At 39.6% G+C, this 144,179-nt stretch overlaps 2 protein-coding genes and 1 pseudogene across 3 annotated transcripts; 1 reads left to right on the top strand and 2 right to left on the bottom strand.

Annotated features, from left to right (window-relative positions):
* Positions 1-23,650: 23,650 nt before the first annotated feature.
* On the bottom strand, positions 23,651-102,984 carry LOC308649751 (serpin B9-like). The gene is made up of 7 exons (XM_081295564.1): positions 102,955-102,984; positions 31,188-31,365; positions 27,734-27,871; positions 27,053-27,170; positions 25,520-25,662; positions 25,048-25,197; positions 23,651-24,353 (listed from the first exon to the last, which is right to left on the bottom strand). Exons 2-7 carry the CDS (start codon positions 31,353-31,355, stop codon positions 23,952-23,954), a joined length of 1,119 nt encoding a protein of 372 aa, XP_081151690.1. The 5' UTR covers positions 31,356-31,365; positions 102,955-102,984; the 3' UTR covers positions 23,651-23,951.
* LOC308649288 (serpin B9-like) lies at positions 93,259-101,013 on the bottom strand (annotated as a pseudogene). Its single transcript has 6 exons — positions 100,841-101,013; positions 97,895-98,032; positions 97,167-97,308; positions 95,635-95,752; positions 94,437-94,592; positions 93,259-93,743 (listed from the first exon to the last, which is right to left on the bottom strand). The product of its transcript is annotated as a serpin B9-like (transcript).
* A 26,974-nt stretch (positions 102,985-129,958) lies between the features above and the next one.
* LOC308649098 (serpin B9-like) lies at positions 129,959-137,117 on the top strand (the record flags this gene model as incomplete). The annotated part of the gene is made up of 6 exons (XM_081294453.1): positions 129,959-130,126; positions 132,702-132,839; positions 133,402-133,519; positions 134,906-135,048; positions 135,887-136,042; positions 136,713-137,117. 6 exons carry the CDS (start codon positions 129,959-129,961, stop codon positions 137,115-137,117), a joined length of 1,128 nt encoding a protein of 375 aa, XP_081150579.1.
* Positions 137,118-144,179: the final 7,062 nt, after the last annotated feature.

Here is a 144,179-nt window from a genome sequence, read left to right as displayed (position 1 = left end):
AACCAAAAACAACAACAAAAACAGCAACACATTTTGTGAAGTTTTGTCTTGACACAGCATCTTCAAAACCTGGATGGCAATGGTGCCATTGGCCAGAAACAGAATCCATCGTGCAGGTTCTGAGGGCAAAGAAGAAAGAGAAACAGAATGAAAGGGGCTGAGTGGTGTCTCTGTTGTCTCATGTATCTTGCAAAGTGAGAAACTTTAATAGTGCCTGCAAAAACCATGGGAGTAGATTCTGCATTTGAGGAAGGGAATGGTCCCTGTAGAACAGCACAATGGCAAGGCAAGGAAGAGCAGAAAGGCATGCAGAAAGAACAGCAGGTGACAGGTCAAAGCAAGAGCAGGGAGATGGTAGGTGAAGCCAGAGGAGGTGGACTGAAAACACCAGTTGGCAGCTCTATGCAGTGAAACCCATCCTCACCAGTGGCTGAACTTGGACCCTGGGAAGCCTTCTTGACTCCTTATTATTTCTCCCAATCACCCCCAAATACATTGTCTAGACCTGCCTTTAGACCCCTCCCAAATTTTTCTACCCCTCTCCACTTCTCCAGGTCCTGTGACCCTGTGCCTAGTCCAAACCACCTGGCTCTTCTCCAGAGTCCCTGACCTCCCAGCTGCTGTGCTCTCCATTGCAGTCAGCCCTTGCTCATTAAAATGCAAATTAAGTTGACTGAGGAATATCATGGACTCCCCCATCAGGACCCCAGATGGGCAGACACATAGCATCCTGAGAGGGAAGTATTATTTTGATCCTATGACCCCTCCCTTAAATCTCTAGTAGCCCTGGGGATAACCTCCAAAATGCCTTTTCTAAATGGCTTCCCATCTGCCTGACTCCATTCCTTGTTCTAGTCTCCCACTTCTCATAGTCTCCACCTCTACCCTCCCTGATCCCCCAATCACTTCTGAGCCTTGTCAAACACTCTTATCCAATTAAAAAGACTCCTTACTCCAGCCATGTCACTAGGCTCCTATCACTCACTCTTCCCTCCTAAACTTTCCACTAGGAGGCCTCTGATGTCCTATTATGGAGCTCCCACATCCTCCAACCCTGATTCAAAACTCCTTATTGTAATTCCTTGTCTCATCCTTTGTTGGACCCACAAGACTGCCTGTTCTCTGAAGGCAAGGTGCCTGGCATCCTGATTCTTAGCACTGGAAGCACACTCAGGAAAAACAAGAGCTCCATCAATTTAGGGCACATTTGGGAAAAGTCTCAGATGAATAGTGAGTGCTGGGATTTTGAACTAAATACTTGAGATTTTAAAAGCACAGAGAAGAGGTAAGGAAGAAGTCATGCTGTGATTCTCTGAGGAGAGAGGAGAGAAGAGAAAATAGGGTCAGTAGGTGGGAGTGGTGTTGGAGCATGAACACCCACCAGGGTGAAGGCCATGACCAGCAGGGGCAGGCAAGAGGGATGCAGAGAAGCCAGGAGTCTGTGAAGTGTCTTTGTCTTGTTGAAATCACACTGCCCTTCTCTGAGACCAGACCTGAGCAAGGTCCAGCTGCACCACTAGCAGCTGTGATTGCCCAAGGAGCTATTTCTGTAAACAGAGTGTGACACCACCTTCTGAGTTTCTCTTGTTTTCGTATTTTCAGTTTTTTTTTCTGGTTCCAGTGGCAGCCTGGGATTTGCAAAACTTGCCTTTCTTGGTGCCCTGCCACTCCTGGGCCTGGTCATAGAAGCCCTCACCTGCCACCTCCATACAGCCCCTATCTCAGGTCTCAGTGCTGTTAGCCTGGGTGCTGACCTCTGAGTCACAGGAACAGGAGCCTGCAGCTGTGCCTCTCTAGGTCCACTCTGGGGTCACTGCACTCCCAGAGACCTTTTATGAGCCGTGTTTGGCTGTGGGATTTCCAGTCTGCAGGTCACTGCTCCAGGGAGGACATTCAGTGTGACCTGGGTCAAGGCAAGGAAAGGGTCTCCCCTCTGCCCAGGGATGGGTCATTATCACCTGCTCACTCCACTGCCTCACCTCTTCCAATGACACTGGAACACCATGCCAGATTCAGGTTTGGCCACTCTTGTTGGGTACCACATGGTGTGTACAAAGATTTGGAAACTGAAAAGTGCTCTGAAACTTACAACCATAGGCAGCCTGCAAAGTGCCTTGGGGCATTGGCTGTGGAAACACCAGGGGGGCTGGGGCAGAGCACAGAAGTTAGAACTCTGGGCTTTCCTACTTCTAGAAAGTAAAGGTAGAATGACAGGCTGGGATTTTAGGGGAGGAAAGTCCTGTAAGTCAGTATTCTGAGTCCCTGCCTTAAACAAAGTAGGGATTCAGTGAGATAGAAAGTGTTTGTTCTCCTTATATGCTGTGATATTAAGAATTAAACCTAGGGCCTCATGAATATTGTTTTACCATTGAGCAGTTTTTATTTTATATTCAGGTAAGTTCTTGCTAGGTTGCCCAGACTGGCCTTTAACTTGTGATCCTCCTGCCTCAGTCTCCTGGGGAGCTGGGGTCATAGGCATGTGCCATCATGCTGAGCACAATTTAAAACACAATCAATTTAATTCTAGCATGAAAATACTATGTTCATGGTTATCTCAATATGATGATCTCAATAGATACAGAAAAAACATTAAAAAATCGGACATTGATTTTTTACTAATACAAAACCCTCAGCAAACTAGAAAAAGATGATAACTTCCTCACCCTAATAAAGGACATCTACAAAAAAACAAAGGAAAAGACAATAAAAATCCTACAGCTAACATATCTAATGGTGAAAGGCTGAATAGTTTCACTCTATAAACAAGACCAAAGCAAGGATTTCTGTTCTCATAACTCCTTTTCAGTGTTGTAGTGTAAGATTTAACCAATTCAATGAAGCAAGAAAAAGAAATTAAAGGCATCCAATTGTGCAGCAAAAACTAAAATTGCCTTTTTTCATGTACAACATGACCATACATGTAGAAAATTCTAATAAATATTCAAGAAGCTACTGAAACTAATATTTAACAAAATTTCAGTAAAGGCGATAGTATGCATAAACATCAATTGTATATCTATGTATGCATAATGAATAATCAGAAACTGAGAATACTTTTTAAAATATCACTTTCACTAGAATTAGTGTGAAATACTTAAAAATAAAGTTTTTGAAATATATGTAAGACCTATACACTGAAAACTACAATCAGCGCTCAGAGAAAGGATGTAAAACAAAAGAAAAAATGACAATGTACTCATTGATTGGAAGATTCAATATTGTTAGTGTGTCAATTCTCCCTAAATTAATCTGTTCATGAATGCAATTCCAATCAAAATCTCAGCAGCCTTTTTATAGAAATGTGGAAACTCATTCTAAAATTTACATGGAATTGCAAATGACCTAGGATAATTCTACTTGAGCAACTTAGAAAATAAGTAAACATTTGAAAGGTTGAATGCCACAGTCTGGCTGGGCACAAATCTCAAGCCACTCAAGCAGGAACAAACTTTATTTCCAAACTCCACCAGCACACTCCCCGGTAACTCTCCCAAATGCCACCCATGCAGCTCCTCCAGGAACCACCACAAACCAACCGGAACTCTCCCCACCAGGAACTTCACCAACCAACAAGGACTCTTCAGGAATCCCCGTGAGAGCTCAACGGGAACTCAATGGGAACTCCACGAGAATTTAAAAGTCATCATCTTAATGGCTCGATGGCATCACCTCTCAACCACTACTTCTGGCAAAAATGCCAGGGGCCATTCCGACTCGGCCGGCGTGGCTCTCAACAGTTGAAACTACCTGATTTTAAGTCATAAAAAAGCTTCAGTAATCAAGAACATGGTACTAAAATTAAGGAGATATATAGATATCTACAAATATGTCTATATCTTATAGACATGTGGAAGAGAACAGAGAGCCCAGATATAGACCCACACATATATAATGAATTACTTGAGAATAAATGTGCTAAGGCAAATCTATGGTGAAAGTACAATCTCTTCAACAGGTAGCTATGGGACAATTGGATACAAATATGCAAAAATGGGAATCTCAATGTTTATTCCCTTTATGTAATTTTAATATCAAAAATTTACTACAAAAGAAAGCAGAGATCCAGGGGGCTGCGAATATTGTTCAGTTGGTAGAGTGCTCACCTCATGAAAAAGGCCCTTTGTTCAATCCCCAGCACCAAAAAGAAAGAAATAAAAGAAGAAGCTAAAAAAATTGCATGGTTTTCAAAAGAAAATACAAGAAAAATATGTGAGTAACATTGAATTTATCAAAGAGATTTTTAACACGGCATGACAAATGAAAGGATCAAATTATAAAATAAAAGCACAATATATTGGGTTTTATTAAAACAAATCAAAACAAAACAAACACTCTTTTCTTTTCAAAACCAAGCCATAGGCAAGGGCAAAATACTTGTAAGATATATATTTGAAAGAGAATATTTTTTCCTAGTGTATAAAACATATTACATAGTAGGAAAAAAACACCCCAAATTTGTGAAGTGGGCAGAAAGATGTGAACAGGCCCTACAACAAGGAAAAGACAATCACACTAAAAAATGTTCAACATCATTAGTCATTGAAAACAATGATTAAAATGAAAAAGATTGTCCATACAGCTGGTGGAAATGTGAATTAGTACACTAACTACTTTGGAAAACAATTTCCTAAAATGATAAAAAATCACCTGACATAAAACCCAGCCATTTAATTTTAAGCTATGTACTACAAAGGAGAGCATATGCCTACTCAAAGATTTGTAGAGAATAGTTTCTAAGTTTTACCTGTATAGCAAAAAATTGAATAGAATTGATCAAGTCTCCCTCCTGCCTTGGTGAGTGAATGCCAATCAGCAGATGAAGGAATAAAGAAACTGATATAACCATGTGGCACAATAATACTCAACAAAAAATAAATTGTTGATTATTGATACACTCAATAACAAAGATAAGCCTCAAATTAAACTATCTTAGTTTGGGAAGCCATTCTCACACGTGATTTGAATTACCTCCCTAGTTGGGTGAGAGTCGCTTAGACACAACTGTGCCAGAGCCTTCCTTACCCTATCCCAGGTGCAAGGGCTTGTCCGTGTGGAGGGGTGCCTGGCCACTGACCCGAAGACCAATCACTGACCCTGACCTTGGAATGCTGCCCCCCTCGACCTTCATTGGATGGAATTTTCCCTTGAATTTTTTTGTTCCCCAATAAAAGCTCACTCCCTGGCGTGTTCTCTCTCTCTCTCTCTCTCTCTCTCTCTCTCTCTCTCTCTCTCTCTCTCTCTCTCTCGCCTCTTGTATTAACCTCGCCACCGCATTAGGTGGCTGGATGCGGGAGCTAGGAGAAGCCGTCTCTGGAGCTGGGCATTAAAGATAATGAGAGTTATGTCTCTTTAATTTTAAAACTCACTAGTTAATTTTTATGCTTTGAACCTCTTTTATGAAGCTGGCATGCTGGTCGCGTTGCAGATCTTAGTCCATTTCCTGTCGCTATATCATCACAAAACACATTGGGTAATTGCTAAACAATACCAGTCTACTTGGCTCACAGTTCTGGGAGTGGGAGGTCCAAGAGCATGGTGCTGGCTTCTGGTGAGGGCCTTTGTGCTGCATCATAATATGACTAAAGGTAAGTGAGCACAAGGACAGGAAGGATCCTGAATTTACCCTTTTATCAGGAGCCTGCTCCCACAGTGATAGCATTTATCCCTTCATGAGAGCATAGCCATGGCCTCATAAACTCCCCACCTCTTAACACTTACAAATGTAGTTCAATTTCAATATGACAGCAGGGTTTTGCCACAGGTTTGTAATCCCAGTAGCTCCAAAGGTGAGGCAAGTGGATCCCAAATTCAAGACAGTTCCACCAATTCAGCAAGGGCTTAAGCAGCTTAATGAGGCTCTAAGCAACTTTGTGGGATCCTGTTTCAAAATAAAAACTACAAGGGCTGAGATATGGCTTAGTGATAAGTACTCCTGGGTTCAACCCCAATAGCCCAAAAGAAAATAAATTAATATGAATGTTGGAAGAGACATTCAAATGATAGCATATGGCTGAGTTAAAGAAGCCATCCCCCCCAAAAGAATAACATTGTATGATTTAATTATATAAAATTCCAATAATTTCAAACCAATCTGCAGTGACAGAAAGATCAATGACTGCTTGAGGATTGGGCTCCAGAGAAGGATGGAGGGATTATAAAGGGAAATGAAGAAATTTCGGGGACTTGTGGATCTTTTCACTATCTTGACAGTAACATTGATTTCTTGAGTATAAAAATATCTCAAAACTCAGCCAATTTTATACATTAAATATGTTTAATATCTTAAATGGTAATGCATTCAACAAAGTTGCTCTTAAAATCCCTCTGGCTCACTCTTTCTTTGCCATTCCATTGACACCACCTAGGTTGAGGCCCACTCACTATAACTCACCTCAGCTATACAGTTTTGCAATAACCACCATTTTGCTATCAGGTGACCCTAGCATGCATCCCAGACCCTATAGAACAAACCACATCATTAAGATAGCTGAGCATATGGTGCTGGCCTCTGATGCCTGGATTATTTATTAAAATGATATTGGGTATTTTAATAATTTTTGTGAAAATTCAGGTGCATTCCAGTGGTCATGGCCCCCCTTTGTCTAGCTTAGCATTCCCCCTTCTTCCTGCCTTGGGCTGCAGGGATTCCCTTGCACTGTTGCTGCCCTAAACATGCTTCTGTCCATGAATCCTTAGTAAATTGCCTTTAGTGCAACCCTGGATCTGTCTGCCTCTTTGTTCTCATGGCATCTTCCACCTTTGGTAACCTGTTGTCATAACACCAGGACTGGGTTTTCCTGATCCACACATATATTCATGCATGTGTATATGGGTGTATCCTTGTATGTATGTGTCTATGTGCTTGCATATATTCTGTATCAGTAGTTGTTGTTCAAGATGATTTTGCCCCCACATCCTAGGGGACACTTGGCATTTTCTGGACACATTCTTGGTTGTCATAATTGGCGACAGATATGCCACTGACATCTCTTGGGTGGAGGTGAGGATTTTGCTACAAATCTTTAAAATGTTAGACTCTGACTATAACAAAAGGTGATGTGACCCAAAATGTTAATTGTGCTGCAACTTAGAAACATTTTTCTAGTGAAGCAGAACTGCTGATACCTCTTTTTCTCCCTAGACTGATTGTTTCTACCATGTGTACCTCCTAATACCCTGCTGAACCTGTAAGTCCCCTATCAAAGGCCTATTCCATTTGCATCTTGACCTTATTGAGATTTATCCTCATTCACATTCCTTTTTTATTAGTTGCTCAAAACATTACATTCATCTTGACATATATCATATATTTGATTCAAATGGGGTATGAATTCTTATTTTTCCCATGTGTACAGGTTGCAGGATCACATTGGTTATACAGCCACGTTTATAATACTGCCATACTAATGTCTGTTGAATTCTGCTGCTCTTCCTATCCCCTTCCTATCCCCCTCTCCTCCCCTCCCCTCAAATCATCTCTCTCTACCCCATCTACTGAAACTCATTTCTCTCTCTCTCTTTTTTCCCTTCCCCCTCACATCCTCTTATATGTATCTTTGTATAACAATGAGGGTTTCTTTCCAACTTCCATGCAATTCCCCTTCTCTCTCCCATTCCCTCCCACCTCTCCTCCCTGTTTAATGGTAATCTTCTTCTCATGCTCTCCCTCCCTGCTCTGTTTTGAGTCGCCCCCCCCCCGGCCCCTTATATCAAAGAAGACATTTGGCATTTGTTTTTTAGGGATTGCCTAACTTCACTTAGCATAATGCCATCCATTTCTAATGGATGCTCTAATGCCATCCATTTCCCTGCAAATGCCATGGTTTTGTTATTTTTTAGTGCTGAGTAATATTCCATTGTGTATAAATGCCACATTTTCTTTTATCCATTCATCTATTGAAGGGCATCTAGGTTGGTTCCACAGTCTAGCTATTGTGAATTGTGCTGCTATGAACATTGATATAGCTTTATCCCTGTAGTATGCTCTTTTTAGGCCTTTTTAGTCTAGCTATTGTGAATTGTGCTGCTATGAACATTGATATAGCTTTATCCCTGTAGTATGCTCTTTTTTAGGCCTTTTAGGCCTTTTTAGGAATAGTCCGAGAAGGAGAATAGCCTGGTCAAATGGTGGTTCCATTTCCAGCTTTCCAAGGAATCTACATACTGCTTTCCAAATTGGCCACACCAATTTGCAGTCCCACCAGCAATGTACAAGTGTACCCTTTTCCCCACATCCTTGCCAGCACTTGTTGTTTGACTTCATAATGACTGCTATTCTTACTGGAGTGAGATGGTATCTTAGAGTGGTTTTAATTTGCATTTCTCTGATTGCTAGAGATGGTGAGCATGCAAAGCTGGTTCAATATACAGAAATCAATAAATGTTATTGACCACATCAGTAGACAAGAACCATATGATCATCTCAATAGACACAGAAAAAGCATTTGACAAAATACAGCATCCCTTTATGTTCAAAACATGAGAAAATCTAGGGATAACAGGAACTTACCTCAACATTGTAAAAGCTATCTATGCTAACTCAGGCTAGCATCATTCTAAATGGAGAAAAATTGAAGGCATTCCCTCTAGAATCTGGAACAAGACAGGGATGCCCTCTCTCACCACTTCTATTCAACATAGTTCTTGAAACACTGGTCAGAGCAATTAGATGAAAGAAATTAAAGGCATAAAGATAGGAAAAGAAGAACTTAAATTATCACTATTTGTGGATGACATGATCCTATACCTAGCAGACCCAAAAGGTTCTACCAAGAAACTTCTAGAGCTAATAAATGAATTCAGCAAAGTGGCAGGATATAAAATCAACACGCATAAATCAATACCATTCCTGTATATCAGTGACAAATCCTCTGAAATGGAAATGAGAACAACCACCCAATTCACAATATCCTCAAAAAAAATACTTGGGAATCAACCTAACAAAAGAGGTGAAAGACCTATACAATGAAAACTACAGAACCCTAATAGAGAAATAGAAGAAGACCTTAGAAGAAAGAAAGATATACGTTGTTCATGGATAGGCAGAACTAACATCATTAAAATGGCGATATTAACAAGAGTACTCTATAGGATTAATGCAATGCCAATCAAAATCCCAGCAGCATTTCTCGCAGAAATAGAAAAAGCAATCATGAAATTCACCTGAAAAAATAAAAGACCCAGAATAGCAAAAGCAATTCTAAGCAGGAAGAGTGAAACAGGCAGTATAGCGAAATCAGATTTTAAACTATACTACAGAGCAATAGTAACAAAAACAGCATGGTACTGGTACCAAAACAGGCGGGTGGACAAATGGTACAGAATAGAGGATACAGAGATCAATCCACAAAATTACAGCTACCTTATATTAGACAAAGGTGCTAAAAGCATGCAATGGAGAAAGGATAGCATCTTCAACAAATGGTGCTGGGAGAACTGGAAATACATATGCAACAAAATGAAATTGAATCCCTTTCTCTCACCATGCACAAAAGTTATCTCAAAATGGATCAAGGAGCTAGGAATCAAACCAGAAACTCTGCGTCTAATAGAAGAAAAAGTTGGCTCTAATCTCCATCTTGTGGGGTCAGGCTCCAAATTCCTTAATAGGATACCTATAGCACAAGAGTTAAAATCAAGAATCAACAAATGGGACATACTCAAACTAAAAAGTTTTTTTCTCAGCAAGAGAAACAATAAGAGAGGTAAATAGGGAGCCTACATCCTGGGAACACATTTTTACCCCTCACACTTCAGATAGAGCCCTAATATCCAGAATATACAAAGAACTCAAAAAATTAAACAATAAGAAAACAAATAACCCAATCGACAAATGGGCCAAAGGTCTGAAGAGACACTTCTCAGAGAAGAATATACAATCAATCAACAAATACATGAAAAAAATGCTCATTCACTTTCTTGACGCTTAGTTGCTTTATATGGCACCTCCTTTAACACTTATACTTCTTTGAGTTACCATTGGTGTTCCTGTTTGAAATTTGCAGAGGCTGACCATAGCTCCTTGAGGACAGACCCACTTCTTATTTATCTTTGTATTTTTTTGGATCCTGGTAATTTAACTAAAATATGAAGCATACCATGAAAAGTGCTATAATAACCCTTGTTATCAGGAGAGTTCTACCAGGAGATAGTATTGAGCATGGCTGTTATTAGTGAATTGTTTCTCTGACATAAAATATCAACCTTTCAATTACAATGTATAAAAGTTTAATTTTTTTTTTTTTGTAAAAGATTAAGGACTAGACCTAAATTACAGAGCATAGCAATGTGCCCTAGAGATTGCTTGAGCCTACATCTGTTGGTAATTAATAGCATTGCCCAGCTGGGAATTGTTGAGGCCCATGACATCAACTACATTATGATCACTGTCAAATATTCTCTATGTACCTGAAAGGGTCACTCTCTTATGGATTAAGAAAAGTTAACACCTAGGACAGTTGGCAGCCTTCATTTATGTAATTGTGGCCTCTATAAGTTCTTCCAGTTCCCAGAATTATTCTTATCACACTGCTTGTGAGTTTTCTTTTTCATAAAACTCAAATTATTTCATGAAAGTCCTAGCAGGGTATAAGGGGAGAGAGTGACAGGTCAACTCCCTGGTCAGAAAGCTCCCAACCATACCTTATCTCTTCTCAATTACTGTCACACAAATGACACTTTACCCACAAGCTAGACACCTGTGTGACCCTTTGGCTCCCATGTCTGCAGATTCCCAGGTGTCTCAACCACCACCCATCCTCACCCCATCATAAAAAATCCCATTTTTGCTGTTGGCATATGATAATATTGTATTCAACCCCACATTTTTGGTCACAGTTCATTTTAGAATTTTAATCTGATCAGGTTGCTTTCTATCTCTTTTTTTAAAAAAAATTCTTCTAATTGATTATACATGACAGTAGAATGCATTTTGACACATTATACATAAATTGAGTATAACTTCTCATTCTTCTGGTGGTACATGATGTCGATCACACTGGTTGTGTACTCATATATGCACATAGGTTTTTAGTGTCTGATTCATTCTGCTATCCTTCTTTCCCCATATCCCTCCCCATCCTTTCACTGCCATCTGCCTAATCTGAAGTTTCTCTATTCTTCCCCCAACCTCTTCCCCCATTGTGAATTAGCATCCACATGTTAGAGAAAACATTCAGCCTTTAGCTTTGGGGTATTGGCTTATTTATTTAGCATATTCTCCTGTTCCATCCATTTACCCACAGATGCCATGATTTCATTCTTCTTTAAGGCAAATATTCAATTGTGTGTATATACCACACTTTCTTTACCCATTAATCTGTTGAAGGGCACCTAGGTTCATTCCATAATTTAGCTAATAAGAATTGAGCTGCTGTAAACATTCATGTGGCTGCATCACTGTAGTATGCTGATTTTAAGCCTTTTAGGTATAAACTGAGGAGTACAATTGCTGGGTCAAATAATGATTGCATTCTAAGTTTTCTGAGGAATATCTATTTGGCTTTCCACAATGGATGCACCAATTTGCAGTCCCATAAGCAATGTGTACCTTTTCCTCCACATCGTTGCCAACATTTATTGTAGCTTGTGTCCTTCATAATTGCCATTCTCACTGGAATGAGATGAAATCTTAGAATAGTTTTGATTTTCATTGCTCTAATTGCTAAAAATATTGAACATTTTTGCATATATTTGCTGATCAATTGTATTTCTTCTATGAAATGTCTATTCAGTTCCTTAGACGATTTGTTGATGGGGTTATTTGTTTTTTGGTGTTAAGTTTTTTTGAGTTCTTTATATAGCATGAAGGTTAATATGGGCTGGGCATGTGGCTCAGTGCTTAAGTGCACCTGAGATCAAAAACCCTGGTAAAAGAACAAAACAAAATGAAACAAACAAACAAACAAAAACAGCCACATAGAGACCTAGATTCTGTTTTTATATCCAGAGGATTAAATTATCATTTTTGAAAACCCTGCAAATAATTCCTCTTAATTATAGCCAGCATAATTACACATACATTTCCCTTTAGGACATTTGTCCTTCACAAACCTGCAACCTGCTTAGACTCTCTGCAACTTGTTTAAACCTTTAGCTTTTGAGCTTTTTGCTTATTTCTCTTCCCATTTTGAAACAATCCAGTCATTTTACTTTAAGGCAAACATCATAACTTATATACAAAAATCTTTCCTCATTAATAAACACTTTCTTTTTTTTTAAGAGAGAGAGAGAGAGGAGAGAGAGAGAGAGAGAATTTTTAATATTTATTTATTTATTTTTTTAGTTCTCGGCGGACACAACATCTTTGTTGGTATGTGGTGCTGAGGATCGAACCCGGGCCGCACGCATGCCAGGCGAGCGTGCTACCGCTTGAGCCACATCCCCAGCCCAATAAACACTTTCTAAAAGATATATCCTCATCCTTTTAACTTTCTTTGTATTTTTCCCCTCAACATTTTGTTTGAAATAAGAGAAAAGGTTTGTTCTGCCTTTTTTTTCCTCTTTTAAATTTAAATTTACAGGTTGAAACAAACCATATAAATCTTTAAAATTTAGAGAAATTCCTGCTTTTTAATAAGATACAATACCACATTTTTCAATATTTTCATCAAAATGCATGTTAAGGCTTAAGGTCTTTCTCCCTTTTTCTTTCTGTATAGAATTGCAGATGTTAGTTCCAACATTAACTCTTAAAAGCCATTTTTTATTGAAATTAGGGACACTTAACCACTAACCACACATCCCAGCCCTTTTTTTATTTTATTTAGAGACAAGGTCTCAGTAAGTTGTTTAGGTAGGTTCTTGCTAAATTGCTAAGGCTGGCTTTGAACTTGCAATCCTTCTGCCTCAGCTTCCATAGCCACTTATATTACAGGCAGGTGCCTCTGTACTCAGTAAAGCTTTATTTTTAAGTAAATATCCAGGGAAGAGCAAATGTAAGTTGTTTTCCTATCTATCAATATTTTATAAAAAGACATTTAATAGATATTATCATGAAGCTAAGACTACTTGAATTTACATTTAGCCAATTGATTTGTCATTGTTGTAATATATAAATGATTCAGATGTTTCGTCCCCATTTATAAACTTTTACTTTCTTATATTTACCTAATTTGCCCATTTTTAAATTACTATGAAAACCAAGATATCAGACCAGCATAGTTAACAAATTATTTCTTTGTCAAACCTAAAAGTTTATATTTAAAAGAGAAAGCAATGGACATTGCATCTTAAACACCTAACAGAGATAAATATAATCCTGAATGGCCAGCAATCTGGGAAAAAATGCTAACAATTTTAGACATTTTATTAACTTATTTATTTATTGGAGAGGGATTGTGGGGAGCCATTCTGACACGTGATTGGGTGACTCCCGTTAAGGGCCTGAGGCACTCTGGCTGTGTCGGAGTTATCCCGACCCTTTCCTGATGAGAGAGCCCATCCGTGTGGGGGTGTGCGTAACCACTGACCCTGGAGACCCAATCACTGACCCTGACCTTGGAGTACAGCCCCCCCTCAACCTTCATTGGATGGAATTCTCCCCTGAATCTCTTGTTTCCCCCAAATAAAAGGCTGATCCCCGGCGTGTTCGCTCTCTCTCTCTCCTGCTAGCCCAGAGTAATCCTCGCTGCCCTGCTGAGCGGCTGGAGGCAGGGAAACAGGGAGACCGAGCCGTCTCGGACCTAGCATTAAAATAAGGTACTGTCTGTGTGTTTTATTTTGATCTCTTCTAACTAACTGAATGCCAGAACCTCATTAATGAAACCACTGCGCAGGCCGCGTGGTAGAATTGGCGCCCAAGAGGGGGGCATTCTGAATTAGTTAGATTGAGTGGGAGCGCGCGCTAAAAAGATTAAGGGAAAGAAATAAAGAGAAAGGAAGATAAGGAAATAGAAATAAAGAAATAAAGAGGAAATAAAGAAAATAAGAAATAAGAGAAAGGAAAAAGTGACATTTGAGTCACAAAAGTACCAGGAACTATTGAAGGAAAGAGACGTTAATTTACTTAAAATGGGAAATTCTACTTCTTCGGATAAGGAAATGTATCTAACTATTTTAGACAGTATAATTAATCAGAAAGGAAAACAGATAAAGAAAACTCAGTTATTGCAATTCTTAAAGATTGTAGGTGAATATTGTCCTTGGTTTTGTGACCAAGAGTCTCCAAATCTACTTACTTGGGAGAAATTAGGAAGAAAGTTACAGAGAGTTTGTCTTTCTACTGAAATACCTGGAGGCATAGAGAATATACAGAAAACTTGGACGGCCCTAGAAATTTGTCTCTTTGAATACATGGACCAGAGTCCGTGGCCACCAGAAGAGCTTCTGAGAGGTATTCAAAGAGCCATTAGGTCTATTCAAATGGAAAATCAGCCTGAGGCTAAGTTAATTTCCTTTCCTTTGAGCCGTTTTAAAACAAAAGCGCTAGGAGCTAAAACAAAGGTTAGAAATGTGCAAGCTAGCCCGCAGACAGATTATACAGAACAGCATGATAAAGAAGAAGCATCTCTAATCTTGGAGAGCCCTCCAGAAGTGGTAACCAATCTTCCTGGAGAGGAAAATACAAAGGAAACTCCTAGCGGGGCTCAGGTTTCTTCTCAGCCACGTGAGTTAGAAACCCAAATTCCAAATGGCGATAGTACAGAGTCTGATAGCAGCTCGCAGTCTGAGGAAGAAGAATTAGACATAGAAACTCAGGACTTAGAGAGAAATTTTAATAGATTGCATTTAGCACCACCTGCCCAAGCCTTTAAAATTCAGCCGATACCTGCTAGAAGAACCAAATTTAACAGGTGTGCTGAATTAAAGATGACTTTTCTTACCCCAGTTCAGCAAGGTATTAAGAAGGCTCAAGAAATGGGGGAGGATACTACTGGTTTTCACCTCTTTCCAGTTTTTGAGCAAACTGATGAGCAAAATCAGAGAGTTAGAATTCATGCTGTAATTCCATTTAAAACTATCAAGGAATTAAAAAATGCATGTGAAACGTACGGCCCAAATTCGCCTTTTGTTCAGAGTCTGATAGAAAATATCTGCTCACAACCCCTTCCTCCTAGTGACTGGGTTTTTTTAGCCAGATCTTGTCTGAGCGGGGGAGATTACTTACTTTGGAAAACTTACTGGACTGATTTTTGTAATGAACAGGCAGAAAGAAACAGAAGACAGGACATAGAAACGCCAGTAACGATGTTTTTAGGGACTGAAGATTTTGCTGATTTAGAAAGACAGTTAAATTATGATTTTGTAGTGTACAATCAAATAACTGATTGTGCAAAACGTGCCTGGAGGCAAATTGTCCCCAAGGACCAGTCCAATTTAGTTCTTACCAAAATCAGACAAGGTGCCAGTGAGACTTATTCAGATTTCGTAGCCCGACTATATCAGGCTGCGAACAGGTCCATCGGAGACCCAGGAGCTAGCGAATTTATTGTTAGACAATTGGCTTTTGAGAACGCAAACAAAATTTGCCAAGATGTTCTCCGCCCCCATCGTAAGAAAGGAACAATTTCTGAGTATATTCGCTTGTGTTCTGACTTAGATTCTACTCAGTTGCAAACGGTAGCCTTAGCAACAGTATTAAAGGAAACTTTGGGGCCACAAAATTCAGTTCAGAAGTCCCGCAGCAAGTGTTACGTTTGCGGAAAACCCGGTCATTTCGCCTACGAATGTCGCCAACGCAAATTTAGGTTTAGGGCTCCATCTACTGGCGATAATAGATATTGCAGGACTCGGCGCCACGTGGTTGATTCGGGTGGCGCGGATGAGCCCGCCTTCTCGCCACAAGTATTTCCTCCTAGCGAGGGGACAAAAAACTTCCGTTCGGCCCCTCCCCGGGCCCAGAAACAATATGGGGAGACGTCGCACAGTGTGACGTCACTAGCGGCGCCGACCAGGACAGTCCGCGATTTTTACCGGAACAGAGACATGGATCACAGACAGTTTTCTTAGGACCTTCAGAGACAGTTGAATTAGATCCTGAAACGGGACCAACACAAATCCCTACTGGGATTTTCGGGCCGCTTCCTGAAAATACTGTAGGTTTAATTTTGGGGCGTAATAATTTAAAGGGAGCTATTGAAGTAATACCTGGTGTGATAGATTCAGAATTTAAAGGGCAATTATATGTTACTGTAAGATCCAATTATGCCCTAAGACTCACCCCAAAGGATATTTTTGCTCAATTAATATTATTGCCTTGTGTCTCAGAAAGGCACCTGCCGGCAGATTCAGTTTCTAAACCACCGGACAGAGTATATTGGTCCCAGTTAGTGCGACAAGAACGCCCTTTATTAAAACTTAGAATTAATAATAAAAATTTCCTAGGAATAATTGACACAGGGGCTGATAGTTCAATATTGTCCAGCCGATTTTGGCCCAGGACATGGCCTCTACATACAGCCTCAGCTAATCTAGAAGAAATAAGAAAAATTTCACAGCCTGCTCAAAGTGCCAACTATCTCCGTTGGGAAGATTCTGATGGGAACAGTGGAATATTTAAGCCTTATGTGTTAGAGTCTTTACCAGCTAATCTATGGGGAAGAGATATACTAGCCAAAATGGGACTGCTGCTAGTCACCCCAAATTCTATAAGGTCAGTTGAAGAAATTAATCAAAGGTATTTTCCTGGAGATGATAGGGAAAACTTTCAGGAAGAATATCTGTTTACAAGCCAGTCTCCACGACAAGGATTAGTAAATACTTCAAGACAAAATTTTTATTAGGGGCACTGAGTACTTCCCCGATCCTTAAAACAGCTGAAAAAATTACATGGCTCACAGAAGAGCCTATTTGGATTTCTCAGTGGCCCATCTCAGGGGAAAAGCTTAAAATAATTCATAGATTAGTTGAAGAACAACTTCAAGCTGGTCATATTGAACCAACACTTAGCCCTTGGAATACACCTATTTTTGTTATTAAGAAAAAGTCAAGAAATTGGAGATTATTACAGGATTTAAGGGCAATAAACCAGGCAATTCGGCCTATGGGATCATTACAGCCAGGACTTCCCTCCCCCACAGCCATTCCTTTAGATTATAGCTTGATGGTAATAGATTTAAAAGACTGTTTTTTCTCTATAAGGTTACATCCTGAAGATTGTGAAAAATTTGCTTTCACTGTCCCAGCAGTTAATTTTAAGGAACCTGTTAAAAGATACTGCTGGAAAGTCCTCCCTCAGGGAATGCGTAATAGCCCTACCCTGTGTCAAAAATATGTTGATCAGGCAATAGATCCCATTAGAAATAGCTTCCCTGATGCATACATTATTCATTTTATGGATGATATATTATTGGCCCATGCTAATTCAGAAGTACTTTCAGAAATTTTTACTCAGTTAGAGACCTCACTTACAACATTGGGTTTAAGTATAGCTCCTCAAAAAATTCAAAAGGTATCTCCTTTTCAATATCTAGGTCAGATAATTCAAGGGAGTACAATCCGTCCTCAAAATCTTCAGATAAGAGTTAAAGAGTTACGTACCCTTAATGATTTTCAAAAACTATTAGGAGATATTAACTGGCTAAGACCATCCTTAAAGTTAACTACTTCTGAGTTAAGTCCTTTATTTCAGATATTACAAGGAAATCCTTCTCCAACCTCTCCACGTCAACTAACTTTGGAGGCCAAAGCAGCCTTAAGGAAAGTGGAAATTGCAATTAAAAATGCACAGCTTACTAGAATAGATCCTAAAGAAATAATATATTTATTAATATTTCCAACGGAACATACCCCAACAGGAGCCATATGGCAAAAATTAGGAGTTATTGAATGGATTTACTTATCTCATTCCCCTCAAAAGACATTAACTCCCTTTCATGATTCTACAGCTCAATTAGTGATTAAGGGTAGAACTAGGATTTTACAATTAATTGGATCTGAGCCTAATATCATAATTATTCCATTTTCTGTTCAACAGACTAATTGGCTTTTTCAAACTTCTAGTTCATGGCAGATAGCTTTTGCAGATTTCCCTGGCCAGATAGATAGCCATTATCCTCGTGATAAGATTGTACAATTTGCATCATTAACATCACTTATTTTTCCAAAGATTGTACTTTCCCATCCAATAGAGGGAGCTTTATCGGTGTTCACAGATGGTTCCAGCTCTGGTAAGGCAGGTTTCTTCAGCCGTGTTCATACAGAGGTAATACAAACTTCTTATACTTCAGCTCAAAGGGCAGAACTTCAAGCCCTGATTTTGGCCTTAGATTATTTTTCAAATGAGCCTATTAATATCTATTCTGACAGCTTATATGCAGTCAAAGTTACCAAAAATATTGAAACCTCAGTTATTGGGTTTACTTCATCACAGGAGTTATTTGAATTATTTCATAATTTACAAAAGACAGTGCTAATGAGGAAGTACCCATATTTTATTGGACATATCCGAGCACATTCTAGCCTCCCTGGACCTTTGGTTGCAGGTAATGATAATATTGATAAATTAGTAGCTTTTTGTCAACAGATGTCTTCATATGACTGTGCCCTAGCTTCCCATTCCTTGCATCATCAAAATGCTTCTAGCTTACGTAAAAAATTTAGTATTACCAGAGAACAGGCTCGTCAGATTGTAAGCCAATGCCCTAAGTGTGTTATTTACACTCCATCTCTGCCATCAAGGGTAAATCCCCGTGGATTAAAACCAAATCAAATATGGCAAATGGATGTAACTCATATTCCTCAATTTGGTAAGCAATGTTATGTGCATGTCATAGTGGACACTTATTCTAGATTTATTTTTGCCACAGCACGTACTAAGGAAAATACTCAACATGTAATTTCTCATTGCTTAGCAGCCTTTTCTGTTTTAGGGTGTCCTATGCAGATTAAAACAGATAATGCTCCAGCTTATGTAAGCTCTGCTTTTCAACAATTTTGCCAAGAGTTTCAAATTAATCATAAAACAGGAATTCCTTATAACCCCCAAGGTCAAGCCATTGTAGAACGAGCTCATTTATCTATTAAACTTCAATTACAAAAATTAAAAAGGGGGAATAAGATAATGACTCCCCAAAATAGCCTTAATCATGCCTTATTTGTTTTAAATTTTTTAAACTGTGACACAGAAGGTCACACTGCTGCTGAGAGGCAAATGTCTCCCTCGGTGACAGGCCCTTTAGGCAGAGTTCTGTGGAAAGATTTACAGACTGGTCAGTGGAAGGGCCCAGATCCGGTAATATCATGGGGCCGAGGGCATGCTTGTATTTTTCCAGAAGGTGCTTTTCGTCCTATCTGGGTGCCTGAACGTGCTATCAGACATGGAGGAAATAGAACCCAGACTCAAGCGACTGAGGATAGACACGGAGGAGCCACAACCCAGAAGGAGGAGATATCGGAAAAAGATGAAGAAAGACCAGATTGAACCAGCCGAGAAGCTGATTTCGTGGAAAGATGTGAAGAAATTGACAACCCAGGCTTCCCAAATACTTCGACGCCTAGGAAAGAACAGGACCCCAGTCTTGATGGTAGCGACAGTAATTGCCCTACTGGGCTGTCAGGTAAAAGGGAATCAAGTAGACACTTATTGGACATATTTCCCAGATCCACCCCTGGTACACCCAGCTGTGTGGACTGGAGAATCTATTCCAGTATTTACTAATGACTCATTCATGATGGGAGGATTTACAGATGCTCATATTACTCCCAGTCATGTGACTAGATTTAATTATTCTGGCTACAGTGCCCAATTACCTTTATGTTGGTCACATGATAAACATGCTGGCTGTCTGAAAGTATCATTTGAAGAAAAGACAGCGATTGGTAAACCTAGACTGACAAATAATTCTATTTATGGAGACTTAAAACCTAATACTAGATCAATAATTAAGATGGGACTTTCCCATAACAAGCCAGTCATTTCTGCAAAACCTCCACCGGTACCCCACTGTCCAAATAGTTCTATAATTGAAATTGGCACCTTTCCTAAATGGATGGATTGTGTAAATACCTTTCCTGTACAACATAAGGTGTCTAAAGCTAGTGGGTATATTTTAGACTGGTCTCCAAAAATTGATAAGAGACAATTACGAAGAAATTCTGCTATGACACCTGCAGGATTTGTTAGTAATATTTTGACTTATAGTGAAGGAGGCATTCAAAGAGATATTTGGCGTTTGATTGCTGCCTCAGAGTATTTACATTTTACAGATAAACCTTTACCAAAATTTGTTGGCAAGAACTGTAAAGAGGGATCTTGCTATGGCCTAAGAGCCTGTGTCCAATCTCCTTATGTTTTAATTATTGGAAATGTAAAAGTTAGATGGATAGATGATAGATATTTTGTTACTTGTAATAAGTGCAACCTAACCAATTGTATTTCTAGGTATAATGGAGGAAAAGGAGTGCTGATACTTCATCAGCCCTCTTTTGTTTTATTACCTGCTAATATTTCAGAGCCATGGTATGCTGATGCTGGTTTACAAGTCCTACAGCAAATTCATGCCCAGCTAACAAGACCTAAACGTGCTATTGGAGTCATAATTGTTGGTGTCTTAGCACTGGTCTCATTTATTGCCTCAACCGTCTCTGCATCTCTGACATTGTCTCAAAATATTCAGCATGCAAAATTTCTTAATAATTTAGCTCAAAATACTTCCAAGGCTCTGCGTAATCAAGTAAATATTGATGAAAGGATTGAGACTAAGTTAAACGCCTTAGAGGCGACTGTTATTAACATTGGTAATGAACTTTCAGCCTTAAAATTTAAGGAAAGGCTTAAATGCCATGCTAATTATAAGTATGTATGTGTTACAGCTGCCAAGTACAATGCTTCTCTCTGGGATTGGGAGAAGGTTAAAAACCATTTATTAGGTATTTGGCAAAATAGTAATAATAGCTTGGATATTCTGGAACTTCATCACCATATCCAAGACATTCAAAATAATAGAGCTGATTTTTCAGATCCTTCTTCTTTGGCTAACCAAATATTGAAGGAGTTAAATGGATTCAACCCTAGAAATATTCTTAAACACTCCGCTTGGTACCTTATTGGATTATTCTCTTTGCTGTTAATTCTCTTTTGTATTGTAACTATAGGATGGCGAGTCCTCCAATCAAGAATCCGGGGACTCCAGAGAGTGAACCGCCGCCTCATTGTTAAGAATAAAAAGGGGGAATATGTGGGGAGCCATTCTGACACGTGATTGGGTGACTCCCGTTAAGGGCCTGAGGCACTCTGGCTGTGTCGGAGTTATCCCGACCCTTTCCTGATGAGAGAGCCCATCCGTGTGGGGGTGTGCGTAACCACTGACCCTGGAGACCCAATCACTGACCCTGACCTTGGAGTACAGCCCCCCCTCAACCTTCATTGGATGGAATTCTCCCCTGAATCTCTTGTTTCCCCCAAATAAAAGGCTGATCCCCGGCGTGTTCGCTCTCTCTCTCTCCTGCTAGCCCAGAGTAATCCTCGCTGCCCTGCTGAGCGGCTGGAGGCAGGGAAACAGGGAGACCGAGCCGTCTCGGACCTAGCATTAAAATAAGGTACTGTCTGTGTGTTTTATTTTGATCTCTTCTAACTAACTGAATGCCAGAACCTCATTAATGAAACCACTGCGCAGGCCGCGTGGTAGAAGGGATACCAGGGAGTGAACTCAATGGCACTTGGCCACTGAGCCACATCTCCAGCCCTACTTTCTTATTTGAGACAGCATCTCCCTGAATTGCTTAGTGTCTTGATTTTGCTGTGGCTGATTTTGAACTCAAAACCTCCTGCCTCATTTTCTGGAGCCACTGGGATTACAGGTGTGAGCCACTGCTCCTGGCTAATTTTAGACATTCTGAATTTTATCTTACCAACTTATTTAAATTATCTAATTTTTGAGATGTCTACTTACAATGAATTCTACTTATGAGAGAATAATATGGTAATATATACTTATTGACTTACAAAATGAGAGTTGAATGAAAATTATATTCATGAGAAACTGAATCAAGCCAGGGTCATGTGTTCATATGACTATTATCATTTGGATATGGAATGTTCCTCAAATGCTTATGTGTCTGTTGACTCCATTTGACCAGTTTGCACCAGTTGTATTTATAATGATAGATTTAACAGCACTACAAAACTTATTTTGTTGTTGTTCTTGATGGAGATTAAGATGTCTTGAATTGGGTAGGGGATTCTGTACTTAGAAAGTAAGACTCTAAGTACCTTTTTACATTTTCTTTTCCTTTTTAAAAATATTATTCAAAATTCCTCTTCAGTTTTATTCAAGGGAACATGTAGTGTTGTACAATCATCCTCTGGTGCTCTAGTTGTTTACAGGATATTCTAAAATAAAAGGATTCTGGAAGGTTTTCATTGAGTATAACCTGCCATAATATGATGCAAACTATGCTTCTCTATGATAAGTATAATACAGTTGTATTCCATGCAGCCTATACAATAAAGTCATTTAGTCTAACACAGTCGACCCTAATTTTTGACACTTCCATTGTTTAAAAATACACACTGGAATAAAACCCTATATGCTTACAATGCACCTAGAGGACTTTAAAAACAACTGCTTTTTTGTTTTGGATTCTTTACATATATGTTATTCTCATTTAGTACCCTCTTTAACCAGAATCTCATAACTCCTTCATTTTTGTAATAACATTTAATTTCCTTATTTTCCATATACTGGCCCTGCTAAAATAGAATATAACATCTTTCATATGCTAGGAACCAACAAAGAAATTTTTATTTAACTCCCTCTTTACATTTTATGGTAAGTAGTCAGTGGAAAATGCATTTATAGATCATTTCTAGGCAAATTGTGAAGCTAATGACTGACTTGTTTCTATCTATATGCAGTCTCTTTGTTTTATTAGCAATGGGCAAAGTTACTATTCTGTATTTAGTTGCATACATACTACAGAGATTATATATGATCAAATTATTTATTACTGCACTATAGCATGTAGAATATAATCACAAATTGTAAATATTTTAAGGCCTAGTCAAAAGACAAATAATAAAAATGATTAATAAATAAGCAATGCAACTATCATCGGCAGTTGTTGTAAAAGTTCAAAGAGTTACATCTGATTATGAAAAATGGGAAAATGTCTTGAAGAAGATGACATTTGAACAGAACTTTAAAGGACTAATGACATTTAACTGTTTGGGTTGGAGGTAGAGAAATGCAACACCACCAGGCAAGGTGTCCTAGCTCCAAGGGGGCTACATGGTAGTTCAAAGCTATTCAACTGTGCAATCTGGTTGTCATAAACACTGTATAAATTGGGAACACACATTAAAGAGCAGGTGTCAAAGGGCCATGACTCTGTCTCCTTGTGTTCCTATTATCTATTGCAATGCAAAACATATATGGTGAATGGTGAATGGTAATGAGAGACCAAATTAAAATAAGCATTAAAGGTTTTTTCTTTTAGTTATAGATGGACATAATATTTTTGTTTTATTTATTTTATTTTTTATGTGGTGTTGAGGGTCTAACCCAATGCCTCACATGTGCTAGACAATTGCTGAACAACTGAGACATACCTCCAGACTAAAGTTTGTTTTCTCTTTAAACTAGAATGGTAGTAACAGTATATACCAGCATTTATTATTATTGAGGCATTCAGGCTAAGGCAGCTGTGTGACAAGTTTGAAGTTCCAAGAAAGCAGGAATTGCATGTGGAATGAGTGAGAATGTGTTTGGGGCCATCTAAGGGAAAGTTTGCAAGCTATCATATGGCCTCTATACGGAACACATCTAAATACAACAGGGAATCAGGATAACCAATTGGCCATGACCTAGTTCTGTGGTACAAATTAGTGGGCAGTATGGGGACAGCTCAGTGTGGTGCATCATGAGATCACACTTGCAAGTTGTTTAGAAGGCTTAGGACCCTGCCCTCATTTTTCTACTTGGTGTTCACCTAAAGGCCCATCCTTGTGAACTGTAAAGGGAATTGGGGGACATGAAAAGATGGAAAGTCTCCATGGAGGGGAATTACAACCCTTAGGGACATGAGAACCTGCCACAGAACAGAAGAGTGTTGGTTCTGTTATGCCTGATGAAGAAAAGGAAGGGCTGGTCAGCACAGAACTTTGGTGACCATGATGTGCAGTCAAACACTTCATCTATGTCAGCTGCTGCAGCCTCAGTGCCTTCTTCATTCACCTCCATGACACTCTTGTGAACAACTTTGGATAGACACATGTCTGTCTCAGTTGACATTCCAGAGAAATCAGCCTGGCCATGTTGGAAGGCATCAACCATTCCCAAACGCTGAAGCACAGACTGCATGTCGTAATCCTCCTGCAGTTTAAATCTCGAAAGAAGAACTTCTAATCCAATATTCTGCAAAGAGGCTGCCTTGGTCCAGGCTATGAATTTCTCAAAAGTCAGGTTATTTTCCACCTGAAAGACCAGAATCACAAGTTCATATTCAGACTATGGCACGTATCTGAGGACACACAGACATTTCCTTGAACATTCCATGTTGACTGCCCACACAGGAAGGGTAGCTCCTTCAGCTGCCCAGAAGCTTGTGAGAGCTCTGACTTGTTCACCACACCACGTGCAATCTCATATGTGATTTCCCTGCAGGAAGACTGTGGCTGCCCCTCCTTATCCATCCACTAGCAAAACATGTTTATTTGTGAAAAGCATCTAGATGTGTCAGTGGTGCTTTTCTAATGGATTTATTGGATTGAAGGAGGCTTAGTTTTAACACAATGAATCATTGCTAGCAAGCAAAAGAGACTGGGAAAGGAAGGGCTCTCAGTGTGAGCCTCTCCAGGACAGGGACATTTGCCTAAGGTGGAATGAGGCACTGTTTGTGGAAACTCATCCTCACAGTTAGGGACCTGGAGAGAGGGAAAGCCCATGGGAGCTGCTCTGCTCACAGAGACCCTTTAGATCATCACAGTGCACTGCCACCATTGAGAGGATGGTTGACTCTCTTGCAATAAGGATCATTCCACAAGGAAGCAAGGAGGACTGGGCTATTTGGGCTTTGGGTTGGAGATATTGTGAAAGAAAGGCACAGGGTGTACCCAATTCTTCCCACTGAAATTCTGAGTTCAAAGGTGTGCAGCCCCTCCTGACTCACCACACTAAGGTCCTCATCTGGGAGCAGGACGATCATGCTCAGTGTCTTGCCAGCGTAGGGCAGCTCCACCAACTTTGTCTGGAACTCACTGATGTAGATGTAGTTAAAATTGTCTTCCTGCCACATCATCTGCACTGTCCTTTCCTCCTCCTGAGAAGAATGACTACATGAGCACAATATTTATAACAGTATGAAAAGGGGCAAAAAAGATATATATATATAAAATCTTCTTTTTGCTTTCTATGTAAGCAACTTATGTATGAGAGTTCATCAGAGGCAGTTAGAGTGCTAATAGGATGTAAAACATAATAGACAGCAAGTATTATTTATTTGCATCATTTTTTCAATGAGTTTATAATTCATTAAAAGAGATAAGTTTGAAATTATGATTAACCACATATACTTTTACAAATTTAAATTTTCTATTCAATTTTTTCATCAGAATAGCATAATTTTTTAAATCTCTCCCTACCTGGTTTACTTTGAAAGCCATTTCTTCCGTGCATGATTTGTCAAATGGCTTGTCCCACTTTCCTTGGAAGTAGATGGCATTGACAAGAACCAGCCTGACCAGCTCATCAATCGAGTTCACTGGTAGCATCTCTGGAATTTTACCTTTGAAGACAAGCACAAACTCTATCAGTTGGTTCTTCTGAATATGTGGTGAATATTTATGACACAATGTCTTGGAGATCCAAACATTCTGTTTTCAAATGTGCTGAGTTTGGATGATGTGTATAAAAGTCAAAAATCCCAGCTATGAGTGGTATTCATGATGACAGACACTGGAATAGCTACCAAGTTGATGATGGTGAAAGACTTCTAAGTCACTATAGGAAAGCAGGTTGGTACAAATCAGAAACTTGACACCAGGTTGGAGAAGAAGACAAGCAGCAAAGGAGAGAGGGGCTGGGTAGGAGCTGACATTACCTGCTGTGGGTAAGAGCAGTGTCAGGTCTAAGGCCCTGTGGTCAGTCCCAGTTCTAACATTGTACAGCTACCTGGCAACATTCTAGAGGCAGTCAGAATTGAATAGCTCCAGAGCAGGGACATAGGAGGAGTTTCTGGAAACTACAGAAGAGATATTATGATTGCACCCTCCTGGTGCCTGGAATCCCTGGAACAGATAATGATTTGGGTAGGTGAAGGTATGTCCTTCTTTCCCTGTATATCAAGAGGTATAGTTCCAAGGAACTAAGAGCATCCCTGCTAATTTGCTGCCTCTAGAGGGCACAAGAAGAAAAGATTTGAAGAAGAAATAGTGGAATGTACTACCTCTATTTTTTAGTATCACATTTGTTAGCTGAAATAGGGACATTCCTAGTGGTGTGTAAGTGCCTGGATGGTTCAAACATCAAACCATTATTGATCTTGAGAACCAAGGTTAGAGCTTGTCACACTCTAAAACAGAAATGAGTTTGTTTTAACCTCACAAGCAGGGTGTTTTCAATCTGTGGAATGGATCAGTTCTCAGAGAGGCTCTGTAGTTGACTAATCAAATCTAGGCTTCTCAAGTCTTAGGAAGGGCACTTAAATGAGAGATAGGAAAAAAGAAGTAGGAGAAGTCATCTTAACATGTAATAGTGGCAGAAGTGAAGTCCAAACTGACCCCAGGAAGAAGAGGGCCAAGGGCATGACTTGGGAAGATCTGGCCATTGATCTGTTCCCATAGATGACAGGCACCTGCTGTGAGAACAATACAGGCCAGTGACATGTAAAGTATTATATGGGAAATCTGGCTTATGAGTTTCTTTTTATACTTGCATCAGCCACTCTGGCCCTGGAACAACAGACAGCATTAATTGTCTGATTTTGAAAACCTGAGCATTGATCAGATCTTCTGTGAGACACTAAGGTTCACAGGCACCAAGAGGCTCAGCCAGGTAATCTTGCTCTGATGGTTCTGCAACACCAGTGACATTAGCAGTGATGAGGAGAGGTAGAGGAGAGAGGAGAGGAGAACAGATGTGGGGGGGAAGAGAATGAAATAACTTATAATTCTGACCTTTCGTTTCTTTTGAGACCCAAGCATTTATATGCTCCCTGGACTTCTCTGAATCTTTGGTAAAGGACAGCAGCTCCAGCTCCGAGTGGTAGAACTGAAGACAGGACTCCTTAAATGTCTTTGGAGAGAAATAATTCAGGTGGCCAGGTTGCTCAATAAAATGACAGTGAGCTTCAAAGCATTCTGAATGCTAGCTTTAGGCTTTTCTTAAAATTAAAATCATGATCAAATCTTAAGCTACTTAATGGTGAAACATTTTAGTTTGTAAGAGATATTTTTAGAGCCCTGAAAAATCAGAGTTAATAAATGATATTTGAGACATTGCATAAATTGAAATAATATAAGTTATGATTGTAGAATTGGGTTTTTACTAAAAATAGTTTACTGTGAGTTTCTCAAGTTCTCTCAAATATTGTCCTTTTGTTTTTGTATTGTGGATTGAGCTCAGGGCCTTGAGCATGCTAGGCAAATGCTGTACTACTGAGCTATGTCCCAAGGCAGTTCATTTTGTTCTTGAGACAAGGGTGTCACTAGGTTGTCCAAGCTAGTCTCTAACTCTCCATCCTCTTGCCACAGCCTCCCAAATATGCCATACTTCCTGGTCTCTAGAGTCTCTTTTCTGGGTTGTATATCACTAGGTATTTTAAATAAAACTTTTGTTGTTCTGCTGATTCAACTTACTGAGAAGAAATCACAGTTCTCCTCTCCAAAGAGCCTGTTGGCTGTTGTAAGCAAGTACTTTGACCCAGGGTTGTTCATTTGGTTGAGAAGCATCTGGAAGCCCTCATGGATGTCTTCCTCTGTGTTTAAAGACAGTGCCTATCAAGGAATGCAACAAAATTCTCTCAGTTTTGCTCTTGATCTCCACAATAATTTGCAAACTTTTTTTCTCAAATACTGCATAAATTTATCCTTTGAGAGGAAGTTGATTGACATTGAAAAGTGACACTGGTGGGATAGGTGGAGAGAGGGGCCAGGAAACTCCTGAGTAAAAATATGGGTTTGGCACCTGCACAGAACTCTCTGCATAGTTTATAGATGAACAATAGAAAAAAAAATGAAAGGGGCAAGGTAGGTTCAGAAAAGGGACTATTGTTAAATATTGCATCCTATGGACACCATAAATTTGTCAGAAGTAGAGAATAACTTGCCTCTATTTATGTACAAAGTAATGCAGTTCAAACATTAAAATAACTTGCCTCTATTTATTTACAAAGAAGATGCAGTTCAAAAAACTAAAAATCCAAACAAAAATTTGGACAGGAATGCAATCATCATCATAATATTTAAAAGGAAATAAGAGTAAAAAATGAGCAATATGATTAATAAGAATAAATCAGTTCTTGAACAGTACCCTGCACTAAAGGAATATTCAACCAAAGGAGAAACTAAAAGAAATCAAAACCCAGAAATACATAAAAAGACAGGGAACACAAATCATATATCAATGATAATCCTGAATGTTAATGGACTAAACTCATCAATGAAAAGACGTAGATTGGCAGATTGGATTAAAAAGCAAGCCCCAACAATACACTGTCCTCAAGAGATTCACCTTATGGACAAAGATCCACAGGCTGAAGGTGAAAGGATGGGAAAAAAGCTTATCACTCATGGATTCATAAAATGCAGGGGTTTCCATTCTCATCTCAGATAATAATGGCATTTTCCAGTAAATGAATGGGGTTGGAGAATATCATGATAGGCAAAACAATCCAACCCCCCAAAAATCAGAGTTTGAATGTTTTCTCTAATATGAAGATGCTAATTCACAATAAGGCAGGAGCCACTAGAGAAGAATAGTGTTACCTTAGATTATGTAGAGGGAAGTGATGGGACGGAGGGGATTGGATGTGGGAATAGGAAAGATATTAGAATAAAACAGACATTATTACTTTATGTGTATATGTGACTGCATAACGAATATGATTCTACAACATTTACACTCAGAAAAATGAGAAATTTTATCTCATCTATGTATGCTATATCAAAGTGAATAAATGCATTCTACTGTCATGTATAATTAAAACAAATTAAAAAATAATTTAAAAATAAACCCAGTACCCTAGAGAGAGATACTATATGTATATTATATGATACTTTATATTTCAATAAAAGTGTCATATTATGTCACAAGAAGAGTTTCATTTGACTCTGAAATACACAAATGACACAATTTATATTCAATAACGTTAGTGATGGAAATATAAAATCAACAACACTACAAATAAAATACCAACAACATGGAAATTAACCTACTAACTAATTATTAAAAAGAATTACTAAAGAAATAACTCTCCTATGTATCAATCAAATAACTAACATCTTGTCTATTTTTCTCTTTCAGATTACTCAGCACTAGCTTTTGACATTGTATAAATAAGTGACAGAACAGCACAACTTTGGGATGCAATCTTAAATGACAGTATTGAAAAAAGCTATAAAACTAAATTTTCTAGAATTTGTAAAATTACTTCCATTTCCCAAATAATTAAATTTAACAACATATATTTTCTCAGTCTTCCAGTTGGTCAAAATACCTGCTTTCTTTGGTAAATATTAGCCAGAAAATAACAAGAAAAGGCTTGTAACCTGGTAAAGATGTACAACCAAATTGCCAAACCTTTGTATCAGCTGGATTGCCCTCTACTGGACTATACAAGGCATTCAGCTAAGAGGTCAATGAGACTTGGTTTGACAAGTTAATTCAACAGAAAAAAATATAAACATATCCCACACAAACTGAAGTTTCCTGAATAAGTTAAAAACAAAAAGAAAGACCTTTTACTAAATTAATTTTTACCATGAAAGAAATTGGCAGAATGCCATTTCCAGAAGTAACCAATTTGAATCCTTTTGAAAAGTGGTAATACAGGTTTATGTAGTTTCAGTCTTTTCAACCTTGGAGGCAGATCTGGAACAACAGTATTAACAGGCAGGAGCAACAGGCGTAACATAATGGTAATCTTTTGTGAATATTTGTGTATTAACATAATCATATTTTTGTTAGTCTATTCACTCTACAGATGTTTTCTTATGCATAAACATGAGTCATAGTGGACATTTGCTAAGTAGCTCATATCTGTTAAGTCTCTTTTCACAACAAGCATTAGAACTTCTTGGAACCATTTCCCCCTGTGAAACACCATTTTGAGTAGCAAGTTGTTTTTCCTCTGTAGCTCATGTCCAGGCCTGAGATTTGCAGTAATGTAGGACCAGTTTACCATCACTGCCCAAACATCCCTCATCTGGGGGATAGCAATGGACTATTTCCCATAAGTGAACAACTGTTCCAAGGCTACAAGTTTAAGGAAATTCTTGATGAGGTGAATGAGTCCTTGCATGGTTCAGGTTCTCTCTACAACCCACATTTTGTTTTCATTATAGGGATGCCCCGTATGTAGCCTTTAGTAGGATGTCCATTTTTATATTGGTGTCACTGGAAGGCTCCTCTCCCTGACAAGACTGAAACAGAAGGAGGGGACTGTGGAGTGGCTGTACCTGGGGAGACATCCCTAAGTCCTTCATGCCAGCAGCAGCAGTTGAAGAGAGTTTCCACACTGACCTTGGCGATTCTCAATGAGGTAAACACTAAAAATGTTTCTTTTCTTCTAAAGAATGATTCTCAATAATTATTTAATTTAGAAAATAATATGAATGTTGTATTATCAAACCAAAAATATGATCAAAAAATAGCTAAACACAATCAATTATCTTAATGTTACAAAGGAAATAATGATATAACAAAACTCCTAATGCACAATTTTAGAAAAGGGTGAGAAAAAATTCTGGGAGTTTAGAGAAAAGCACAAAATGCTCAATTAGTTCAAGAACTGATCCTTTCAAAAAAAGCACACGTATCTACCAATATAGGGAGACATTGTAAGAAAAAATTTACAAATACAAGGAATGTTATTAATGAAAAAGAGATTACACAATGACCCCTGCAAGCAAGCCTCACAACATCTCACTGGAGGAAACTCCTCAGCTCTCTCCCTCCCTTCCTCCTGTATCCCCTCCATGAAATGGTCCAGGCTCACCCCTCCTTCCTCAAAAGTTCTGGAAAAACTCAAGGAGGGGATAGGAGACAAGCCTTGCAGACCAGTCCCTCTTTATCGCTGACAGGAAAGCTTACCTGAGCCATCTGGTCTTTGGTGTTCCCCTTTGCCCCCAGGAGCACCATGGCCAAGGCAGAGGAGATGCTCAGGGGAGAAAAAAATACATTTTGTGAAGGTCTGTCTTGACACAGCATCTTCAAAACCTGGATGGCAAAGGTGCCATTTGCTTTTGAAAGAGAATCCATGATGCAGAGTCTGGGGGCAAAGAAGACAGAGAAACACAATGAAATGGGGCTGAGGATACTTTGTGTGCTCTCTGCTTGGCTTTCAATTTTCTTGTGAATTCAGAAAATTTCTGAGTACCAGTGAAAGCCATGGGAGTAGATTAGACATGTGAGGAAGGGGCTGGTGTCTGTAGAATATCAAACTGTCTAGGAAAGGAAGAGCAGAAAAGCATGCATAGGAGAACAGAAGTTGACAGGTCAAAGAAAGAAGAGTGAGTAGTCAAAGCCAGAGCAAGGAGGTGCTGCTTGCAGCCAGAGACAGTGGAGTGTCTTAGATCCTGGGAATTGGAATTCCTGGCTTCCAATCAGCAAATCACCCTGACAACTTCCCATTTCTCAAGGATTCTCCCAAACCTATGTCCAAGCCTGCCTCAGCTGCCTCCCAAATCATTCTATCCCACTCCACTTCTCCAGCCTCTGTCATCCTGTCCCTAGTACAAACCACATGTCTCCTCTTCAGAGTCTCTGACCTCCCTGACCCTGAGATCCCCAGCACTATCAGCCCCTGCTCACTAAAATGCAAATCAAGTGGGCAGGGGAGCCTCAGAACATAGGCTCCCCCACATCAGGAACCCAGATGGATAGACACACAGAATACTGAAAGGGAAGTGCTATCTTGATCCTATGAAACCTCCCTTAAATTACCAGTGGCCCTAGGGATAAGCTCAAAATGTGTTTTGTAAATGGCATCTCACCTGCCTGGTCCTATCCATTGCTGTATTTCTCCTCTGTCACAACCTCCACCTCTATCCACCATGACCCTCCCAATCACCTCTGAGCCTTGGCAAACACTGATATCCAACTTAAAAGGCTCCCTACTCCATCCCTGTTACCAGGCTCCAATCACTCATTGCTGTCTCCTAGGCTCAGCACCAGGAGACCTCTGATGTCCTAGTCTAGAGCTCCCTCCTCCCCTCAACCTGACTCATCTCTCCTTATTGTAATTCCTTGTCTCATTGATTGTTGGGCCCACAAGACTGGCTGCTCTCTACAGGAAAGGTGCCTGGCATCTTGATTCTAAGCACCTGCAAACATGCTCAGGAAACAGCAAGAGCTCCATCAATTAGGGGGAAATCTCAGATAAATAAAGGGTGCACTGGTTTAGAATTGGATACTAGAGATTTTAGAAGCACAGAGAAAGGTAAGGCTCCCTAAGGAGAGAAGAGAGGTGAGAAAATAAGGCCAGTGGTGGGAGTGGTGTTGGAGCATGAACACCTATTATGGTGAGGTTCAGGGCCAGCCAGGGGCAGCCAAGAGGCAAGCAGAGAAGCCAGGAGGCTGTGCAGCATCTTTGCCTTCTTGAAATCTCTCTCCCCTTCTCTGGGACCAGCCCTAAGCCAGGTCCCTCTATACCACTGACCCCCATGATCTCCCAAGAAGCTGTTTTCTAAACACAGCAATGACACTGACTTTTTAGATTATCTTTTTTCATCTCAGCCTCTGGCATCCCTTCTCCCAGTGGTGGCCTGGGGTTTCTAAAACTTGCCTTGATCCACTATCACTTCAGCCCCTGCACAGAGAAGTCCTCACCTGCCACCTCCCACACAGTCTCTCCCTCAGGTCTCAGTGCTGCTAGCCTGGTACTGACTTCTGAATCACAGGACCAGGATCCACAGCTGTGCCTCTGGGGCCTCTGCACTCCCAGAGGCCTTTTATCAGGCCTGTTTGGCTGTGGGAATTCCTGCCTTCCAATCAGCAAGTCACTGCCCCAGGGAAGAAATCCAGTGTGACCTGGGTTATGGCAGGGGATTGGGTCTTCTCCCTGCCCAGAGATAGGTCACTAATCCTCTTGCTCTTGCTCCCCTAGCCTGGCCTCTGTCACCCACTGGTTTCCATTGGAACACCAAGGGAGACCCTGGGGTGGAGTTGGGCAAAGCATGTTTTCTAGAGGATTGTGAAAGTGAAAGTACTCTGAAACTGACAATCAAAAGCAGGCTGCAAAGTCCCCTGTGAAAAACACAGTGGGGACTGGGGAAGGGCACAAAACCTACAACTATGGGCTTCCCTACTGACAGAAAAAAAAATACAGAATGACAGGCTGAGATTTTAGGGGAGGAAAGTCCTATATGTCTGTATTCTGAGCCTCCTGTGTGACACAAAGGTGGGATTCTGTTTTAGGACACCTGTGTTCTCTATGAGGGTGCCAGAATGTGTCTACTTACCTTATGTGCTGTTGGTGTGAATGTAAATTAGCCCCATCACTATGGAAAATGGTAAGTTGTTTCCTCAGGAACTAAAGGTAGTGCTACCTACCACATGATCCAGTTATACCACTCTTCTCTGTGTACATGTGAAGGAATCAAAGTCAGCATAGTACAGACACAGCTGCATACCTATGTTTGTCCCAGCACTGTTCACAAAAGCCAAGTTATGGAATCAGCCTAGGTGTCATTAGCAGATAAATTCATCAAAATAAAAATGTAGTAATATATGTGTACAGTAGAGTTTTATTTACCATAAAAACGAAGGATATGTGATTTGCAGGAAAGTGGATGAAACTGGAAAACATCATGTTATAGAAAATAAATATCAGAAAAACAAGTATTTCATGTTTTCTTTCATGTGGAATCTAGGGAATAACAAAGTGACATAAAATTTGAAGATGAATTAATTAGGAAGGTAATAGAGAGGGAAAAATACTAGGGGGACAAGAATATGTTACAGGTAGGGTGGATTCAGTTAGAGTACTTTATATGCATGTATCAAATTGCTACAATTAAATAATTTTTTTGCATAATTACTATGCACTCATAATTATTTAAAAACAAATTTTTAAAAATGTTGTTTCCAAGGGCTGTGTATATAATTTAGTGGTAGTGTGCTTGCCTCATATGCGCAAGGTCCTGGGCTTAATCCCCAGCACCACAAAAACAAAAATAAAATCTTTGTTTTCCAGTTTCTTCACCACTCATTATTACCAGTCTGGCACCCTCATAGAGAATACATTTGTCCTAAATCTGAGCAGCTGAGCTCTTTTCCAACTTCTTGTGCTTAGACTGTGGAACTGGTATAGAAGCAGTCCTACTCCTCATTGGCAATGTGACAGAAACAGAGACTGAATCAAAATGGCTCAGGACCTCAAGTGTGCTCATCAGCAGATACCTGTCTTTTTTCCAAATTAATGAAAATTAGTTTTCTCTCCTGAGTGCCTGAATTAGGGTGAGGCAAAACATTTATCAGGCACACATACTTAGGTGGTAACCCTACATTTACATGACCCTGAGGATAAGTGCTTTAAAAATTTTTCACTGAAGGTGCCATGCCATTTTTTAAAATAACACCTATATTTTCTGGTACATGCCTATAATCCCAGCAGCTAGGGAGGCAGAGGTAGGAGGATCTAGAGTTAGAACCCAGCCTCAGCCAGTTAGCAAGACCCTGACTCAATAAAAAAATGAAAATGTCTGGGGATGCAGTTCATTGGTTAGGTGTCCCTGGCTTTATTCCCTGTGTACTAAAATAAATAAATGAACAAACAAAAAAACAGACAGATAAATAATGCTTGTTAAAAGATGAATATGCATACACCATAATATTGATAAGAGAAGGAATCTGAGACATTCTAAATTCAGTTACCAGCAGGATGGAGGAAAGAAAGATAAAAGTTTAACTGATAGTTTCAAGGTAAAGCAAAAAAAGAAAATAACCGCAGTGTATTTCTTTCCCATGTTTTTAAGATCAGCCATCTAGACAAAATTTTATTGTGCTTATAGACTCAACCAACCAAGAGGCTACAGAAACATGTCTCTACTGACTCTCTTCCTATCCCAGGTCATATCCTTCTTCTCTCTATCCATTGTAGATTTAATGAAAGTAATCTGCACCTCCTGCTCCCAGGATCTTTATGACAAAATATCCTTAGATCCGTTGGACATTTTTCTAGATGCTACATGACAATGCTGGTAGTGACTTAGGGAATTTGCCCTAGGACCAGGCTAGCAACATGCACAGCTTGATAAACCCATGTATTTGAGAGATCTTTCCATCTCAAAATTATGGTTTAACAATATTCACCCCTTTAAATCCTACAATTCAGGATATTCACAGAACTGTACAGCTGTCACCACTGTCTGAGTCCAGAATGTTTGCATCACTTCAAATACAAATGGGATACTCATTTATAATTATTTTTCATTCCCTTCTCTTTCTCTCCTCCAAATTCTGGCAATGACTAATCCTTATTTTTCTCTATGTATTTGCTTATTGAGAGCATTTAATATAAGGAATCATACAACATGAGGTATTTTGTTTATTTCCTTCTTTTACTAACCTGATATTTTCAAGGTTTATCCTCGTTGGTTCAAGATATGGGCATTTATCTCTTTTTGTGTTGGAAAAATATCCATAATAATATTGAGTGCATATATGTTCATTTTTAAATTTCATCATTTGGTAGGCAGTGAGTCCTTTCCATAATCTGTCTGTTAATAATAATGTTGTTTTGAACATTTGTGTAAAATTTTTGTGTAGACATATTTTCTTGAATTTACCTTGATTATAGACCTAAGTATGAAATTTCTTGTTCATATGATAACTCTGAATTTATCTTCCAGTGGAAATACCAAACTGATTTGCAAAGCTACTGCACAAATCTAAATGTCCACTAGCAATGATAGTTTTAGTTTCTCCATGTCTATCATCTGATTGTTGCTATTATGATGAGATGTTTCACTAAAGCTTTCACAATTGCATTTCCCTGATTTGTCATGATGTTGAGATTCTTCTCATGTACTTATTGGTCTATTAAATATCTTTCTCAAAGAAATGCCCATTCAAATGCTTTTGCCTAATTTTATGTTGGATTGGTATTTATTTTACTGTTGAGTTTTTGAACACCAAATTTTTAATTACAAGAGTTCTGGTTACTTCCTCATCTGTGGGTGAGTTCTAAATTTTCCCAGTGTTAAAAAATTTATCCACTATGTAACATGTCAGGTGACTGTACCATCTCTGTGAGACAGAGACTGATGGACCCATCTTTTCCCGACTCATGCACTTAGGATGCCCTTCCTAGAGTGGGTGTCTCTTTTTCTACCAACTTTACATGTTAAGGAAACTACTTCTTTCACATTTTCTATTTAAGCTCCCTTAACTGGACTTGAAATAACTAGATTTGGTAGATTAACTGCAGACTCTTTCTCAAGATTGAGCAGTTCTACAGACTAAAAACACCCTTCTTCTGTGTTCAAACCTCATTTGTTCTTTTTCAGAGAATGACATGTTCGAATAGTGGCCTCTGAGATTAATGATGACCTGATGTTTGAACCATTTAGATGACTCTGCACCAGTTGTACTGTGTACCATGTCTTAGTCCAACTTCTGTTGCTAATAACACAATAACAGACTGTGTTTGCTATGTAAAAAAAAAAAGGGCAGTTTACTTTGGGTCACATTTCTGATAAGGGATCAAGTGTTCTTATCTGGTTATGACCTACTTGCTGACAGAGTCCCAGTGCAATGCAAATATCAGAGAAATAGCTCCATTATATGATCCATTCATTTTGGCCAAGTTGCAATTGCAATTCAGGGGAGAAAGAATGGTCTTTTCCTCATATGCAAATACAAAATATATATAATTACAAAATCTAATAATCAGATTTCTTATATGTGATGATAAAAATAAAATGAGAAAGCAAAAATATCTGATAATTAAAATTCTGTAAAATTATAAAAGAAGGAACCTGAAAATCCAATGCATGCCTCAGTTTGGAGCACTTACATTCCTTCCCCCTTTGGGTGTGTATCCTGCTCTATTTATTGCTTTTTATTTAGGAAAGCAATAAATCTTCTTGCTTTCCTAAATCATTTTCTACTTGTTTGTCTGCCGGGTTTCTGTTCTTGAGACTAAAAGGCTCAGGGGTTACTCCAGTTGAACTGGGCTAACTAGGCTGCATGAAATAACCACAAGAGACACAAATATCCTTTTCACTGGGGTCACTGTGATGGCTCCTCTGACCTTAAATGTCCATAGGAAGAGACAGCACAGGCTGACCCTTTTTATTGAGGAGAAGCTATTCAAATGAGGCAAGGGGTCAGGTTTTAGGGGGCTGAGTCTATCTTCCTGATGTCCACTGTCAGCAGGTTGACTGACACCTGGGTAGGCCACTCGCAAGGGCACAGTAAGAGAAGGGGACATCCACAAGGCACTTTCATGGAAGATTCTATCCTAAACAGGGCAAAGGCTTATATTTTAAAGGAAAAGGTGAGAGTAGCTTTACCCATAGAGCTGTAGCAAGACACAGCCATGCATGAGACACCGACCCTTGAACCCAAGAAGGGTGGGGAAAACTCTGCCACATTTCTGTGACTGAGTGCCTCAGCACCCAGCCAGGGAGTGTGACTCAGTCACGTGTGAGGTTGTTCTTCCACATTTGTCTTTTGATGGATCCTGAAACTTTTTTCTGTGGTGTAAGTCAAGAACCTGCCTGAGCTGAGTTGAGGTCCCCTCCTACCTGCTGAGGATATTCTTGAGGCTTATCCTGTGACAGTTGCATGATTTCTGAAAGTATGTGAGTGGAGTGATGTACAGAAAGTTAAACAAAGGGATTTCAAAGGAGGAATGTTTTGTGTGTAATAAAATTCTCGTTATTTTGATGGTGGTGATGGTTTTACTGGAGAATACAATGTTGAAATTCATGAGATTATACATTTAAAGGCTTATTATGTCAATTATACTTAATAAAATTTTAAGAACATGTTTTAAAAATTAGAGAAAAAATGAATTAAAAACTTTCAGTTACAAGCTTTGGAGTTCTGTGGATTTGTTTTTTTGCCAGATCCACTTTCTTGTCTTCTCTAAGTGCTTAGAATGTGTGTCCCCTACAATGAATGTGGTCTAAGGGGGGACATGGTCTAGCTTGGTACATTTTGAGTGAAAGCTGTATTATAAACGGCTTGTTTACCAGGTTGTGAACTGTGAGTCCAAAATAAGAGCCAGAGAAGACACTGTGCAGCTCAGTTCATACAAAATAAGTCAGGCCCCTGTTAGTAGTGTGAATGGTAGTGTCCGTGGGAGTGAAAATTGGCACAACATTTTGCAGACCAGTTTGGGAGAAGCTTCAAAACGTACCCAATTTTTATCTCCACAACACCATTTTCAGCAATATATGTTTTAAAATAGAAAGGATATGAGAAAATATGTAGGATATTTATTATGGTCTTGCACCTAATACAAATCATTGTAATTGTCCAAGCTGTCTATAAGTAATTTATAGATGATGAAAAATGAGGAGGAACAGAGAGGAAAGTGGAGGAGCCATGAGGAGAGCTAGGAGGTCCACTGCTCTCTTTTGTCCTTCCTGCTGCCTGCGCCAGAGTCCTCAAACATGCGCCAACTATTTGTTAAAACAATGTGTTGCTATGAAGTTTCAGGTGTGCAGAGACAAAACACACCCAAGTGTATCCGGAAGGCATGTCAGAAACTGGCACTAATGTGGCATTCAGATAAAAACCCTGAGAATAAAGAGGACCCAGAGAGCAAATTCCAACAAGTGGCTGAGACATATGAGGAATTTTTCAGATGCTAAAAATGATACATGTATGTCAAATGTGACAAAGAAGGACATGGTGGAAATCATTTTAATAGTCCATTTGAATTTGAATTTATAGTCCTGAATCCAGATGATGACTTCAGGCAATATTTTGGTGGAAGTGACCCATTTTTTGTTATTTTGGGGGGAACAAAAAGGCTGCCTTGGAAAACAGAGGCCACGTTGTGGCTGTTTTCTTCTCTGTTTTCAGGGGATTAACACCATTTATACATGGGTTTTCTGGATATGATACAGCCTATATTTCACTTGGTTTAGACAGGAGCCTCATTCATTTGCTTCCATGTCACTTGGAGGCATGGGATGGCAACTTCAAATTGATATCAGCTTCTGCAAAACTAATAAATGACATAAAAATCACCACAAAGAGATTTGTCAAGAATGGTGAAGAAAAAGTAGAAGTCAGAGAAGATGGCCACAGTTACTAATGAGCAATGAGAAGGAGTAGCTGCTATGCTAGGATAACAAGTAGTTTATCCTATGCACCAATAGAAATGTGGAACTATCACCAGCACCATGTGAGGATTAACAGAACTCTTTTTGGAAGATGTTGTTACAGGACACTGGCTTGCTGAGAAGCTGAGGCAGTCTCAGAGTCCTCCTCTTGAAACCCCAACTCTTACAATTGTGCCAGAAAGATTTCAGACGTGTCTCTCAGAGTAACAGGTATGAGTTCATTAGAAGGGACAGAAAAAGGGAAAAGAAGACACTCTGTCTTGTGTGAGGGGTTTCTCTCAGGAAAGAAGGGTGGCACTGTTTTCATGCCATCCCAGGGAAGTTTATAGAAAGTCCCACCCAGGTCCAGCTCTTGAGTTTTCACCAAAAACAAGATGACATCAGATTTTAAAGTCCCCACAATGACAATTCTAGGTCACTTTTGTCCATGACAACTATAGGTCACTTTGGTCCAAAAGTCAAGGTTATAGTGAATGATCCTTATCTCCCTGAGTTCTGCAAACTGGTCTTTATAAGGATCACAAGTATTCCCCTTCAGGGAAACTTTATTGACTTTTCCTGCCTGTATTTCTCCTAGAGATAACAGATAGTATTCTGAGGAATGTAACAAATTCAGACAAACTAGGCCAGGAAGAACTGGAGACAAATTACTTTTTTAAAAACAAAGCACTTGGAAGTTGGTACTGCGGACACACACAATAGAATTATTCCCTTAACCTCATGTCCCACTGCTCACATCTCTCTGTTCCCTATCAACTTCAAACAAACATAGTTGTAGTGTAATTATACCTAAAGTATTTATAAGCATCTCATCAGAGCCCCTGCTGCTCCAGGAATCCCTGAGAAGCTCCTGAGAATGCCCACATTATTGGGCATAGCCTGGGATGTGTGGTATGTAGGTGTTGTCAGAGCCACTCAGAAGTACCCCAATGCTCCAAATGGGCCAAGCCTTCTTTGATTTACACCTTAAATAATGCTCAGTATTGACATTTACAAACTACCTGCTGCATGAATTTGAACCTCTAAAATTTAAATTAATGCAAGGTATTCAGAAGGGAGAAGGACTTATGAATAGGAGTCATACCTCTACATGGAGAAGAGAACCCACCATGGGATTTGCCCAGTGGAGAAAAGGAAAGGTGGCCAGCACCAAATCTTGTCCTGTTCTGCTTCCCCTGGACCTTCTGTTCACTGTGATAGCTAAGTCCACATTCCAACATAGTCAGCCCTGGTTTCCTCCAAAGTGCCAGTCATTCCTAAACCGTAAAGATAAACTTTTGAGTTTATACTTTTCTCTTTATCCAGCAAAGGGAAAATCTAACTTTATTTAGTCATCTTCTCTGCATTTTTCTAGACTCTGAAGTTCTCACATGTGTTTTTTTTTTTTTTTTCTATCTGGAAAAAGAGTCAGGTCCAGACAACACCACATCTCCTCCCGCACACACTGATTACCCAACTCCAGGCTCCTATACAAGTGAATGGTGTGCTCTCACACAGTCTATAGACTTTTTTCTTATAAACACACCAAGATTCTCTGCAAATATTTGTGCCTCCTCATTCCCTGTAATCTTATGGTAAATAGTAAAACAGCAGTAAGAATGCCTGATAGCATCATGGATTTTTTTTAAAAGAATTACTTGCTCTAAACTTGTTTCAGATGTTTATCTTTTAATTTCAAAAAATTCAAACCCAATGGTTATATTTATATTATATCCATGTAATGTATATACCCACATGTACACAATGTACAGTGATGTAGCACATGCCACTGTAAGTGGAAAACTAGTTTGGAGAGGAGAAACAAATATCTGCTTGTTGAATAGGCAGATCAAATACCTGCCTGTTGAAGAGAAAGAGATGAGCGATCCTCTGAACAGGAATGGAGGCATGCTTCTGGGGATGGAACAGAAGAAATAGCAGAGGTCATTGCTTCAGTATCCCTGTTTGCCACCACACAACAGGCCAACTGCCTGCCAGGGAGCTGTCTTAAAGTCCTCTGAGATTTACATTCATTCCACTCATACAGAAGGAAGAAAGAGAGAGAGGAGGCTTCCACTTGTACCTTCCCTTCTCCTCATCACCTGGGCCTTCACACATACAGCGTTACACTGACAGCTTCCCAGACATTAACTCTATCCTCAGCCTCTCCTAATTCTCTTAAGTAGCTATGGCAGATCTCACATTTGGCTTGTGGCAAAGACTGTTGATCTCATAGGAGAAACCAGGTAAATCAGAGAGCCCCTATTTTAGCATCCTGTGCAGTGAAAAAACTCAGGCTAAACCCCAGACCTACCAAATGAGAACTTGCATTTTCACAAAAGCCCAGGAGAATCATGGTTAAGTTTCCTAGGGTTGCCACAACAAAGCAGCACAGACTAGATGCTGGCTTAGGTTACAAAATTTTCTCATCTCAAAGTTCTTGAGGCTGGAAGTCTGAGATCAAGGTGTTCGCAGGGTTCCTTCTAAAGGCTGTGAGGAAGGATCTTTTCCATGGTTCTCTCCTAGGCTTGTAGCCTTCCTGCTGTGTCTATACATGGTCTTCCCTTTCTATTGTTCTATGTCCAATTTTCTCTTCTTAAAAAGACAGCAGTTATACTGGATGAGAATCCATCCTGCTGACCTCATTTAAATTTAATCACCTCTCTAAAGACCTTATGGCCAAATACAGTCACTTCCTGAGGTACTACAAACTAGACTTCAACATATGAATGCTGGGGGACACAACTAAGCCCTTAGTGATTCAAATGTCCATTTATGTTTGGAAAACAGACTTGCTCAACCCTTACATTCTCTTCCAAGATTCATGTTCATTAATTATTGGCTCCACACTGGGCTTTTGCCTCAGGATAAAGGATAGTGTTATGATATATTTCCAATTCTCTCATAGGCCTCATCAATATTTGTTCTGACCAACAATTCCACTATGAGACACTCTACATACACAGGCTCACTGAAGACAAATGATATTCAGCTAGTACTATAGTTTGAGCATTCTCTCTCTGAAATCTTGAGATTTTCCAAATTCCAAAACTATTTAAGCATCAATATGGTACCACAAATCTGATGATTCAAGGTACATAAATCCTGTTTCTTGCACAAAATTATTAAAAAATATCCTATAAAATTACCTTTAGGCTATGTGCCTAAGATATTCATGCAAGAATTGATTTTCATTTTTAGACTTGTGTCCCATCCCCAAGACCCTGCATTGTGTATAAGAAAATATTCTAAAATCAGAAAAATATCTGTAATTCTTAAGACTTCTGGGGTTAAGAATTTCAGGTAAGGAATATTCAACATGTAATAATTGTAAATTGGAACCTCTTCCATTGTTTTTAGGTGGATAGACTTGAGCTCAGCTGGAAACCACACAGGGACCTATTGCTCAGGGCTCATAATGGCAAGATGGGTCATTGGGATTTTCACAGGGACACAAAGTAACAATACTCAGTTTTTCCCCACATGGGACATGTCTATGACCTGGTGTGCACATGTCTACATGGCCCACTTTAAATTCAGTTTAAGAATCATCTGTATTGTATTTTTCTCCTGAAAGCATGAAATAAAAATCAAACTACTGAAAAACGAGCAGTTTGTCAAGTAGTATACCTCTATTTGTGGTTTGGATATGAAAAGTCCCCCAGAGACCCAGGTGTTTAAGATTTGCTCCCCATCCCAGTAGAATTGGAGTTTCAACAAGTGATGGAAATTTTTTCTTTTCTTTCCTTTATATTTCATTTTTATTTAAAGTCTCTCTGAGGAGTTTCCTCAAGCCTGCACTGGCGGGCTTAATCCTTGAAAGAGCTTCAAGACTCACCCCCCTCTGGATGACCTGATGGTGGCAGAGGCCCATGGGACCTAGCACCCAGTGGACTTCAGGCCTACTGGCACAATCCTGCCCTTCCCAGCACAGGCTGCTTGTAAGAGCTTTGAGCTTTTGGGTAGTGGCAGATGGGGTGTGGGCGTGGGAGGCGTGGGCGTGGGCTGAGTGGTGTGAGGGGCATGGTGTGAGGTGGATGGTTCTGAATTCATGGAGGGTAGCTGGGGTTTTGAGGGCCAAGAAGGTGAGTGGACCCCCGAGAGCTCTGCCACGCACTAGACAGGAGAGCTGCGCAGACCAGGACCCTCGGTGACCACTCTGTGCTGGCTCCAAGGGACCGCAACTTGTCGCACAAGGCAAAAGCCTTAACTCCCCTGGAAGTTGAGTGAAGACCCTGAGGAAGGTTGGTGGAGCTCTTAAGTGACCCTTGGTCGGTGCCTCTTCCTTCTTCCTTAAAGGACAGGGAAATGTACAGTGGCCAATGGGAGATGCCTACTCCCTTTGGGAAGAGTTAGTGGCCCCTTGTAGGAGACCTGTGTATATAATAGGAAAAGGCTGCTCACAAGTTGCCCCCAACCTTTTAAAAGCTTTGCTACATCTGGACATTCCAGATGTCAGGAGGTTGCCGAGATATGACAGAGCAAGAAAATAACGTCTCATAAATGGCCATTTGTTTCAAAAACTCCGGAATGTTTTCAGGAGTGACTTTAAAATGGAGTTGTTAGACCACCTCTAGGAGCCACACGTGTCCACATTGGGTCAGTGGGATAGAGGATATGGAGAATACTTTAACCCTGAGAAGGAGGAGGAGGTCCTGTGACAGACTGGTTATAAGGAAAACACATTCTTAAGGCAAACATCATATTGTGGGCGCATCTCATTCCTAAATACTGTATATATAGTTAATGCTAAGTACTTTTAAAAAAATATCTAGACTGTTTTCAGATGCCCAAATTGTGTTAAAAGTAGAAGTGGTAAAGCATAACACATTTGGTACATATCTTTTAATTATAATTCTTAAAAAAAATTTTTTTGGGGAGGGGGCAATAGCCAAACCCCCTGTTGAGTAGGTCACAGTTGCCTGCTTGTCCTCAGGAGGACCCTGCCAATGTGCTTATGATGAGGCCAGAGTTGTTACTTGTGTCTATGGGTTTTGTTTTACTTTGTGTACAGAAAGAACAAATGAGTCCTAATCTACATCTCAGTTTTCTAGATGTTAAAAACGTTGCCAATGTATGACAAAAGTCAAATTAGTAAACAAATTTAATATGCTTTGTGTCAAAATTCTTGGAAGGAATATCTTCTCTAACTTTGAACATTGTAGCCCATTGGGTGGGTGAGTGGCCAGAAGGCTCATATTTTGAAGACATTTTTAAATTAGAACTATTGCTACATGTATGCAGTTTATTCCAGACTTTCCTGTGCATAGTGGACGAAGTGGACAAATTGAGTTTCTACTCCAAAATCTAGTCTGCTAAATGTTTAGAGGTGTGCAATGAATGTATGTTAAATGTAGAGGTAGTAAAATACCACGTTGAAATATCTTTTTGCTAAACTTTGTATGAAATAGTCTTTTGGGAATGGAACTCTTAAACCACCTCTGTGAGCAGTATAGTACTGTCTTTACCTATTCAGTGATGTGGAGGATGTGGGAGGGAACAATTGCAAAAAGTAATATGTTAGTGTGTTCACACTTGGACATTTTCAGACATCAGTTTGCTTTATGATGTGTGCATTTTGTTTAGCTGTGTACATAGTTTATGTAGTGGAAAAATGAGTCCAGATTTGCAATATCTAGTCTGTAGGTATAAAGACATTGCCAGTGTATGACCAAGTTGTTAGTTAAATGAGCACAGTTCATACATTTTGTGTTGCAATTCACAAGGAAGCTTGTCCTCTGAAAATTACTTTTGGACAAAAAAAAAATTGTTCAACCATCTTTAGGCCTTACATATGCCTGTATTGTCCACTGAACTGAAAGTAGAGAGAAGGAAGTGAGAAGGGAAAGGTTCAAGGACAAAATAGTCATACAAGAAGATACCTCAGATTATAACCATTACTCCATGTGCAATTTTATTTACTAGTGCTGTGTCCATCAAGGACATGTTCTTAGGTGGAGTATCTAGTTTTTCTATATATTTATAAGTGCTTAATCCATTTAAAAGTAGAGGTATTAGAATGAAAGTTTTTGAAAATAGTTTTTATAAACTGTGTTTGGAATTGTTAAAATACCTCTGACGAGTTTACTGTCTGTACTTGTTCACTGGGCTGGGGGAGGTGGGAGGAAAGAAGCTGCACAAGCTGTCTTATTAGAATGTGCTAGGAAGTTTCATCTCATCCCTTGCCCTGGAAGGTGCATTTCATTTAACTTTGCTTTACCCTTTGTCTAGGGTATATTGTGTATACCCTGGAGAAAGGAGTCCCTATTTTATAATAGTGAGACTCTAGATGGGAAAGAGGTTGCCAGTGTTTGACAAAACTAGAGACATTAAACTAACACATTGTGTACACTTTGTGTTAAAATTTATAGGAAGGTATTTCCTGAAAATAACTATTGGAAGTGAAATTGTAACTTCACCTCTGAGTGATGTTACACCCTGTGCATATATCACATGTGACAAAGGAGAAAGAAGAGAAAGAAATGAAGAATTCGAGGCCAGAACAATCTTACTTAGAAGACATTCTCCCATATAACCGTTGTTACATGTGCACAATTTATTCAACACTACTATATACATAGTGGACAAACTTAAGTACTTATTTGAAACATCTCATCTTTATAGATGTTTAGATGTGCACAAAATATGTTAAATGTGGAAATAGTGGGCTGGTGTTTTGATTCAGCGATAGAGCACTTGTCTCGCACGTGCAAGACCCTGGGTTCGATCCTCAGTACCACATAAAAATAAATAAGTGAAATAAGAGTATTGTTTCTGACTACAACTAAAAAAGTTAATATTAATAAACTTTAAAAAAGTAGAGGTTGTAAATAAAACATTTTGTAGAGATCTTATTTTAAAAGTCATGAAGAGATAACTATCTTTTTGAAATGGAATGATCAAAACACTTCTCTGAGCACTGCATATTATATTTGTGCTGTTTTAGGGTGAAGAAGGATAAGAAAATGCAAAGGGCTCTTATACCGATGCATTTTCTGTGAAGCAAGATTGACCATTGTCCCTGGTGTCTGTGGGTGTGGTTTACTGTGTAAATTGTGTATATAAGGACAAGTGAGCCCTATTTTACATCTAGACTATCTAGATGTTAAAGAGTTTACCAGCATTACTCTATGAAAGTAGAGTAAGTAAACACATTGAGTACACTGTGTGTTAAAATCCATAGGAAAGACTGTTCTTAAAATCATTGAGGAAGTGAAGCTTTATAGATGTATGTATCTGACCCTTGGGTTGATTAAAGATGAAAAGGGGAAGGGTTCTAGGCCAGAATGTTCCTGTTTGGAAGACACTTTTAACATCTAGCCTTTAAAAACAGGAGATTTTTGCTTCAAAGTCTAGCCTTGGTTATGCTACTGTATGTGTGCATGGAAACTTAAGTCCTTGTTGGAAACAGCTAGTCTTTTTTCACATGGTAAAAGTAAAGGGCTAAAATAATGCCTTTGTGTATTTTTTATTAGTACATTGGAATTGGTGCCTTTCAGGGGAATGGAATTGTTGAACTTGATGTCTTGGAGAGTTTGTTGAAAATTCACCATTTGATGGTGGGGGAAGGAAAAAGCATACATAGAAAAGCAACCTGTGCCCCTTAGATTAGCTGAATTAGGTAGCCAGTGTTCTGTGTGTATTTTAGTTAATATTGCTAGGCATTAAATGATAAGTCCTAATGCTTAAAGTTTGTTAGAAGTAGCAAAAAAAAAAAAAAAAAACCCTGTCTATATAAATATTCATTTGTAAGTTTTAGGAAGAACTGTCTTCTGGAAATGCCCTTTGTTAATCCACCTCTTGGAACTAGGTTTAGTCCTGAACTTAGTCACTGGACTAAGAGGGAGAAGAGGAAAGGTAAGGGGAAGTGCTTTTGCTATTCTCTCCATATCTGGAAGATCATTTGAGATTATAACCATAGATCCATATATTCAAATATATATAGATCTATATATATATTTGGTAAAGTATTTGTGTTTATTGTGCACAGAATTCATACTTTATTTCACAACATCTATGCTTTCTAGATATCCTGAGGTTACAGTGTATTATAAATACTAGACCTAGTGAATTGGCCAATGTGTAAAATTCTTTTTGTTATAATTGACCGAAAAGGTGCATCTTGGACTTGGAATTGTTTTGTCTTTGGACAATGTGTAGCAGGGCTTTTTCATCAGACTGGCAGCACAGGGGTAGCGGGAAACCCCCAGGACAAGCTGGCAGCAAGTGTTCAAGGATTAATGTTTTTTGATACTATATATTGAACTCAGAGGAACTTGACCACTGAAACACAGCCCTAGCCCTGTTCTGTATTTTATTTAGAGACAGGGTCTCATTGAATTTCTCAGTGCTTCACTTTTGCTGAGGCTGACTTTGAACTCTGCCTCAGCCTCCTGAACTGCTGGGATTACACACTGTGCCACTGTGCCTGCCCAAGGATTAATGTTTTGATGTGGACAATGGTGTGTGTGTGCATCTTCTGGCTGTGTCAGAGGAATACTTTAATGCACTGGGAAGATGTATTCTTGCTGATATTTCAGTAGTACAAATCTGGTAATTATCTCTCCTAGAAAGAAGCTTAGTGTATTCTGTTGCTTTGTCTCATTTTTATTTGAGCACTAAAGGAATGTATTCTTTTAGTTGTAACTCTGTCAATATATCTATCTAGAGGCCTGTTGCCATTTCTGTCCTCGGTGAAATTTTTGTACCCAAGAACGTATTACAATTTTTTTCTACCAGATTGAGTTGGTGCAGTGTATTCTTGGTTATCAAAAATATTCATGTAGCTTTGGGACTTTGAATTGGTGACTATTCATGATGTGTGGAAAAGCATGAAACACACTCTATTCTGAATAACACAAAAAGGGATGTTTTGTATGTATATACACAGCCTGAGAGACATGTCCAACTAAGGTGCTTGTGACTGGATGACTTTGTTCTTTGCTTGTGTTTTTATTATTCCTGTAATGCACATATTAACCTTTAATAAACAGAAGATACTTTAATAATAAAAATGTACCCATTGTTACTATTTTTTAGCATGCATCCCTAATTCATTTTTATACAATTATATGTGGTAACATTTATATATTTTATAAAGGTCATAAAAAAAGAAAGGCCTTAATTATTTGAATTTGCAGTCTTCAACCTTGAAGTAGGAGGTTTTGCAACTTAAAGATGAGGATTTTTTAAATGATTAATATGCCTACATGTGTGAATGGGAAAGAATCTGATCCAAAGGTCAATAAAGGAAACAGATACAAAATGAAGATAGAGATGCCCTCCTCTTTAAAAAAAAACAATTGAAAAAAAATTGTTCTGTTTAGTTATACATGACAGTAGAATGCACTTTGATACATTATACATGAGATGCCTGATATTTAATTCTGCTTTTACTTATCCATTAGACTGGTTCAAGCAAAGCAACACTACCTTTTAGAAAAAGTAGTTCCTAAGACCATGTTATAAAAATTATAGAATTACACCCCAAATTATTATAGCTTACTGTTTGTTGTTATAATTTTAGCAAATTTAATGTCAGCTTTAAATCATTTACTTCTGTTAACCCTTACTAAATAATAATAGGGTTCTTTTGGCCAGGCTGTGGCTCCTATCAACAATCAGCAATGCATCTCTGTTTCTCCAAGTCCCTTGATGTTACTATTTAGGGCATTTTGGATAATAGACAAATTATCCATAATTCCACCACTACAAGTGCAAGGAGCCTGCGTCTCCGCAGCCCAGCACCTGGAAGGTATCTGCATGTCCACTGCCACTGCTTCTACCTCTACTGTTATTGCCACTGGTCTGCTGCTACTGTGCCTCCCACTGCCAGTGCCTCCACCACTATGACTACCACTAGCATTACCTCTGCCACTACTCCTACTGCCACTGACAATCCATTACTCCTGTTACCACTGACCGTCCACTCCAGTTGCTGCCACTGACAGTCCACTACTACTGCTGCCACTAACAGTCCACTAATTCTATCACAGTCACCCTTCTATGTTCAGGTTCCATATCTATGGACTCAACCAACTGTGAACAGAAAATACTTTTAAACTTCATCTTGTCTTGTGCTGGAGGTATAACTCAGTAGTAATAGAGCACTTGCTTAGCATGTGCAAATCCCTGGATTCAGTGCCCAGCACCAGAAAAAAATGCATCTGTACTTGATACAAATATATTTTTCTTGCCATTACTCCTGAATGATACATTGTAACAATGTTTTATAAGGCATTTACAGTGCATTAGTTATTATAGATCAACTAGAGATCATATAAATCCATAAAATCAGAGGATTGCATGGGGTTTATACAAATACCACACCATTTTGTATAAGGCACTCAAGCATCCACAGATCTTGGTATCTGTGAGGGGTCCTGGAACCAATTCCCTCTGAATTACCAAGGGAAGACTGTGCTACTATTACCTCTGGTGCTGCAGCAAGTATTACTACAGTTCTTGCCTCATCCTTCACATCAGGCTTTATCCTCTGAGGATTGGTATGAAGGCTTCACCAGATAAAGATTGTTTTTACTGTTATGGTATTGGCAGTATTTAGGTTTGGTGTGCATATAGAAGAATATTTTCAAGGTAGTGGCTTTACTTTGCAAATTGACTAAAAGCAAAACCAGAGGTTAAAATTTCCTCAGGCCAATAGTTTCTACCCATTGGTACTATTTTTAGCATGCATCCCTAATTCATCTTTATAAAATTATATGTGGTAACATTTATACATTTTATAAAGGTCATGAAACACAAGTAGAAATTTTAAAAAAGTGGAGACAAAGACCTATTTTCTTTAAAAAATGCATTTCTGTGATTATAAAAATGTTAAAGTCTAATAAGTATGTATAATTGAATAGATGTCTATCTTTTGTTAAATCTGGGTTTAGTGCTTTGAAAAATAGTAATTTGAACTAACTGATATTAAGTTTTATTTATTTTCACACTTGAATTAATGGCTGTCACAGGGAAAAGTTTTCTCTGGAAGATGAGCTGATTAAAATAAAGACACCTGTTGTAAAGGTTTACTAAGCCTTGATCTGTTGCTAATTCTGCAGATATTTTTGGGTGAAATCCAGCCAGCACAGAATAATTTATTGTCATGAATACCTGTGTTATTTAGCATTCCTTTACTATAGAATAGTCCTTGGTAATAAAGTTAGAAAATGTTTAGTTTCCTCAGTTTGGGATGTCCCACTCTAGTTTCTTGAACCTATGGATTTAGGTCTATGGTGAGGCAATGCATCATTGAGCAACTGAATAGTAGAGAAAAACAGATCATCTCATGGCCAGGAGCCCAAGAAAGACAAGGAAAGAGGCTGTGAACTTATTCCCCATAGGGACACATCCCAGTGACTTGAAGACCTCCCAGGAGGTCTCACTATGTCTGAATAGTACCTCTCTGTGATGAAAGTTTTAACATAAGGCCCTTGCGGGAGATTTAAGATCCATATTATAGCAATATCAATTATTTGGAAGCTAATTTTTAAATGTTGGCTTTTCCTATGTTTTAACTGAGATCCACCAAACCTCTTGTTTCTAGTTCATGTGCTTATGGGGTATAGAAAGCCCAACATCTCCTGAGTATACTGACATGTTGGAGACCTATGGAAAAACTGCTCTTATGATACAAATCAAAATTCCATGGGGAGACAGAATTTTTATGAACATTCCTGTATATCAGCGACAAATCCTCTGAAATGGAAATGAGGACAACCACTCCATTCACAATATCCTCAAAAAAAAAAAAAATAAATAGAATAAAATACTTGGGAATCAACCTGACAAAAGAGGTGAAAGATTTATACAATGAAAACTACAGAACCCTAAAGATAGAGATAGAAGAAGATCTTAGAAGATGGAAAAATATACCCTGTTCATGGATAGGCAGAACTAACATCATCAAAATGGCGATATTACCAAAAGTTCTCTATAGGTTTAATGCAATGCCAATCAAAATCCCAAAGGCATTTCTTGTAGAAATAGATAAAGCAATCATGAAATTCATATGGAAAAATAAAAGACCCAGAATAGCAAAAACAACTCTAAGCAGGAAGTGTGAATCAGACAGTATAGCGATATCAGACTTCAAACTATACTACAGAGCAATAGTAACAAAAACAGCATGGTACTTGTACCAAAACAGGCGGATGGATCAATGGTACAAAATAGAGGACACAGAAACCAATCACAAAATTACAACTATCTTATATTCAATAAAGGGGCTAAAAGCATGCAATGGAGGAAGGATAGCATCTTCAACAAATGGTGCTGGGAAAACTGGAAATCCATGTGCAACAAAATGAAACTGAATCCTTTTCTCTGGCCATGCACAAAAGTTAACTCAAAATGGATCAAGGAGCTTGATATCAAATCAGAGACTCTGCATCTGATAGAAGAAAAAGTTGGCTACGGTCTACATACTGTGGGGTGGGGCTCCAAATTCCTCAATAGGACACCCATAGCATAAGAGTTAATAACTAGAATCAACAAATGGGACTTACTCAAACTAAAAAGATTTTTTCTCAGCAAAAGAAACAATAAGAGAGGTAAATAGGGAGCCTACATCCTGGGAACAAATCTTTACTCCTCACACTTCAGATAGAGCCCTAATATTCAGAGTATGCAAAGAACTCAAAAAATTAAACAATAAGAACACAAATAACCCAATCAACAGATGGGCCAAAGACCTGAACAGACACTTCTCAGAGGAGGACATACAATCAGTCAACAAGTACATGAAAAAATGCTCACCATCTCTAGCAATCAGAGAAATGCAAATCAAAACCACCCTAAGATACCATCTCACTCCAGTAAGATTGGCAGCCATTATGAAGTCAAACAACAACAAGTTCTGGTGAGGATGTGGGGAAAAGGGTACACTTGTACATTGCTGGTGGGACTGCAAATTGGTGCGGCCAATTTGGAAAGCAGTATGGAGATTTCTTGGAAAGCTGGGAATGGAACCACCATTTGACCCAGCTATTCCCCTTCTTGGTCTATTCCCTAAAGACCTAACAAGAGGATACTACAAGGACACTGCTACATCGATGTTCATAGCAGCACAATTCAAAATAGCAAGACTGTGGAACCAACCTAGATGCCCTTCAATAGATGAATGGATAAAAAAAGTGGCATTTATACACAATGGAGTATTACTCTGCATTAAAAAATGACAAAATCATAGAATTTGTAGGGAAATGGATGGCATTAGAGCAGATAGCTGCTAAGTGAAGCTAGCCAATCCCTAAAAAACAAATGCCAAATGTCTTCTTTGATATAAGGAGAGTAACTAAGAACAGAGTAGGGAGGAAGAGCATGAGATGAAGATTAACATTAAACAGGGATGAGAGGTGGGAGGGAAAGCGAGAGAGAAGGGAAATTGCATGGAAATGGAAGGAGACCCTCAGGGTTATTTAAAATTACATACAAGAGGAAGTGAGGGGAAAGGGGAAAAAAACAAGGGGGAGAAATGAATTACAGTAGATGGGGTAGAGAGAGAAGAGGGGAGGGGAGGAGAGGGAGGATCGTAGAGGATAGGAAAGGCAGCTGAATACAACAGACACTAGTATGGCAATATGTAAATCAGTGGATGTGTAACTGATGTGATTTTGCAATCTGTATACGGGGTAAAAATGCGAGTTTATAACCCACTTGAATCAAAATGTGAAATATGATATATCAAGAACTATGTAATGTTTTGAACAACCAACAATAAAAATTAAAAAAAAATTCCATGTGGAGACAGAATTTTTCTGAACACTTCATGGATTGATTGATTGCAATACTGGGTTAGATCCAGGGGTTCCCTACCACCACTCTATATCCCAAGGCCTTTTTATGGTTTTTGGACAGGACCTCATTAAGTTTCTGAAGCTGGCCTCAAATTTGTGGTCCTCAAGCCTCAGTATTCTGAGTTGCTGAGATTATAGATGTGTACCACCACTCCTGGGTGAACACTTTATTTTTTTAAGAGTAGTTTTAGTTTCACAGCAATATTGTGTAGAAAGAAGAAAGAATCTTCATATGCCCCTCCTTCCACATATGCACATCATGCCCATTTTCAACACCCCACCAGAGTGATTCATTTGTTATAATCAATGAGCACACATAGACACATCGTTATAACTTAGACTAGAACTGAGGGTTCACTCCTGGTTTAGACATTCTGTGGATTTGAATAACCATATAATTACATGTATGTACCATTGTAGTAAAATGCAGAGTTGTTTCACAGCCCTAAAAATCCTCTGTGATCTGCCTAGTCATCCTCCCAGCCCCACAGCCCCTGGCAGACAGTGCTCTTTCTACCATCTCCATGGTTTTATCTTTCCCAGAGACATTACTATGCAGCCATTTCAAATTGGCCTCTTTGACTTAGCAATATGTGTGTATGTTTCCTTGATGCCTTTGAATGGCTTGACAGGTTATATCTTTTTAGGGCTGAGCAATCCCATTATTATGTGGTTGTCAAACTCAGTCTTTTACTCTTAAGGACTGATTAGGTGAGGTCCATGCACACTGGAAAGAAATCTACTCATGTAAATGTAAATTACTTTTAAAAACTACTTTTACAGCAATAGCCATACTGGTGGTTGACTGATTTTCTGGGTATGAAGACCAAGTTGACAAAACAAATTGATCAACACAGAAAGTGAGTTTCTGTTTCTCCTGCCTCTGGTCTGTGGGTAACCACCAAATGTTTCTAAAGGAGGAGAAAAATAATCATAGTTGTGGTTTATAAAGCATTCCAGGCTGCATTATTAAGAGTATATCATGGAAGGTGGCTGTCATGGGCAATGGTGAGAAAGAGGAAAGTTGAGATGGGGCTGAGGCAGTCAGGATGCAGAAGCCTCAGCTGTCAGTGAGAACAGATCCTCAGTGAGGTTCCAGCTTCCTGTATTGTTCACAGCTCTTCACCCAAGACTTGGGAGTATGTGTATCACAGACAAATAAAACCATTTAAGGTTTTAATCAATAATATATGTAGCAATAGTGAAGAGGGTCCAGCATTAACCAAATTCAACTCTGTGCAGAGATGTCTGGTTATTTTAAAGGGAAATTGAACTAATAGGAAGGAAGAATTGGGAAGTGCCATGGATGGAAAATGAAAAATTACAAAGTGTACTTTTTCCTCAGACTTTTGCTGTCCCAGGGGAGGAGTGGAGCCAGATACCATCTGAGTCCCTGGATGTGATGAAATCCCTTTACAACTTGTGTTGAGATGAAGAAACCCCATGCCTAAAAAAGAATAATTAGGATTAGTCATGAGGCAGCATTTGGCTTTGAACTAGGTCTCAACCTTTACACTCAATGACTAGTCTTTCTCTTCAGCAATGGCCACTCCCTATGTCCCTATCCCTACCCTTCCTATGAGAGTTCCATCAGGCTCCCATGGTTTTGAGGAGGCATTAGGTGAAAACAGATTCACTATGTTAATTAATTTCAAGAGAACATTACAATCTGCAGAAGCTTCAAAATGCTAAGGGTATTCTTGCCTGTGAGCCTTGTGTCTCCCAGAAGAGAGGGAAGGTGGAGGAGTCTTTGTGATTTGATTAGGATCCATGGAGAGTTTGTGGAAAAAACAAGTCCAAGGTCCCTATGTCCTCCTTACCAGAACAGAGCTTTTTCTTTCAAGCCCTTTGGTTATAAAATTGTCATAAATCAACCAAAGTTTTCCATATATTCATTGAGGAAAGAAGAGTATAATTATGGTAAGATATACTGATATCAGGGGCCAGAGTAGAGGCACAGCTCAGTTGTAGACACATGCTTAGCATATATGAGTCCCTAGGTGCCTCTCCCCCAACCCTGGAGAAGGAGGCCCAGGGAGAGGAGGAGGGAGAATGAGAGTAAGAAATTTCTTGGTTGAGATGCTTATTTCACTTAGCATGATATTCTCTAGCACTGTCCATTTATGGGCAGATGTCACAATTTCATTCTTCACTAAGGCCAAGTAGTAGTCCATTGTGTATATACACCAAATTTTCTTTATCCATTCATCTGTTGAAGGGCAGCTATGTTGGTTTCATAGTTTCACTGTTGTGAATCGGGCTGGTATAAAAATGCATGTGGCTGCATCACTGTAGTATGTTGATTTTAAGTCCTTTGGGTATAAACCAAGGAGTGGAATAACAGGATCTAATGGTTGTTCTATGCAAAGTTTTCTGAGCAATCTCCACACTGCTTTTCATAGTGTTTTCACAAATTTGCAGTCCCACCAACAATGTATAAATGTATGTTTCCTCCTCCATCCTCATCAACATTGTTTCTTACATTCTTGATAATTGCTATTCAGACTAGAGTGAGATAGAATCTCAAGTAGTTTTGATTTGCATTTCTCTAATTGCAAGAGATATTGAAAATTTTTTCATGTTTGTTGATTGATTGCATTTCTTCTTCAGTGAAGTGTCTGTTCAGTTTCTTAGTCCATTTACTCTTTGGGTTATTTGTTTTTTTTTGGTGATAAGTATTTGAGTTTTTTATATATCCTGGAGATTAATGCTCTAACTGAGGTGCCTATGGTAAAGATTTTCTCCCATTCTATTGGCTTTGTCTCTACATTCTTGATTGTTTCCTTTGCTGTGTAGAAGGTACTTTTTTTGATCCATCCCATTTATTAACTCTTGATTTTACTTCTGTGCTTTAGGAGTCTTATTAAGAAAGTTACTTCCTAAGCTGACATGGTGGAGATTTGGGCTGACTTTTTCTTATATTGGACACAGAGTCTCTGTTCTTGTCCTAAGAACTAGATACACTTTGAGTTGAATTTTGTGCAGGTTGAAAGATAGGTGTTTGATTTCATTTTGCTGCATATGAATTTTCAGTTTTCCCAGCACCATTTTGAAAAGGCCATCTTTCTTCAATGTATGTTTTTGGCACATTTGGTGATGTTGGCCTCATAGAATGAATTTGGAAGAGCTCCCTTTTTTTTTTCTATTTCCTGAAATAACTTGAAAAGTATTGGTATTTGTTCTTTTTTAAAGGTTTTGTTAAACTACACTGTATACTCCTGGGCTTTTCTTCCTTGGTAGTCTTTTCATGGCTTCTTCTATTTCCTCCATGGATATTGGTCTGTTTGTGTGTATCCTCCTGACTCAATCTGGGCAATTCATATGACTTAAGAAATTTATCGATGTCTTCACTATCTTCTATTTTATTGGAATATAGGGTTTCAAAATAATTTATAATTATCTTTTGTATTTCTGTAGCATCTGTTGTGATATTGCCTTTTTCATCCCGTATGTTAGTAATTTGATTTGTCTCGTCTTCTCTTTATTAGCATGGCTAAGGTCTGTTGATCTTATTTATTTTTTCAAAGAACCAACTTTTAGTTTTGTCAATTTTTTAATAGTTTCTTTTGTTTCAATTTCATTGATTTCAGCTCTGATTTTAACTATTTCTTGCCTTCTGCTACATTTGCTGTTGTTTTATTCTTCTTTTTTTAGGGTTTTGAGATGAAGTGTGAGCTCATTTATTTGTTGGTTTTTTCTTTTTTTTGAGGAATGAAATCCAGGCAATGAATTTCCCTCTTAAAACTGCTTTCATTGCATCCCATTGATTCCAATATGTTGTGTCTGTATTTTCATTTATCTCTAAGAATTTTTTTGTTTCCTCCTTTATGTCTTCTGTAACCCATTGATCATTCATTAACATATTGTTCATTTTCCAAGTGATGTAGGATTTTTCCTTCCTTCTTTTATCATTGATTTCCAGCTTCATTCCATTATGATCAGATAAGATGCATGGTATTATCTCCACACTTTTATAATTTCAAAGGGTTGTCCTATGGCATAATATATGGTCTATTTTTGAGAAGGATCCATGTGCTGCTGAGCAAAAAGTATATCCACTTGATGATGGTTGATATATTCTATTTATGTTGGTTAAGTCTAGGTTTTTAATTGTTATTGAGTTGTATAATTTCTTTATTCAACTTTTTTTTTATACATCTGTCCAATGGTGAGAGAGGTGTGTTGAAGTCACCCATAATTATTGTGTTGTTGTCAATTTAACTCTTGAACTTGAGGAGAGTTTGTTTTATGAACATCGAAGCACCATTATTTGGTGCATAAATATTGATAATCGTTATGTCTTCTTGGTGAATGGTTCCCTTTAACAGTATATAGTGTCCTTCCTTATCCTTTTTGATTAACTTAGGCTTGAAGTCGATTTTATTCGATATGACGACGGCCACCCCTGCTTGCTTCGAGGAAAGTGTGAGTGGTATGATTTTTCCCAACCTTTCACTTTCAGTCTGTATATGTCTTTTCCAATCAGATGTGTCTCCCGAAGGCATCATATTGTTGGATCTGTTTTTTTAATCCATGTGACCAGCCTATGTCACTTTATTGGTGAGTTTAAGCCATTAACATTTAGGGTTACTATTGATATATGGTTTGTACTTCCAGTTATGTTTGATTATTTATCTATTTATTTATTTTTAATTTGGTTTGCTTTTCCCTGTTTGATTAGTTTTTTTTTTTTCACCCTCGATTTACTGAGGTACTTCCCACAGTTGGTTTTGGTTGTTGTTTTTCATTTCCTCTTCGTGTAGTGTTTTTGCCCAAGATGCTTTGCAGTGCTGGTTTTCTGGCTGCGAATTCTTTTAACTTTTGTTAATTATGAAAGATTTTTATTTCGTTGTCATACCTGAAGCTAAATTTTACTGCATACAAAATTCTTGGTTGGCACTTATTATCTTTCAGTGTTTGAAATACGTTTTTCCAGGATCTTCTCGCTTTCAGCATCTGTGATGAAAAATCAGCCATTAACCTTATTGGTTTACCCATGAATATAATCTGCCTCCTTTCTCTTATAGCCTTTAATATTCTCTCTTTGTTCTGTATATTGGATATCTTTATAACAATATTTCTTGAGGTTGGTCTACTGTGGTTTTGAATGCTTGGCATCCTGTATGCATCTAGAAATTGGACATCCCTTTCCTTTTTCATGTCTGGAAAATTTTCTAAAATTATTTCATTCAACAGATTGCTCATTCCACTGGTTTGGACCTCTATACCTTCCCCTATCCTGAAGACTCTTAAGTTTGGTTTTTCTATGTTATCCCATATCTCTTGGACATTTTGCTTGTGGTTTCTTACCACCCTTTCTGTGTTGGCTAGACTCTTTGAGATGATATATTTTGTCTTCATTTTCTGACATTCTGACTTCTACTTGATCTACTCTACTAGTGATACTCTTGTTTGAGTTTTTAATTGGGTTTATAGTTTCCTTCATTTCTAGGATTATTGTTTGATTTTTAATAATCTATATCTTCTGGTAGAGTTGCTTATTTATGTCTTTAATCTGTTTATGTAATTCTTTTCAATGTGTTCTTTCATTGTTTGCATTTGCTGTATAATGACCTCTTTAAGATTCCATCCCATCTGAGGAAGGTACTCCTTGAGTTCTTTATCTGACTGTTTTTTCTGATGCCTCTATATTCTCCTGTAGATTTAGGCTGTCCTGCATTGTTTGTACTCCTTTTCTTCCTTGTTTTTCCATGAGGCTCATGTTACTTCTAGTTCTGTTTGACTGCTGAGTTACTGTTTACTCCTATAAATTTATTTTGGTTGTGTGTATCTCCAGGGCCTCTCCTTTGTGATGGGAGACTATGTCTAGAGATGTTGAGTTTTATTGTACTTTAAAGCAGATTCGTTTGTTTCATAAAATGCGTACAGATTCTGATGGCATAAAACATTCTGCGGTTTGGTCTTGGGACTTTATGTTTAGGTCGGGTGATTTTATGGTATAGGGGTTGGTATATCTTGGCAACATTGGAAGATTGCTCTACTGAAGGGGGATATTAACAGGAGAATGATCTGGAGTATTTGGAGGTAGGTAGGGACTTGGGAGCACTATAGATCACCTCGGAGCATTTACCTATATATATTTAGTAAATTACACATAAATGGAGTTGTAATGCTTGGGAGGAAAGGTATGAGAAGAGGAAGGAAGAAGACACTAAAGAGAATGAGAGAAAGGAGAAAATAGGTAGAATACAAGAAAAGGGGAAAAAGGAAATTGGAAAGAAATGAAAAGAAAAAGACATGCAGTCTTAAAGTTCAATTAACTTCTCTTCCAGTAGATGGAGCTGTGCCCACCAGGCCAAGCTTCTCCTCTCAATACACAGCAAACAATCCCTGTGAGTCAGCTCTTCCTCCCCCATTGGGCAGCTCTCCAATCCTGGTCACCCAGGGCCTTTCCTGGTCTCCAGCCACCTCCCACTTCTCCTGCCAGCCAGGCCCTGCCGCAGTCTGGCTGGGCACAATTCAGGAGCCACTTGTCAAAAGAAACCAACTTTATTTTTAGAACACACACACTGCATCACACAGCTCTTCAGGAATTCCCTCAGAGCCCAATTGCCACCACCGGCTTCCCACAAGCCTCTCAACCTGCCCCACTCCTCCTGCTCTTGAGCCTGATTGGTTGGGTCGCATGGGTGGAGCAAAAAATGTCCCCCAATGAGCAGCTCTGTGGTCTGAAAGGGCAGGGAAACAGCCCAGTGAGCATCACCGCAGAGGAGCCAATCAGCTAGCAGCTAGATGTTTTCTGGGGCTGCTGTGAACCAATCATCAGCTGGCAGCTGGAAGTTTGCTGGGGAACCTTCGGCTGTGCCTCTCAACATCTCCCCCTCTCTGTTTAAACAACAAGCATGTGGCTTAGGGACCGTGCCTGCCTTAGGTTGTCCAATACTACATATGGTCTTTACCCATCATCGTATGAGCTGACTTCAAGGTGTCAGCCTCCTGTCTTAGGTTGGTACCATTGCAATTAGATCTTATCTGTCATTGACTACCGGTCCCAGCATACAGCCACACCTGTGGATAGGTCTTTGTACCAGCAGGGGGGTGAGGTTATTTGCCTCACCTATGTTGGCCCCCAAATTTTAGCTGAACGACCATCACAAGCAGAAGGGAGGAAGATACACCAAGCCAATTGATGGCTCCTTTTGGAAAAATTGTACCACCAATGACACCATCAGCAAAAATACCCCAACACTACCACAAGTCGCTACACCAACAGATAGTTCACAATGCATACAAGTGAGTTCACAATGCATACAAGTGATCCACAGTCCAGGCAAGTTCTACAAGCAGTTCAGTGATGGCTCCTTTTGGAAATATTGTACCACCGATGACACTATCAGCAAAAATACCCCAACACTACCACAAGTTGCTGCACCGACAGATAATTCACAATGCATACAAGTGATACAGAGTCCAGGCAAGTTCTGCAAGCTTTTCAGTGATAGCTATTGAAGAAGCTGTAGATTGGTTTTATCTTTGTCTTCAACGGCACTGGGATGAAGATAGGAATTCTGGCAATAATGGCTAAAGAAAAAATTATGTAACATTCCAGAAGGCACTAAAAGAAAACAATTTTATGAACAATTTACATTATCTTGAACAGAATTATTAAATATAATGTAAAGGAAAGGAGAAAGTAAACAAACAGATCTGTTAACCTCCTTTTTTGTTCACATATTAAAACAATCCTCAACAGCTGTTTACCCAATGTAATTTAAACCATTTAAATCATGTGAATAAAAAAAAAATATTTGGATCCATTATTTCATGAGCGCTCATCATATATGATATATGGACATACGTACATACAAACATACAATATAAAACACAACTGTGCACACATAATATAATACATACAACACATAACATAATAGTAAAGGAATTATAACTTTTTACAGGTGGAATCTCCATTGCAATGTTTAAAAACTCTATAATCAAAAAATAGAACTGATCACCAAAACATTAACCTAGGTCTGTATGAGCTCAAAAAACAAAATAGAACTTCATGATGTGGGAAAGGGTAATAATAAAATAGATATTGAAAAAAGCATCCTGGTTCTGTCGAAGATGTAAGGATAGCCAAACTGGAGTTCTGGATATCAGCTATTATGGATTTGAGCCAAATCATCTTTTTGGTCTGTAGAAATCATTTTAGTTAATCTCTCTGGAATCCAAATCGGCTGCTGTTCTCCCTGTGGAAATACACAAACAGACCCCCAACTCCAGACAATTACTGGCTCAGGACCTTTCCATTGTCCTGTTAGAATATCCTTCCAAAGTACCTTGGGCTTATGTACATTTTTTGGACACATATGCCTTTCCACAGCACTAAGCCCTGATGAATCCAAATTTTAAAAGTTTAGAGTAAAAAGGGTTATTTTTAAGTTTATCATTGGGGAATATATACCCCTTCCCAATTCCCTCTTTTTGCTTTAATAAGTACATTTTAATAGTTTGATGAGCTCTTTCAACTATGCCTTGTCCCTATGGATTGTATGGGATTCCTGTTATATGATAATGCCAAATGATGAGCAAAATTGTTTAAAAGAGGTAGAAGTATAACCAGGGGCATTATCTGTTTTTAACTGTTTTGGAATTCCCACAGTGGCAAAATTTGGTAAGTAATGAGCTATAATATCTTTAGTTTTTTCTCCAGCCTGAAGGGAGCCCATCAAAAATCTGGAAGAAGTATCAACTGTAACATGCAATTATTTTAATTTTCCAAATTCTGGCAAGTGTGTGACATCCGTTTGCCAAATATGGTTAGGTATCAGTCCTTTAGGATTGACTCTAAGATTAAATTGTGGTAAAAAGGTCACACAATTTTGACATTGTTTTATTATTTGTCTAGCTTGTTCCTTAGTTATTTTAAAATGCTTTTGTAAAGTATGAGCATTGACATGGAACTTTTTAGAAAATTTGTAGCTTCTTCTAGTGTAGAGAAAATATGTATGTCATGTGTGTAGTTTTCTGCTAAATCATTGCCCAAACTAAGGGCTCCAGGCAATCCTGTATGTGCTCTGATACGTCCTATAAAGAATGGATCTTTTCTGTCCCATATTAGACTTTGTATAGTGGAAAGCAAAGAGAAAACAGTAGAGGAAGGGAAATCCTATGAGCATCTTCAAGGGATACTATAGCATTAACTATATACTGACTATTGGAAAATAAATTAAATACAGAATCTTTAAACATCACAAAAGCTTGTAATACTGCATTAAGCTCTACCTTTTGAGCTGATTGTTTGGGTACTAAAAATGTAAAAGTTTGATCAGGTGTAAATATTGCTGCTGTACCATTATTTGACCCATCAGTGAATATATTTGGAGCATTCATGATAGGTATATTTCTTGTTATTTTTGGAAAAATTACAGGATGCAATGACCAAAAATACAATAAAGGATTAGATGGTAAGTGGTTATCAAATGAAACATTAAATTTGCACATGATTATTGCCCAAGTATTTAACTCATTAGCTAGCTCATCAATTTGATCCATAGTATATGGAGTAATAATTTTATTGGGAGAAATTCCAAACACTCCCTTTGCTGCTTTTATTTTTTGAGTATTAATTGTCCTACAGCCTCAGGATACCTAGTAAGAATAGTGTTAGGATAATAATATAAATGTATCCATAATAATGGACCTTCTTGTGAAAATACTCCTGTAGGAATATTTTTTGTTGGTAGTACAATAAATAATAAGGCAAACATATATCAATTCTATCCAAATGCATATTTTCCATTTATGTTTCAATGATTTTTAATGCCTTTCTTTCTTCAGGCATTAACATGCGGGGTGAATTTGGATCTGATGGACCTTTTAGGATATCAAATAAAGGTCCCAACCCTCCTGTTGGTATACCTAGATAAGGCCTTATCCAATTTATGTCTCCTAATAACTTTTGAATGTCATTAAGTGATTTGAGTTGATCTACTCGTAATTGAATTTTTGGTGGACGGACCATTTTTGAGGATAATAGAACTCCTAAATAATTAATTGGAAAATTTAATTGTACTTTATCTATTACTATCTCTAGATTATAATTTTTTAATAAGTTTGTAACTTATTAAAAACATTCTAGCAATGTGTTTTTATGTTTGTGTGCTAATAATACATCATCCATATAGTGAAATATTTGTAGTTCAGGATTTTGATTTCTAAGTGACTGGATTACTTTGTTAACATAAATTTGACACATAGTTGGGCTGTTAGCCATCCCTTGAGGGAGTACTTTCCATTCATATCTCTGATCAGGACCTTCATGATTCAGTGCAGGGATAGTAAATGCAAAACGTGGACTATCCTCAGTATGAATTAGAATTGAAAAGAAAACAATTTTTAATATCTATAACTAAAACATACCAGGTTTTTCGCAAAGCAGACAATTAAGGAATCCCCGATTGAGCAGGTCCAATAATAACCATCTCATTACTAATGGCTCTTAAATCTTGCAATAATCTCCATTTACCAGATTTCTTTTTAATGAGAAAAATGGGAGTATTATAAGGAGATACAGAAGGTTGTATATGTCCCTCCGCTAATTGTTGTTTGACCAGGTCATGGGCTGCTTGTATCTTTTCTTTAGTCAGGGACCACTGAGGAACCCATACTGGTGTTTCTGATTTCCAAGTAATTTTTATTGTCTCAGTGACCTGTTCTGAAAATCCAACCAATGTCTGTCCGTTCCTTGATCTATTTATATTGGTGCTGCTATACCTTGTTCTTGTTCTTGTAATCTTTTTCCTTTCCCAAAACCTTGTCTAGCCATAATAGTGGGCACATTTGGATTGATGTTATTTGTTAATTGATCTAGGACATCTCGTCCCCATAAATTTATGGGAAGATGATCCAATACATATGGCTGTATAGTTCCTTCATAACCTTCAGGATCCTTCCAATCTAATACCATTGCACTTCTATGGGGATTAGTCACCACTCCTAGGCCTCAAAGCATTTGAGTGGCTTGTTGTAATGGCCAATGTTTTGGCCATTCTTGACGAGAGATGATGCTAAGTTCTGCACCTGTATCCAGTAGCCCATTAAATTCATGACCTTGAATATTTAGTTTTAGCATGGGGTGAGAATCTAAATTTAAAGAAAGCATAGCCCAATCTACACCTGTGGAGCCTAATCCCCTGGAACCTCTTTCTACAGTACGACTGGAAAATTTATCATGTAGGCTGGGTATTATTAGTAACTGTGCTATTCTATCTCCTGGTGAAATTACTGATATACCCTTTGGAGAACTGGCTATAATTTTTATTTCACCTTCATAATCGGGATCAATTACTCCAGGACTTATCATAAGTCCTTTTAGATTAGAAGAACTACGTCCCAATAATAAGCCTACTGTTCCTTTGGGAAGAGGTCCTTTTACTCCTGTGGGAATGATTTGAACTCCCATATCTGCAGTTAGTACTGTTCTGGTGGAGGCGCAGATGTCCAATCCTGTGCTTCCTCTGGTTTGTCTAGTGAGGGCTTTAATGGACAGTGTGTCCTGGGCACTACCCTTATGGGGTTGCTGGATTCGTCCAGTGCTCCATATATTTGTGTTCTTGGGCCCTGGAGCATTGGGCCCCCCTGTCCATTATTTGGCAATGGAGCCCGATGCCTTTCTCCATGATATCATGGGTAAACACCTGGTCCTTGTTTGGTTTTTGATAATGGAGTACCCTCTATGGTGGTTTGAGAACAGAATTCATTAGCCCAATGTCTCCCTCTATGGCATCATGGGCAAATACCTGGTATTATACTCCTTTGATACCTAGTTTCATTAAAGCCTTCTCCTCTGGGGAAATTCCTTTTAAAATGTCCTGTTTGTTCACAATTGTAGCATGTTTTTGGCCTGGCATCTAAAACCTGTTTTACTGCAGCTGCCACGACTTGCACTTGTTCATTAATGTCTCTACATAATTTAATATATGTGTTTAAATCTTCATGTTTCCATGATCTAATGACTTCTCTGCACCAACAATTTTCTTGCTCATAAGCCAGTTGTTTTATTAATGGCATTGTTTGCTCTGTATTCCCCAAAACTCTGGTAGCTCTTTGAATAAGCCTATCTACAAATTCAGCGTAAGGTTCATTAGCTCCTTGTATTACCTTAGATAATTAACCTTGTAAACCTCCATGTCCTTGTAAAGTCTCCCATGCCCTAACCGCATCAACAGCAATTTGTAAGTATACGCCAGGATCATATGCAATTTGTTGCTGCTGATCTTCATAAGGTCCCTTTCTAACAACATATCTAGATTTCTCTGATGATAACCAGCTGCTGCATTTTGCCTAGCCATCTCCTTGCAAAATTCCTCATTGGCAACCTTCCATAACAGGTATTGTCCTCCTTTTAGCACAGCTTTACACATATTAGCCCAATCTGCTGGTGTCGTGTTCTTGTTGGTAATGGATTCGACCATGCTTACAGTGAAGGGTGCTTGAGGACCATAGGTTGTTACAACCTCTTTTAGCTGCTTCACTGTTTTGAAATTTAAAGCATGGTGAATTCGCTGCCCTCCTGCCTGCTCAAATATAGGGCATGTTAATATTTGAGGTCCTGTCTCAGGATCCCATCTATCAACTACGGGGGTTGGGGGCCTCCCAGCATATGGAGGTAGCACTGTTGGTTGGACACTTACGCCTTATGGTGATAGAAAGGTGTTAGTAGCAGTCTCCTGTTGTAACTTTTCCCCTGATGGCTTTTTCTGCTCTAAACTTTCTTCCTCTGTCTTACTAGCTCGAGGGACCTTCTCTTTTACTTGAATTTTTTCCTCTGTCTGACTAGTTTGAGAGACCTTCTCTTTTACTTGAATTTTTATGTCTTCTCCTTCCTCTACCATTGTCTGAACCGAAGGCTTTGGACTAAGCAAACAAGATACAAACGTCCACAATGGCAGTGTGCCAACTGTCAGAGTCCCTGGGCTTTTCCTTTCTATTCTTTTTAAATCTTCACCATGATTGTTCCATTGTGATATATTTAACAACTCCTCCTTAAAAAGCCATGGGCTACATTTTTGTATTGTATCAACGTATTCCCTGACTGCTCTTGATTTTACTGGGATGCCTCCTTCCTCTAACAATTTACTTAACACTCTTTCGGTTTGTTTTTTACTAATTTCTGATCCCATATTTCTACTATACCTATAATACAACCCAACAAGATAATGCCAAACAAAACCAAAACAGAATGAAACAAAAATGGAACAACAAAAAAATCATTATAATAGCCTTTCTATCCCCCTGAAATGTCCATCCATCCTTTCTCCCTATCTGTTCCTCAGATGTGAGTGGTTTTTCTTCCATCTTACACATCTCCAGGGACAGGCAACTTAAAACAGAAGTGAAACAAAACAAAAGAAGAATCTTAAAATGGCTACCCATCCTCTCACCCTGCCCTCAGGGGCAAGCAGTTTACCTTATCACTTACCCTCAGTCATTCCCCTTGCGGGCCACCAAATTCTGCAGTCTGGCTGGGCACAATTCAGCAGCCACTTGTCAAAAGAAACGAACATGATTTTTAGAACACACACAATGCACCACACAGCTCTTCAGGAATTCCTTCAGAGCCCAACTGCACCACCGGCTTTCCACAAGCCTCTCAACCTCCCCCACTCCTCCTGCTCTTTAGGCTGATTGGCTAGGTCGCATGGACAGAGCCAAAAAAAGTCCCCCAATGAGCAGCTCCGTGGTCTGAAAGGGCGGGAAACAGCCCAATGAGCATCACAGAAGAGGAGCCAATCAACTGGCAGCTAGAAGTTTGCTGGGGCCCCTTCGGCTGTGGCTCTCAACAAGGCCCCACTCACTGGTGGCGTTCACCACAGAACTAGCTACATGCCAGGCCTGCTGATCCCTGGGTGCCCTATTTTCTTGAATGAATGGGCACTCTCTCTGTTTGCCATTCACCCAGACCCCAAGGTTGTGGTGTGCGGGGCTGGAGTGCGTCAGCTTATTTTGCCTGATTCCCTCTGGTAGCCATGCCCCTGGGAGGTTGTGAAAGAGGCCTTGGTTGTCAGCGCTGGTGGGGAGTGGTAGCCGGGGGTCAGGTGCCCCTCCTGGCACCCTTGGGTCTGACAATCACGCTCATGGAGAGCTGGGGAGGGGCCCTTGAGATTTTCCTGCTGTGTGGAGAAGGAGGGCTGAGGGTCACACACCTGCAGCCGCGGGTCTCCCTGCAGAGCTATCCCATCTGCCGAATTCTGGTGATGTCAGTTCTCTGCCATGGTGGATGCCTTTATCTCTGCCAGGGTGTCTGATGGGAAGTGTGGGTCCGGTCCATCTCTCCCAGGTCCCACCTCAGCTCTGGGCCCGCTGGCCTATGGAGGCTCAGTTGGCATCACCTCAGAATGTTCACAAAGGAACTGAAGAGTTGTTTCTCTATTCTGCTGGAGCATCTCTGTAGCACTGAGTTGTGTTGGTTTGGCGGCAGGTTGCAAACAATCAGCCAGAAACTGCGCATGGGCAGCCTGAATTCACCCAAGCTGAGCTCGGTGTGGGCTCTGAGAGGCTCAAACTGCTTGCCCAAGATCCTCTTCAGCCCAGCATTGCAAAATGTTCCTGAGCAAACAGCATTCAGTCGGGCTGAAGTCTCTCTTTGTCGGCTCAGCTGAGGAGGTCACAGGATTGATCCCTCTGTACCCGCCACCATGTTTACTCCAGTTTCTTGATATGAAAGCAAGAGAACAAGATAGATATACTGGAAAAAATATTTCCTCTACCAGCATTTTGACTAAACACCTCTGGAATTTAATAAATGAAACCAATAGATTTCCTGCACCCTCTGTGGGGCTCATAGAATGGCCTTAGAAAAAATCTCAGAGCCAGGTGTGGTGGAAGAGGCCATTTCCTGGCTTTCAGGATGCTTAGTATCCCCTCTGTAGTTTTTTTCAGCTCCTGTGTAGCACAGAAACCTGGGGCTCCAGATCATTTGCTGGCTTTCAGGGTGCCAGGTGTACTCCACAGGGATCTTCCAGCCCTGGGAGTTCTAACTACAGGAGAGGGAGACTAGAGGTAAATTCCAAGAATGGCCGACTCAAAAGGCAGAGGCTACACCACTGCAGATAGCCTTTATAATGTTGAGATATGTTCCTGTTATCTCTAGTTTTTCTAGTGTTATGAATATGAAGGAGTTCTTTATTTTGTCAAATGCTTTTTCTGCATCTATTGAGATGATCATATGATTCTTATCTTTCAGTCTATTGATGTGATGAATTACATTTATTGATTTCCTTATGTTGTATAAACCTTGCATCTCTGTGATGAACTCCATTTGATTGTGGTGCACTATCTTTTTGATGTATTTTTTGTATTCAATTTACCAGAATTTTATTGAGAATTTTTGCATCTATATTTATTGAAGATATTGTTCTGAAGTTTTCTGTCTTTGATGTATCTTTGCCTGGTTTTGGAACCAGGGTGATATTAGCCTCATAGAATGTGTTTTGAAGTGCTGCCTCTTTTTCTACTTCACAACATAATTTGAGGAGTATTGGTATTAGTTTTTTGTTAAAGGTCTTGTAGAACCCAGCTGTGTATTCACATATTTCTGGGCTTTTCTTGGTTGGTAGGCTTCTGATGGCATCTTCTGTATCATTGCTTGAAATAGATCTGTTTAAATTGTGTATATCATCCTGATTCAATTTGGGAAAATCATATGACTCTACTAATTTGTCGATGCTTTCAGTATTTTCTATTTTATTGGTGTACAAGTTTTCAAAATAATTTCTAATTATCTTCCTTATTTCTGTAGTGTCTGGTGTGATATTTCATTTTTCATCTTGTATGTTAGAAATTTGAGTTTTCTCTCTTCTCTTTATTAGCATGGCTCAGTATTTGTCAATTTTATTTGTTCTTTCAAAGAACCAACTTTTTATTTTGTTATTTTTTTCTTCTCTTTCAATTTCATTGATTTCAGCTGTGGTTATTTCCTGTCTCCTTCAACTTTTGGTGTTGGTTTGTTTTTCATTTCCTAGGGCTTTGAGATGTATTGTGAGATCATTTATTTGTTGAATTTTTCTTCTTTTATGGAATGAACTCCATGCAGTGAATGTTCCTCTTAGTACTGCTTTCATAGTATTCCAAAGATTTTGTTATGTTGTATCAGTATTCTCATTTACCTCTAAGAATTCTTTAATCTCCTCATTGATGTGTTTTGCAACCCATTGTTCATTCAGTAGCATATTTTTTAGTTTCTAGGGTTGGAGCAGCTTTTATTTTTTACTTTATCATTGTTTTCTAGTTTCATTCCATTATGATCCTATAGAATGCAGATCTCTACTTTTTAAATATTTGCTAAGAATTACTTTGCGGCATAATATATGGTCTATTTTAGAGAAAGATCCATGTGGTGCTGAGAAGCTTGTTGAAGGATGAAATAATCTATAGATGTCAGTTAAATCTGTTATTGATTGTATTATTCAGTTCTATAGTTTCTTTGTTCAGCTGTCATTTGGAAGATTTATCCAATGGTGAAAGAGGTGTGTTAATGTCACCTAGAATTATTGTATTGTAGTCTCTTTGACACTTGAACTTGAGAATAACCTGTTTGATGAACATAGGTGCTCCATTGTTTGGGGCATATATATTTATAATTGTTAAGTCTTGTTGGTGTATGGATCCCTTGAGTAGTGTATAGTGTCCTTCTTTATCCCTTTTGATGAACTTTAGCTTGAAGTCTACTTTATTTGATATGAGGATGGAATTTTCTGCTTACTTTCATAGTCCATGTGAGTGATATGATTTTTTCCCAACCTTTTACCTTCAGTCTCTGGATGTCTTTTTCTATGAGGTGAGTCTTTTGAAGGCAATATATTGTTGTTGTTGTTTTTAATCCAATGTGTTAGTCTATATCTTTTGATTGGTGAGTTTAGACCATTAACATTCAGGTTTACTATTGAGGCAGGATTTGTATTCCCAGCCGTTTTTGTTGATTTTTGGTATTTAACTTGACTTGTTTTCTCCTTTGATTAGTTTTTCTTTTAGTGTAATGCCTCTCTCTGCTGATTTTTGTCATTGCTTTTTATTTCCTCTTCATGAATTATTTTACTGAGGATGTTCTGTAGTACAGGCTTTCTAGCTGTAAATTCTTTTAACTTTTGTTTATCATGAAAGGTTTTTATTTCATCATCAGATCTAAAGCGTAATTTAGCTGGATATAAGATTCTTGGTTGGCATCTATTTTATTCCAAAGCTTGGTATATGTTGTTCCTTGATCTCTTGGCTTTTAGGGTCTAGGTTTAAAAATCTGCTGAGATACAAATTGGTCTCTCCAGTAAGTGATCTGATTTATCTCTCTTGCAGCTTTTAAGATTTTATCCTTCTTCTGTGTGCTATACCTTTTCATTATAATGTGCCTTGGTGTAGATCTGTTGTAATTTTGCACGTTTGGTGTCCTGTAAGCCTCTGGCATGTGATTTTTCAATTTATTCTTTATGTTTGGGAAATTTTCTGATATTATCTCATTGACAAGATTGTGTATTCCTTTAGTTTGAAACTCTATGCCTTCCTCTAACCCAAGAACTCTTTGATTTGCTCTTGTGATGCTATCACATAGTTCTTGGGTGTTCTGTTCATGGTTTGTTACTATCTTCACTGTGTGGTAAACTTTATTTTCCAGATTCTATACTTTGTCTTCATTATCTGATATTCTGTCCTCCAGGTGATCAAGTCTGTTGGTGATGCTTTCTATTGAGTTTTTTATTTGGATTATTGTTTCCTTCATTTCCAAGGATTTCTGATTGTCTTTTTTCCCCCACAGTCTCTATCTCTTTCTTGAAGCCATCTTTTGCTACCTATATTTGCTGTATTATCTCATTGTTGGAGTGATCAATTTTTGCCTGTATTCGCTCATTTAGATCTTCTGTAATTCACAGATTATTTCAATTATGAACATTCTTAACTTTTTCTCTGATATTTTATCAGTTTCACTGTGTATGGGATTTGTTATTGTAGTATCCTGGTTTGTTTGGGGCATTTTACTCCCTTTTTTTTTCATGTTTTCTATGTATCTTTCTTTCTTGCAGTGTGGATCTGAGATATTACAGTTTCTACCTTATAATCTTGTAGTATCCATGCATATTATCTGTACCTCACCTTGATGCTGAACTTCCAGACCCTGCAGGTATCCTTCAATGTATGCTACTGCATCTAAAGTTGTTGGCAGCAATAGCAGAGATAACTTGAGGTAGCAGTGGAGGTGCCCCAAGATGGATGCAACGTCTTTCAGAGTTGGGGCTGAAATGGTGGGCTGTACAGTGGTTTGAAGATACCTTCTTCAAGATGCAGCTGCTTCTAGGCTCTGTCTTTTGTTTAAAGGTAAAGGCCCCTGTGTGGGATAGACTATGGCGATGTATGCAGTGTCCCAAGATGGAAGTGGGTTAGGCTTGGGCTGGTGAGGGTGATGGACCCAGACTTATCCTGGGCCTGGGCCCCATGCAGGTGGGCAGAGGCAGATCTAGTTACAGCCTGAGCTCTAGGAGGGGTCTGCTATTTGGAGGAGGTGGTCCTGTGCTGGAACCTAAGTTCTGGTGGTGTCTGCTTGTGGCAGGATGGACCTAGGCCTACCCTCTCAATTTTTTGACTTGTTTCTTTTGTTTCAATTTTATTGATTTCAGCTCTGATTTTCATTATTTCTTGCCTTTTGCTGCTTTTTGTGTTGATTTTTTATTTTTCTGGGGATTTGATATAAAATGTTAGGAAATGTAAGGAATTTATTCATTAACTTTCTATTTTTTAATTAATGATCTCAATACATTTCATTATAGTTTCCCAGAGATTTTCATGTCATATTGCTATTCTCATTTACTTCCTAGAATTTTTTCATTTCATCCCTGATTTCTTCTGCTTTCCATTCATCATTCAATAGAGTATGATGTTATAGTAGTTTCTAGTTTTTTTAATCTTAGCATTGATTCCTAATTTCACTCCATTATAACCTGATAGAATGCATGGTACTCTCTCTATTTAGTTTTTATTCATTAAAAGTTGCTTTTAGAAAGTATTCATGTGCTGTTGAGAAGAAAGTGTATTCACTCACTGATGGATGAAATTTTCTATATATGTTTGTTAAGTCTAAATTATTGATTGTATTACTTAGTTCTGTAGTTTCCTTGTTTATGTTTTATATGGAATATCTATCCAGTAGTGAAAGAGGTGTGTTAAAGTCACCCAGTATTACTGTGTTGTGGTCTATTTAATTCTTGAATTTGAGAAGGGTTTTTGATGTATGTAGATGTTCCATTGTTTGGGGCATAAATATTTATGATCATTTTGTCTTGCTGATACTTCCCTTAAGAAGGATCAAATGTTCTTCTTTGTTACCTCATATAAATTTTGTCTTGAAGTTCACATTATCTGATGTGAGGATAGAAACCCCTGCTTGTTTACTCCATCCATGTGAATAATATGTTTATTCCATTCTTTCACCTCCAGTTTGTGGATATCTTTGCCTTGGAGGTAAGTCTGTTAAAGACAGCATATTGTTGGATCTTTCTTTTTAATCCAATCTGCCAGTCAATGTCCTTTGACTGATGAGTTTAGGCCATTAATGTTCAAAGTTATTATTGAGATATGATTTTGTTCCTTGTCATTTTGGTTTATTTCTACTTTTTAATTTGAAATATTTTCTCCTTTGGTTTACTACTCCTTTAGTGTAGCTCTTTCCTTTGCTGTTTTTTTTCTTCCCATTTCATCTTCTTGGAGTGTTTTGAGAGCATATAGTGCAGGCATTCTAGTTGTGTATTCTTTTTAACTTTTCTTTCTCATAGAAAGTTTTTATTTCATCTTCAAATCTAAAGGTTAATATTGCTGGATGTAGAGTTCTTTGTTAGCATCCATTTTCTATTAGAAATTGTATGTATTTTCCCAGGACCTCCTAGCTTTGAGGATCTGGATTGTGAAATTATTTGATTCAAATTGTTTTCCCACTACACATAATCTGATATTTCTCTCTCTCAGTCTTTAAAATTCTATATTTATTCTGTATGTTAGGCATTTTTGTTGCAATGTGCCTTGATGTGGGTATGTTGTAATTTTATACATTTGGGGTCCCATAAATCTTTTGCATTTGATTGTCTCCATTTCGTTCTCCAGTTTGGGAAATTTTCTGATATTCTTCCACTGAAAAGATTGTGCATTTATTTGGTTTCATCACTTCTTCATCTATCCTGATAAATCTTAAATTTGATTTTTTCATGTTATCTCATAATTCTTGGAAATTTGGTTCATGGTTTCTTCCCATATATATTCATGGTCAATATTATTTTCAAGATTATATATTTTGTCTTCATTGCCTGAAGTTCTGTCATCCAAGTCGTCTGGTCTGTTGGGGTGGTACTTACTATTGAATTTGAATTTTGTTTATTGATTCCTTCATTTTGCAGGTTTCTTCTTGATTTCTTTTCAGGATCTCTATCTTTATTGAAATGACCTCCTGTAATTTATCTCTGATTTCACTACTTACATCATCCTTTACATTGCAGATCAGTTTAATTGTGTATATTCTGAACTCCTCCTCTGACTTTTCTTCTACTGTGAAGTCCATAGGTTCTATTATTGGATTATCTTTTTTTGTTTGGGGCACTTGGTTTTGTTGTTGTTTTTTCATGTTGCTTGTGAGTCTGCCCATCCAACAATGTGGATCTGAGGCAGTATAGTTTCTATTTTGTTAACTTATAGTGTCCCTGAGGTTTCTAATTCCTCATCTTTAAGGGGAAGGCAAAGAATAACAGTACCCAATGCAAAGAATACATAGTTTTAAACCAAATAGGTCCTACTAAGACATCTACAGTTTTGTCATATTAAACAGAAATGTTTTTATCAATTATTGTATGCAACAGAAACAATAAGTTGGCAAAAGGACTTAAAAGGGTAGACAAAGAACAGTAGTGATTCAGGTTGTGACAGTTATGAAGAGGTGAGAAGATAGAAGTAAAAAAATTAGAGTAAGAGTCAAGAAGGAATAAATAGAGGTTGGCTGTTAGCATGAGAAAAGAGAGAAAGAGAATCAGAAAAGTTTGAGGAAAATATACGTAAGTAAATTTTTTAATAACCTAAAAATAAACAGAAACAAATTAAAAATAAAAGAATACACAATGCAACTGTAATATAATATTCAGACATCCCGGGTCTTAAAAAATTGGTGCATGAAAAATACTTGATTTTACAAATGGTAGAAATGTGAGGGAAAAGAGGAAAAAAGAAGATCTCATTGAAAAATTATATATTTATTTCAGTTGGAATTCAAAATTTTCTTAGCAGTCAAATGGTGTTGTCTGGAATTTGATTCAAGCTCCACCCTCAGGATGGTTGGGGATTGCTAGGGTGAGAGGGTAGTCACGGAGGAAGAACTCATGGAGACAGGATGTAGGCTTAATTAAGTATTCTTTGGTCCATTTGGTGCCTATTAGTATGGAGATTTTAAGTCAGAGCACCTCCAAGTCCCAGCAGCTTTAAATCTCCTTCAGCTTTCACTGCTGGGGCGTGGGAACCTCTTCTCAGCCCACTGCTTTGCGTTTCCACCCCATGATTCCTGTTCTCTGCTTCAGTCTCTTAACTTTGTCTCTACCAACTCTGCCATTTCAAATTCTGGTGCAGCACTTCTCTTCCACCCATTCCTGCTAGCAGCCAGACTGGATGGTGGTGGGAAAGCCAGGTGGGTTTCCAGGACCAGTATTCCCCTATGTAAACCTCTTCTGTAAGGGTCCGGCGAAGCGTCGGAGAAAGAGACCACACGAGACTAGCTCCATGCAATGGCAAGGGGGATTTATTAGGGATCCGTTCCAGCGCGCTGGGGCTCCGTGCTCACTCAAGAAGGGAGAGCAGCCCAGAGCCCAGAGCAGAGGTCAAGCAGAGCTTAAGTACACTTTTTGGAGAGGGTGGTGGGCTTTGCATACATCAGAACAAATCATCATGAACAACAACTCTGAGAGGTGATTAGCACATTCATTGGCGGGAACAGAGCGGGCGGGGGTGATTGGTCACTCCTAAGCGGGATACACATTCAAACTGATTGGTTGGGGCCCTGTGATAAACTGCACAGGGCCCTAAGCTAAATGGCCAGTAGGGCGTTGTCTTAACTATCTCAGGAATTTCAGGTAGCAGAAGAACTTTGATGCCCGGGTCTTTTACATGTTAATTTTGCAGTTTAGAATCAGCTTAGAAATTTTACCCTTACACTTCCCACACTTGATTTTCTCTGGGTCACTTAGGCCTACTCTCAGTCACACAATGTGGGTTTGCCCAGCTCACTTTTTGACCAGACTCAGTTCTGCCAGTAATCAGCTCCTCCAGCTACTGGCCCCTGGGCCATGATACACAATGATTCTTTCTGCTGTGTTCTGTACACACTGCCATGGCTTCCCTCCCATACAGGGATGCTGTGCAGTATGGCTTACTGTTTTTTTTTTCGAGCACTGTCTCTGATCTCTAAGCTCTCTGAACCCTGACATGCCTCATTCTTACCAGGAGTGAGGGTTCCTTTAATTCCTTTATGGCTTTACTATGTTCACATAGGGAATGTTCTGGTTTGCAGCTATTGGAGTAGTTATCTTTCCTCCTTAATTTAATTATACAAGATCTCCTGAGTCTCTGATCTGTTTTGAGTGTCCATTATGCTTCAGTAAATTAAATTCCAATAAAGTCATCTTTATTGTGGGGTAGAGGGGTACCAAGGATGGAACTTGGGTGCACTCAAAACTAAGCCACATCCCTGGTCCTATTTTGTATTTTATTTAGAGACAGGGTCTCACTGAGTACCTGGCCATTGCTGAGGCTGGCTTTGAACTTATGATCCTCTTGTCTCAGCCTCCCCAGCCACTGGGCTTACAGGCATTCAACACAGCACCTGGCTCCTCTCTAATTCTTGATCATTCACCCACCTTGTTGAAAAACTGCCTGTCTACTTATCTTGGTTCTCGTTGAAGCAACTCCTCTATTCCACAATCTTCCAAAATCTCTCTTAAAATTCTTACAATAAATTATTTAATGACTTTTCATGGGTGGCTGTACAAGGAGTGTGCTAGACACATGGCCAAACCAGCTTTTATATCAGACCCACTTTCACGATAATCCATTAACTCAGAATTTTCTTGGTTTGAATGGTTTAAATTGGTTTGGATTATCTTGATTTTGTTCATTGGGTTGGAACCTAATGAACATATTAAATGTCTCACCTGGTCCCTCAACCAAGAGTATCAAAATGGCATATGAGAACTGATAGTAAAGTGACATCCAGATTACTAATCTGAGAATGAAAAAATGCAGAGAGAAAATTTAAACAAGTGTGTGAGCCATGTGAGGATTTTCCCAGATGGTAAAAAAGACATCTATGGCAAGTATGGCAAGGAAAGCTTCAGTGATGTAGGAGGTGATGGAAGTCATTTTATAGTCCATTTAATAAGAGTTCACTTCCCATTGCAAAATCTGGATGATGATTTCAGTCAGTATTATGGTGGAAGGGACCCATTTTCATGACACTCATCTGAGAATTACTTGAGGATTTTTGGAGAACCAATAGGGTGCCCTGGAAGGCAGATGCCAAGTTGTGGCTGGATTTTCCCTGTTTTCAGGGGATTAACATCATTTGGAGGTGATTTTCTTGATTTGATAAAGGTTTACTTCACTTGGCTCACTAGGTCAGGGGTGCCTCACTTCATTCTCTTTTGTGTCATTTGGAGTCATGGGATGGGGACTTCAAATTTATCAATGTCTGCTAAAATAATATATGTCAGGAAAATTCCCCCAAGGGAATTGTCATGTATCATCAAGAAAGAGTAGAAGTTAGAGATGATGGCTGGAATCCTTAATGATCAATGGTAAGGAGTAGCTGCTGTGTTTGGATAACAAGTAATTCAATGCATGCGTTTAATGGAAATGTGAAACTATCACAAGCACCACTTGAGAATTAATATGGACTTGTTCTTAAGACTTTATAACAGGGCATTGGCCTGCTCAGAAGCTGAGGTAATCTCAGAGACGCCCTGATTAGCATTTTCTCTGGGGTTCCTGTTTCAGGAGCCTGCAAGCTGTGTGGTTCCCTTGATTTGACACTCTGCTGTCCATATCCTGAAATGCAAACAAGAGGCCTTTCATTTGTACTTTGCACTGGGCCTCATAGATGGCACAGCCAGTCTTGGAACTAGGTGCAGGGCAAACAACCCTAGGAAACCCTTCCCCTCAGGAAGTTTCCCAACTACTGCAGGCAGATGGAGTACAGCTCAATTTAATCTAGTCCAATAAATGCAACTCCTGCAAAATAATCAATCACATGGGTGCTGGGATTTCTTTAACCTTGGCAAGGATTAGTGTGGGTTAGCCAGAGATAGGGAGGGGTACAGGATGTTGGAGGAAGGGGAAGAGTAGAAGGAAAAAGATTTCTAGAGAGAGGTGGTGTGTAGTTTGGGTTTGGGATGTTCCCCCAGGCCCATGGGCTGAAGGTATAATCACGAGCCTGTGATTATGGGAGGTGGTAGAAGCTTTGGAGGTGGGTTTTAGTGGGAGGAAGTTAAGCCATTGGTGGGGTGTCTTTGAAAGGAAATTCAGGATATAAGCCACTCCCTCATTTGGCTTTGATGCCACAATGAGTGAGTATCTTTGCTCTATCCCTTACTGTGGCCATGATGAATTGTCTTGCCATAGGCATTCAAGCATTAAAAAATGTCAACCAAGCCTGAAATCTCTTAAACCATGAGATTTTGGGAGAACCAAAAGGGTGCCCTTTTGGTTTACTATTTTATGTTGATTAACACAAGGATGGTGCCTCATGAGGTCACATGCTGGCAAGTTGTTCAGAAGACTTGGGACCTTGCACTCCTCTTCCTACTGGTGTTCACCTAAAGGCCTATCCTTATGAAACTGTAGAGGGACTTTGGGAACACTGAAAGAAAAACTCTCCATGCAGCGGAAGTACAACTCTTAAGGAGATGAGAATCTGCCACAGAACAGTAGGATGTTGGTTTGGTTTTGCCTGATGAGGAAAAGGAAGGGGTGGTCAGCACGGAACATTGGTATACATGGTAAGCAGTCTTCCACAATGACTATGGCCGTGGTTGCTGCAGCCTCAGTGCCTTCCTCATTCACCTCCATGACACTCTTGTGCACAAACTTGGACTGACACAGATCTGTGTCAGTTGACATTGCAGACAAGTCTGCCTCCCCTGTTGGAAGGCATCAACCATTTTAAAATGCTGAAGCACAGTGTCCATGTAATAATCCCCCTGCAGTTTAAATCTTGGAAGGAACTCTTCATCTTCACTATAGTACATAAAATCTGGCTTGGTCCAGGCTATGAATTTCTCAAAAGTAAGGTTATTTTCAACCTGAAAGACAAGAATTACCAGTTTCCATTCAGACGTCAGTGAGTATCTACAAACACACAAGACATTTCTGTGAACATTTTATGTTGACTGTCCACACAGGATAGGAAGCTCCTTCAGCTGCCAGAAAAGTTATGAGGGCTCTGACTCATCCACTACCCCATGTGCTATCCCATGTGTGACTTCCCTGCAGGGAGACTGTGTCTACCCCTCCTTATCCATTCACTATTGAATCATGTTTCCTTCTGAGATGTGTCCATGCCCAGTGGATGGTGGTTTTCTGGTGGTATTTTGGGTTTGAATGAGGCTTAGTTTTGAAGACTAGGAACCACTGATGGAAAGAAAAAATTCTACAGGAATAGGAAGGGTTCTCAATGTGAGCCACTCCAGGATAGTACACCTGCTCACATGGGGTTTGGCACTCTTTGTGGAAACTCCTCATCACAGTTAGGGAGATATACAAAGAGAGAGCCCATGGGAGCTTCTTTGCTCACAGAGACCCCTTAGATCATGACAATTCACTGCCACCATTGAGAAGATGGTTGACTCTCTTACTATGGGATCATATTGCAAGGAAGCAAGAGGGACAAGGATGGGCGATTTTGGCTGTTGGGTTGTAAATATGGTGAAAACTGGGCACAGGTTGGGTTGTAACCAATTCTTCCCACAGAAATTCTGCATGCAAAAGAGGGCAACCCACTCCGACTCACCGAACTGAGGTCCATGTGCTCCTCTGGGAGCAGAATGATCATGCTCAACTTGGTGCCAGCATAGGGCAGCTCCAGCACCTGTATCTGGGCCTCACTGATGTACGCAGTGCTAAAATCAGCTTCCTAATGTATCATCTGCACTGGTTTTTCTTCTTCCTGAGAAGAAGGACCACACAAGCACAAAATTTAAAACAGTATGAAAGGGGCAAGAAAACTCTCAATTCTACTGCTAAAATTAATGAATAGTTTTCTAAAACATGCCTTAAAAAGAGAGGGGAGTAGTTTAATACATAGAAGCTTCTTTGTTGCATTAAATTGTATTTTCAGAGATTAGGGAGTTTCACAAACTATTCTAATTAATCTGATTTAATTGAAATTAGACCTCATAGTCAACTAAGGCCTTTGCCTCTCATGTTTAATGGTAGGAAGCTGCAGATGCTGAATCAATAATAAGTTATTATTAACAACACTTCAAATGAAAGCTTATTTTAATTTTAAAAACAATTGATTGAAAATATGGAGTGTGGCTCAGTGTTACAATGCTTAGTTCACATACACAACTCCTACAGTTGATGCCCCACTGCGCAAAAACATAAAAACCAAACCAAACCCTTGATTCAATAAGAGTGTTATCACATTCCCTGTGTAAACCCTGCCTCATGTTTTATATATATATATACACACACACACATATACATACATATATCACCTCTTTTTGCTTTCTCTCTAAGCTACTTGTGTCTATAGGAAGATCTTTGTGTCCAGAGTGAGTTTTAGCCAATACATGTATGAGACTTTATCAGAAACAGAGTGCTAATAGGTTGAAACCAAATAGACAGTAAGTATTATTTATTCATTTATTTTTTACAGTGAGGTTAAAATTCATTAAGAGAGATGATAAGTTTGAAATTATTATTATCCATTTAAGCCTTTACAAAGTTAACCTTTTCTATTCAAATTCTTCATTAGACTATTATGATTTTTTAAAAAGTTTCTCCTACCTGGTTTATTTTGAAAGACATTTCTTTTCTGAATGTTTTGTCAAACTGTTCCTTTGAAGTAGCTGGCATTGACAAATACCAGCTGGGCCTGCTGCTCATTTGAAACAGTTGGAAGCAACTCTTGAATTTGAACTTTAAAGACAAGCAGAGACTGTATCAGTTGTTTTTCTGAACCTGTGGTGAAAAAGCATGACATGATGTCTTGGAAATCCAAACATTCTGGTTTCAAATGTGCTGAGTTTGGATGGTTAAGTACAAAAGTTAAAACTCCATTTATGGGTTTGTATTTATGACAACAACCACTGCAAGGTACACCAAATTGAAGATGGTGAAAGACTTCTAAGTCACTGGAGGAAAGCAGGTTGACATAAAGCAGAAACTTCACACCAGGATAGAGTAGAAGACAAGCTGTAAATGAGAGAGGGGCTGGGTAGGAGCTGACATTACCTGGTGTGGGTAAGAGCAGTGTCAGGTCTAAGGCCCTGTGGTCAGGTCCAGTTCTAACATTGTACACATAGCAAAATTTCAGCAGCAGATAATATTGAATAGCTCCAGATCAGGAGCATAGGAAGAGTTTTTGGAAAGTACTAGAAGAGATATTATGATTGCATCCTCCTGGCACCTGGTATCCCTGGAAGAAATAATGATTTGGGTAGGTGAATTACATCCCTTTTAACCTGGATAACGAGGGGTAAATTCCCCCCAAAATAAATAAATAAAGAGCATCCCTAGAAATTTTCTGCCTCAAGAGGATAACAAGGAATAAAATTTCCAAGAAGAAACAGTGGAAAGGACTACCTCTATTTTTTATGGTCCCATTTATTAGCAGAAATAGGGATGTTCTGAGTGGTGCAGAAGTATCTGGATGGTTTAAACATCAAACCATCATTGATTATGAGGACCAAAGTTAGAACTTATCACACTCTGAAAGATCAGTGGGTAAATTTTAGCCCCACATGGATGGTATTTTCAGTGTGTGGAATGGATCAGCCCTGAGAAAGGCTATGTAGCTGATTAATCATGTCTAGGCTCCTCAAGTTTGAATGAAGGGTGCTTAAGTGAGAGGAAAGAAGCAGTAGAAGTCAGGTTCACATGTAAAAGTTGGAGGAATGCAGTCCAAACTGACCCCAAGAACAAACGGAACTCCTTGCCAAGGGCATGACTTGGAGAATATCTTTCCATTGATCTTCTCCCCAAAGTGCCAGTCACCTGCCATGTAAACATTACAGACAAGTGACAATATGTTCTGTTCTTGTGTAAAATATTAACCAGGAAATCTGGCCTATGAGTTTCTTTAACATTTGTATCAGCCACTCTGTTCCCAGGAGAACAGATACTATTAGTCTTTTGGTTGTGAAAACATAAGGATTGATCAGACCTTCTGTGAGCCCATTCAGGTTCACACACCATGATGCTCAGCCAGGCAACCCTTTTCTGACCTCCTGCAACACCAATGACATTAGCAGTGACAAGGAGGGGGAAAATAAGAGAAGGGAGGACAGAGCTGTGGTGGGAGGAGAAGGGAATGACCCGTAATTCTGACCTTTTGTCTCTTTTGAGACCCATGTGTTTCTATGCTTCCTGGACTTCTCTGTAGCTTTGGCAAAGGACAGAAGCTCCAGTTCTGCATGATATCACTGAAGACAGGACTCCTTAAATGTCTTTGGAGAGAGTAGTGTTCAGTGAAGCCATGTTGCTAAATGAAATTGCCAGTGAGCTTCAAAACAGTCTGCGTGCTAGCTTTAGGCTTTTTTTAAAAATTAAGAACATGATCAAATTTTAATCTATTAGATGTTGAATCATCTACATTTGTAAAGAGATGTCCTGAGCCCTGAATAACCAGAGAAAACAAATGACATTTTAGGTATTGCCAATTTTGAAATAATACAAGGTATGAGTATAGAATTGGGATCTTTATTAAAAAATAGTTTACTGTAAGTTTCTCAGTTTCTATAGGGTTTTGTTCATTTTTGATCAATGAGTCCAAGAACTTAACTTCTTGATTTCTTTGAATTTGACTCAAAGAAAGCACACACATCTATACAAAATGGACTACATCAGAAATCGTAAGAAAAAAATTTAAATGTGCTCAGAAGGAAAGTTATAAAAGAAAAAGAGATTACCCAGCAACACCCCCCCCACACACACACAAATCTCATTGGAGGAGAACCCTCACCTTCCTTACTCCTGCAACCCCCCCTCCCTGAAATGGTCCAGGCTCACCCCTCCTTCCTCAACAGTTGTGGAAACAATGAAGGAGGGGATAGAAGTCAAGCCTTGCAGACCAGTCCCTCCTCCTGGGTGACAGGTGAGCTTACCTGAGCCATCTGCATCTTGGTGTTCACCTTTAACCCCAGGAGGACCATGGCCAGGGCAGAGAAGATGCTCAGGGGAGGGAAAAAAAGAAAAACGAATGACACGTTTTGTGAAGATTTGTCTTGATACAGCATCTTCAAAACCTGGATGGCAAAGGTGCCATTGGCCAGAAACAGAATCCATGATGCAGCATCTGAGGGCAGAGAAGAAAGAGAAATAGAATGAAATGGGGCTTAGTGGTGTCTCTGTTGTGTTTTCATTTGTCTTGCAAACTGAGAAACTATATTAGTGCCTTCAAAAACCATGGGAGTAGATTCTGCATGTGAGGAAGGGATCGGTCCCTGTAGAATAGCACACTGGCAAGGCAAGGAAGAGCAGAAAGGCATGCAGAAAGAATAGAAGGTGACAGGTGAAAGATACAGCATGGAGGTGGTAGGTGAAGCCAGAGGAGGTGGACTGAAAACACCAGTGGGCAGCTCAATGCAGTGAGACTGTCTCTCACCAGTGGCTGATCTTGGACCCTGGGAAATCTTCTTGACTCCTTCTTATTTCTCTCAAGTACCCCCAAATACATTTTCTAGACCTGCCTTTAGACCCCTCCCAAATTTTTCTACCCCTCTCCACTTCTCCCAGTCCTGTGACCCTGTGCCTAGTCCAAACCACCTGGCTCTTCTGCAGAGTCTCTGACCTCCCTGCTGCTGTGCTCTCCATTGCAATCAGCCCTTGCTCACTAAGATGCAAATTAAGTTGGCTGGGGAGCCTCATGGTCTTCTCCATCAGGACGCCAGATGGACAGACATGTAGCATCATGAGAGGGAAGTATTATTTTGATCCTATGACCCCTCCCTTAAGTCTCCAGTAGCCCTGGGGATAAGCTCCAAAAAGCCTTTTCTAAATGGCTTCCCATCTGCCTGATCCCATTCTTTGTTCCAGCCTCCCAGCTCTCACAGCCTCCATCTTTATCCTCCCTGATGCCCCAGTCACCTCTGAGCCTTGTCAAACACTCTTATCCAATTATAAAGACTCCCCACTGTCACTAGGCTCCAATCACTCACTCTTCCCTCCTAAGCTTTCCTCTAGGAGGCCTCTGATGTCCTATTATGGAGTCCCACCTCCCCCAACCCTGATTCATAACTCCTTATTGTAATTCCTCCTCTCATCCTTTGTTGAACCCACAAGACTGCCTGTTCTCTGAAGGCGAGGTGCCTGGCATCCTGATTCTAAGCACTGGAAGCATGCTCAGGAAAAACAAGAGCTCCATCAATTCAGGGCACATTAGGGAAAAGCCTCAGATGAATAATGAGTGCTGGGATTTTGAACTAGATACTTGAGATTTTAAAAGCACAGAGAAGAGGTAAGGCTGAAGTCATGCTGTGACTCTCTGAGGAGAGAGGAGGGGTGAGAAAATAGGGCCAATAGTTGGGAGTGGTGTTGGAGCATGAACACTCACCAGGGTGAAGGCCAGGGCCAGCAGGGGCAGGCAAGAGGCAAGCAGAGAAGCCAGGAGTCTGTGCAGTGTCTTTGTCTTGTTGGAATCACGCTGCCCTTCTCAGAGACCATCCCTTATCAAGGTCCAGCTGGACCACTGACAGCTGTGATTGCCCAAGGAGCTATTTCTGTAAACACAGTGTGACACCACCTTCTGTGGTTCTCTTTTTTTTGTCTTTTCAGTTTCTGGTTCCTGTGGCAGCCTTGGATTTGCAAAACTTGCCTCTCTTGGTGCCCTGCCACTCCTGGGCTGAGTCATAGCAGCACTCACCTGCCACCTTCCACACAGCCCCTAACTCAGGTCTCATTACTGTTAGCCTGGGTTCTGACCTCTGAATCACAGGAACAGGAACTTGCAGCTGTGCCAATTTCAGGTCCACTCTGGGGTCTCTGCACTCCCAGAGACCTTTTATGAGCCCTGTTTGGCTGTGGGATTTCCAGTCTGCAGGGCACTGCCCCAGGGAGGACATTCAGTGTGACTTGGGTCAAGGTCAGGAAAGGGTCTCCTCTCTACCCAGGGATGGGTCACTGTCATCTGCTCACTCCACTTTTTCACCTCTTCCAATGAGCAGTATACACTAGAACACTACGCCAGATTCAGGGTTGGCCACTCTTGTTGGGCACCACATGCTGTGTATAAAGATTTGGAAACTGAAAAGAGCTCTGAAACTGACAACCAAAGGCAGATGGCAAGGTCCCTTGGGGCATTGGCTGGGAAAACACAATGTGGGCTGGGGCAGGGCATAGAAGTTAGAACGCTGGGCTTTCCTACTTTTAGAAAGTAAAGGCAGAATGACAGGCTAGGATTTTAGGGGAGGAAAGTCTTATAAGTCTGTATTCTGAGTCCCTGCCTCACACAAAGGAGGGATTCAGTGAGATGGAATGTGTTTGTTCTCCTTATGTGCTGTGATATTATGAATTAAACCTAGGGCCTTATGAATATTAGAAAAGTATTTACCACTGAGCAGTTTTTATTTTATATTTAGATAAGTTCTTGCTAAGTTGCCCAGGCTGGCCTCCAACTTGTGATCCTCCTGCCTTAGTCTTCTGGGGAGCTGGGCTCATAGGCATGTGTCATCATGCTAAGTACAATTTTAAAAACAATCAATTTAATTCTAACATGAAAATACTATGTTCATGGTCATTTCAATATGATGATCTCAATAGATACAGAAAAACATTAAAAAAATCGGACATTGATTTTTTTTTAATAATGCAAAACCCTTAGCAAACTAGAAAAAGATGATTACTTTCTCACCCTAATAAAGGAAATCTACAAAAAAAAAAAAAAAGCAAAAGACAACGAAAATACTACAGCTAACATATTTAGTGGTGAAAGGCTGAATAATTTCACTCTATGAACAAGACCAAAGGAAAGATTTCTGTTCTCATAATTCCTTGTATTGTAGTGTAAGATTTAACCAATTCAATGAAGCAAGAAAAAGAAAGGCATCCAATTGTGCAGCAAAAACTAAAATTGACTTTTTTCATGCACAACATGACCAAACATGTAGAAAATTCTAATAAATATTCAAGAAGCTACTGAAACTACTATTTAACAAAATTTCATTAAAGGCAATAGTCTGCATAAAAATCAATTATATATCTATGTATACACAATGAATAATCAGAAACTGAAAATATTTTTTAAAAATAACTTTCTCTAGAATTAGTGTGAAATACTTAGAAATAAATTTGTTGAAACATATGTAAAACCTGTACACTGAAAACTACAATCAGCGTTCAGAGAAAGGATTTTAAAAACAGGAGGATGTACTCATTGATTGCAAGATTCAATATTGTTAACATATCAATTCTCCCTAAATTAATCTGTTCATGAATGTAATTCCAATCAAAATCTCAGCAGCCTTTTTATAGAAATGTAGAAACTCATTCTAAAATTTACATGGAAATGCAAAGGACCTAGGATTATTCTATTTGAGCAACTTAGAAAATAAGTAAAAAGTTGAAAGCTTTAAACTATCTGATTTTAAGTCATAAAAATGCTTCAGTAATCAAGAACGTGGTACTAAAATTAAGGAGATATATAGATATCTACAAATATGTCTATATCTTATATACATGTGGAAGAGAATAGAGAGCCCAGATATAGACCCACACATGTACAATGAATTGAAAATAAATGTGCTAAGATAAATCTATGGGGAAAGTACAATCTATAATCTCTTCAATAGGTAGCCATGGGATAATTGGACACAAATATGCAAAAATGTGTATCTCAATGTTTATTCCCTTTATGTAATTTTAATATAAAAAATTTACTACAAAAGAAAGCAGAGGTCCAGGGGGCTGCGAATCTTGTTCAGTTGGTAGAGTGCTCACCTCCATGAAAAAGGCCCTTTTTTCAATCCCAGCACCAAAAAGAAAGGAAAGAAAGAAGCAGCTAAAAAAAAAATGCATCGTTTTCAAAATAAAATATAAGAAAAAAATTTGAGTAACATTGAATTTGTGAAAGAGATTTTAAACATGGTATTACAATTAAAGGATCAAATTATAAAATAAAAGCACAATATATTGGATTTTATTGAAACAAATCAAAACAAAACAAACACTCTTTGCTTTTCAAAAGCAAGCCATAGGCCAGGGCAAAATACTTGTAAGATATATATTTGAAAAAGACTATTTTTTTCTAGTGTATAAAACATATTACATAGTAAGAAAAAAACACCCCAAATTTGTGAAGTGGGCAGAAAGATGTGAACAGTCCCTACAACAAGGAACACACTAAAAAAATGTCCAACGTCATTAGTCATTGAAACCAATGATTAAAATGAAAAAGATTGTCCATACAGCTGGTGGAAATGTGAACTAGCACACTAACTGCTTTGGAAAACAGTTTCCTAAAATGATAAAAAATACACCTGATATAAAACCAAGCCATTTAACTTTAAGCTATGTACTAGAAAGGAAAGCATATGCCTACCCAAAGATTTGTAGAGAATAGTTCCTAAGTTTTACCCGTATAGCAAAAATTGAACAGAATTGATCAAGTCTCCCTCCTGCCTTGGTGAGTGAATGTCAATCAGCAGACAAAGGAATAAACAAATTGATATATCCATGTGGCACAATAATACTAAAAAAAAAAATAGTTGATTATTGATACACTCAATAACAAGGATAAGTCTCAAACTAAACCATCTTAGTCCATTTCCTGTCACTATATCATGGCAAAACACATTGGGTAATTGCTAAACAATACCAGTCTACTTGGCTCACAGTTCTGGGAGTGGGAGGTCCAAGAGCATGGTGCTGGCTTCTGGTGAGGGCCTTTGTGCTACATCATAATATGACTAAAGGTAAGTGAGCACAAGGACAGGAAGGATCCTGAATTTACCCTTTTATCAGGAGTCTGCTCCCACACTGATAGCATTTATCCCTTCATGAGAGCATAGCCATGGCCTCTTAAAGTCCCTCCCTCTTAACACTGTTACAAATGTAGTTCAATTTCAATATGACAACTTGGTTGTTGCCACAGATTTGTAATCCCAGTAGCTCCAAAGGTGAGGCAAGTGGATCCCAAATTCAAGACAGTTTCACCAATTTAGCAAGGGCTTAAGCAACTTAATGAGGCTCTAAGCAACTTAGTGTGATCCTGTTTCAAAATAAAAACTAAAAGGGCTGAGATATGGCTCAGTGATAAAGTACCCCTGGGTTCAACCCCAATACCCCCCAAACAAAATAAATTAATATGAATGTAGGAAGAGACATTCAAATGATAGCATATGGCTGAGATAAAGAAGCCAGCCCCCCTGCAAAAAAAGAATAACATTGTATGATTTAATTATATAAAATTCCAATAATTTCAAACCAATCTGCAGTGACAGAAAGATCAATGACTGCTTGAGGATTGGGCTCCAGAGAAGGATGGAGGGATTATAAAGGGAAATAAAGAAATTTGGGGGACTTGTGGATCCATTCACTATCTTAACAGTAACATTGATTTCTTGGATGTAAAAATGTATCAAAAGTCAGCCAATTTTATACATTAAATATGTTTAATATCTTATATGCTAATGCATTCAACAAAGCTGCTCTTAAAATCCCTCTGGCTCACTCCTTCTTTGCCATTCCATTGACACCACCTAGGTTGAGGCCCCCTCACTGTAACTCACCTCTGCTATACAGTTTTGCAATTTATGTGTGAGTGTGTGTGTGTGTGTGTGTGTGTATGTGTGTGTGTGTGTGTGTGTGTGTGTGTGTGTGTGTGTTATAAGGATCTAGCTTCACTTGACTATATTCACCTTGGTTATAATCACCATTTTGCTATCAGGTGACCCTGGCATGCATCTCAGACCCTATAGGACAAACCACATCATTAAGATAGCTGAGCAAATGGGCAAATGGTGCTGGCCTCTGATGCCTGGATTATTTCTTAAAATGATGTTATATATTTTAATAGTTTTTGAGAAAAGACTGGTGCATTCCAGTGGTCATGGCCTCTCTTTGTCTAGCTTAGCATTTCCCCCTTCCTCCTGCCTTGGGGTGCAGGGATTTGCCTGCACTGCTTCTGCCCCAAACATGCTCCTGTCCATGAATCCTTACCCACCAATCAGACTAACCCTGCTGGCTCACATGATCCTTACCCACCAGTCAGAAAGCACGCCATGCCAACTGACAAACCTTTCAACCATTAAACTGTCATAACTGTCAAACCATTTCTGGCTCTATAAATATGCAGAGCTGTTCGTCAATAAACGGGCATTTTCTCTGATGACAAGCCTTGTTCGTTCTTTCATTGGTGCCGAAACCCGGGAGGGGGAATTCCTCACTGCTCAAGGGCCCCCTCCCTCAAGGCTTGCCATCCTCCTCCACTTTTTCGAGTGCTGCTACTACTCACATAACACTGGCTCTTCAATAGGTGAGTTCCCCTTTCGGATATCCAACTTCAGTCGGGCTATGCAGGGGCTTTGACTGTGATCGCCAGCAAACCTTTGATGCCCAATCTGGAGGAGAGAATGCATGAAGGTCATGGTGGACTCTCTGGAGCCTGGTTCATGAGCAGGAAGTACTGAGGGGTGGAAGAACAGGCACTCTGTCTCTGTCTCTGTCTCTGTCTCTGTCTCTCTCTCTCTCTCTCTCAACTACCCTTGTCCCTCTCCTGACCTATGGGAGCCTCTTCTTCCCTCCCTGCAGACCGCCCCTTATTAAATTCTGCACACAAGATTGGCCTTACTATCAATTAGACAATCAAAGTCAATGGCCCCTAGGAGGATCCCTAGACCTGCAATTCTCAGAGATCTGTTTAACTTCTGTGAGTACTCAAAAAAGTGGAAGGAGATCCCCTATGTTGAGCCTTTTTCTCTTCTTCATTCTCACCCTGACCTATCTGGCAGATTAACCCCCTTCCTACCGACCTCCCCTGTCAGCTCTGTACAGCCCCTTAGGTGCTCCCCCTAACTTGGCCTACACCTTTCATCCCCTCAAACTAGGTCCCGCTCCCTAGTCCCACAAACCATGGCCCCCTTAAGAGAGGTTGCTAGACATGGGGGCATTATCTGGGTACATGTCCCATTCTCTATGAATGACATCACACAACTCCGACCTCTAGGCATGGCAATCAATTGATGGACAGAGCCTTGGGTCCTTGTCCCTGCCTGTAACGATCAATAGACAGGAACACAGGGTGATGTGGATTCAGGTGGGTAGGCGCAAGGTTAACTTTCTCCTTGATACTGGGGCTACCTTTTCAGTCCTGACAGAATTCTGGGGGCAAACAGTGCTGTCCACCTCTCCTATTGTTGGGGTAGGAGGAAAGACCATCTATCCAAAAAAGACTCCCCTATTACTCTGTTCCATAGACAACTTCCCACACAAGCTTACCTTTGGCTCTCCACTAACCATCTCATCTCCTCACCATCTAAAGGATTTCCTCACTTACAAGGGGCTACAGTCACTTCCTCCTTCCAGGGTTCTACCCCTCCTTGTCTCATTCCTTGAAAATCCCTCCATCTCTTTTAAGTCCTGCTCTCCATTAAACCTCCCTCCTCCCATCTTCTCCCTCACAAGATCCCTTCCACAAATGCCTGGAAATATTAGAAATGATTTTACCCTGCCCTACCACCATTTCTGAGGGACCCCTGCCCTCTTTGGACCTCGTCTGGTCCTTAGATGGTAGCTCCTTTATATACAAAGGGGTTAAAGTGTTGGGGTATGCTGTCTTTTCCCTCTCATCCATCATAGAGGCAAAACCTCTCCCACCCAATACCACCAACAAGCTGAACTCATAGCTGCCAAGGGCATTAGAGCTAGTGGAGGGAAAAACCCTCTCCCTATATACAGATTCCAAATACGTCTTTCATATCCTGATCTCCCACACAAGCACTTGGAAAGAAAGGGGGCTATTGACCACCAGAGGGATGGCAGTCATTAATTCCACACTTATTTCTGGCCTACTACAAGCCTCCAGGCTGCCTTCACAACTGGGAATAATCCATTGCAAGATCCATCAAACTGACTCCTCCCTTACTAATATGGGGAATTCCAAGGCTGATCAAGTGGCTCGATCAGCCACACTATAGAGCTTTACACACCAATCAGACTAGCCCTGCTGGCTCACATGATCCTAACCCACCAATCAGACTAACCCTGCTGGCTCACATGATCCTAACCCACCAATCAAACCAGCCCACTGGCTTACATGATCCTTACCCACCAATCAGAAAGCACCCCATGCCAACTGACAAACCATTCAACCATTAAACTGTCAAAACTGTCAATCAACCCCTGGCTCTCTAAATATACAGAGCTGTTCCTCAATAAATGGGCATTTTCTCTGATGACGAGCCTTGTTCATTTTTTCAGTATTTTAAAACAGAAAGCAATGGACATTACATCTTAAACACCTAACAGAGATAAATATAATACTAAATGGCCAGCAATCTGGGAAAAATATTAATAATTTTAGACATTTTATTAACTTATTTATTTATTTGGAGGGGTGATACCAGGGAGTGAACTCAATGGCACTTGGCCGCTGAGCCACATACCTAGCCCTACTGTTTTATTTGAGACAGGATCTCACTGAGTTGCTTAGTGTCTTCCTTTTGCTATGCCTGACTTTGAACTCAAAACCTCCTGCCTCATTTTCTGGAGCTACTGGGATTATAGGTGTGAGCTAGTGCTCCTGGCTAATTTTGCACATTCTGAATTTTATCATACCAACAAATTTAAATTAGACATTTATGAGATGTCTACTTATAATAAATTCTACTTATGAGAGAATAATATGGTAATATATACTTATTGACTTATAAAATGATAATTGAGAAAAATTACATTCATGAGAAAGTGAATCAAGCCAGGGTCATCTGTTCATATGACTGTTGTCATTTGGATATGGAATGTTCCCCAAATGCTCATGTGTCTGTTGACTCCATTTGACCAATTTGCATCAGTTTTATTCATAATGATAGATTTAACAGCACTACAAAACTTATTTTCTTGATGAAGTTTAAGATGCCTTGATTTGGGTAGGAGATTCTGTACTTGGAAAGTAAGAACTCTAAGTACCTTTCTACATTTTCTTTTCCTTTTAAAAATTATTTTCCAAAATGCCTCTTCAGTTTTATTCAAGGGAACATTTACTGTTGTACAATCATGCTCTAGTGGTCTAGTTGTTTACAGGATATTCAAAAATAAAGGGACTCTGAAAGGTTTTCATTGAGTATAACCTGCCATAATATGATGCAAACTATGCTTCTCTATGATAAATATAATACACTTCTATTCCATGCAGCCTATACAATAATGTAATTAATCTAACACACTTGACCTTAATTTTTAACACTTCCATTGTTTAAAAATATACATAGGAATAAAACCCTATATACTTACAATGCACCTAGAGTGCTTTAAAAACAACTTTTTTTTGTTTTGAATTCTTTACATATATGTTATTCTCATTTATTACCCTCTTTAACCAGAATTTCATAACTCCTTCATTTTTGTGATAACATTTAATTTCCATATTTACATATACTGGCCCTGCTAAAATAGAATAGAACATCTTTCATATGATAGGAACCAACAAAGAAATTTTTCTTTAACTTCCTCTTTACATTTTATGATAAGTAGCCAGTGGAAAATGCATTTATAGATCATTTCTAGGAAAATTGTAAAGCTAATGACTGACTTGTTTCTGCTTATATGCAGTCTCTTTGTTTTATTAGCAATGGGCAAAGTTACTATTCTGTATTTAGTTGCATCCATACTACATATGATCAAATTATTAATTACTGCACTATAGCATGTAGAATATAATCACAAATCTTAAAAACTTTAAGGCCTAGTCAAAAGACTAATAATAAAAATGATTAATAAATAAACAATGCAAGTATTATTGGCAGTTATTGAGAAAGTTCAAAGATTTACATCTGGTTATGAAAAATGGGAAAATGTCTTGAAGAAGATGACATTTGAACAGAACTTTAAGGGCTAATGGCATTTAACTGTTTGGGTTGGAGGTAGAGAAATGCAATACCACCAGGCAAGGTATCCTAGCTGCAAGGGGGCTACATGGTAGTTCAAAGATATTCACCTGTCAAATCTGGTTGTCATAAACACTGTATAAATTGGGAACACACATTAAAGAGCATGTGTCAAAGGACCATGCCTCTAACTCCTTGTGTTCCTAGTATCTATTGCAATGAAGAACATATATGGTGAATGGTGAATGGTGAATGGCAATGATAGACAAAATTAAAATGTGCATTAAAGTTTTTTATTTTTTATAGATGGACAAAATATCTTTATTTTATTTATTTTATTTTTTATGTGGTGTCAAGGGTCTAACCCAGTGCCTCGCATGTGTTAGTCAAGCGCTCTACCACTGAAGCACACCTCCAGACTAAAATTGTTTTCTCTTTAAACTAGAATGGTAGTAACAGTATCTACCAACATTTATTATTATTGAGGCATTCAGGCTAAGGCAGCTGTGTGACAAGTTTTAAGTTCCAGGAAAGCAGGAATTGCATGTGGAATGAGTGGGAAATGTGTTTGGGGCCATCTAAGGAAAAGTTTGTAAGCTATCAAATGGCCTCTGTACTGCACACATCCTAAGTACAACAGGGAATCAGGACAGTCTATTGGCCATGACCTAGTTCTATGGTACAAATGAGTGGGCAGTATGGGGACAGCTCAGTGTGGTGCATCATGAGATCACAGTGGCAAGTGGTTCAGAAGGCTTAGGACACTGCCCTCATTTTTCTACTTGGTGTTCACCTAAAAGCTCATCCTTGTAAACTGTAGAGGGAATTGGGGGACATGGAAAGATGGAATTCTCCATGGTGGGGAAGTACAACCCTTAGGGAGATGAGAACTGCCACAGAACAGAAGAGTGTTGGTTCTGTTATGCCTGATGAAGAAAAGGAAGGGGTGGTCAGCATGGAATGTTGGTGCACATGATATACAGTCAAAGATTGTGTCAATATCTATAGCTGCTGCAGCCTCAGTGCCTTCTTCATTCACCTCCACCACACTCTTGTGCAGAAATTTGGATAGACACAGGTCTGTCTCAGTTGACATTGCAGAGAAATCAGCCTGGCCCTGTTGGAAGGCATCAACCATTCCCAAATGCTGAAGCACAGACTCCATGTCATAATCCCCTGCAGTTTAAATCTCAGAAGGAGAACTTCTAATTCAATCTTCTGCAAAGAGGCTGCCTTGGTCCAGGCAATGAATTTCTCAAAAATAAGGTTATTTTCCATCTGAAAGACCAGAATCACAGGTTCATATTCAGACTATGGCATGTATCTATGGACACACAGACATTTACTTGAACATTCCATGTTGACTGTCCGCACAGTATGGGCAACTCCTTCAGCTGCCCAGAAGCTTGTGAGGGCTCTGACTTGTCAACCACCCCATGTGCTATCCCATATGTGATTTCCCTGCAGGAAGACTGTGGCTGCCCCTCCTTATCCATCCACTAGCAAACCGTGTTTATTGTGAAAGTCATCTAGACAGGTCAATGGTGCTTTTCTAATTGTATTTATTGGTTTGAAGGAGGTTTTAAGTTTTAACACAATGAACCATTGCTGGCAAGCAAAAGAGACTGGGAAAAGGAAAATCTCTCAGTGTGAGCCGCTCCAGGAGGCCTAAGGTGGAATGAGGCACTGTTTGTGGAAACTCATCATCACAGGTAGGGACCTGGAGAGAGGGAAAGCCCATAGGAGCTGCTCTGCTCACAGAGACCCTTTAGATCATCACAGTGCACTGCCACCCTTGAGAGGACAGTTGACTCTCTTGCAATAAGGATCATACCGCAAGGAAACAAGGAGGTCAGGAATGGGCCATTTGGGCTTTGAGTTGGAGATACTGTGAAACAAAGAGCATGGGGTATACCTGATTCTTCCCACCAAAATTCTGAATTCAAAGGTGTGCAGCCCCTCCTGACTCACCACACTGAGGTCCATGTCCTCATCTGGAAGCAGGATGATCATGCTCATCATCTTGCCAGCGTAGGGCAGCTCCACCACCTTTGTCTGGGCCTCACTGTTGTAGATGAAGTTAAAATTGGCTTCCGGCCACATCATGTGAACTGGCCTTTCCTCCTCCTGAGATGAACAACAACATGAGCACAGCATTTATAACAGTATGAAAAGGGGAAATAAAACTCTTAACTCTGCTGAAGCACAGACTCCATGTCATAATCCCCTGCAGTTTAAATCTCAGAAGGAGTGTTCCAGCACTCTTAGAAATTAATAAATAGTTATCTGAAATATGCCTTTAAAAGAGGGGGGGGAGTTTAAGCTTCCTTATTGTATTACATTGTATTTTAAGGGATTAGAGAATTTAACAAATATTCTAATATCTGTTTTAATTAAAGTTATAACTCACAGTTGAATAGGGCCTTTGCTACTCATGTTTAATGATACAATGCAGTGAATGCTGAATCAATAATAAGTTATGATTAACAATAATTCAAATGTGAGACTTTTTTAAAAATAGTTTTTAGTTGTAGTTGGACACAATATCTTCATTTTATTTATTTATTTATATGTAGTCCTGTGGATTGAACCTAGAGACTTGCACGTACTAAGAGATCACTATACCATTGGAAAAAACACAAGCAGCCAAGGAGAGAGGGGCTGGGTAGAAGCTGACATTACCTGCTGTGGGTAAGAGCAGTGTCAGGTCTAAGGCCCTGTTGTCAGGCCCAGTTCTAACATTGTACAGCTACCTGGCAACATTCCTGAGGCAACCAGAATTGAGCCACACTGGCTTGATGTTTGAACCAGTGCCTAAATTCTGATTCAGGAAGTGTGTTTTCACACTCCCTGTTTGCACCCTGCCTTGTGTCTGACATATATATATATATATATATATATATATATATATATATATATGCAGCTTCATTTGCTTTCTATGTAAGCAACTTGTTTCTATAGGAAGATATTTGTAACCAGAATGAGATTAAACCATTACATGTATGAGAGTTCATCAGAGCAGTTAGAGTGCTAATAGGATGTAAAACATAATAGACAGCAAGTATTATTTATTTGCATCATTTTTTCAATGAGTTTATAATTCATTAAAAGAGATAATAAGTTTGAAATTATTATTAAACACTTATAATTTTTGAAAGTCTCTCTCTACCTGGTTTACTTTGAAAGCCATTTCTTCCGTGCATGAGTTGTCAAATGGCTTGTCCCACTTTCCTTGGAAGTAGATGGCATTTACAAGAATAAGCCTGACTGCTCATCAATCGAGTTCACTGGTAGTTACTATGGAATTTTACCTTTCAAGACAAGCACAAACTCTATCAGTTGGTTCTTCTGAATCCATGGTGAATAATCATGACACGATGTCCTGGAGATCCAAACATTCTGTTTTCAAAATGTGCTGAGTTTGGATGATAGGTATAAAAGTCAAAAATCCCAGCTATGAGTGGTATTCATGATAACAGACGCTGGAATATCCACCAAGTTGATTATGGTGAAAGACTTCAAATTCACCGGAGGAAATCAGGTTGGGACCAAGCTGAAACTTGACACCAGGTTTGGAAAAAACACAAGCAGCCAAGGAGAGAGGGGCTGGGTAGAAGCTGACATTACCTGCTGTGGGTAAGAGCAGTGTCAGGTCTAAGGCCCCGTTGTCAGGCCCAGTTCTAACATTGTACAGCTACCTGCAACATTCCTGAGGCAACCAGAATTGAATAGCTCCAGATCAGAAACATAGGAGGAGTTTCTGGAAACTACAGAAGAGATTTTATGATTGCACCCTCCTGGCACCTGGAATCCCTGGAACAGATAATGATTAGGGTAGGTGAATGTATGTCCTTCTTTCCCTGTATATCAAGTGATATGTTTCCAAGGAACTAAGAGTATCCCTGCCAATTAGCTGCCCCTTGAGGGCATAAAAATAAAAGGTTCCAAGAGGAAATACTGGAAGGAACTATCTGTAGTTTTTTTACTATCTCATATGTTAGCAAAAATAAGTATGTTCGTGTTGGTGTGTAAATGCCTGGATAGCTCACACATCAAACCATTATTGATCTTGAGGACCAAGGTTAGAACTTGTCACACTCTAAAACAGAAATGAGTATGTTTTCACCTCACAAGCAGTGTGTTTTCAATCTGTGGAATGGATCAGCCCTGAGAGAGGCTCTGTAGTTGACTAATCAAATCTAGGCTTCTCAAGTCTGTGATGGGCACTTAAGTGAGAGATGGGAAAGAAAAAGTAGGAGAAGTCATCTTAACATGTAAAAGTGGGAGAAATGAAATACAAACTGACCCCAGGAAGAAGAGGGCCAAGGTCATGACTTGGGAAGATGTGGCCATTGATCTGTTCCCATAGATGACCGTCACCTGCTGTGTGAACAATACAGGCCAGTGACATGTAAAGTATTACATGGGAAATCTGACCTATGAGCTTCTGTTGACACTTACATTAGCCATTCTAGCCCTGGGAAAACAGACAGCATTTTTTTTCTTCTCAAATACTGCATAAATTTATTCTTTGAAAACCTGAGCATTGATCAGATCTTCTGTGAGCCACTAAGGTTCACAGGCACCAAGAGGCTCAGCCAGGCAAACTTGCTTTGATGGTTCTGCAACACCAGTGACATTAGCAGTGAGGAGGAGAGGTAGAGGAGAGAGGAGAGGAGAACAGAGGTGGGGTGGGAGGAGAGGGAAATAACTTATAATTCTGACCTTTTGTTTCTTTAGAGACACAAGTATTTATATGCTCCCTGGACGTCTCTGTAGCTTCAGCAAAGGACAGCTGCTCCAGCTCCGCATGGTAGAACTGAAGACAGGACTCCATAAATGTCTTTGGAGAGAAATAATTCAGGTGGCCAGGTTGCTCAATAAAATGACAGTGAGCTTCAAAGCATTCTGAATGCTCTCTTTAGGCTATTCTTAAAATTAAAAACATGATCAAATCTTAAGCTACTTGATGGTGAAACATTTTAGTTTGTTAGGAGATATTTTTTGAGCCTTGGAAAACCGGAGATAATAAATGAAGTTTGAGACATTGCCTAAATTGAAATAATATAAGTTATCATTATAGAATTAGGGTCTTTACCAAAAATAGTTTACTATGAGTTTCTCAAGTTCTCTAGAATATTGTTCTGTTTTTTTTTTCTTTGCTTGATTTCTCAGTACTGAAGATTGAGCTCAGGGCCTTGAGCATGCTAGGCAAATACTGTACCACTGAGCAATGTCCCAAGGCAGTTTTCCATTTTGTTTTTGAGACAAGGGTGTCTCTAGGTTGCACAGATGGCCTCTAACTCTCCATCCTCTTGCCACAGTTTCCCAAATGTGTTATCCTGTCTGGTCTCTAGGGTCTCTCTTCTGGGTTGTATATTTCCAGGTATTTTAAATACCACTTTTTTTGTTCTGTTGACTCAACTTACTGAGAGGAAATCATAGGTCTTCTCTCCAAAGAGCCTGTTGGCTGTTGTAAGCAAATACTTTGACCCAGGGTTGTTCATTTGATTGAGAAGCACCTTGAAGCCCTTATGGATGTCTTCCTCTGTGTTTACAGACATTGCCTGTGGAGGAAAGCAAAATTCTCTCAACTAGGATCTTGGTCTCCAAAAGAATTTGTAAGCATTTTTTTTCTTCTCAAATACTGCATAAATTTATTCTTTGAGAGGAAGTTGATTCTAATTCAGAAGTGTCACTGGTGGGATAGGTGGAGAGAGGAGCCAGGAGCCTGCTGAGTAAAAGATACAGGTTTTGCACCTGCACAGAGATCTCTGCATAGTTTAAAGGTGAGTGAGAGAAAAAAAGTACAAGGGGCAAGAGAGATTCAGAAAAGGGACTATTCTTAAATCCTGCATCACACACACACCATAAATTAGTCAGAAGTAGAGAATAACTTGCCTCTATTTATGTGCAAAAAGATGCAGTTCAAAATACTAAAATAACTTGCCTCTATATATTTACAAAGAAGATGCAGTTCAAAAAACTAAAAGTCCAAGAAAAATTTGGACAGGAATGCAATCTTCATGATAATATTTAAAAGGAAATAAAAGTATAAAATGAGCAATATGATTGATAAGAATAAATAAGTTCTTAAACAGTATCCTAGAGAGAGATATAATATATGTATATTATATGATATTTATATTTCAATAAAGGTCATATTATGTCACACGAAGAGTTTCATTGACTCTGAAATATACAAATGAAACAATTCATATTCAATGACGTTAGTGATGGAAATAAAAAATCAACAACATTATAAATAAAACCAACAACATGGAAATCAACCTACTAACTAATTATTAAAAACAACTTCTAGGGCTGGGGATGTGGCTCAAGCCGTAGCACGTTTGCCTGGCATGCGTGCAGCCTGGGTTCGATCCTCAGCACCACATACCAACAAAGATGTTGTGTCCGCCGAGAACTAAAATAAGTAAATAAATTCTCTCTCTCTCTCTCTCTCTCTCTCTCTCTCTCTCTCTCCCTTTCCTCTCTCTTTAAAAAAAAACAAAAACAACTTCTAAAGAAATAACTCTCTATGTAACAATCAAATAACTAACATATTGTCTATTTTTTTTCTTTAGGTTTGCTCAGTACTAGCTTTTGAGATTGTATAAATAAGTGACAGAGCAGCAAAACTTTGGGACTCAATCTTAAATGATAGTACTTAAAAAAGCTATAGAACTAACTTTTCTAGAATTTGTAAAATGACTTCCATTTCCCAACATAATTAAATTTAAACAACGTATATTTTCTTTGTCTTCCAGTTGGTCAGCATACCTGCTTTCTTGAGTAGATATTAGCCAGAAAATAACAAAAAAAGGCTTATCACCTTGTAAAGATGTACAACCAAATTATCAAACATGTTTATCAGCTGGACTGCTCTCTGCTGGATTATATAAGGCATTCAGCTAATAGGTCAATGTGACTTGGTCTGACAAGTTAATTCAACAGAAAAAAAAGTAAACATCTTATATCCCACACAAATTTTAGTTTCCTGAATAATTTACAACCAAAAGGAAAAACCTTTTAGTAAATTAATTTTTACCATGAAAGAAATTGGCAGAATGACAATTCTATAAGTCACCAATTTGAATCATTTTGGAAATTGGTAATGGAGGTTTATGTAGTTTCAGTCTTTTCAACTTTGGAAGCAGATCTGGAACAACAGTAATAATAGGCAGAAGCAACAGGCATAATGTAATGGCAATCTTTTGGTAATATTTGTGTATTAACATACTTATATTTTTGTTAGTCTATTCATTCCACAGATGTTTTCTTATGCATAAACATGAGTCACAGTGGACACATGCTGAGTAGCTCATATCTGTTAAGTCTCTTCTCACAATAAGCATTTGAAATTTTTAGAGACATTTCCTCTGTAAAAAAAACATTTTGAGTAGCAAGTTGTTTTTCCCTTGTGGCTCATGCCCAGGCCTGAGATTTGCAGAACTGTAGGACCAGTTTACCATCACTGCCCAAACATCCCTCATCTAGGGGAGGAGCAAAGGACTGATTCCCATAAGTGAACAACTGTTCCAAGGCCACAAGTTTAAGGAACTTCTTGATGAGTCAATGAGTCCTTGCATGGTTCAGGTTCTCTTTACAACCCACATTTTGTTTTCATTATAGGGATGACCCATAGCCTTTAGTAGGATGTCCATTTTTATCTTGTTGTCACTGGAAGGCTCCTCTTCCTGAAAAGACTGCAGCAGAAGATGGGGGCTCTGGAGTGGCTGTATCTTGAGTGACATCCATAAGTCCTTCATGCCAGCAGCAGCAGTTGAAGAGAGTTTCCACACCGATCTTGATGATTCTCAATAAGTTAAACAATAAAATGTTTCTTCTCTTTTAAAGAATAATTCTAAGTAAATATTTAATATTATATTTAAATATGTGACTTATAATTTAGAAAATAATATGAATGTTCTACTACCAACCCAAATAACTTCATCAAAAATAGTCAAACAGCATTAATTATTATAATGATACAAAGGAAATAATGATATAACTAAATTCCCAATGCACAATGTTAGAAAAGAGCAAGAAAAAATTCTAAGGAATTTAGGGAAAAACGCAAAATGCTCAATGAGTCCAAGACTTGATCCTTTCAAAGAAAGTACACATATCTACCCAACATAGACAGACATCAGCAATTTTAAGACAAAATAAAAAAAATACTTACAAGGAAAGTTATAAATGAAAAGGGGATTACACAGTAACCCCTGCAAGCAACCCCCACAACATCTCACTGGAGGAAACTCCTCACCTCTCTCCTTCCCTTCATTCTATACCCGCTCCCTGAAATGTTCCAGCCTCACCCCTCCTTCCTTGCACACCAGTCCCTCCTTCTCAATGACAGGCAGGCTTACCTGAGCCATCTGGACCTTGGTATTGCCCTTTGCCCTGAGGAGGACCATGGCCAAGGCAGAGGAGATGCTCAGGGGAGAAAAAAAAAAAACACATTTTGTGAAGGTCTGTCTTGACACAGCATCTTCAAAACCTAGATGGCAAAGGTGCAATTTGCTTTTGAAAGAGAATCCATGATGCAGGGTTTGGGGGCAAAGAAGACAGAGAAACATAATGAAATGGGGCTGAGGACACTGTGTGTGCTCTCTGCTTGGCTTTCCTTTTTCTTGTGAATTCAGAAAATTTCTGAGTACCAGCGAAAGCCATGGGAGTAGATTAGATATGTGAGGAAGGGGCTGGTGTCTGTAGAACATCAAACTATCTAGGAAAGGAAGAGCAGAAAAGCATGCCGAGAAGAACAGAAATTGACAGGTCAAAGAAAGAATAATGGATGACTAGTCAAAGCAAGAGCAAGGAGATGCTACTTGTAGACAAAGAAAGAGGAGTGTAAACACCATGGGGCAGCTCTATGCAGTGAGACCCTCTCTCACCAGCGGCTGGCCTTAGATCCTTGAAAACCTCTCGGACAACATCCCATTTCTCAGAGATCCCCAAAACCCATGTCCAAGCCTGCCTTCAGCCCCCTCCCAAATTATTCTACCCCACTTCACTTCTCCATCCCCTGTAATCCTGTGCCTAGTACAGACCACATGTCTCCTCTGCAGAGCCTCCAATGTCCATGACCCTGAGATCCCCAGTACCATTAGCCCCTGCTCACTAAAATTTGTAAATCAAATGGGCTGGGGAGTCTAAGAACATGGACTTCCCCCATCAGGACCCCAGATGGATAGACACACAGAATACTGAAAGGGAAGATGGAAGTGCTATCTTGATACCTTAAGCTCTCCCTTAAATCTCTAGTGGCCCTTGGGATAAGCTCAAAAAATGCCTTTTCTAAATGACTTCGCATCTGCCTGGCCCCATCCCCTGCTCCAGCCTCCAACCTCTCACAGCCTTCACTTCTACCCACTCTGACCCTGCTAATCACCTCTGAGCCTTGGTAAACAGTGATGTCCAACTTAAAAGGCTCCCTACTCTATGCCTGTCACCAGGCTCCGATCACTCCCTCCTCCCTCCTAGGCTCAGCACCAGGAGACCTCTGATGTCCTAATCTAGATCTCTCTCCTCTCCCACCCTGACTCATCTCTCCTTATTATAATTCCTTGTCTCATCCATTGTTGGATACATAAGACTGGCTGCTCTCTGCTGGAAAGGTGCCTGGAATTCTGATTCTAAGCACCTGCAAGTATGCTCAGAAAACAGCAAGAGCTCCATCAATTAGGGGGAAGTCTCAGATAAATAAAGGGTGCACTGGTTTTGAACTGGACACTGGAGATTTTAAAAGCACAGAGAAGAGGTAAGGCAGAAGTCATGCCGTGATCCCTGAGAAGAGAGGAGAGGTGAGAAAATAGGGCCAGTACGTGGGAGTGGTGTTGGAGCATGAAAGCCCACTATGGTGAGGACCAGGACCAGCCAGGGTCAGGAAACAGGTAAGCAGAGAAGCCAGGACGCTGTGCAGCACATTTGTCTTCTTGGAATCCTGCTAACCTTCTCTGTGACCATCCCCAAGCAAGGTCCAGCAGCACAACTGACCCCTATGATCTCCCAAGAAGCTGTTTCTCTAAACACAGAAATGACACTGCCTTTTGGCATTCTCTTTTCTCATCTCAGCCTCTGGAATCCCTTCTCCCAGTGGTGGCCTGAGGTTTCTTACACTTGCCTAACTTAGTCCACTGTCACTTCAGCCCCTGCACACAGAAGTCCTCACCTCCCACCTCCCACACAGTCTCTCCCTCAGGTATCAGTGTTGCTAGCCTGGTGCTGACTTCTGAATCACGGGACCAGGATCTACACCTGTGCCTCTCTCAGGTCCACTCTGGGGCCTCTGCACTCCCAGAAACCTTTATTAGGCCTGTTTAGCTGTCAGAATTCCTACCTTCCAATCAACGAGTCACTGCCCCAGGGAAGAAATTCAGTATGAACTGGGTCATGACAGGGGATAAGGTCTCCTCCCTGCCCAGGGATGGGTCACTAATCCCCCTGTTCTTGTTCCCCTAGCCTGGCCTCTGCAACCCACTGGTTTGCACTGGAACACCAAGGGAGACCCTGGGGTGGAGTTGGGCACAGCATGTTTTCTAGAGGATTCTGAAAGTGAAAGTACTCTAAAACTGACAACCAAAGGCAGGCTGCAAAGTCCCTTGGGAAAAACACAATGGGGACTGGGGAAGGACACAAAGCCTACAAATCTGGGCTTCCCTATTGACACAAAGCAAAGACAGAATGACAGGCTCAGGTTTTAGGGGAGGAAAATCCTGAAGGAATGTGTCCCTTTCCCTTAAATGCTGTTGGTGGAAATGTAAATTAGCTCCATCACTATGGAAAATAGTAAGAAGTTTCCTCAGGAACTAAAGGTAGTGCTACCTAACACATGATCCAGTTATACCACTCTTCTCTGTGTACATGTGAAGGAAACAAAGTCAGCATAGTACAGAGACAGCTGCATACCCATGTCTGTCCCTGCACAGTTCACAAGCCAAATTATGGAATCAGCCTAGGTGCTCATTAGGAGATAAATTGATCAAAATAAAAAATTTGGTAAGTATATATTTATAATAGAGTTTTATTTAGCCATAAAAAGGAAGAAAATGGGATTTGCAGGGAAATTGATGAAACATGAAAACTTCATATTAATCAAAATAAATCTCAGGAAAACAAGTATCTCATGTTTTCTTTAATAAGTGGAATCTAGGGAATAATACAAAGTGACATGAAAGATGAAGATGGACTAATTGGGAAGGTAATGGAGTGAATTGTACAAGGGGGGGATAAGAGGGTTTTACAGGTAGGGTGGATTCAATTAGAGTACTTTATATGCATGCATGAAATTGCTACAATTACACAACTTTTTGTATAATTACTGTGCACGCATAATTATTTATTTATTTATTTATTTTTTAATTTTTTTTCTTTTTTTTATTGATTGTTCAAAACATTACAGAGCTCATGATATATCATCTTTCATACATTAGACTCAATTGGGTTTTGAACTCCCATTTTTACCCCAAATACAGATTGCAGAATCACAACCGTTACATACTCACATTATTACATAATGGCATATTAGTGACTGTTGTATTCTGCTACCTTTCCTATCCCCTACTATCCCCCCTCCCCTCCCCTCCCATCTTCCCTCTCTACCTCCTCTGATGTTGTTCAATTCTATCCCCCTTTTTCCCCCTCCCCCTTGCCCCTCATAACCTCTTATAATTTTGTGTATCATTGAAGGTCTCCTACCATTTCCATATGCTTTCCCTTCTCTCTCCCTTTCTCTCCCCCCATTCGTCTTTGTTTACTGTTAGTCTTTTCCTCATGCTCTTCCTTCCTGTTCTGTTCTTAGTTGCTCTCTTTATATCAAAGAAGACATTTGGCATTTGTTTTTTAGGGCTTGGCTAGCTTCACTTAGCCTAATCTGCTCTAATGCCATCCATTTCCCTGCAAATTCTATGATTTTGTAATTTCTTAGTGCTGCATAATACTCCATTGTGTATAGATGCCACATTTTTTTATCCATTCATCTATTAAAGGGCATCTAGGTTGGTTCCACAGTCTAGCTATTGTGAATTGTGTCGCTATAATCATTGATGTGGCCGTATCCCTCTAGTGCGCTCTTTTAAGGTCCTCAGGGAATAGTCCGAGAAGAGCGATAGCTGGGTCAAATGGTGGATCCATTCCCAGCTTTCCCAGGAATCTCCATACTGCTTTCCAAATTGGCCTCAACATTTTGCAGTCCCACCAGCAGTGTACAAGTGTACCCTTTTCCCCACATCCCCGCCAACACTTATTGTTGTTTGACTTCATAATGGCTGCCAATCTTACTGGAGTGAGATGGTATCTTAGGGTGGTTTTGATTTGCATTTCTCTGATTGCTAGAGATGGTGAGCATTTTTTCATGTACTTGTTGATTGATTGTATGTCCTCCTCTGAGAAGTGTCTGTTCAGGTCCTTGGCCCATTTGTTGATTGGGTTATTTGCTATCTTATTGTTTAATTTTTTGAGTTCTTTGTACCTTCTGGATATTAGGGCTCTATCTGAGGTATGAGGGGTAAAAATTTGTTCCCAGGATGTAGGCTCTCTATTTACCTCTTTTATTGTTTCCCTTGCTGAGAAAAAGCTTTTTAGTTTAAGTAAGTCCCATTTGTTTATTCTTGTTATTAACTCTTGGGCTATGGGCGTCCTATTAAGGAATTTGGAGCTGGACCCCACTATATGTAGATCGGAGCCAACTTCTTCTTCTATCAGACGCAGCATCTCTGATTTGATATCTAGCTCCTTGATCCATTTTGAGTTAACTTTTGTGCATGGCGAGAGAAAGGGATTCAATTTCATTTTGTTGCATATGGATTTCCAATTTTCCCAGCACCATTTGTTGAAGATGCTATCCTTCCTCCATTGCATGTTTTTAGGCCCTTTTACTATTGCTTTGTAGTACAGTTTGAACTCTGGTATCGCTATACCTCCAGATTCACATTTCCTTCTTAGAATTGCTTTTGCTATTCTGGGTCTTTTGTTTTTCCATATGAATTTCATGATTGCTTTATCTATTTCTACAAGAAATGCCATTGGGATTTTGATTGGCATCGCATTAAACCTGTAGAGAACTTTGGGTAATATCGCCATTTTGATGATGTTAGTTCTGCCTATCCATGAACAGGGTACATTTTTCCATCTTCTGAGATCTTCTTCTATCTCTCTCTTTAGGGTTCTGTAGTTTTCATTGTATAAATCTTTCACCTCTTTTGTTAGGTTGATTCCCAAGTATCTTATTTTCTTTCAGGATATTGTGAATGGAGTGGTTTTCCTTATTTCCATTTCAGAGTTTTTGTTGCTGATATACAGGAATGCCTTTGATTTATGCGTGTTGATTTTATAACCTGCCACTTTGCTGAATTCATTTATTAACTCTAGCAGCTTCTTTGTAGACCCTTTTGGGTCTGTTAAGTATATTATCATGTCATTCGCAAATAGTGATAATTTAATTTCTTTTTTTCCTATTTTTATGCCTTTAATTTCTTTTGTCTGTCTAATTGCTCTGGCTAGTACTTCGAGAACTAAATTGAATAGGAGTGGTGATAGACGGCATCCCTGTCTTGTTCCAGATGTTAGAGGGAATGCCTTCAGTTTTTCTCCGTTTAGGATGATGCTAGCCTGAGGTTTAGCATATATAGTTTTTACAATGTTGAGGTAAGTTCCTGTTATCCCTAGTTTTTCTAGTGTTTTGAACATAAAGGGATGCTGTACTTTGTCAAATGCTTTTTTTTGCATCTATTGAGATGATCATATGGTTCTTGTCTTTAAGTCTATTGATGTGGTGAATAGCATTTATTGATTTCCGTATATTGATCCCGCCTTGCATCCCAGGGATGAATCCTACTTGATCATGGTGCACAAGTTTTTTGATGTGTTTTTGTATTCAATTTGCCAGAATTTTATTGAGAATTTTTGCATCCAAGTTCATTAGAGATATTGGTCTGTAGTTGTCTTTCTTTGAAGTGTCTTTGTCTGGTTCTGGGATCAGAGTGATGTTGGCCTCATAGAATGAATTTGGAAGAGCTCCTTCTTTTTCTATTTCTTGAAATAGCTTGAAAAGTATTGGTATTAATTCTTCTTTGAAGGTTTTGTAGAACTCCGCTGTATACCCATCCGGTCCAGGGCTTTTCTTGGTTGGTAGTCTTTTGATAGCTTCTTTATTTCTTCCTTTGTTATTGGTCTGTTTAAATTGTGTGTGTCTTCCTTTCTCAATCTGGGCATATCATATGCCTTAAGAAATTTATCGATATCTTCACTATCTTCTATTTTATTGGAATATAGGATTTCAAAATACTTTCTAATTATCTTCTGTATTTCTGTAGTATCTGTTGTGATATTGCCTTTTTCATCCCATATGTTGGTAATTTGAGTTCTCTCTCTTCTTTTCTTCGTTAGCATGGCTAAGGCCTGTCTATCTTATTTATTTTTTCTATGAACCAACTTTTAGTTTTATCAATTTTTTCAATGTTTTTTTTTTTCGTTTCAATTTCGTTGATTTCTGCTCTAATTTTAATTATTTCTTGTCTTCTACTACATTTGCTGTTGTTTTGCTCTTCCTTTTCTAGGTTTTTGAGGTGTAGTGTGAGTTCATTTATTTGTTGGTTTTTTCTTTTTTTGAGGAAAGAACTCCAAGAAATGAATTTCCCTCTTAATACTGCTTTCATTGTGTCCCATAGATTCTGGTATGTTGTGTCTGTATTATCATTTGTCTCTAAGAATTTTTTATCTCCTCCTTTATGTCTTCTGTAACCCATTTATCATTCAGTAACATATTGTTCATTTTCCATGTGATGTAGGATTTTTCCTTCCTTCTTTTATCATTGATTTCCAATTTCATTCCATTGTGATCAGATATGGTGCATGGTATTATCTCCACGCCTTTATACTTACTAAGAGTTGCCTTGTGGCATAATATATGGTCTATCTTTGCGTAGGATCCATGTGCTGCTGAGAAGAACGTGTATCCACTTGATGATGGTTGATATATTCTATATATATTGGTTAAGTCTAGGTTATTGATTGTGCTGTTGAGTTCTATAGTTTCTTTATTTAGTTTTTGTCTAGAGGATCTGTCTAATGGCAAGAGCGGTGTGTTGAAGTCACCCATAATTATTGTGTTGTGGTCTATTTGACTCTTGAACTTGAGGAGAGTTTGTTTTATGAATGTTGCAGCTCCATTGTTTGGTGCATACAAATTGATAATTGTTATGTCTTGTTGGTGGATGGTTCGTTTTAACAGTATATAGTGTCCTTCTTTATTCTTCTTGATTAACTTAGGTTTAAAGTTGATTTTATTCGATATGAGTATGGCCACTCCTGCTTGCTTCCGAGGGCCATGTGAATGGTATGATTTTTCCCAACCATTTACCTTCAGCCTGTGTATGTCTTTTCCTATCATATGAGTCTCTTGAAGGTAGTATATTGTTGGATTTATTTTTTTGATCCAGGTTACTAACCTATGTCTCTTGATTTGTGAGTTTAGGCCATTAACATTTAAGGTTACAATTGAGATATGATTTGTATTTCCAGTCATGCTTCTTTATTTATTTATTTTAGTTTGGCTGGTTTTGCTTTTTGATTATTTTCCTCTCCCTTTACTGAGATACCTCCTGCTGTTAGTTTTGGGCACTATTTTTCAATTCCTCTTCTTGTAGTATTTTGCTCAAAATGCTTTGCAGTGCTGGTTTTCTTGCTGCGAATTCTTTTAGCTTTTGTTTATCATGAAAGATTTTAATTTCATTGTCAAATCTGAAGCTTAATTTTGCTGGATACAGTATTCTTGGTTGAAATCCATTATTTTTCAGCGTTTGAAATACATTGTTCCAGGATCTTCTCGCTTTCAAAGTCTGTGATGAGAAATCAGTTGTTAACCTAATTGGTTTACCCCTGAATGTAATCTGCCTCCTTTCTCTCGTAGCTTTTAATATTCTCTCCTTGTTCTGTACGTTGGCTATCTTCATAATTATATGTCTTGGAGTTGGTCTATTATGGTTTTGAATGTTTGGGGTCCTGTAGGCTTCCAGGATTTGGCAATCCATTTCATCTTTCATCTCTGGGAAGTTTTCTAGAATTATTTCATTTAATATGCTGTCCATTCCTTTGGTTTGAGTCTCTGTGCCTTCTTCTATCCCGATGACCCTCAAATTTGGGTTTTTTATGACATCCCATATCTCTTGAATAGATTGCTCATGGGATTTAAGCATCTTTTCTGTGTTGACTATATTCTTTTCAAGTTGATAAACCTTGTCTTCATTATCTGATGTTCTGACTTCTACTTGATCAAGTCTGTTTGTAATATTCTCGTTTGAGTTTTTAATTCGGTTTATATTTTCCTGTAATTCTAGGATTATTGTTTGATTTTTTTTAAGATCTCTATCTCCTGGTAGAGCTCGTTCTTTGCCATTTGAATTTGTTTGTTTAATTAATTTTCAAAATATACTTTTATTGCTTGGATTTGCTGTCTCATGTCTTCCCTAATATTCCTTTCCAATCGAGTTAGGTATGCATTGAGTTCTTTCCCTATCCCTGCTTCTGATGTTTCTATGTCCTCCTGTAGAATTAAGTTGTCCTGCATTGTTTGTACTCCTTTTTTCCCTTGTTTTCTCATGTTGTCCACATTACTTTCTAGCTCTATTTGATTGTCGTGTTTCTGCTCTCTTCTATAGATTTGTTTTGGTTCTGTATTACTCTGTTGTTTCTTCTTTGTGTTGTTAAACTGTGCCTGCTAACGTGGATTCTGCTGGGAAGGAATTCCGACGGCCGAGCTCCAGTGACATCACTACTCTGCTATGACGGGCCCCAGGCTCCTTGCTGGGGTGTCCTAATGGGGCTGTGTGACTGGACTATCTCTGTTTGGTTTCACCTCCCCGTCGAGGCAGGCAAGCAGTCTCTAGCCGCCCAGTATCTCAGGCAGCGGGTGGGTGATCGGTCGCGGCGGGGGAGTGGACTCCAGCCACCCAGTCGCGCGGGCAGCGGGCGGGCTGTCGCCGGTGGGCGGGCAATCTCTAGGCACCCAGTCTAGCAGTTGGTAGTTGGCGGGCGGGCGTTCTCCTACTGCCCAGTTACTCGGGCAGTGGGTGAACTGTCGCCGGCGGGCCTGCGGTTTCCAGCCGCCCAGTCGCGAGGGCCTGGCCTCTAGTCCCCTAGTTTCTCCTGATAGTCTTGGTTTCTCCTGCTAGATCAGATTTCCCCTGAGTAATGGCTCTCGGCAGTTCAAACTGTACTCTGGACCTGCCGTTTATTGGGTGTGGAGGGTGTCTATTGGGGACCCCGGCACTCTATTGTTTTGTTTCCGTTGTGGGGGATAGAACTGTACCGCTTCCTTCCCACTCTGAAATCCCGCACTCAGCCCGGGGGTCAGTGCAGGCTCATCCGGCAGGATTCCACAAATTGCAGCCACTTTTCTCCCTGCTTGCTAATTAATCACTTCTCTGCGGCGCCCCGCCTTCTGTAGCCGTGGGGAAGGCTGGGTGAATCAGTCAGCCCGGATCCCCAGGGTCGCACAATTGCCTATTGGGATCCCTGGCACTCTATCATTTTGATTTTTTCTGCTTGCCCCTCCCCCAGTGCTGGCTAGAGAGGTTTCATTTTGGCTGCTGATGGGAGGGGGAGTTGAAGGTCAGGTGTCTCTAGTTTTCCCCTAGTCTTTATGCGGGCTCACTCTGATACTCCCTCCCCCGGAAAGCCCAGGAGAGGTTTTATGCGGATTCCCCGATGTATGGGGGATGGGCTGAGTGACAAAGACCTGTTTTATTGTTGCAGTCTGTCGGAGAGTGGCGGTGAATACTTCAGCTCTCCAAGATGCTGGCCGCTGATTGCCTTGGTGGAGTTTCCGTTGTGGGGGCAGGACTGTATCGCTTCCTTCCCTGTCTGAAATCCTGTACTCAGCCCGGGGGTCAGTGCGGGCTTGGCCAGCGGGGTTCCACAGAATGGCAGCCACTTTCCTCCCTGCTTGCTAATTAATTGCTTCTCTGCGGCGTCCCGCCTTCTGTAGCCATGGGGCAGTCCGCGGGAATCAGTCAGCCTGGATCTCTGGGGTCGCACAATTGACTCATAATTATTTTAAAAAATTTTTTAAAAATGTTGTTTCCAGAAAACAGATGTGAGGAGAGGATCCAACATGGCAGCGGGCGCAGAGAGATCAATTCTCTGATCCTTTCAGCTGCGGAGCAAAGGGAGTCTTAAACCGTCTGAATGCTGTTTTCCCAGGATCACTAGGCAATGCTGGGCTGACATGGACCTGGGATGAACAGTCTGCGCCCCTGAGAACACACACTGAGCCTGGAGTGGGTGAACTCAGGCTCCCATATGCAGTTTCTGGCTGATCGACTGCGTCTGGCAGCCAAACAGCCGTGACTCAGAAACAACTCGTCGGCTCCTCAGTGAAACTTTTGAGGTTAATACCAACCGAGCCTTCATAGGCAGTGGCCACAGGATTGAGACAGGGCTTGGGAGAGCCGGTCCAGACCCACCCGTTGCATGGGACACCCGGCAAAGGGAGCGTACGGCTGCCATTCCCATGGGACATCACCATAGCAGAGAACTGATGTCACTAGAATGGGTGGAGGAGATAACTTCATTGAAACCAGCAGCTGCAGGTGTGTAACCCCCTTGCCCTTCCTCTCCACACAGTGTGGAAACCTCAAGGGCCCTTCCCAGCTCTCCCGTGAGTGTGATAGTCAGACTGAGGGAGTCAGGAGCCGCGTCGGAGCGTGGGACCCCCAGCTTCTGCTCCCACCAGTGCTGACAACTGAGGTCTCTTGCACCAGCTCCCCAGAGCGTGGCTACTGGAGGGCAGGCAAAATACGCTGACGGTTCTCAGTCCCATGCTCCACAACCTTAGGGTTTGGGGGAATGGCAAGCAGGGAGAGTGTGCCCAGCCATTCAAGAAAATAGGGCTCCCGGGACCAGCAGACCCTGCATGTAGCCAGTATTGTGGTGAGTGTCACCAGTGAGCGGGGCCTGGCTGGATGAAAAGTGGGGAAGTGACTAGACACAAGAAAAGGCCCTAGACACTCAGGATTGGAGAGCCGCCCAGTGGGGGAGGAGGAGCCGCTTCACAGTGATTGGTTCCTGTGTATTGAGAGGAGAAGCTTGGCCTGGTGGGCACAGCTCCACCTCCTGGGAGAGAAGTTAATCGAAATCTAAGACTGCATTTTAAAATTTTCTTTTTAAATATTATTTTTAAAATTTGTTTAAACTTATTTTTGTGGCTTTTCATTTCTTTTCAGTTTCCTTATTCCCCCTTTCTTGAATTCTACCTGTTTACTCTTATTCTCTTTAGTGACTTCTTCCCTCCTCTTCTAATACGTTTCCTCCCAAGTACCATGATGCTTTTTATGTGTAATTTACTAAATGTGCATAGGTAAATGTTATGAGGCATTATATAGTGCTACCAATTCCCTAGCTAACCCAAATACTCCAGACCACTCTCCTGTTAATATCCCTTGTTAGTAGAGAGTAGAGCAATCTTCCAAGGTTGCCAAGATATACTGACCTCAATACCATCGCATCACTCGACCTAAACATAAGTCCCAAGACCAAACCGGAGACCACTATATGCCATCAGAATCCATACACAGTTTAGGAAACGAACGAATCGGCATTAAAGTGCAAAAAATTCATCATGTCTATTCATAGTCTCCCATCACAAAAGAGAGACTCTAGAGATACATAAAACCAAATAAATTTATAGGAGTAAACAGTAACTCAGCAGTCAAACAGAACCAGAAGTAATATGAGCAGCATGAAAAAGCAAGGAAGAAAAGGAGTACAAACAATGCAGGACAGCCTAAATATACAGGAGGACCTAGAGGCATCAGAAAAATGATCAAATAAAGAACTCAAGGAATACCTTATATAGATGGAATGGAATCTTAAAGAGGATATGGGACAGCAAATTCAAACAATGAAAGAACACATTGAAAATGAATTACATGAACAGATAAAAGAAGCAAATAAGCAACTTTACCAGGAGATAGAGATTATTTAAAAATCAAACAATAATCCTACAAATGAAGGAAACTATAAACCCAAGTAAAAACTCAAATGAGAGTATCACTAACAGAGTGGAGCAGGTAGAAGCCAGAACGTCAGACAAAGAAGACAAAATATATAATCTTGAAAAGAGTCTAGGCAACTCAGAAAGGCTGGTAAGAAACCACGAGAAAAACATCCAAGAAATATGGGATAACATAAAAAAAAAACAACTTAAGAGTCATTGGGATAGAGGAAGGTATAGAGGTCCAAACCAAGGGAATGAACAATCTGTTGAATGAAATAATTTTAGAAAACTTTCCAGATATAAAAAAGGAAACGGTTGTACAAATTTTAGATGCATACAGGGAACCCAGCGTACAAAATCACAGTAGACCAACGCCAAGACACATTGTTATGATGATATACAATATACAGAACAAAGAGAAAATATTAAAAGCTACAAGAGAAAGGAGGCAGATTACATTCAGGGGTAAACCAATAAGGTTAATGGCGGATTTTTCATCGCAGACGCTGAAAGTGAGAAGATCCTGGAAAAACGTATTTCAAACACTGAAAGACAATGGATGCCAACCAAGAATTTTGTATCCAGCAAAATTAAGCTTCGGGTATGACAATGAAATAAAAATCTTTCATGATAAACAAAAGTTAAAAGAATTTGCAGCCAGAAAACCAGCATTGCAAAGCATCTTGAGCAAAACACTACACGAGGAAGGGATGAAAACCAATAACCAAAACCAACAGTGGGAAGTACCTCAGTAAAGTGAGAGGGGGGGGGAGCTACTCACAGAGAAACAAACCAAATTAAAAAAAAAAAGATAAATAATCAAACATGACTGGAAGTACAAACCATGTATCAATAATAACCCTAAACGTTAATGGCTTAAACTCACCAATAAAGTGACATAGGCTGGTAACATGGATTAAAAAAACAAATCCAACAATATGCTGCCTTCAGGATACACATCTGATTGGAAAAGACATACACAAACTGAAGGTGAAAGGTTGGGAAAAATCATACCACGAACACGGTCCTCAGAAGCAACAGGGGTGGCCATCCTCATATCAAATAAAATCAATTTCAAGACTAAGTTAATCAAAAGGGATAAGGAAGGACATTATATACTGTTAAAAGGAACCATTCACCAACAAGACATAACAATTATCAATATTTATGCCCCAAATAATGGTGCTTTGATGTTCATAAAACAAACTCTCCTCAAGTTCAAGAATCAAACAGACGACAACACAATAACTATGGGTGACTTCAACACACCTCTCTCACCATGGGACAGATCCTCCAAACAAAAGTTGAATAAAGAAACTATAGAACTCAATAACACAATCAATAACCTAGACTTAACCAACATAAATAGAATATATCAACCATCATCAAGCAGATATACTTTTTTCTCAGTAGCACATGGATCCTTCTCAAAAATAGACCATATATTATGCCATAGGGCAACCCTTAGTAAATATAAAGGTGTAGAGATAATACCATGAATTTTATCTGATCATAATGGAATGAAACAGGAAATCAATGATAAAAGAAGGAAGGAAAAATCCTACATCACTTGGAAAATGAACAATATGTTACTGAATGATCAAAGGGTTACAGAAGACATAAAGGAGGAAATCAAAAAATTCTTGGAGATAAATGAAAATACAGACACAACATATTGGAATTGATGGAACACAATGAAAGCAGTTTTAAGAGGGAAATTCATTGCCTGGAGTCCATTCCTCAAAAAAAGAAAAAAACAACAAATAAATGAGCTCACACTTCATCTCAAAGCCCTAGAAAAGGAAGAGCAAAACAACAGAAAATGTAACAGAAGGCAAGGAATAATTAAAATCAGAGTGGAAATCAATGAAATTGAAACAAAAGAAAGTATTGAAAAAATTGACAAAACTAAAAGTTGGTTCTCCAAAAAAATGAATAAGATCAACAGACCCTTAGCCAAGCTAATGAAGAGAAGAAGAGAGAGAACTCAAATTACTAACATACGGGATTAAAAAGGCCATATCACAACAGATGCTACAGAAATACAGAAGATAATTAGAAATTATTTTGAAAACCTACATTCCAATAAAATAGAAGATAGTGAAGACATCAATAAATTTCTTAAGTCATATGAGTTGCCCAGATTGAGTCAGGAGGATACACACAATTTAAACAGACCAATATCAGTGGATGAAATAGAAGAAGCCATCAAAAGACTACCAACCAAGAAAAGCCCAGGACCGGATGGGTATACAGTGGAGTCTTACAAAACCTTTAAAGAAGAATTAATACCAATACTTTTCAAGTTATTTCAGGAAATAGAAAAAGAGGGAGCTCTTCCAATTTCATTCTATGAGGCCAAAATCACCCTGATTCTGAGACCAGTCAAAGACACTTTAAAGAAAGAAAACTACAGACCAATATCTGTAATGAACCTGGATACAAATATCCTCAATAAAATTCTGGCAAATTGGATAAAAAATATCAAAAAAATTGTGCACCATGATCAACTAGGATTCATCCCTGGGATGCAAGGTGGGTTCAATATACGGAAATCAATAAATGTTATTCACCCAATTAGTAGACTTAAAGATAAGAACCATATGATCATCTCGATAGACACAGAAAAATCATTCAACAAAGTACAACATCCCTTTATGTTCAAAACACTAGAAAAAGTAGGGATAACAGGAACTTACCTCAACATTGTAAAAGCTATCTATGATAAGCCTCAGGCTAGCATCATACTGAATGAGAAAAATTGAAGGCATTCCCTCTAAAATCTGCAACAAGACAGGGATGCCCTCTATCACCACTTCTATTCAATATAGTTCTTGAAATACTGGCCAGAGCAATTAGACAGACAAAAGAAATTAAAGGCATAAAGATAGGAAAAGAAGAACTTAAATTATCACTATTTGCAGCTGACATGATCTTATACCTAGAAGACCCAAAAGGGTCTACAAAGAAACTACTAGAGCTAATAAATGAATTCAGCAAAGTGGCAGGATATAAAATCAACATGCATAAATCAAAGTCAATCCTGTATATCAGTGACAAATCTTCTGAAATGGAAATGAGGAAAACCACGCCATTCATAATATCCTCAAAAAAAATTACTTGGAAATCGACCTAACAAAAGAGGTGAAAGATCTATACAATGAAAACTACAGAACCCTAAATAGAGAAATAGGAGAAGATCTTATAAGATGGAAAAATATACCCTGTTCATGGATAGGTAGAAATAACATCATCAAAATGGCGATATTACCAAAAGTTCTCTATAGGTTTAATGCAATGCCAATCAAAATCCCAATGGTATTTCTTGTAGATATAGATAAAGCAATCATGAAATTCATATGGAAAAATAAAAGACCCAGAATAGCAAAAGCAATTCTAAGCAGGAAGAGTGAATCAGGCGGTATAGCGATTCCAGACTTCAAACCATACTACAGAGCAATAGTAACAAAAACAGCATGGTACTGATACCAAAACAGGCGGGTCGACCAATGGTACAGAATAGAGGACACAGAGACCAATCCACATAATTACAATTATCTTATATTTGACAAAGGGGCTAAAATCATGCAATGGAGAAAGGATAGCATCTTCAACAAATGGTGCTGGGAAAACTGGAAATCCATATGCAACAAAATGAATCTGAATCCTCTTGCCATGCACAAAAGTTAACACAAAATGGATGACGGAGCTTGATATCAAAACAGAGACTCTGCATCTGATAGAAGAAAAAGTTGGCTCCAGTCTACATATTGTGGGGTCAGGGTCCAAATTCCTTAATAGGACACCCATAGCACAAGAGTTAGAAACAAGAATCAACAAATGGGAGTTACTCAAACTAAAAAGTTTTTTCTCAGCAAGAGAAAAAATAAGAGAGGTAAATAGGGAGCTTACATCATGGGAACAAATTTTTACTCCTCACACTTCAGATAGAGCCCTAATATCCAGAAGGTACAAAGAACTCGAAAAATTAAACAATAAGAAAACAAATAACCCAATCAACAAATGGGCCAAGGACCTGAACAGACACTTCTCAGATGAGGACATACAATCAGTCAACAAGTACATGAAAAAATGCTCACTGTCTCTAGCAATCAGAGAAATGCAAATCAAAACCACCCTAAGATACCATCTCACTCCAGTAATATTGGCAGCCATTATGAAGTCAAACAACAACAAGTGCTGGCGAGGATGTGGGGAAAAGGGTACACTTGTACATTGCTGGTGGGACTGCAAATTGGTGCAGCCAATTTGGAAATCAGTATGGAGATTCCTGGGAAAGCTGGGAGTGGAACCACCATTTGACCCAGCTATTCCCCCTCTCGGACTATTCCCTAAAGACCTTAAAAGAGCGTACTATAGGGATACTGCTACATTGATGTTCATAGCAGCACAATTCACAATAGCTAGACTGTGGTACCAACCTAGATGCCCTTCAATAGATGAATGGATAAAAAAATGTGGCATTTATACACAATGGAGTATTACTCTGCACTATAAAATGACAAAATCATGAGATTTGCAGGGAAATGGATGGCACTAGAGCATATTATGCTAAGTGAAGCTTGCCCATTCCTAAAAAGCAAATGCCAAATGTCATCTTTGATATAAGGAGAGCAACCAGGAACAGAATAGGGAGGAAGAGCATGACCAGAAGATCACCATTAAACAGGGACGAGAGGGGGGAGGGAAAGAGAGAGAGAAGGTAAATTGCATGGTAAAGGAAGGAGACCCTCATTGTTACACAAAATTACATATAAGAGGAAGTGAGGGGAAAGGGGAAAAAAACAAGAGAGTGAAATGAATTACAGTAGATGGGGTAGAGAGAGAAGATGGGAGGAGAGGGGAGGGGAAGGCAGGGGGTATAGTAGAGGACAGGAAGGGTGGCAGAATACAACAGACACTAGTATGGCAGTATGTAAAAAAGTGGATGTGTAACCGATGTGAATCTGCAATATGTATATGGGGTAAAAATGGGAGTTCATAATCTGCTTGAATCAAATGTATGAAATATGATATGTCAAGAGCTTTGTAATGTTTTGAACAACTAATTAAAAAATGACAAAATCATGGCATTTGCAGGGAAATGGATGGCATTAGAGCAGATTATGCTAAGTGAAGCCAGCCAATCCCTAAAAAACAAATGCCAAATGTCTTCTTTGATATAAGGAGGGCAACTAAGTACAGAGCAGGGAGGAAGAGCATGAGAAGAAGATCACCATTTAACAGGGACGAGAGGGAGGAGGGAAAGGGAGAGAGAGAAGGGAAATTTCATGGTAATGGAAGGAAACCCTCATTGTTATACAAAATTACATATAAGAGGAAGTGAGGGGAAAGGAAAAAAACAAGAGAGATAAATGAATTACAGTAGATGGGGTAGAGAGAGAAGATGGGAGGAGAGGGGACGGGAGGGGAGGGGGGATAGTAGAGGATGGGAAGGGCAGCAGAATACAACACACACTAGTATGGCAGTATGTAAAAAAGTGGATGTGTAACCGATGTGATTCTGCAATCTGTATAGGGGGTAAAAATGGGAGTTCATAATCCGCTTGAATCAAATGTATGAAAAATGATATGTCAAGAGCTTTGTAATGTTTTGAACAACTAATAATAATAAAATGTTGTTTCCAAGGGCTGTGTATATAGCTTAGTTGTAATGTGCTTGCCTCATATGCACAAGACCCTGGCTTAATCCCTAGCATCACAAAAATAAAAATACCAACTTTGTTTTCCAGTTTCTCCACTCATTATTACCAGTGCAGCACCTTCATAGAGAACACAGTGTCCTAAATCTGAGCAGTTGATACAATTTTAGTATAGACATATTTTCTTGAATTTATCTTGAATATAGACTTAACTGTAAAATTTCTTGTTCATATGATAACTCTGTATTTACTTTTGGTGGAACTACCAAACTAATTTGCAAAGCTACTGCACAAATTTAAATGCCCACTAGCAATGAGAGTTTTAGTTTCTCCATGTCTATTATCTGATTGTTGCTATTCTAGTGGACATGATGAGATGTTTCACTAAAGCTTTCACAATTGTGTTTCCCTGATTTGTCAAGATGTCGAGCTTCTTTTCATGTGCTTATTGGTCTATTAAATATCTTTCTCAATGAAATGCCCATGCAAATGTTTTTGCCTAGTTTTAAGTTGGGTTAGTATTTATTTTACTGTTGAGTTTTTGAACACCAAATTTTTAACTACATGAGTTCTGGTTACTTCCTCATCTCTGGATGAGTTCTAAATTTTCCCAAGGTTAAAATATTTATCCACTATGTAACATGTCAGGTGACTGTACCATCTCTGTGAGACAGAGACTGATGGACCCATCTTTTCCTCACTCATGCACTTGGGATGCCCTTCCTAGATTGGGTGTCTCTTTTTCTACCAACTTTACATGTTAAGGAAACTACTTCTTTCACATTTCCTATTTAAGATCCCTTAACTGGACTTGAAATAACTAGATTTGGTAGATTAACTGCAGACTCTTTCTCAAGATTGAGCAGTTCTACAGACTAAAAATACCCTTCTTCTGGGTTCAAACCTCATTTGTTTCTTTTTCAGAGAATGACATGTTCTAATTGTTTCCCCTGAGATTGATGATGGCCTGATGTCTGAACCATTTAGATATTCTGCACCAGTTGTACTGAGTACTATGTCTTAGTCCAACTTCTGTTGCTCATAATACAAAAACATACTGTGTTTGTTATGAAAAAAAGGGGGGTGTACTTTGGGTCATATCTGATCAGGGGTCAAGTGTTCTTATCTGGTTATGATGTACTTGCTGGCAGAGTCCCAGTGCAATGGAAAACGTCACAGAAATAGCCCAATATATATGATGCATTGATTTTTGGCCAAGTTGCAATTGCAATTTAGGGGAGAAAGAATGGTCTTTTCTCATATGTAAGTACTAAATATATATAATTACAAAATCTAATAATAATATTTTTATATGTAATAATAAAAATACAATGAGAAAACAGATCTGATAATTGGAATTCAGTAAAACTATCAAAGAAGGAACCTGAAACGCCAATGCCTACCTCATTTTGACGCACTTACACTCCTTCTCCCTTTGCGTGTGTATACTGCTCTATTATTTGCTTCCTTTGAATAAATCTTCCTGCTTTCCTAAATCATTTTCTACTTGTTTGTCTTTTGATGCATCCTGAAATTTCTTTATGTGGTGTAAAAAGTCAAGAACCTGCCTGAGCTGAGTTGAGGTCCCCTTCTCCCTGATGGGGATATCCTTAGGGCTTATCCTGTGACAGTTGCATGATTTCTGTGTGAGCCAAAGAAGGTTGGACAAAGCAATTGCAAAGAAGGAATGTTTTGAGTGTAATAAATATACTCATTATCTTGGTGGTGAGGGTTTTATGGAGAATGCAATGTTGACTTTTGTGAAATTAGACATTTAAGTGTTTATCATGTCAATTATACCTTAATAAAATTTTAAGAACATGTTTTAAAAATTAGAGAAGAAAATGAATTAAAAACTTTGTTACAAGCTTTGTGGTTCTGTGGATTTATTTCTGCCAAATCTACTTGGGTGTCTTCTCTAAGTGCTTGAAATGTGTGTCCCCTAAAATGAATGTGGTTTAAGGGGGAACATGGTCTAGCTTGGTACATTTTGAGTGACAGCTGTATTTTGAATAGCTTATTTAACAGGTTGTAAACTGTGAGTCCAAAGTAAAAGCCAGGAGCAGACACTGCAGAACAGTTCAGGAAAAATGTCAGGCCGCTATTAATAGTGTAAATGGTAGTGTCCATGGGAGTGAAAATTGGTAAAACATTTTGGAGACCAGCTTGGGAGAAGCTTCAAAATGTACCTAATTTTTATCTCCACAACACCATTTTCAAGAATATTGTTTTAAAAATGGAAATGATATGAGAAAATATTTAGAATATTAATAATGGTCTAGCACCTAACACATTGTAATTAAGTTTTCTATAAGTAATTTATAAATGATGAAAAATTAGGAGGAACAGGGAGGAAAGTGGGAGGAGCCATGAGGAGAGCTAGGAGGTCCACTGCTCCCTCTTGTCCTTCCTGCTGCCTGCGCCAGAGACCTCAAACATGTGCCAGCAATTTGTTAAAACAATGTGTTGCTATGAAGTTCTAGGTGTGCAGAGACATGACTCACTCAAGGCGATCCAAAAGACATATCAGAAACTGGCACTAAAGTGGCATCCAGATAAAACCCCTGAGAATAAATAGGACCTAGAGAGAAAATTCCAACAAGTAGCTGAGACACATGAGGAATTTTTCAGATGCTAAAAATGAGAAATGTATGTCAAATGTGGCAAAGAAGGACATGGTGGAAATCATTTTAATAGTTCATTTGAACTTGAATTTATAGTTTGAATCCAGATGATGACTTCAGGCAATATTTTGGTGGAAGGGACCCATTTTTATTATATTCATTTGAAGGCCATTTGAGAATTTAGGGGGAAACAAAAAGGCTGCCTTGGAAAACAGAGGCCACATTGTGGCTGTTTTTTTTTTTTTCTCTGCTTTTAGGGGATTAACACCATTTGTACATGGGTTTTTATGGATATGATACAGCCTATATTTCACTTGGCTCTCTAGGTCAGGGGGGCCTCATTCATTTGCTTCCATGTCACTTGGAGGCATGGGATGGACAACTTTAAATTCATATAAACTCCTGAAAAACTAATAAATGACATGATAATCACCAAAAAGAGATTTGTAAAGAATGATGAAGAAAAAGTAGAAGTTAGAGAAGACGGCCACAGTTCCTAATGAGCATTGAGAAGGAGTAGCTGCTATGCTAGGATAACAGGTAGTTCATATGCACTAACAGAATGTGGAACTATCACCAGCACCATGTGAGGATTAACAGGAATTCTTTTTGGAAGATGTTGTTACAGGACACTGGCTTGCTGAGAAGCTGAGGCAGTCTCAGAGTCCCCTCTTCAAACCCCAACTCTTACAATTGTGCCAGAAAGATTTCAGGCATATCTCTCAGAGTAACAGGTATGAGTTTATTAGAAGGGACAGAAAAAGGGAAAAGAATACACTCTTTCTTGTGAAGGGGGTCCTCTCAAGGAATGAGGATGGCACTCTTCTCTTGTCCTACAGTTGTATTGGGGGTATCCCAGGGAAGTTTATAGAAAGTTCTACCCAGGTCTACCTCTTGAGTTTTCACTGAAAATAGAATAACATCAGATTGTAAAGTCCCCACGCTTACAATTCTAGGTCATTTGGTCCAGAAGTCATGGTTAGGGGCAATGATCCTTATCTCCCTGAGTTCTGCAAACTGGCATTGCAAACTGAGTTCTGCAAACCTTTATTGGCATTTCTGGCCTGTATTTCTCCTACAGATAACAGATAGTATTCTGAGGAATGTAACATATTCTGACAACTTAGGCCAGGCAGAACTGGAGGCAAATTGCTTTTTTAAAAATAAGGACTTGGAAGTTGGTACTGTGGACACACATAATAGAATTATTCCCTTAACCTCATGTTCCCACTGCTCACATCTCTCTGTTCCCTATCAATTTACCTACCTCCAGACTCCTAATCAAGTGGATGGTGAGGCCTCCCACAGTCTATAGATTTTTTTTCTCATGAACACACCAAGATTCTTTGCAAATTCTTGTGCCTCCCCATCCACTGTAATCTTATGGGGAGGTGTAAAAGAGCAGTAAAAATGCCTGATACCAGCATAGATTTTTTAAAAAAGAGCTACTTGCCCTAAATTTGCTTCAGGTGTTTATTTTTTAATTTCAAAAAAATAAAAAAACACTTTTTATATTTATATTATATTCATGCAATATATATACCTAATGTACAGTGATATATATACAAAATGTACAGTGATATAATACACATCACTGTAAGGGAAGAACTAGTTTGGAGAGCAGAGACAAAGGTCACAGATCAAAACTCTGCCTATTGAAGAGGAAGAGATCAGTAATCCTCTGAACAGGAGTGGAGCCATGCTTCTGGGGAGAGAACAGAAGAAATAGAGAGTTTTTAGGTCATTGCTTCAGAATCACTGTTTGCCACCACACACCAGGCCAACTGCCCACTCTGGAGCTGTCTTGAAGTCCTCTGAGATCTATGTTCATTCCGTTCATACACAAGGAATAAAGGAGAGAGAGGAGGCTTCCACTTGCATGTTCCCCTCCCTTCCCCTCATAATCTGGGCCTTCACACATACAGCATTACAGGAACAGCTTCCCAGACATCAACTATGTCCCCAGCCTCTCCTAATTCTCATAAGTAGCTATGGCAGATCTCATATTTGGCTTGTGGCAAAAGACTTTTGAACTCATAGGAGAAACCAGGTAAATCAGACTGTCCCTACTTTAGTGTCCTGTGCAGTAGAAAAACTCAGGCTAAATCCCAGACCTACTAAATGAGAACCTACATTTTCACAAAAACCCAATAGAATCCTGGATAAGTTTACTAGGGTTATCACAACAAAGCAGCACAGACTAGATGCTGGTTTAGGTAACAAAATTTTCTCAAAGTTCTCGAGGCTGGAAGTCTGAGATCAAGGTGTTGGCAGGGTTCCTTCTAAAAGCTGTGAGGAAGGATCTGTTCCATGGTTCTCCCCTAGGCATATAGCCTTCCTGCTGTGTCTATACATGGTCTTCCCTTTCTATTGTTCTATGTCCAAATTTTCTCTTCTTAAAAAGACAGCAGTTATACTGGATAAAAGTCCATCCTGCTGACCTCATTTAAACTTAATAACCTCTCTAAAGACCTTATGTCCAAATACAGTCACTTCCTGAGGTACTACAAACTAGGACTTCAATATATGAATGCTGGGGGACAGAACTAAGCCCACAGGGATTCATATGTACATTAATGTTTGAGAAACACACTTGCTCAACCCCTACCTTCTCTTCCAAGACTCATGTTCATTAATTATTGGGCTCCAAACTAGCCTTTTGCTTTAGAATAAAGGATAATGTTCTGATATATTTGCAGTCAAGTCTTTGAGATCTTCTCTCATAGGCCTCATCAATATTTGTTCTGACCAACAATTCCACTATGAGACACTCTACATACAGAGGCTCTCTGAAGACAAATGGCATTCAACCATTACTATAGTTTGAACATTCCCTTTCTGAAATCTGAGATACTACAAATTTCAAAACTTTTAAAGCACCAACATGGTACCAAAAATCTGATGATTTAATGTATATAAAAACTGTTTAATTCATAAAATTATTATAAAATATCATATTAAATTACCTTTAAGCTGTGTGTATAAGACATTCATGAAATAATTGATTTTCATTTTCAGACCTGTGTCCCATCCACAAGACACTTTGTTGTATATAAGAAAGTATTCTAAAATCAGAAAAATATCTGAAATTCTTAAGATTTCTGAATTTAAGAATTTCAGATAAGGAATATTCAACATGTAATAATCCAAATTGGAAACTCTTCCAATGCTTTTAGGTGGATAGACTTGAGCTCAGCTAGAAACCACACAGGGACCTATTGCTCAGGGCTCATAATGGCAAGTTGGGTCATTGGGATTTTCACAGCAACACAAAGTAACCATACTCAGTTTTTTCCTACATGGGGCAGCTCCATGACCTGGTAGAACATTTAAGAGCTGAGGCCTGCTTGCAGAAAGTTAGGTTATTGGGGTCATGCCATCCAAGGGGATAGTGGAAATCCACTCCCTTTCTTGCTATTTCCCACTATCATGAAGTTAATCACTTTCCTTCCCCATGTATTCCAGCAAAGTACCTAGTGAGAGTTAGAGCATGGCCTGCTCCCCCCAGGCGCTCTGTGGTCCTCCACCTCTGCTTCCTCAGGCATGCACTGGCTGGCTCAGGCCTTGAAGGACCCTCAATCCTCCCCTCATCTGGATGACCTGATGGTGGTGAAGACCTATGGGACCTAGCAACCTGGACTGCCAGTCTACTGCCCCAATCCTGCCCTTCCCAACCTAAGCCACTGCTGAGAACTTGGGGCCTCTAGGTGGTATCAAGTGTGTGGTGTGGGGTGGTATGGCATGCCATGGCATTGCATGATGCGATGTTGTGTGACATGTTACATAGTGGAAAAATATTTTAACCCTGGGAAAATTTAGAACTCAACCACAGATGAGGAAGTAACCAGAACTCATGTAGTTAAAAATTTGGTGTTCAAAAGCTCAGTAGTAAAATAAATATTAACCCAACTTAAAACTAGGCAAAAGCATTTGCATGGGCATTTCATTGAGAAAGATATTTAATAGACCAATAAGCACATGAGAAGAAGCTCGACATCATGACAAATCAGGTAAATACAATTGTGAAAGCTTTAATGAAACATCTCAACATACCCACGAGAATAGCAACAATCAGATAATAGATGGGCAAGCCAAAAACCTGTCCACCCACGCGCGTCTACCGGAACCAGGGGCCTGGACCTCCCCCGGAATTCCCTCCTACTATCCTTCCCCAACCAATGGGAACTCTCCAGGAGTCCCATAACATGAGTCCCGTAGCAGGCCAAGGTGAACAGCAGGAGTCCAATTTCCATATGAATGTAAATCTTAACATAGTCATATCATCTCAATGGCTAGCTGGTGTCACCTTACAACCGAAAGTGCCATGCATCATATTATTTGCTTGTGGCTCCTAGCATCGGAGAAACTAAAACTCTCATTGCTAGTGGGCATTTAAATGTGTGCAGTAGCTTTGCAAATTAGTTTGGTAGTTCCACCAGAAGTAAATACAGAGTTATCATATGAACAAGAAATTTCAGAGTTAGGTCTATATTCAAGGTAAATATAAGAAAATATGTCTACAAAAAATTGTACACAAATGTTCATAACAACATTATTCTTAACAGATAGATGATGAAAACAACCTGATGGCCTCCCAATTGATGAATTTAAAAATAAACATATATACACTCAATATTATTATGGATATTTTTCCAACACAAAAAGAGATAAATGCCCATACCTTGAACCAACAAGGATGAACCTTGAAAATATCAGGTTAGTGAAAGAAGGCAGTAACAAAATACCTCATATTATATTATTTCTTATATGAAATACTCTCAATAGGCCAATATATAGAGAACAAAATGGATTAGTGATTGACAGAGATTGGCAGGGAGAAAGGAAGGACTGGAGAATAATTATAAATGAGTATCCCATTTGTTTTTGAAGTGATGTAAATGTTCTGGACTCAGATAGTGGTGACAGTTGTACAGCTCTGTGAATATTCTAAATTGTAGGATTTAAAGGGGTGAATATTGTTAAACCATAATTTTGAGATGGAGAGATCTCTGAAATACATGGGTTTATCAAGCTGTGCATGTTGCTAGCCTGGTGATAGGGCAAATTCCCTAAATCACTAGCAGCATTACCAGGTAGCAGCTTGAAAAATGTCCACTGGATCTATTTTGTCATAAAAACTCAGGATATTTTGTCCTAAAAATTCAGGCAGCAGGAGGTGCAGATTGCTTTCATTAAGTGTACAATGGATAGAGAGAAGAGGGATATGACCTGGGATAGGAAGAGAGTCAGTAGAGACATGTTTCTGTAAGCTCTTGGTTGGTTGAGTCAATAAGCAGAATAAAATTGTCTTGATGGCTGATCTTAAAAATATGGGAAAAAAATAAGCTGCAGTTATTTTTTTCTTTGTTGAGTTAGCTTGAAACTATCAGTTAAACTCTTATCTTTTCTTTCCTCCATCCTGCTGGTAACTGAATTTAGAATGTCTCAGATTCCTTCTCTTATCAATGTTATGGTATGCATATTCATCTTTTAACAAGCATTATTTATCTGTTTATTTTCATGTTTATTCATTTATTTATTTTTTTATACAGAAATTAAAGCCAGGGACACCTAACCACTGAACCACCTTCCCAGATATTTTTATTTTTAATTGAGACAGGGTCTTGCTAATTTGCTGAAGCTAGGTTTGAACTCTGGACCCTCCTACCTCTGCCTCTCTAGTTGCTGGGATTACAAGCATGTGCCAAGGAATAAAGGTGTTATTACAAAAAAGGTGTTATGGCACATAGGGCGCAAAGTTTATGGAAGCCCTCATTCTTGGGCCTAAGAAAATTGCCTGTTAAATATTTTTCCTCACCATAATTCAGGCACTCAGGAGAGAAAACTAATTTTTATTAATTTGAAAACAGACAGGTATCTGCTGATGGACAAACTTTTAAGAAAAGTTCCCTGCTTCAGAGGAAGAGACATTTGGTCTGTTCTCTTTCTTGGGACAACATGTCAACATGAAGTACTTCCAATTGCTTGAAGTTGGTACAAAGAGGGATGGGGAAGAGTGCGGAGCTTGGATGACATGAACTACTAAACCAATGTGCTCCAGGTGGTCCCTGCCTCAGAACCTGCTGATGGACACACTTGAGATTCTGAGCCATTTTGATTCAGTCTCTGTTTCTGTCACATTGCCAATGAGGAGTAGGACTTCTTATATACCAGTTCCACAGCCTAAGCACCAAAAGTTGGAAAAGGGATCAGCTGCTCAGATTTAGGACACTGTGTTCTCTATGAGGGTGCTGCACTGGTAATCATGAGTGGAGAAACTGGAAAACAAAGTTGGTATTTTTATTTTTGTGGTGCTGGGGATTTAGCCAGGGTCTTGTGCATATGAGGCAAGCACATTACAACTAAGTTATATACACAGCCCTTGGAAACAACATGTTAAAAAAGATTGTTTTTAAATAATTTTGAGTGCATAGTAATTATGCAAAAAGTTGTAGCAATTTCATACATGCATGTAAAGTACTCTAACTGAATCCACTCTACCTGTAACACTCTCTTGTCCCCCCTTGTACTTCCCCTCACCCCTTGTCTTTCCTATTAGTCCATCTTCTACTTTCATGTCATTTTATATTATTCTCTATACTCCACATATGAAAGAAAACATCATATACTTGTTTTTCTGAAACTTGTTTTGCTTAAACATGATGTTTTACAGTTGCATTTGTTTTCCTGCAAATTAAATTTCCTTCCTTTTTATGGCTAAATAAATCTCTACTGTACATATATACTTACCACATTTTTTTTTTATTTTGATGAATTTATCTGTTAATGGGCACCTAGGCTGATTACATAACTTGGCTTTTGTGAATGGTGCTGGGACAAACATGGGTATGCCGCTGTCTGTCTACTATGCTGACTGATTCCTTCACATGGACACAGAGAAGAGTGGTATAACTGGATCATGTGGTAGGTAGAAGTACCTTTAGTTACTGAGGAAACTCCTTACCATTTTCCACAGTGATAGGGCTAATTTACATTCCCACCAACAGCATATAAGGGAAAGGGACACATTCCATTTAGCTGAATCTCTCATTTATGTCAGGCAGGAGGCTCAGAATACAGACCTATAGAACTTCCCTCCCCTAAAATTTCAGCCTGTCATTCTGTCTTTGCTTTCTGGAAGTAGGGAAGCCCAAATTTGTAGGCTCTGTGTCCTTCCCCAGTCCCCACTGTGTTTTTCCCAGGGGACTTTGCAGACTGCCTTTGGTTGTCAGTTTCAGATTGCTTTCACTTTCAGAAACCTCTAGAAAACATGCTTTGCCCAACCTCACCCCTGTGTCTCCCTTGGTGTTCCAATGCAAACCAGTGTGTGACAGAGGCCAGGCTAGGGGAATAAGAACAGGGGGATTAGTGACCTGACCCAGGTCACACTGCATTTCTTCCTTGGGGCAGTGAATGCTGATTGGAAGACAGGAAGTTCCACAGCCAATCAGGCCTGATAAAAGGCCTCTGGGAGTGCAGAGGCTCCAGAGTGGACCTGAGTGAGGCACAGCTGTGGATCCTGGTCCTGTGATTCAGAAGTCAGCACAAGCTAGCAGCACTGAGACCTGATAGAGAGACTGTGTGGAAGGTGGCAGGTGAGGACTTCTCTGTGCAGGGGCTGAAGTGACAGTGGACCAAGGCAAGTTTTAGAAACCCCAGGCCACCACTGGGAGAAGGGATTCCAGAGGCTGAGATGAGAAAAGACAATGTAAAAAGTCAACATAATTGCTTTGTTTTGAAACAGCTTCTTGGGAGATCATGGGGGTCAATGGTGCAGGAGGAACTTACTTAGGGCAGGTCCCTGAGAAGTGAAGCAGGGTTCCAAGAAGACAAAGATGCTGCACAGCCTCCTGGCTTCTCTTCTTGCCTCTTGCCTGCCCCTGGCTGGCTCTGGACCTCACCATGGTGGGTGTTCATGCTCCAACACCACTCCCACCTACTGGCCCTATTTCCTCACCTCTCCTCTCTCCTCAGGGAGTCATGGAATAACTTCTGTCTTACCTTTCACTGTGCTTTTAAAATCTCCAGTATCCAGTTCAAAACCAGTGCACCCTTTATTTATCTGAGATTTCCCCCTGATTGATGGAGCTCTTGCTGTTTCCTGAGCATACTTGCAGGTGCTTAGAATCAGGATGCCAGGCACCTTTCCTGCAGACTGAGGCCAGTCTTGTGGGTCCGACAATAAATGAGACAAGGAACTACACTTAGCAGTGATGAGTCAGGGTGGGGAGGAGGGAGCTCTAGACTAGGACATCAGAGGCCTCCTGGTGCTGCGCCTAGGATAGAGGAATGAGTGATTCGAGCCTGGTGACACAGATGTTGTAGGGAGCCTTTTAAAATTGGATATCAGTGTTTGCCAAAGCTCAGAGGCGATTGGGGGGATCAGGATGAGTAAAGGTGGAGACTGTGAGAGGGGAGGACTGTAGCCAGGAATGGGGCCACGCAGGTGGGATGCCATTTACAAAACATATTTTGAGCTTCTCCCTAGGGCCACTGGAGATTTAAGGTTGGGGTCATAGGATCAAGATAGCACTTCCCTTTCAGTATTCTGTGTGTCTATCCATCTGGGGTCCTGATGGGGGAGCCCATGTTCTGAGGCTCCCCAGCCCACTTGATTTGCGTTTTAGTGAGCAGGGGCTGATTGTACTGGGGATCTCAGGGTCAGGGAGGTCAGAGGCTCTGGAGAGGAGCCAGGTGGTTCAGACTAGGCACAGGATCACAGGGACTAGAGAAGTGAAGTGGGGTAGAATTATTTGGAAGGGGGCTGAAGGCAGGCTTGGGCATGGATTTGGGGGGATCTTTGAGAAATGGGATGTTGTCAGGGTGGTTTTCCAGGATCTAAGGCCCTCTCCTGGTGAGGGAGGGTTTCACTGCATAGAGCTGCTCCATGGTGTTTAAATCCACTGTCTCTGGCTACAAGTAGCACCTCCTTGCTCTGGCTTTGACTACTCACTCTTCTTACTTTGACCTGTCAACTTCTGTTCTCCTCTGCATGCTTTTCTGCTCTTCCTTTCCTAGACAGTTTGATGTTCTACAGAGACCAGCCCCTTCCTCACATGTCTAATCCACTCCCATGGATTTCGCTGGTACTCAGAAATTTTCTGAATTCACAGGAAAAATGAAAGCCAAGCAGAGACCACACACAGTGTCCTCAGCCCCATTTCATTGTGTTTCTCTGTCTTCTTTGCCCCCAGACCCTGAATCATGGATTCTCTTTCAAAAGCAAATGGCACCTTTGCCATCCAGGTTTTGAAGATGCTGTGTGAAGACAGACCTTCACAAAATGTGTTTTTTTCTCCCCTGAGCATCTCCTCTGCCTTGGGCATGGTCCTCCTGGGAGCAAAAGGGAACACCAAGGTCCAGATAGCTTGGGTAAGCTCACCTATCACCCAGGACAAGGGACTGGGCTGCAGTGCTTCTCTCCTATCCCCTCCTTGAGTTTTTCCATAACTGTTGAGGAAGGAGGGGTGAGCCTGGACCATTTCAGGGAGGGGATACAGAATGAAGAGAGGTGAGGAGTTTCCTCCAGTGAGATGTTGTGGGGGTTGCTTGCAGGGGTTACTGTGTAATCTCTTTTTCATTTATAACTTTTCTTGTGAGTATTGAAAATTTATTTCTTAAAATTGGTGATTTCTGTCTATGTTGTGTAGATAAGTGTGCTTTCTTTGAAAAAATCAATTCTTGGACTCGTGAGCATTTTGTGTTTTTCCCTAAATTCCTTAGGATTTTTTTCCTCCCTTTTCTAACATTGTGCATTGGGAGTTTTGTTATATAATTATTTCCTTTGTAACATTAAAATAATTAATGTTTAATGATTTTTTGATGTAATTATTTCGTTTGGTACTATAACATTCATTTTATTTTCTAAATTATAAGTCACATATTTAAATATTATATTAAATATTTACTTAGAATCATTCTTTAGAAGAGAAGAAACATTTTTAGTGTTTACCTTATTGAGAATCTTCAAGGTCAGTGTGGAAACTCTTTTCAACTGCTGCTGCTGGCAGGAAGAATTTACGGATGTCTCCCCAGGTACAGCCACTCCAGAACCCCCTTCTTCTGCTGAAGTCTAGTTAGAGAGAGGAGCCTTCCAGTGACACCAAGACAAAAATGGACATCCTACTAAAGGCTGCGGGGCACCTCTATAGTGAAAACAATATGAGGATTGTAGATAGAACCTGAACCATGCAAGGACTCATCGACTTCATCAAGAAGTTCCTTAAACTTGTGGCCTTGGAACAGTTGTTTCCTTATGGGAATCAGTCCTTTGCTCCTCCCCCAGATGAGGGATGTTTGGGCAGTGATGGTAAACTGGTCCTACAGTACTGCAAATCTCAGGTCTGGGCATGAGCCACAGAGGAAAAACAACTTGCTACTCAAAATGGCTTTTCACAGAGGAAATGGCTCCAAAAAGTTCTAATGCTTGTTGTGACAAGAGACATAACAGATATGAGCTACTCGGCATGTGTCCACTGTGACTCATGTTTATGCATAAGAAAATATCTGTAGAGTGAATAGACTAACAAATATATGATTTGTGTTAATACACAAATCTTTGTAAAGATTGCTGTTACATTATTCCTGTTGCTCCTGCCTTTTACTACTGTTGTTCCAGATCTGCCTCCAAGGTTGAAAAGATGGAAACTTCATAAACCTCCATTACCAATTTTCAAAACAATTCAATTGTTTATTGGTAGAATTGGTACTCTGCCAATTTCTTTCATGGTAAAAACAAAAAATTTTCTTTTTGTTTTTAACTTATTCAGTAAATTTGAGTTTGTGTGGGATATAATGTTTACATTTTTTTTTTTCTGTTGAATTAGCTTGTCAAACCAAGTCACATTGACCTCTTAGCTGAACACCTTATATAGTCCAGTAGAGGGCAGTTCAGCTGGTACAAAAGGGTTTGGCAATTTGGTTGTACATCTTTGCCAGGTGATAAGACTTTACTTGATAGTTTGTGGCTAATATCTATCCAAGTTAGCAAGTATGTTGACCAACTGGAAGACTGAGGAAATATATGTAGTTTAAAATTAATTATGTTGGGAAATGAAAGTCATTTTTATAGCTGTTTTTCAGTGCACTTTCATTTAAGATTGAGTCCAAAGTTGTGTTGCTATGTCCCTTATTTAAACAATGTCAAAAGGACTTGCTGAGAAAACCTAAAAAAAAAAAAAAAAGACAACATGTTAATTATTTCATTGTTACATATAGGAGTTATTTCCTTAGAAACTGTTTTGAATAATTAGTTAGTAGGTTAGCTTCCGTGTTGTTGGCATTTTAGTTGTAGTGTTGTTGATTTTTAGTTTCCTACACTGAAGTCATTGAATATAAATTGTGTCATTTGCATACTTCAGAATCAAATGAAACTCTTATTGTGACCTAATATGACACCTTTGCATTATAAAGTATCATATAATACACATAATATCTCTTTCTAGGATACTGTTTAAGAACAGATTTATTCTTCTTAATCATATTGCTGATTTTATACATTTATTTTCTTTTAAATATTATCATGCTGATTGCATTCCTGTGCAAATTTTTCTTGGAATTTAGTGTTTTTAACTGCATCTTTTGTTGAAAATAAATTATTGAGGCAAGTTATTCTCTATTTCTGATACATTTATGGTGTCTGTGGGATACGAGACTTAAGAATAGTCCCTTTTATGAACCTCTCTTGCCCCTTTTATTTATTTATTTATTTATTTTTTATTGCTCATCTCTAAACTATGCAGAGAGCGCTGTGCAGGTACAAGAGCCATATCTTTTATTCACCAGCTTCCTGGCCCCTCTGTCCACCTACCCACCAGTGTAACTTTTCAATCAGAATCAACTTTCTTTCAAAAGAAAAATTTATTCAGTATATTAGAAAAAAATTGCTTGCAAATTCTTGTTGAGACCAAGATCAAAATTGACAGAGTTTCGGTGATTTCCTTCACAGGCAATGTCTTTAAAGATACAGGAAGACATCCATAAGGGCTTCCAAATGCTTCTCACCCAAGTGAACAAGCCTGGCTCAAAGTACTTGCTTAGAATAATCAATAGGCTCTTTGGAGAGAAGACCTGTGATTTCTTCTTTGTAAGTTGAATCAGCAGAACAATAAAAGTTATATTTAAAATACCTGGTGATATACAACCCTAAGAAAGACTCTAGAGACCAGGCAGGATGGCATATTTGGGAGGCTGTGGCAAGAGGATGGAGAGTCAGAGGCCATCTTGGGCAACCTGGTGACACCCTTGTCTCAAGAACAAAATTAATTGCCTTGGGACATAGCTCAGTGGTACAGCATTTGCCTAGCATGCTCAAGGCCCTGAGCTCAAACTCCAGTACTGCAAAAACAAGAAAAAAATGAACAATATTCTAGAGAATTTGAGAAACTTACAGAACATTATTTTTTAAATAAAGACCACAATTCTATAACTTGTATTATTTCAATAGTGGCAATGTCTCAAATTTTATTTATTATTTCTGGTTATTCAGGGATCTGGAAATATCTCTTTATAAACTATAATGTTTCATATCAAGTAGTTTAAGATTTGATCATGATTTTAATTTTAAGAACAGCCTAAAACTAGATTTCTGAATTTTTTGAAGCTCACTGTCATTCCATGGCCAGCATCTGAACTTTTTCTCTCCCAAGACATTTAAGGCGTCCTGTCTTCAGTTCTACAACACGGAGCTGGAGCTGCTGTCCTTTGCCAGAGCTATAGAGAAGTCCAGGAAGCATATAAATTGTTGGGTCTCAAAAGAGATGAAAGGTCAGAATTATAAACTATTTCACTCTCCTCCCACCCAACTCTGTTCTCTTCTCCTCTCTCCTCTACCTCTCCACCTCACTGCTAATGTCACTGGTGTTGCAGAACCATCAGAGCAAAGATGCTTGGCTGAGCCTCTTGGTGTTTGTGAAGTGACTCACAGAAGATCTGATCAATGCTCAGGTTTTCAAAACCAGAAAATTAATGCTGTCTGTTCTCCTAGGACAGGAGTGACTGATACAAGTGTCAACAGAAACTTGTAGGACAGATTTCCCATATAATAATTTACTTGACACTGGCCTATATTGTTCACATGGCAGGTGACTATCATCTGTGGGAACAGATCAATGGCCAGATCTTCCCAAGTCATGCCCTTGGCCCTCCTCTTTATGGAGTCAGTTTGGACTTCATTCCTCCCACTTTTACATGTTAGGGTGACTTCTCCTACTTCTTCTTTCCTATCTCTCACTTAAGCACCCTTCATCAGACTTGAGAAGTCTAGACTTGATTAGGCAGCTATAGAGCCTCTCTCAGGGCTGATCCATTCTACAGACTAAAAACACCTTCCATGCAGGGTTAAAATTTACTCATTTCTGTTTCAAAGTGTGACAAGTTCTAATCTTGGTCCTCAAAATCAATGATGGTTTGATGTTGAAATCATTCAGATAATTTATGCACCACTAGGAACATGCTTATTTCTGCTAACAAATGAGACCATAAAAAATAGAGGTAGTCCTTTCCACTGTTTATTCATGGAATCTTTATTTCTTGTGTCCTTCTTAGGCAGCAAATTAGCAGGGATGCCCTTAGTTTTTTGGAAACATACCACTTGATATCCAAGTTAAAAAGGACATACCTTCAACTACCCAAATCATCATCTGTTCCAGGGATTCCAGGTGTCAGGAGGGTGCAATCATAATCTCTCTTCTGTAGTTTCCAGAAACTCCTCCCATGTCCCTGCTCTGGAGCTATTACAATTCTGTGTGCCTCAGTAATGTTGCAGGTAGCTGTACAATGTTAGAACTGGGTCTGACCACAGAGCCTTAGACCTGACGCTCCTCTTACCCACAGCAGGTAATGTCAGCTCCTACCCAGCCCCTCTCTCCTTTGCTGCTTGTCTTCTTCTCCAACCTGGTGTCAAGTTTCTGCTTTGTCCCAATCTGCTTTCCTCCAGTGACTTAGAAGTCTTTCACCATCTTCAACTTGGTGGCTCTTCCAGTGCCTGTTGTCATGAATACCACTCATAGCTGGGATTTTTAACTTTTATACGTATCATCCAAACTCAGCACATTTGAAACCAGAATGTTTGGATCTCCAAGACATCATGTCATGATTATTCACTAAGGATTCATAAAAAGCAACTGAAAGTGTTTGTGCTTGTCTTGAAAGGTAAAATCCCAGAAGTGCTACCAAAGAACTCAATTGATGAGCAGGCCAGGCTGGTTCTTGTCAATGCCATCTACTTCAAAGGAACATGGGATGAGCCATTTAACAAATCATGTGTGTGCAAAATGCCTTTCATAATAAACAAGGTAGGGAGAGACTTTCAAAAATTATGCTAGTCTGATGAAGAAATTGAATAGAAAATTTAACTTTGTAAAGGCATAAATGGTTAATAATAATTTCAAACTTATCATCCCTCTTAATGAATTTTAATCTTAGTGGAAAAATGATTTGAATAAATAATACTTGCTATATATTATGGTTTACAACCTATTAGCATTCTAACTGCCTCTAATGAAGTCTCCTACATGTATTGGTTTAATCTCATTCTAGAAACAAAGATCTTCCTATTGACATAAGCTGCTTAGATAAAAAGCTAAAAGAGGTGATATATGTATATGTGGATGTATATGAATGACACAGGGAGAATGCAAAGAAGGAATGTGACAACACATATCTTGAATCAGAATTTTTTAAAAATGTTTTTTTGCAATGAGAAATCAACCTCAGGTCTTGTGCATGTTAACCAAGTTCTGTACCCCTGAGCTACTTCCCAGATTTTCCATCTATTACTTTTTAAATTAAAGTAATCTCTCATTTGAATTGTTGTTAATCATAACTTATTACTGATTCAGAATCTGCATCTTTATACCATTAAAAATGAGTGGCAAAGGCCTTAATCAACTGTGAGCTATAACTTTAATTAAAACAGATATTAGACTAGTTCGCTAAATTCTCTAATCCTTTAAAATACAGGGTAATGCAATAAGGAAGCTTGTATGCAGTAACCTCCTCCCCTCTTTATAAGGCATGTTTATGATAACAATTTATTAATTTCTAGCAATGCTAGATCACCCCAGAGTTGAGAGTTTTCTTTCTCTTTTCATACAGTTTTAAATGTTGTGCTCATGTGGTCATTCCCCTCAGGAGGAGACAAGGCCAGTGGAGATGTTGTGGCAGAAAGCCAATTTTAACTACATCTACATCAGTGAGGCCCAGACACAGGTGTTGGAGCTGCCCTATGCTGGCAAGACGCTGAGCATGATCATCCTGCTCCCAGATGAGGACGTGGACCTCAGGGTGGTGAGTTGGGAGGGGCTGCACTCCTTTGAACTCACAATTTCTGTGGGAAGAAGTGGGTACACCCTGTGCCTTTCCTTCACAGTATCTCCAACCCAAAGCCCAAATGGCCCAGCCCTGTCCTCCTTGCTTCCTTGTGATATGATCCTTATAGAAAGAGAGTCAACCATCCTCTCAAGGGTGGCAGTGCACTGTGATGACCTAAAGGGTCTCTGTGAGCAGAGCAGCTCCCATGGGCTTTCCCTCTCTCCAGGTCCCTAACTGTGAGGATGAGTTTCCACAAACAGTGCCACATTCCACCTTAGGCAGATGTCCCTGTCCTGGAGAGGCTCACACTGAGAGCTCTTCCAGTCTCTTGTGCTTGCCAGCAATGGTTCACTGTGTTGAAACTAAGCTTCATTCAAACCAACAAATACCACAAGAAAAGCACCACTGAGTGGGCATAAATGTTTTTCAGAAATAAATATGTTTTGCTTGTGGATGGATAAGGAGGGGCAGCCACAGGGAAATGACATATGGGATAGCATGTGGGGTGGTGGAAAAGTCAGAGCCCTCACAAGCTTCTGGGCAGCTGAAGGCACTGCTCATCTTGTGCGGATGTTCATGGAAATGTCTGTGTGTCCGTCAATACCCACCATAGTCTGACTATGAACCTGTGATTCTGGTCTTTCAGGTGGAAAATAACCTGACTTTTGAGAAATTCATAGCCTGGACCGAGGCAGCCTCTTTGCAGAATATTGAAGTGAAAGTTTTAATTCCAAGATTTAAACTGCAGGGGGATTACAACATGCAGTCTGTGCTTCAGCATCTGGGAATGGTTGATGTCTTCCAACAGGGCCAGGCTGACTTGTCTGCAATGTCAACTGAGACAGACTTGTGTCTGTCCAAGTTTGTGCACAATAGTGTCTTGGAAATAAATGATGAAGGCACTGAGGCTGTGGCGGGCTCAGGCATATACGATGAAGAATTCAGCTTTTCATATTTACCATTTTTCCATGCTAACCACCCCTTCCTTTTCTTCATCAGGCATAATGAAACCAACACTCTTCTATTCTGTGGCAGGTTCTCATGTCCCTGAGGGTTGTAATTCTTCTCCATGGGGAATTTCCCTCTTTCATGTCCCCAAGTTCCCACTACAGTTCATAAGGATGGGCCTTTAGGTGAACACCAAGTAGGAAGGTGAGGGCGGGGTCCTAAGCCTTCTGAACAACTTGCCAGTGTGATCTCATGATACACACACTCAGGTGTCCCCACACTGCCCACTCATTGTACCACAGAACCAGGTCATGGCCAATAGGCTGTCCTGATTCCCTGTTGTATTAGGATGAGTGCAGTACAGATGCCTAGGATAGCTTGCAAACTTTCCCCAGATGGCCCTGAACACATTTCCCAGTCATTCCACATGCAATTCCTTCTACTTATCCCGTGCTTTCCTGTATATTACACTTGTCACATACCTGCCTTAGCTGAATGCCACAATAGTAATAAATGCTGGTATATACTGTTACTATTATTCAAGTTTAAAGAACAACAAGTTTTAGTCTGGAGGTGTGTCTCAGTGGTAGAGCACTTGCCTAGCATATGTGAGGCACTAGGTTTGATCCTGAGCACCACATAAAAATTAAAATAAAGAAAATAAAGAAAATAAAGAAAATCTACAATGAAAAACCACTTTAATACACATTTTAGTTTTGTCTATCTTTGGCATTCACCCTTCATCATTCAGCACATATATGCTAAGAATTGTAATAGATAATAGGGACACAACAGGAGAGAGTCATGGTCCTTTGATATCTGCTCTTTAATGTGTGTTCCCAATTTATATAGAGTTTATGACAACTAGATTGGACAGTTGAATGGCTTTGAACTGCCATATACCCCGCCTTGCAGCTAGGACACCTTGCCTGGTGGTATTGCATTTCTCTACCTCCAGCCCAAAGAGTTAAAAGCCATTAGCCCTTAATGTTCAGTTCAACTGTCATCTTCTTCAAGACGTTACATCTTTGAACTTTCACAATAACTGCCCATGATAGTTGCATTGCTTATTTATTAATCATTTTTATTATTAATCTTTTGACTAGGACTTAAATCTCCAGGATTTGTGATTATATTCTACTTATCTTCATGTTATAGTGCACTAATAAATAATTTGATCATATAACCACTGTAGTGTTTTTTTAGTTGTTGAATATCACCAAGTTTGTTGTTTCTTTTAGACATTTTTATCCCAATGACATTCACATGTACACAGTCCAGTGCCATCTAATACATGGCTCAAAGATGTTGTGCAACCATAAGATTTATTGTGTACCCAAAGTTTTCATTGCCTCCAAGAAAAACCCATGTTCACTAAGCAGTGAATTCTCATCCCCTCCTCCCTCTAGCCCCTGGCAACCATGAATCTGCTTTTTTGTGTCCATGGATTTACCTGTTCTGCATATTTCATGTAAATTGAATCATAAAATGTATTACCTTTTGTGTCTGGCTTCTTCATTTAGTGTGATGTGTTCTAGGTTGAGTCTTATTGTGGCATATATCAGTATTTTATTCATTTTTATGACTGAATAATATTCCAGTACCTGAATATGACACAATTGTTTTATTCACTCATCCATTGATGGAAATTTGGATTTTTAATTCCTTGTGGTTGTTTTTAATAGTCCTGCTATGAAACTGCATGTATGTGAATTTGCTTGAATAACTATTTACACTGTTCTGTGTATATACAGATTTAGGAATAGAATTGTTGTTCATAAGATAATTTTATTTAACTTTTTGAAGACTCACCAACCACAGTGGCTGAACCATGTCACATCCTTACGATCAATGTATGAGATTCCAATTTCTCTGTATACCTTTATTTAAAAATCACGAACACACTAATGGTGATTCTTTCCATGGTGTCAGATGCTCTGCCTCATCCCTGGTCCAGTGCCCTGGAGCTGGCCAACCATGGATGGAGACTCTGCAACTGTGAGCCAAAAGGAAATCTCCTTCTCCTGGTCATTCTGTTCAGATGATTTGGCTACAGCAATGAAGAGCTGAATAACACAAAGGCCCACAGCTGATTGAAAAATGCCTAGATTAAGTGGTCCAGCTACATTCCTGCTAGAGGTAGACCTCTCTCTGGTGTTCAGAATTGATAGTTTTCCATTGATTTTAGGATAAAGATTAAGCTCCCTTTTGAGAGCTCACCAGGTAGTGCCTGATATAACCTTTTCTCCTGTCCCTCTTTGCCATTTCTCAATGTCAATCCTTCACTCCAGCCTTATAGAATTATTTGCAGTTTCTGACTATTCCATGCTCTGCCTTTTCTTTGGGGCTGTACAGTTATGACCAATGATAGTTAGCTTCCCATTACTGTGACAGAGTACTTGTGATAATCAACACAAAAGGAGGAACCACTTATTCTAGGTCACAGTTTCAGAGGTTTCAGGCTTGGTTGGCCTCTTTGGTTGCTCTTGGGCCTGTGTCAGGACAGTTCATCATGGTGGCAATAAGTGATGGAGCAAAGATGCTCACTCACTGTGGCCTGGAGAGCAATGGAGGAGGTGGCTGGTGTTCTGAATATTCCATTCAAAGACACACCACCCATGGCTTAACTTCCTCCATTAGGCCCCACCTCCAAAAGTTCCCCCATCTCTCAGGAGCCCCTCAGGCTGGTGAATACACTTTCAACTCAAGCACCTCTGGGAACATCCCAGATCCAAACTACAGTGCCATCTTCTTATAAAACCCTTCCTTGAGATGTGGCTCAAGCAGTAGCATGCCTGCCTGGCATGCATGGGGCGCTGGGTTCGATCCTCAGCACCACATAAAAATAAAATAAATATGTTGTGTCCAACAAAAGCTAAAATATAAATATTAAAAAATTCTCTCTCTCTCTCTCTCTCTCTCTCTAAAAAACAAACAAAAACCTTCCTTTCCAGTAATCCTCTCCCACCACCTCCCTGCCCCGCCCCCTCACTGGCTAAGCTTCACTGGTCCTTTCCAGGGTTAAAGACTCCCCCTGTGTGCTTAATTATTTTGCAGTAGAAGTATTTAGCACAAGGCAGGGCAGGGGAGGCTGAGAGCAGCTTTATCCTATTATACACACAGGTCTTCTACAAAGGGCACTAAAGCATTCCAACAGGTAGTGGGCATTTCCCATTGGCCAAATAGAGTGTGTTCCTCTGGTTCTCTGTGATGGAGAAGGAAGAGGTCCTGCTGGAGGGTGGCTGCTGGTTCCAATCTCCTTTCTCAGGGGCTTCTCTCACCTTCCACAGTGGTTAAGGCCTTTGCCTTGTTGGACAAGGTGTGGTCTCCAGGAGCCAGCAGGAGCAGTCACTGAGGGCCTGGTCTGCGTGGCTCCACTCCCTAACATGTGGGTGAGCTCTTGGGCATCCACACAGCTTCTTGGACCCTGCAAGCCCTGGCCAGCCTCTGTGGAATGAGCGCCATCCACGCCCTTCCTGCTACCTCCTGAACGTGCCAGGTCCTCAGCATCAGCTTTGGCTGGGATGGGCAGGAGTGGGCTAGGAGACCAGCAGCCCACAGGGTCCTGGGTCCTGGGTCAGACCAGTCACCGCCACCATCAAGTTATCCAGGGAGGGTGGGGGGAGGAAGGGGAGAGGGGGAGGGGAGTCTTGCCCATCCTTCAGGGCCTTGGCCAGCCTCAGTTTTCAGCCTCCCTTCCTTGTCCCTGCCCTGCTCACCCATCATGGATGACTAGCAACTTGACACCCTAGTCCCTGGGCTTGTCTTTTCCTTTCACTGTTCTAGGCAACTGGTTCCTAAACCAGTAATATCATCCCCCCCATTTACTGACTCCACTTTCTTCTCTTGCTCCCCAAGCTCCATCTATGTCCCGTTCATTAAGGATCTTCCTTCCCTCACCCCTGAGAAAACCAGCTGGGGAGACCCATCACCTTTATCTTCTGGTCTCTCTCTTAACTGCAGCTTCTGGTAAGTGGTAGTTCATGTCCATTTACTTCCTTCAGAGCTTCTCTTCCTGTGCACTCTTCTGAATCCAACCCTGGCTCCCTCTTGCCCTTGGCCATGGTCTTCTAAGAACATTCTCTTATGAGCAGCTGGTTCTCAGATTCTAGGTCTCTTTGTCTTTACCCTTTTCTGATAAATCAGAGGCAGACAGAAGAACGTCTGGGCATTTGTGAGATCAGAGCCTGCACTAAGTACTCAGGCAGAAGAACTTCTCTTTTTGGGGTCTTTTCATGGAAGATCCTTTGATTTTTGGTGCCAGATGCTACCTTATGGCATGTAATACTCTGAGATATTGGGATATCTTGTGTCCCTGATGTGACCTTGAAGTGCATTCTGGCTTAATGTCTTCATTTTTTGTGTTGTTATTTTAACATCACAACATTGTTTATTATGTAAACTTTTTAATAAAACAAAAATACAGCAACATAATATATGGATGCAACTAAATACAGAATGGCAACTTTTTTTTTTCTCTTTAAGAGACCACAATGCCCATTGCTAGTAAAACAAAAAGACCCATTATAGACAGAAACAGGTCGGTGATTAGCTTCACAATTTGCCTAGAAATGATCTATAAATGAATTTTCCACTGGCTACTTACAATAAAATATAAAGAGAGAGTTAAAGGAAAATTTCTTTGTTGGTTCCTATCATATGAAAGGTGCTATATTCTATTTTAGCAGGGCCAGTATATGGAAAATAAGGAAATTAAATGTTATTACAAAAATGAAGCATTTAAGAGATTCTGGCTAAAGAGGGCACTAAATGAGAATAACATGTATGCAAAGAAACCAAAACAAAAAGCAGTTGTTACTAAAAAGCTCTTGGTGCATTGTGAGCTGTTCTTGTGTGCGCCTAAGGCTCTGTGCTCACACTCTGGGTGTCTGGGCTGAGAGGAGAAGGGAGCTCTTCAGCCTGGAGCCCTTGGTGAGTACATGGAACATGGAGAAATGTGGCTTGCATTCCCTGGATGAGAGCACATCCCCAGGACAGTTGTTCCTGCTCTGCCTCCTTTCCCCACGGCTCATTTCTCCTGATGGCTGAGCTCCCTGTGTCTCAGCTTCAGGAGGCATAAAGATGGCTGAAGCTCCTAGTGATGGACTGCAGAGAACCTGGGCTTTGTGGTCAGTGCACTGGCCCTGAGGCACACTGGCAGCCTCATGGCCCAAGGTCACCTGTGTCTCTCTTTAATTCTAAAGAAAATGACGCACACTGGGGCTCTCATGTACAGATATATGGACCTAAAGAATGGCCACCATGATGGTGTGAGTCCACCCACACTCTCTGGTCTGCTCCAGGTCACTTACTTCACTGCCCTCCTGACAGCATCAAGGGTTCCATGCATTGTGGTGATTAGATCCAGAAGTTGGGCAAAATCCAAAACACCACTGCACCTGTAAGTGGAATTGTCCCCACTACATGGCCTCCATCCTGTCTCAAAGTGAGTGCAAAGACTCACACTGAGGTAGTAAACAGGAAAGAACCACTGCCATCCACCACCTCAGGGAGAAAAGCATAAAGGATGGTGGCTCTCACAAGACCACTGAGTTTAGATTTTAGAACAACTAGCTTACAGACTGGTCCCCCAACACCCAGACACCTGACCAGGCCAGCACTAGCTCACTGCCTGTCTCCCTGCACTCACTCTCTGTCTGCAGCATTGCAGTAGAGGGCACTGGTGAGATGCTGTGAGGACCTAGTGGAAAAGCACTTCCCTTCCAGATTCTGGAAGGGAATAATCAGGGTAGGGGCCCAACAATCCACGATGACCATCTCTAGCCTCACCCTCAAGCTGTCCCTGTGCAATGGCCATTTCAGGAATCACAATGCTGCAACCTCAATCAACTGTATGAATACTTGGCAAATTGTTTGTATAGACCAGCTCCATCTAGCCTGCCCATACCCTGCTGCTGTGGCAGGCAGCTTCTGTGGTCCAGCTGCCCTCAGGTCAGTGCCTTTGCCAGAGGTCAGCTTCTTGTTCCAATGGCAGCCTTGTCCTCTTCAAAAGGCTGAAGTCTGTGTATGTGTATGCATGTAGGTCTCTGGTGATGCCAGACTCTTCATCATTCACTTGTCATTGGCCTGAGGTTATAGCTGCCCCTATTTCTCATGCTATCTCTCCCCTTTCCCTAAAGAACAATTTTCTATTAAATCTCCTCTGGTCAAATAACTGATGTGGTTTTATTTTTTGAGTGGGCCCTGCCTGAAGATAAGCATTGTACATCATATGCTCTTAGGAAAGACTTTGGCAGAAACCTGAACCACCAGTGTATTAGTACTCCTTATCCATGGTTTTTATTTCTGTGGTTCCAATTGCATGCAGCCAACCCGGTTTGAAAATTATTCAATGAACTTGTGCACCATTCCATGTATCATGATAAATCCCACACCATCCTGCTCTGTCCTGCCTGGAATGTGAATCAGCCCTTTGTCCAGGGGATCCACACTGTATAGTCTACCTGCCTATTAATCTCTTAGTGGCCATACTTAACATGACAGCATGGCAATCAATCATTGGGTTGATAAAACTAAGTTTCAAATAACCCTTAGTTTACTTCATAATGTCCTCAAAGTACAAGAGTAATGATTGTGACAAGTCAAACACACCAAAGAGAAGCTCTACAGTCCTTCATTTAAGTGAGGAGTTGGAAATCCTTGACCTAAGGAAAACAAATGGTATCTATAGGGTTCAGTCTTATCTGTGGCTACAGGTATCCACTGGAGAACCTGGGTTCCCTCTGGTGGATAAGGGGACTGCGGTAAAGATCTGCCACAGTTTCTCCTGTAGCTATTAATAAATGATACTTCATTAAAAATGGAAAAACCATGTCCAATGCTGAAATAGGAAGGACCCCATGGTCACAAATACAACTGAGATCTCAGACAAAGCAGGTTTTATGGTCATCCTGTTGATATGCTGTAGTCCAAGAGAATATGAGGATTATATTTCCTATGTAACTTTTCTATCTGTATACCACCCAATCAAGGAACCCCCAAAGTAATGGACATATTAAGAAAAAAAAACAGATGCCCCTTTTTATATTCCCAAACCTTGTCATTTTATACCTCCAGATATTCCCTTAGTTAATGGACACAATAGCAATGGCAGATGCCTGATGGTGTCACGTGAGAAACACTTGTTTCTCTCATAATTTCCTTC

The sequence above is a fragment of the Spermophilus citellus genome (genome assembly GCF_964194105.1).
Source record: "Spermophilus citellus genome assembly, chromosome: 5".
NCBI lineage: Eukaryota > Metazoa > Chordata > Mammalia > Rodentia > Sciuridae > Spermophilus > Spermophilus citellus.
Note: the sequence above shows the minus strand (reverse complement) of the source record. Positions and strands in the feature narration are given on the sequence as shown.

Coding starts and splice junctions, on each gene's coding strand:
- LOC308649751 (XM_081295564.1), bottom strand. CDS start 31,355: ATGGATTCTCTTTCAAAAGCAAATGGCACCTTTGCCATCCAGGTTTTG. Junction 27,872..31,187: donor CCAAAGACCAGATGGCTCAG/GTAAGCTTTCCT, acceptor ATTCCTTGATAG/GCACTGTCTTTAAACACAGA. Junction 24,354..25,047: donor CAGATGAGGACCTTAGTGTG/GTGAGTCAGGAG, acceptor CTGGTCTTTCAG/GTGGAAAATAACCTGACTTT.